The sequence below is a fragment of the Megascapheus bottae genome, chromosome 10, assembly GCF_031878675.1.
Source record: "Megascapheus bottae isolate mThoBot1 chromosome 10, mThoBot2.hap1, whole genome shotgun sequence".
Lineage (NCBI taxonomy): Eukaryota > Metazoa > Chordata > Mammalia > Rodentia > Geomyidae > Megascapheus > Megascapheus bottae.
The window spans coordinates 7,536,629-7,680,807 of record NC_143518.1 but is presented as its reverse complement, the minus strand read 5'-3'; the positions used below and the strand labels follow the sequence as shown (position 1 = coordinate 7,680,807).

Here is a 144,179-nt window from a genome sequence, read left to right as displayed (position 1 = left end):
ATTTTGCATATACAATTGTACCTGCAGCTCAAATTTCTTTGGGGTAAGAATTTGTTTTACTAAGATTTTGGTCTTCTATGTATAAATTTTGCTATAATATAGTAAGAAATATATGTTAAACAAATAAGTGGTTGAGGAGCTAGGAATGTAGTTTATAGGTAGAGTGCTTGTCTAGCACGCATGAAGCCCTGGGTTCCATTCCTCAGTATCACATAAACAGTTTTAAAGGCTGGAAGTAGTAGAGTGCTAGCCTTGAGCAAATGAAGCTCAACGACAGTGCCTAGGCCCTGAGTTTAAGTCCCAGGACTGGCAAAAAAACCATAAAACCCGAAATAAATGGTTTAATGTATGAGATTCTTAATTTGCTCAATTGTACATATTATTCTCACATGCTGGAACCTCATATAGAGAAATCTTGTATTATCCATCCACCCATGTTTAATATTTTCTTATATTCCCTCATACAATCTTGTATTCTCATGCTTTTACAGGATAATGGTGATTTTAACTGCCTTCCCATTTGGAACTAAACAGAAACTAACCTGGAATAAACACAGGCAACCCAGTGAATGGTCCCAGTAACAATCTGGCATATTGAAGTGAACAGTATTTAAGCAACTTGGTTCAATAGTGTGTTTAAAGCAGAAGTCAAAACAAAATGTGATAGTGAACTCCTTATTTCTGTGTAGTTTCAATTTCATAGGAAATTAACATTCAAGTAAATAGAATTAATGCCTACAATGTTTTTCTCAGAATGCTGTCATAATTTTTTATTTCCTCTTAATCATTGAATGGGAGGCTCTTTTTAGAAAATGTGTGAGACATTCAGAGTCTATAAACACAAAATTTATAGAAGATATATATTAAGAGTATTTATCTGCTACTTCCATATTCCATGAGAACCACATCCTTTGTAAGTTAACAGCTCTAACAGATTCTTAGTTTTTCCTTTGAGAAATTTGCAAACTACACTTTATAAGTTTCTTTACATTTCCTATTCTGATGCCCACACCACTGTATAAAGGTTCCTCCACTGTAAACTGTTGTAAACATTTTCATCTGTAACTCAGAATATTCTCTTATCAGTTATTACTATTTTCTTCAAATATTTCACTATATTATTCTACATTATTAGAGAACACTTATTAGTACCACAATCATATCATTGCATTGAAACTATGTGAGAACTTTGAAATGAAAATGAGTTTAGAATGTAAGAACTTTACAGTACAGTGAAGCAATTTCTGGAGTCAGAGGAATAAAATTAGCATAAGATCATGAAGAAAAGATTGCAGAGAAGGCAGCAAAACCATTTGAACTAAATTTCCCTACATGGTTTTTTTTATTGAAATAAAGGTCTCACGGTGAATGTTTTCTTCAGAGCCCTGGTGACATTCTTATTCCTGAGACTGTAGATCAGAGGGTTTAACACAGGTGTGAGGATGGTGTAAAAGACAGACACCACCATGTCCTTCTCAGGGGTGTGGTAGGAGCCAGGAAGCATGTAGGTGTATATGGCGGCACCGTAGAAGAGAATGACCACGGTCATATGGGAAGAACACGTGGCAAGGGCCTTCTTCCTGCCCTCTGCTGACTTCATCCTGTGGACAGTGAGGAGGATGAAGGAATAGGAGCTTGAAATGACCACGATGGGGATGAGGAGCATGAGGACACAGCACAGGTACATGAGTGTCTCATAGAGCGAGGTGTCTGAACAGGAGAGCTTCAGTACGGCAGGAGCCTCACAGAAGTAGTGTTGGATCTCTCTGGATTTGCAGAATGGGAAGGTCATGGTGATTGGAGTGAGCATGAAGCCATCCACAGATCCCAGAAACCAGCAGCCAAATGCCAGGAGGAGACAGATCTTGTGGTTCAAGAGGACAGGGTAACGGAGTGGATGGCAGATGGCCACATAGCGGTCATAGGACATTGTGGCCAAGAGAAAAAACTCTGCACCCACAAGGGTCAAATACAGGAACATCTGCATTGCACATTCAGAGAGTGAAATCCTGTTCATTCCAGTGATCTGGTCCATGAGCATCTTGGGCACAATGATTGTAATATAGGTCATATCCATGAGTGCCAACTGGCTGATGAAAAAGTACATGGGGGTGTGAAGGTGGATGTCAGAGTGAATCACAGTGATGAGGACAGCGTTTCCAGTCAAAGCCATCAGGAAAACCACAGAAATGACCATGCAGAGCAGAGCGGGGTGTTTGGATTGACTGAAGAGTCCCACCAGGATGAAGTCTGACTGTGCTGTGTGGTTGACCATCCATTTGATGACGTCCATGATTTTCATCTATACCACCAAAGAAGCTTCGACATGGCCATACTATGTTTATCGGCCTCTGAAATTAAATCACCAGATTTTTGGCTCAGAGAGAGTCAAATGTTGTAGAAAGGCAACTACATGGAAACATAGAAACCTCATTAAAAACTGGATGTATTGGCCTTTTGATTTTTAAAAGAAAGAAATCATGGCATAGTACAGTAAGTGAAAGAATCCCTCCCACTAGCACTGTAAGTAACAGAAAGAACATAAAAGGGCAAGCATGGATTGTTTCTGCAGGTGCATACTAAATGGCACTCAAAGCCAATAAAGTTTAAGATGGGTAGGGAACACATCGTACAGTAAGCAGACACCTGCATTGGGGAGCCTGGCACTTTCCAGCTTGCTCCCTGTCAAGATGGAGGGAAGTCATCCTGGGATCTGACTCAGTCAAGCCTTTCCCCTATGGGGACAGTGGGCCTCAGTGCTCATATTTCTCTACTTCCAAAACTTCCTGTACCTTCCCTACTTGCCAAGGAAACAACTACCCCAAACATCTTCCTACTGTGTAATCCTGAATGAAGTGCACCATGGGACCTTCTGTGTTTAAAAGAGACACACCAAGAGTCTGTGAATACAATCTGGGTTGCTCAGGTAGAAGACGGGTAAAGCTAGACTAGTCCTAAATCTGAGTGCCTCGTGCCATCCCTAGTCATTACTGGTACCTGAGATTTATATACTACCAAATGGCCCAAGAATGGCAGAGGTGGCTTGGGACTTCTCCATACCAATCCTGCAGAGCAAGCTGTTTGTGCAAGTTCTATAATAGTGAGAAAGTGTGTATGTAAGACTGAACTGGTGGGAGGATCCAGGACAGTTCTCCATGAATAATAGCAATAATTTACATGGACATGACAGCTTACAGCAGATCTTAATTAGTTTGGTTTGCAAATGTGAAAGCTGTCCCCATACAAAGTAAAGTGCAAGAAAGGGCCTGGGGACAGGAATCCAACTTGTTTTCTTCTGTCAGAAACAAGCTTTTTAAATTTCAGCCTCATGCTTCCCATTGTCAGCATATAGAAAATCCAGTGGTTTTTGTGGATATTATTTTTTTTTGCCAGTCCTGGGCTTAAGCTCGGGACCTGAGCTCCATCCTTGGACTTTCTGAAGGCTAGAGCACTACCACTTGAGCCTCAGCACAACTTCCAGGTTTTTTTTCTATGTATTTGGTTCCGAGGAATCGAACGCAGGTCTTCCTGCAACCTAGGCAAGCCCTCTACGGCCGGGCCAAACTCCTGGCCCCTTATAGATTATTTTTATATCCTGCTACTTTGCCAAAGTTTCAGATCAGATAGAATCATTTGGGAGTGGAGTCTATGGGGTTCTTTGAATACAAGATTATGTCATCTGCGAAGAGGGAAAGTTGTACTTCTTCTTTCCATATTTGGGTCCCCTTTAGGTTTGCTGCTTGCCTTGTTGCTTTAGCTAGGAATTCCAATACTATATTGAAGAGGATTGGAGAGAGTGCAAATCATTTTCTTATTCCTGACTTTAAATATTCACCATTAAGTATAATGCTAGCTGTAGATTCTTCATCTATAGCCATTATTATATTGAGGAATATTCCTATTGAGGAATGTTCCATGGATTACTAGTTTCTACAGAGTTTTTAATAATAAGGGGTGTTGGTTCTTGAGAAATGCTTTTTCTGCACCTATTGAGATAAGCATGTGATACCTTTTTTTTTTTTTTTTTTTTTTTTTTTTGCCAGTCCTGGGGCTTGGACGGAAGGCCTGAGAACTTTCCTTGGTTATTCTCAAGGATTTGAAGCACAGCACCACTTTTGATTTTTTTCTGTGTATGTGGTACTGAGGAATTGAATCCGGGTCTTTATGCGTGCTTCTTCAGTAACCACTCAACCACTAGCCCAAACACCCAGTCCCATGATCATGTCATTCTTGTCCTTGCTCCTATTGATGTGTTGAGTTACATTAACTGATTTGGGTGTATTGAACCAGCTTCACATCACAATATTCTTAGCAGAGGATCACAATAACCCAATTGCTAAATTCATAGGATCATACGTAATGAATTATATGAAAATGAACTCCAAGAGTTGGAAACAAGAAGTTCTTCTTATTTCATATATTCTGTTATTTCTATTTTTTCTTCCTGCTTTAGTTTTCTGTACCCTTTCTCTTGTATATGAGCTTATATGATTCATGGAAGGAAAAGGGAATCAGAAACAGCAAGACAAAGGATGAACTAATGCAACAATAGTACTTACTAGACAGTACGTTGAAAGTGAACTTTACAACTTGGGGAAGAGAGGAGGAGAGAAAGAAGAGAGGGGATAAGAGGGAGAAAATGAGGGATTTCATATTAAAAAAGAAATGTACTCATTGGTTGGGAGTTAAGCCTACTGGTAGAGTGCTTGTGTAGAATGCATGAAGACCTGGGTTTTATTCCTTGGTACCACATACATAGAAAAAGGCAGAGGTGGTGCTGTGGCTCAAATGGTAGAGTTCTAGCATTGAAAAATCTGAAGGAAAGTGACCAGGCCCTGATTTCAAGGTCCAGGACTAGCATAAAAAAAAAAAGAAAAAAAAGAAATGTACTAATTACCTTACTTATATCACTATAACCCTCTTGTTTTCCACATATACAGTAATTTATTTATATATTTATTGCCAGTCCTGAGCTTGAGATCAGGGACTGAGCACTATCCTTGGACTTTCTCAAGGCTAGATCTCCATCACGTGAGCCTCAGGACCACTTCCGGCTTTTTTCTATGTATGTGGTTCCAAGGAATTGACCCGAGTCTTCATGAAAGCTAGGCAAGCATTTCACCACTAGGCCAAACTCCCAGCCCTACAGTAAGTTCCTTAAAAAAATGGAATAATAATTCAAAAGAAAAATAAAATTATTGTCCTCTCAACATAAAAAAACAAAAGATGCACTAACTGCTAAGCTTATTTTGGATGGTGATAGCCATTTTTGACTATTTTCTTCCTTTGCTATAACTATTTTGATCATATTCTCTCTCATAATTTAACATTATTTCCAATATCTTGATCCCATATACCTTCTCTCTTACACTGTTTCCTTGATGCATTCCTTCTTTTTATTACTCAGTTCTTAACCTTAAGTTTAAAGTCCATATTCTTCCTGTAAATATCTGAGTTGTTCTTTCCTATAATCTCAGCTATGTGGCAGGCAGAAATATGAGGTCATGAATATGAGGAAAGCCTATGTAAAGACAACAAACAGCTCTATGCTCGCCAAACTTTAAAAGGAGAACAGTCTGAGGAATTGGGCAAAGTTGTACTGCACTGTCCAACAAGTGTGAGGTTCTGAGTTTAATATCCAACATCTCCTTCTGAGTAAAGTAAGAGCTGATGTGTTTTGAGATATGGTTTTAGTACCGCTCACTACATTCTTTCTTTTGGGTGGTAATAGGAATCCTGGCACCAAGAAAATGTTCTTACCACATGCTTGTTGATTCCCCACCAAATCTACATTTGAATTCATCTGAATGCAGACATATCACAAAGTAGAGAGCAGAAATACGAAACGTAGGTGAAATGGTTCCTCCCAAAGCCCGAGTCTTTAATACCTGAACCCAGAGGTAATAATATTGATGAAATGCAGGACAATTCGAAAATCTACACCACAAGAGAAAATAGTGGAATAAACATATACTAAAAGCATTGAATACACAGTTTTCAAGAGAAGTTCAATTGGCCCATAAATATGAGAAAAAATCTTCAACATTTTTACATGTAAGATAGTATAAATCAAAAGTTGATGAGATTGTCAGACTCTAGTGGCTCACCAATTCCAGCGGTATCTGAGGGTTTGGTTTCAAAATCAGCTTGGGCAGGAAAATCCATGAGACTCATATCACCAATTAACCAGAAAACTGCTGTAAGCGGAACTTCTATTCAAGTGATAAAGTGCTCACCGTAAAACAATAAGCCAAGGGACAATACTTCAGCACTGAGTTCAAGCCCCAGCACTGGATACACACACAGAAACCATGCTCAGTTTCCATCTCAACAGGGTCAGAATGGCTATCATTCAGGAATCAAACAAGAGCAACCTCAGGTGAGATTGTGAGGGAAGAGGAATTCTCATACAGCGTATCAGGGAATGGAAATCCAGTGCAGCCACTGTAGAAATCAGTAGAAAGGTTCCTGAAAACACTAAGAATAAAAGGATCACAGGCTTATGAGCCTGATGTACCACTTCTGGCCATTATAGAAGAGAGATACCAGGAGCAAGGAAAAGAATCACATGATTGTCTCAACAGATGCAGAAAAGGCATTTCACAAGATCCAACATCCCTTTATGCTAAAAGCTCTGGAGAAACTAGGAATCCATGAATCATACTTCAATATAATAAAGGCTGTGTATGACAAACCCACACCTAGCATTATACTTAATTGCGAAAAGCTAAAGACATTTCCTCTAAAATCAGAGCAATAAGACAAGAAGCAAGCATAAGGGGGATCCAAATAGGGAAAGAGGAAGTAAAACTTTCCCTTTTTGCAGATGACATGATTCTGTATTTTAAAAAGCCTATAGACTCCACTCCCAAGCTGCTTGAGATGACTCAAAATTTTGGCAATTGTACCAGGGTGTAAAATTAACCCTCAGAAATCAACTGCCTTCCTATATGCCAACAATGATAGGAATGAGGCAACAATCAGGAAAGCAACTCCTTTTGCAATAGTCTCAAAGAAAATAAAATACCTAGGAATGAACTAAGAATGTAAAGGACCTTTTTGATGAAAACTTTAAAACCCTGAAAAAGAAAATTAAAGCAGAAATGAGGAAATGGAAAAACCTCCCATGATCCTGGATTGGAAGCATTAACATTGTGAAAATGCCAAACTTGCCAAAGCTATCTACAAATTCAACGCAATACCCATGAATATCCCAATGTCATTCTTTAAAGCAATAGAAGAGGCAATCCAAAATTTCATATGGAATAATAAAAGACCCTGTATAGCAAAAACAATTCTCAGAAGAAAGAATAGCGTAGGATGAATTTCAATACCAAACTTTAGACTCTATTACAGAGCTATAGTGACCAAAACAGCTTGGAACTGGCACAAGAACAGGCCTGAAGACCAATGGAATAGAAGTGAAGACCCAGATATTAAACTACAGAACTATGGCCACCTAATCTTTGACAAGGGAGCCAAAAAAATAGAATGGAAGAAAGACAGCCTGTTCAACAAGTGGTGCTGGCAGAACTGGTTAAGCACCTGTAGAAAACTAAAGCTGGACCCTTCTTTGTTACCCTGCACCAGGATTAACTCCAAATGGATCAGAGACCTTGAGGGAAAAGCAGATACACTGAAAACTTTACAATAAGGAATAGGAGATACACTAGGTCTCCGGGGCACAAGTCCAAACTTTCTTAATAAGGACCCAGAAACACAACAAATCAGAGAAAGTCTGGACAAGTGGGACTGCATTAAACTGCAAAGCTTCTGTATGGCAAAGGACATAACTAGCAAATTAACTAGAAAGCCTACAGACTGGGAGAAGATCTTCACTAACCATACAAGGGACAAATCAACAGCTCAAAAAATCGAATCACTCCAAAACTAACCTCCACAGAAACAATCATCTCATTAACGATGGGCCAGACTTAGACTCTTCTCTAAGGAAGAAATAAGAATGGCCTATAGACACGTGAAGAAATGCTGGACATCTCTGGCCATAAAAGAAATGCATATCAAAGATTTTACCTCACTCCAGTTAGAATGCCCATGATCAAGAAATCTAATGAGAACAAATGCTGGCGGGATGTAGCCAGCGGTTATCACTACTACACCGTTGGTGGGAGTGCAAACTCGTTCAACCACTATAGAAAGCAGTATGGCAGTTCCTCAAAAAACTAAACTTAGAGCTCCCCTATGACCCAGTAATTCGACTGCTTGGCATTTACCCAATAGTCCAGAAACAAGGACATACTAAATCCACCAGCACAACAATGTTCATTGCAGCACTATTTAGCATAGCAAAGATACGGAACCAACCCAGATGCTCCTCAGTTGATGAGTGGATCAATAAGCTATGGTATTTATACACAATGGAATTCTATGCTGTTGTCAGAAAGAATGACATCACCCCATTTGTAAGGAAATGGAAAAACTTAGAAAAAATCACATTAAGTGAAGTAATCCAGACTCGAAGGAACATAGGCTCAATGGTTTCCCTCATTTGTCATAATCAGTAGAAACCTTGGTCTCTCCTAGCAGAGATTTACAATCGAACAAATCCTAGATACTTAAGGCCATATAGTATGACGCTAAATGAAAGGACCTACAGGATATAGAAACAAAAGCCATAGAACAAGTGATTGTTGTCCTTAATATACTATGTTATCTCTCTTCTCTTTTTCTGTCTCTTGGTTATCTCATATTGGTAGAGTATTTTACCATTTATCTGATATATTGTATATATGCTTATTTGATTTTAGTAGGGATGGGGTGAACAGAAAATGAGGAGCAGGGGTGGTGGAAAGAAATGGGGACCAAGACATGAGAAAGGGAATCATTGTTTGTGAAGTAATGCACCTTATATCTGATGAATATAGTGTAATCCTTCTATTAATTACAATGAAAAATATATGAAAAAAGCAAAAACAAAAACCAGAAAAAAGAAGAAAGTTACCCACATACCTAAATTTATTATGGTGAACTCTATAATAATGGCAAAGATATAGATGATACTAGTTCCTGAATAACAGATGAATCAATGGAGGAATAAATAAATTATTAATTCATAAGTGTATCTGTAGTTTTAAACAGATAGTATGAAATTTCATAATTTGCAAGAAAATGTTGGAACTGGTGACCATCATATTAAGCTAAAGAAGGCCAATTCAGAAAGATGAATATCATGAATATGCAGAATGTTGACCTAGGAAGAAACATGAAAATAAACATGAACACTTCTAAAAGGGATTATTTACTGGGGATTTTGGGACTGAGAAGGGACAAGAAGAGGGTAAGGTAGGTAAATATGGTAAGATTCACTGCACACACATCTGAAAATAAAATCCATTATTTGGTAAAATAAATCTTAAGGTGTACAGATAAAGAAGCATAATAGAGATGGTTATAAGTTAACTGAATTATGAAATAAGCTACTGCAGTTCTTTCATTATAGTATCACTATAGACATTTAACAAAGGGTTTATAAAACAATATTGGTAATGTTTAATAAATGAAGAAGTATACATCCCACTTGCATACATACATTGTGATATGGACATTTCTGTATGTGTTTATCATGAAATGAATTTATGTGAAATATCTGAAATGTATCCATTTCTAATTATTCATCCCTGTGAATGTAAACTATGAGGATAAATTATTTGTTCATTTAACCTTGAGTAAACATAGCTTTGTGGAATACATGTTCCTGTGGGGAGGTTTTTTGTTGCTTTTTTTTTTTTTTGGTCTAGCATATGCACTGCATGTTGTGGCTCTCAAAGGTTCTAACATTGGCATGAAATGTCAGGAAGAAAGAACTGGAAAGAGTAGGACAATGCTATTTACCAGTTAAGGTTTGGTCATTTCTTTTTTTTTTTTTTTTGCCAGTCCTAGGCTTGAGCTCAGGGTCTGAGCACTGTCCTTGGACTTTCTCAAGGCTAGAGCTCTACCATTTGAGCCTCAGCACCACTTCCGGCTTTTTTCTATGTATGTGGTACCAAGGAATCGAACCCGGGTCTTCATGCATGCTAGGCAAGCACTTTAACCACTAGGCCAAACTCCCGGCCGGTTTGGTCATTTCTGCAATCACCTGCTTGTGAATTGCCACTATCGACTTCATGCACACTGAGAAGAACTGTGGAAAAGTGAACCACATGCATAAGTCTGTGGCAGCAATTGACAATTTCCTCCTCGGTGTTAATGACACAGACCTCCTCTGTGTTAATTGGGGACCAAATCGAGGACATGAGAGGTGGCTGCAGTTAAGCAGGTTGGGGGAAAATATCACATAAATGCTGTTTGAAGTCCAATATTTAGATAGCGATGAAATAAAGAGAAATAGGCCCCCAAATACTTGGCTCTTTGCAATCAATTGACAATTGTACCCTATACATTCTTTCCTAAGGAAAAAAATCAACACTTGGTTCACCTTCTAGTGCTGTACACAAGAACGTTAATTTTGTAGTCTTAGGCAGCAGAGTAGAAACAATATATTCTCCCTTTATTGGGGAATACTTTAGCAGTAATAACAATGAAGAAGTGATTCAAAAAGAAATCAAAGTGTCTAATATCTTTTATAGTTTTGTAATAATGTCAGTTTTGATATCAGTGGATTAACAATCCCATATTCTGAGATGCTGATGTCTTAAGCAATTCTGCAAGATATTTGATACTGCAGTAGACACTGCAGGGGATGGAGACACACAGATAGATGATAGGGTATTTGTAAAACCCAAGTGGTTGGGTATAAGTGGATTCTTGAACAGATAAATGATATACAGACAGGTATACAGAGATGAAGGCACACAGGTACATAGACTTAGTGGAAGGAAACTGCCATCTCACAAAACTAAAACTTATTTGGAAATGCTTCTCTCAGTCACACTGGCCTTTGTCGACAAAGTTGGAACAAGGCCTACGTAATAAGAAATCTTAAATTCACTTTAGTATCCTGAGAATTGTTCCAAAAAGTAGAACAATAGCCTCGAAGAAAAGAGTTCAGGACAATGCCCGGCCCTCAGTTCAAACCCCATGACTGGCAAAACAAAAACAAAAAAACACCCTGGTTTCCTCAGTATGCAGAAAAATCAGTCACTTTTCCTTTGCAACATCTCAGTCTCTGCAAGGTAATTCATCATCACTTACACACACAAAAAATCCCTGAAATAATACATATTCTTATCCTCATTATAATAATAACAGAAAACCTAGTCCTTAACATGAGGCAGCAAATTAATGCTATTTGAAAATTTAAAGATCAAAAGTTCAATTCCCTAGGGGAAAAAGTAGATGGCAGGGAAAACAGGAAATGATATACAGACCTGAAAGAATGTTTCAAAAGCAGACCAACAAGAGGAGAAGAGCCACTACCCCTTACCTGGCAGTGCAGTCTCCCTATCTGGCTGAATTCACATTCATGTAGTGCTCCAGCCCTGTCTGTCTGGCCTCTTAGTGTGGGTCTGGCTTCCTTGTATAAGAAAAAGAGGAAAGTGACATCATCTCTGGTTTTATTCTGTGAGCCCTGGGATTGAGTCAAAGTTTTTGATAAATCCCCACTGGCCTACTCAAGAAGAATGTGAGTAAGAGAGGTAACGAGGCTCAAAGACATTTCCAACACAAAGTTTACTTTTCTTCTCATGTACTTTATCAGTTTTTGTTAACCCTGAATTTCTTTTTTTTCATATATTTTATTGTAATTAATAGAAGGGTTACATTATATTTGCCAGTAGAAGGTATATTAACTCACATACATTGATACCCTTTCTCATGTCTTGGTCCCCATATTCCTCCCCCCAAACCCCACCCCTCATCTTGTTTTCCCCCCTTCCCTATCAAATTTCAAATAACCAAAGAAAAATATATCCAATATATCAGATAAAAAGTAAGATACTGTAACAATATGAGATAATCAAGGAATAGCAAAAGAGATGAGAGATAACATAAGGACAACAATCATTCATTATATGGCTTTTGTTTCTATATCCTAGAGGTCCTTTCATTTAGCGTCATACAATATGGCCTTATGAATCTAGGTTTTGTTCTCTGCTAGGAGAGCCCAAGGTTTCTACTGATTATGACAAATGAGGGAAACCATTGAGCCTATGTTCCTTTGAGTCTGGCTTACTTCACTTAATATGATTTTTCTGTATTTCCATTTCCTAAAAAATGGGGCAATGTCATCCTTTCTGACAGCAGCATAGAATTCCATTGTGTACAAATACCACATCTTGTTGATCCACTCATCAACTGAGGGACATCTGGGTTGGTTCCATATCTTTGCTATGGTAAATAGTGCTGCAATGAATATCGTTGTGCTAGTGGATTTAATATGTCCTTGTTTCTGGACGATTGGGTAAATGCCTACTAGTGGAATTGCTGGGTCATAGGGGAGCTCTATGTTTAGTCTTTTGAGGAACTGCCACACTGCTTTCCATAGTGGTTGAACAAGTTTGCACTCCCACCAACAGTGTAGTAGTGATCCCTCCTGGCCACATCCCCTCCAACATCTGTTGTTACTAGTTTCCTTGATCCTGGCCATTCTAACTGGAGTGACGTGGAATCTTAGAGTTGTCTTGATTTGCATTTCTTTTATGACCAGAGATGTTGAGCATTTCTTCATGTGTCTATAGGCCATTTTTGTTTCTTCTTCAGAGAAGATTCTCTTTAAGTCTTTGGCCCATCTTTAATGGGATGGTTGTCTCTTTGGAGATTAGTTTTGGGGTGATTCAATTTTTTGAGCTGTTGATACATTTTAGATATGAGGCCTTTATCCAGTCTGTGGTTGGTGAAGATCTTCTCCCATTCTGTAGGCTTCCTAATTAATTTACTAGCTATGTCCTTTGCCATACAAAAGCTCTGCAGTTTAATGCAGTCCCACGTATCCAGCCTTTCTCTGATTTGTTGTGATTCTTGGTCCTTTATTAAGAAAGTTTCAACCTGTGTTAAGGAGGCCTAGTGTATCTCCTATTCCTTCTTGTAAAGTTTTCAGTGTGTCGGCTTTTACCTCGAGGTCTTTGATCCATTTGGAGTTATTTCTAGTACAGGGTGACAAAGAAGGATTCAACTTTAGTCTTCTGCAGGTGCTTATCCAGTTCTGCCAGCACCACTTGTTGAAGAGGCTGTCTTTCTTCCATTCTATTTTTTTGGCTCCCTTGTCAAAGATTAGGTGGCCATAGGTCTGTGGTTTAATATCTGGGTCCTCAGTTCTATTCCATTGGTCTTCAGGCCTGTTCTTGTGCCAGTACCAAGCTGTTTTGATGATTATAGCTGTGTAATAGAGTCTAAAGTTTGGTATTGAAATTCCTCCTGTGCTTTCTTTCTGCTAAGAAGTGGTTTTGCTATACGGGGTCTTTTATTATTTCATATGAAATTTTGGATTTCCTCTTGTATTTCTTTAAAGAATGATATTGGGATATTGGTGGGTATTGCATTGAATTTGTAGATAGCCCTTGGCAAGATTGTCATTTTCACGATGTTGATTCTTCCAATCCAGGAACATGGGAGGTTTTTCCATTTCCTCAGTTCTGCTTTAATTTTCTTTTTCAGGGTTTTAAAGTTTTCATCAAAAAGGTTCTTTACATACTTACTTTAGGTAATTCCTAGGTACTTTATTTTCTTTGAAGCTATTGCAAAAGGAGTTGCTTTCCTGATTGATGCCTCATTCCTCTCAGTGTTGGCGTAGAGAAAGACAGTTGATTTTTGAGGGTTAATTTTATACCCTGCTACCCTTCCAAAGTTTTGAATCAGCTCAAGGAGCTTGGGAGTAGAGTCTATGGGATTCTTTAAATACAGGATCATGTCATCTGCAAAGAAGGAAAGTTTTACTTCCTCTTTCCCTATTTGGATCCCCTTTATGCTTGCTTCTTACCTTATTGAACTGGCTAGAAATTCTAATACTATGTTAAAGAGGAGTGGAGAGTGTGGACATCCTTGTCTCGTTCCTGATTTTACTGGGAATGGCTTTAGCTTTTCTCCATTAAGTATAATACTAGCTGTGGGTTGTCATACGCAGCCTTTATTATACTGAGGAATGATCCATGGATTTCTAGTTTCTCCAGAGCTTTTAACATAAAGGGGTGTTGGATCTTGTCAAATGTCTTTTCTGCATCTATTGAGACAATCATGTGACTTTTGTCCTTGCTCCTGTTGATGTGTTGAATTATATGTATTGATTCGCATATGTTGAACCAGCTTTGCCTCCCTGTGATGAATCCTATTTGATCACAGTGTACAATTTTTTTTTGATGAGTTGTTGTAGATGTACAATTTTTTTTGATGAGTTGTTGTAGACGTTGGCCAGTATTTTGTTGAGAAGGTTTGCATCGGTGTTTATCAAAGAAATAGGTCTATAGTTCTCTCTCTCTTTGATGAATCTCTTTCTGGTTTGGGGATGAGGGTTATACTGGCTTCATAGAATGAGTTTGGTAAAGAGCCTTCATTTTCAATTTCGTTGAAGAGCTTGAGGAGTATTGGTGTGAGCTCTGCTTTGAAGACCTTATAGAATTCAGCTGTGAATCCATCTGGCCCTGGGCTTTTCTTTGGAAGAAGGTCTCTTATTGCCATTTCTATTTCAGTGCTTGAAATAGGCCGGTTTAGTTGGGTTAGGTCTTCTTGGTTCAGTGTGGGTATGTTAATATTGGCTAGGAATTCATCCATTTCTTCTAGATTCTCAAATTTGTTGGCATAAACCTTTGAGAAGTATTCCCTCATGATGCTCTGGATCTTGGTAAATTCTCTCGTGATATTACCATTTTCTTCTGTGATTTTGTTTATTTCAGTATGCTATCTTCTTTTTTTGGTAAGATTTGCTAAGAGTCTATCAATTTTGTTAATTTTTTCAAAGAACCAACTCCTTGTTTTGTTGATTCTTTCTGTAGGTTTTTTAGACTCCAATTCATTTAATTCTGCTTTGATTTTAATAATTTGTTTTCTTCTAGTGGGATTAGGGTTGGTTTGTTGCTCTTATTCCAGGAGCTTAAGGTGACACATTAACTTGTTGGTTTGCGATTTTTCCAATTTGTTATTGTAGGCACTCAGAGCTATGAATTTTCCTCTGAGTAGTTCCTTTGCTGTGTCCCAAAGGAACTGGTATTTTGTGTGCTCCTTTTCGTTAAATTTCATAAACTGTTGGATTTCTTTTCTGATCTCTTCGATGACCCATTGGTGATTCAACAATGTGTTGTTCAATCTCCATGAGTTACAAGGTTTTCATTGTTGGAGATGTGTGTTCAGTTCCAATTTGATTCCTTTGTGGTCTGATAGAGTGCAGGGAATAATTTCAGTGTTTCTGAATCTGCCAAGGTTTGTTTTATGTCCTAAAATGTGGTCTATTTTGGGAAATGTTCCATGTGCTGCTGAAAAAAATGTATATTGTGTTGTTGCTGGGTGGAATAATCTGCAGATGTCTGTTACATCTAGTTGGTCTATACAGTTGTTCAATTCTAAGGTTTCTCTGTTGAGTTTTTGCTTGGTTGATCTGTCCATAGGTGAGAGTGGTGTGTTAAAGTCACCAACAATCACTGTGTTTCGATCTATGTGTAGTTTCAGTGAAAGTAAAATTTGCTTGATGAAGTTCAGAGCTCCAGGATTCGGTGTGTAGATATTTAGGATGGTTATGTCCTCCTGGAGGAAAGATCCCTTTAGTAGTATGTAGTAACCTTCTTTGTCTTTTCTCACTAATTTTATCTGATATGAGGATGGTAACTCCAGCCTGTTTATAGGGGCCATTAGCTTGATAAAGTTTATTCCAACATCTCACTTTGAAAAAAATGTTTGTTTTTTTGGGTAAGATGTGTCTCTTGAAGACAGCAGAATGATGGATTTTGCTTTTTAATCCAACTGGATAGTCTATGTTGTTTAATTGGAGAATTAAGTCCATTGATATTGAGAGTCAGGATTGAGAAATATTCATTAGTTCCTGCCATTTTTTTTTACAAGCTTTCATTAGGGCCCGAGTCTTGATAGTTCTTGTGGTCCATAGATATTATGAGTTTTAGGTGTCATGTCTTTCTCTGTATTACATTTGTGTTGATTTTCTATGTGTAGAACATCTTTGAGAATTTTCTGTAATGTTGGTTTTGTTGCTACATAGTGTTGCAGTTTTTCCCTGGAATGGAATGTTTTTATTGTTCCCTCAGTTATGAATGAGAGCTTAGTAGGGTACAGTATTCTTGGTTGGTAGATATTTGACTTCAGGGCATGACATACATCCTTCCAATCTCTTCTTGCTTGCATGGTCTCTGCTGAGATATCTGGGGTTATTCTGATTGGTTTGCCTTTATAGGTGATTGTTCTCTTCTCCCTGGCTGCTTTTATTATCCTATCTTTGGTCTCTATTGATCCAGTTTGGAGCATAATGTGGCGATGGGATGTCCTTTTCTGGTCAGGTCTGTTTGGAGTTCTAAAAGCTTCTTGTATCTGGATGGGCCTGCCCTTCTGGATATTTGGGAAGTTCTCTGAGATGATTCCCTGAAGTATATTTCCAATACCATTGACCTCTTTCTCCAGGCCCTCCTCAATACCAATAAGCCTTAAATTAGGCTACCTAATTGTATCTTGGACCTCCTGTAGTGTTTTCTCATATTTCCTAGATTTGAATTGACTCATTTTCTGTTCTTTCTCTATAACAACTAAATTATGTTCAATCCTGGAAATTCTCTCTTCTGCATTGTCTAACCTGCTATCAAATCTTTCTACTTTATTCTTCATCTCCCTTGCTTCTATTTGCTCATTTTTGATGCCTTGCATCTCTTGTTTTAGATCATGTATGGATTTCTTTAGCTCCTTGATTTCCATTTGAGTGGTTAGCTCAGCAGCTTTATTTTCTTTGGACATTTGTTGGAGTTCGGTCAATTTTTTGTTTGTGCATTCTATGAATTCATCCATTTTTCTTTGAAAAACCTTTATTATGGCCTCCTTTATGGCTTCCCCTTTTTCACATATCACCTTGTTTATGGTTTCCTCATGTTTAGCTATGGCTTCCTCCCTTATCTGTTCCTTTATGGTTTCACACTTTTCATTAATGATGTTTCTCAATTGCATTTGTATAGCACTTGGAAGACTCTCCTCTAGATTTGCCACTGACTGCTCCATTGCCTGTTTATGTTGGGTGGGAGATGCTATTCCTTAATTTGACATTTTTCTTGAATTTCTTGTTCTACCCATTTGAAAATGGGGGCAAGATTAATACTAAACAAGATTATAATTTTTCAGATATAACCAACCTAGACCTTTTTAGTTGGCTGACAATAGATATTCGCTCTTTTAGATTGATAATATCACTCTCTCTTTCTTTTTGTGCACTTACATACAAATCTAATACAACCACAGATTACCGATATATAACCAAGACAATAAGCCCCTCAATCCAATCTCTATTGTATTTGAGTCCCTCTTGACCTAGAGTATAATTGCACACCTAGATACACAGCATTGCTCAACAACCATCAAATGTAGATCCATGCATTATTAGAGTTGAAGGATGAACAGAGGACCAGAGATAGAAAAATAATATGAAAGACAACAAGGGAGGTAGGAAAAGAATAATGCAGGAGTGTAAGATTATTATAGTAGTGAAAAAAGGGTATCGTGTAAGGATAACTGACCTAAGGGGATAGACAGGTAGAATATTTGAGTATAAAGTTTAGATGAACTTAGATAAAACTTATGAAAATAAGAAGATTAATAAGAAGACTATATAGAGAAAAGAGGGAGGTAGATATAGAAGATTTCAATGGTACAAATTTTAAAAAGAAAAAAGAAAAAACAACAACAAAATAAAAGAAAACAGAACACACACAAAAAAACAAAAACTAAACAAAACTAGACAAAACAAAACAAAAAACAAAAAAATAAAAAAAACAAAAACAACAACAGCAACAAAAAAGGGTATTCTTCAGGTTTTTTTGGGGGATGGGCATGGACAGGAAACTTGTGTCTCCACTAAATTCGGGATCTAAACACTTCACAACGTCTTTTTCTCTTGTGATTTGGCTTTGGGGTTTTTCAGATGAGATTGCTTGTTTGGTTAAACAAAGCTGAAAGATCCGCAGGCGGCTTTGTTTACCAGGTCTGCGGGTGGCGCAGGGGGATGGACTTCAGCAGCGCTGGGGCAAGATTTCTGGCTAAGGGATCTCTGGGAAATCCTTTGCCAGTTAGAACGATGGCATTGCCAGCACCACCTCTCAGGTTCCAATTGCTTTGGCTGTGTCTTTGCCAGCAGTCAAGATGGCGCTGCTCTCAGCTGGAGGTGGAGGGGCTCCCTCCCAATGCCCTTCTGTGAGCAGAAGTGGAAACTTCTCCTCGGAGCTACTCACAAATTGCTGGATTATCCGGTTCCGTGAAGCTGGCAGGTCCGTGCACGGCCGGGTGTCGGCTCTGGGCTCGTGCAGGCTCTGTGTGGCTCTGTCTGCTGCGGGCGGGTCTGCGCTGCTGTGGAGCTCTGTCTCTGCTCTGATTCAGAAGAGCTTTTGTCTCCCGGGCTGCTCCTCAGCTGGCGGGGCTCCACACTGTCTTCTCACGCCGGTATTCCGCCTTTTCCCTCTGTGGTGCTAAAGCTTACTGTGGGGAGCTGCGAGGGCCGCGCCTTAAAGATGGCGCCGGTTTCCGCCTTCCACCATCCCGACGGCGAGTGCTCTCTGTGAAAAACAACTCCTTATATGGCTAAGTTTTAGCTTCTGGCTTGCTTCCGCGTAGTTGGCCCTATCGGCATCTCCCACGTGGCTTTTCAGGATTGGCCAGGCGGAGGTCTTATAAGACCGGGGATAGTCGGGGGGGGGGGGGGGGGGGGGGGGAGGAAGAAGAAAAAGGAAGAAGAAGAAAGGAAGAAGTTTGTTAAGGGTTCCTGAATAAACCACTTGGAGAAGAATCCTGTGTTGCGTCTCCCTTGCTGGTCGAGGCGGAAGCGACAAGTGGTGGCCCGTACAGGGAACCATTCTACAGAGGATTCAGAACTCCTTGTGGTCAGGGCGGTGCACCGGAAAGTTCCCAGGTAAGTGGGAATCCGCGATCAAAGCGGGCATAGTTCGGGTCTCTACTCTGTAGATAAGAGAGAGAGCGACAACCCGGGGAGAAACAAAGATAAAAGAAGAGTGAAAGCGTAACAAAGTGAAAAAAATTTTCTTAACTGAACATGGGCGCCACAACGTCACATCCAATTTTTCTGGCCCTCGATGAGCTGTTGCGTTCTAAGGGGCTAAAACTAAGAAAGGGTGCACTGCAAGGATTTCTTAATGAGTGTGAAACTGTGGCTCCTTGGTTTATTGTATCAGGGAACCTTACAGTAGCTTCTTGGGATAAATTAGGGAAGGATTTGGACTTTGCTTATGAGCAAGGCAAGTTAAAAGCTGGAGTTAGAACCATTTGGAAAATGATTAGGGGGTGTCTAGGGAAACCTGAAGGAAAAATATAGGCTGAAATTGCTCACAGGGAAACAGAAAAAAGACAAAGAGAAAGACAGGGAGAAAAGAGAAAGAAAACTCCTCAAAGACTAAACCAGTGAATGTGTGTGTGTGTGTGTGTGTGTGTGTGTGTGTGTGTGTGTGTGTGTGTGAAAGGGATTTTAATCATTCCCAGATCACCTCCGAAGCGCGGGTCACTTTAGGAGGAACCTCGCAGAGGGCGAGGCAATGTCCCAGGAAGGGAGGAACCTCGCTGAAGGCGAGGCAATGTCCCAGGAAGGGAGGAACCTCCCGGGAGTCTCTGGCCAGAGCAGTAGAGCGAGGCTAATGGTTACCTCGCGGAGGGCGAGGCCTATTTTCTATCTTTAAGGAGATTTTAGAATAGAACCGAATGGGTTCAGACCAGAACGACCGCGAATGTGTGTATGAAAGAAGTGTGTGAAAGGGAACGAATGTGTGTAAAGAGATTTTAGAATAGAACCAAATGGGTTCAGACTGGAACGACCGCGAATGTGTGTGTGAATGGTAAATCTAAATCTATACTGGAGTAAACAGTTTAAGAACAGGTGAAAAGCACAGACTTGAGAAAAATTAAGTGGTAGTGATTTAGAAAGCCTGTGTTTGGGTTCAGAATAGTTGAAAACAGGCTAAAGCTTTTTAAAGTCCCTGACAAAATATAGAGACAACGCCCCTGAGTCAGCTTGAAGAAGTTACAGAAAATGGATCTTCGTCCATAACCCCCTAAAAATGAAGGGACAGTAAAACAAAAAGGGGGGGACTGGAAGACTCCTCTAATTCTTCCATTGCCCTGCTATTCCCTATGGCTTGTGTGAATGTTGTTTCCTTAATTAATGTTGGAATGTTTCCCTATTTTCTCTGTTGTAGTCAGAGCCACTCAGTATATTCTAGTGCCTGTATAGGCAGAGGAGAATGCTTTCCCCGCTCATCAGTCAAAGAGACTTTGGTGTTTTCCTGCCCTTACTGCTGCGAGTATTGTCCTTGCCACTGTGGTTCCTACAGAGAATGCTTTGAATGTGAGGACTGGAATTGTTATGTGTACAAATGACAATATTCTAATTTTGGATGATTGGTTATCTTGATACTATTTTGGGATTGATCAGTTTGGATTTGTTTTTATGCACTATAATTGTAATATGTCTATTGCTTGCCTACAAAGTCAACGCAGAAAGTGAATGCTAATGCGACAGGCATCTGCTCCCATGGAAATAGATGCATCCCCTCAGGTCTGATTTGCTTAGACGGCTGGTAGTCAAAGAAGACAGGCACAGCCGATCTAATATGGTGGTAGCCCCACATATTCTAAGTTTTGTCTTTTTTTAAGATAAAAATGGGGGAGATGTTGGGGGGCTGAGTAATGCCATTTTAATAACTTTCTGCTGAGACCTGCAGTAGGGGTAAACAAGTGGACCTCTTTATCCTGCCCACCTGTTGTGCTGATAGGCTCCCGCACCCAATATAAAGAGGGGAGTTTGTTTCACCGTAACTAATGAGACATGAATGATTTGTCTGCCACTACTGCTAAAGCCCTAGATTTACAACAGGTGGCGAATGCCCAATTAAAAGGGGGGTTAATGTTGTTGAATCAGCATATCGATTTGGTACAGGAGCAAGTGGACACCTTGTGGCAATTGGCACAATTGGGATGTGAGCAGAAGTATGAGGGTTTATGTGTAACAAATGTGGTGTATAATAACTTTACATATGCTGCAAATTTATCTAAACAATTATCAAGTTATCTTTTAGGAAATTGGGCTGGAGAATTTGATGTATTAATGATGCAGTTGCGGACTGCCATTACGAGTGTGAATTCTACCCGGGTTGATGAAGCTCTACTGCAGGACGTTTCTTCCTGGATCCTGTCGGCAGTGGGGCATCTGAAAGAGTGGGCGGGAATGGGATCATTAATGGGATTTCTGGCCATAGTTATCCTGTTATGCCTGTAACGTAATTGCTGCATGAGGAGCCTCCAGCGTCGGAACATGGCTATGTTGGTCCAAGCTTTTACTGCCATAGAAGCAGGACAGTCCCCCTATGTGTGGCTTGCCACACTTAAAGAGTAAGCGCAGGATGTGAGGCAAGCGCACTGCACTTGGGAATCGCTTCCTGGCGCAAGCCCCAAGAAGAGCATGTCAGGGTGCATGTGGGTTGATGCCCAAAATCCCACCTCTGTAAAAAGGCATCGGACAGGTCTGGTAGTCCTTGGGAAAGGTACCGCCCAGGTGAAGACCAGTGCACGGTCCTGAACAACAATTTTTAGCAGAGCCCTGACCTCTACTCTTGCCTGCTGCTTAATAAATAAAAAAGGGGGAGCTGTGGGGAGCTGCGAGGGCCGCGCCTTAAAGATGGCGCCGGTTTCCGCCTTCTGCCATCCCGACAGCGAGTGCTGTCTGTGAAAAACAACTCCTTATATGGCTAAGTTTTAGCTTCTGGCTTGCTTCCGAGTAGTTGGCCCTATCGGCATCTCCCACGTGGCTTTTCAGGATTGGCCAGGCGGAGGTCTTATAAGACCGGGATAGTCCTGGCGGGGGGGGGGGGGGGGGGGGAGAAGAAGAAAAAGGAAGAAGGAGAAAGAAGTTTGTTAAGGGTTCCTGAATAAACCACTTGGAGAAGAATCCTGTGTCGCGTCTTCCTTGCTGGTCGAGGCGGAAGCGACAGCTTACTTAGGATCAATTTTAGTACAAAAAAAACAAAAAACAAAAAAACAAACCAAAAAAAACTGTCCCCTATGCTGCCAGAACTCGAATCTTGGCAGGAGCTCAGTACATCTCACACTGAACCACTGCCATCTTCCACCAATCTCCTTGTTAACCCTGAATTTCTAAGCAATAATAGTAATAGTATCAAATCTCACCATTGACACTAAAATCTTATCCATGAGATATAAGAATTGGCTAACGTACAAGAATCATTTCACAAAACAGATTCCATATGTATGTATTTATGCTTTTATTAGCATATATTTTCTGTAGTCTGTAATTCAGATGGATTTATCTTTCTCATTTTGGACAGTAATATTGATGTTTCTTCTAGGTAGCTTTCATACACAAATATTATGAAAATAGTATTGATTGCATTACAAAACATGTTTTGACTACAATTGAAAAGTAAACTGTCCTTAGTAGGCTAGTGCTCTACTATTTGTTTTGCCAGTTCTAGGGCTTGAACTCAGGGTCTGGGCACTCTCTTTGAGCTTTCTCAAGGCCAGTGCTCTACCCTTGTGTCACAGCACCACTGTAGGCTCTTTTTGTGTATGTCGTTCCAAGGGATCTAACCCATGACTCTGTGCATGCTAAGGCAAATGCTCTACCACTAGTCCCCACTCCCACTGCGCTCTGTCATTTTGAATCTATGTCTCCCAACTTCTTTTAATATTTGAACAAGGTAGAAGAAGGTGACCTGACAGCGAAAAGTAGCAGGGAATGAACATGGACAAACAGTGAAATAGTAATAAAAATAAAACACAGGGACCCGGAGTTTGGCCTAGTGGTTAAAGTGCTTGCCTAGCATGCATGAAGACCCGGGTTGGATTCCTCAGTACCACATACATAGAAAAAATGCCAGAAGTGGTGCTGAGGCTCAAGTGGTAGAGCTCTAGCTTGAGAAAGTCCAAGGACAGTGCTCAGGCCCTGAGCTCAAGCCCAGGACTGGCAAAATAAATAAATTAAATAAAATAAAACACAGATATTCAAGTTGTTGAGTCATGCTGCTCTCATGCACAGCATAAAACTAAAAGCAGGAACAGTCTGGTATTCCACTCTTTATTGGTAGTAATGCCAAAATGCATATAATTAATGTGGTTCCTCTAACCTTTCACAGAGACTGAGCTCTTGTCCTTACTCTCACCTTTTTGCTCTATTGTTCATATTTTACCAGTTGAAACCATGTCACCATTTCTCCAAATAAATCTTAACTATTTTGTGAAATACAGACATTCTTTCAGAGAATTAGAAAACAGTTAACTTCAAAAAATGAAAGTAATACAATGCAAATGAGTAAGGATTTTGAAACAGGAGTTAAAATTGAAGAATTTTGCAATGCAGTGAAACCCTTCTTTGAGAGTCTGAGGACTACTTTCATAGAACTATGAACAGCAGGTTTTGTAAAGAAGAAATCATTCCTACTAGAATACCCTACATTGTTTCTTGAAATAAAGGTCTCACAGTAAATGTTTTCTTCAGAGCCCTGGTGACATTCTTATTCCTGAGACTGTAGATCAGAGGGTTTAACACAGGTGTGAGGATGGTGTAAAAGACAGACACCACCATGTCCTTCTCAGGGGTGTGGTAGGAGCCAGGAAGCATGTAGGTGTATATGGCAGCACCGTAGAAGAGAATGACCACGGTCATATGGGAAGAACACGTGGCAAGGGCCTTCTTCCTGCCCTCTGCTGACTTCATCCTGTGGACAGTGAGGAGGATGAAGGAATAGGAGCTTGAAATGACCACGATGGGGATGAGGAGCATGAGGACACAGCACAGGTACATGAGTGTCTCATACAGCGAGGTGTCTGAGCAGGAGAGCTTCAGTACGGCAGGAGCCTCACAGAAGTAGTGTTGGATCTCTCTGGATTTGCAGAATGGGAAGGTCATGGTGATTGGAGTGAGCATGAAGCCATCCACAGATCCCAGAAACCAGCAGCCAAATGCCAGGAGGAGACAGATCTTGTGGTTCAAGAGGACAGGGTAACGGAGTGGATGGCAGATGGCCACATAGCGGTCATAGGACATGACAGACAGTAGGAAATATTCTGAACCTCCCAGTGTCAAATACAGAAACATCTGCATTGCACATTCAGAGAGTGAGATTCTGTTCATTCCAATGATCTGGTCCATGAGCATCTTGGGCACAGTGATCGAAATGTACATCATATCCATGAGTGCCAACTGGCTGATGAAAAAGTACATGGGGGTGTGGAGGTGGATGTCAGAGTGAATCACAGTGATGAGGACAGCGTTTCCAGTCAAAGCCATCAGGAAAACCACAGAAATGACCACGCAGAGCAGAGCGGGGTGTTTGGATTGACTGAAGAGTCCCACCAGGATGAAGTCTGACTGTGCTGTGTGGTTGACCATCCATTTGATGACGTCCATGATTTTCATCTATACCACCAAGGAAGCTTCGACATGGACATACTGTGTTTATGGGCCTCTGAAATTAAATCACCAGGTTATTGGCTCAGAGATAGCCAAAGATTGTAGAAAGGCAACTACATGGAAACATAGAAACCTCATTAAAACTGGGCATATTGGCCTTTTGATTTTGAAAAGAAGCAAATCATGACATAGTACAGTTAGTGAAAGACAGAATCCCTCCCACTAGCACTATAAGTAACAGAAAGGACATAAAAGGACAAGCATGGATTGTTTCTGCAGGTGCATACTAAATGGCACTCAAAGCCAATAAAGTTTAAGATGGGTGTGGGACACATTGTACAGTAAGCAGACACCTGCATTGGGGAGCCTGGCACTTTCCAGCTTGCTTCCTGTCAAGATGGAGGGAAGTCATCCTGGGATCTGACTCAGTCACTGTCTGGGGACAGTGGGCCTCAGTGCTCATATTTCTCTACCTCCAAAACTTCCTGTACCTTCCCTACTTGCCAAGGAAACAACTACCCCAAACATCTTCCTACTGTGTAATCCTGAATGAAGTGCACCATGGGACCTTCTGTGTTTAAAGGAGACACACCAAGAGTCTGTGAATACAATCTGGGCTGCTAAAAATGTTGAAGATTTTTCTCATACTTATGGGCCAATTGTACTTCTCTTGAAAACTGTGTATTCAACACTTTTTGTATATGTTTACTCCACTATTTGCTCTTGTGGTGTAGATTTTCGAATTGTCCCGTATTTCATCAATTTTATTACCTCTGGGTTCAGGTAATAAAGACTTGGGCTTTGGCAGGAACCATTTCACCTGTGTCTCACATTTCTGCTGTCTACTTTGTGATTTGTTTATCCATTCAGATGAATTCAAATGCAGATTTGGTGAGGAACGGATGAGGGTGTGGTAAGAACATTTTCTTGGTTCCAGGATCCCAAGTACCACTCAAAGGAAGCAAAATAGTCAGCAATACTAAAACTATATCTCAAAAATACATCAGCTCTTTCTTTTATTCAGAAAGAGACGTTGGATATTAAACTCAGAGTCTCACTTGTTGGACAGTGCAGTATAGCGTTGCCTAATTCCTCAGACTGTTCTCCTTTCAAAGTTTGGGGTGCATAGAGTTGTTATCCTTGCATAGGCTTTTCTCATATTCATGACTCTCATATTTCTGCCTGCCAAGTAGCTGACATTGTAGGAAAGAACGACTCAGATATTTACAGGAAGAACATATACTTTAAACTTAATTAAGGTTAATAACTAAGTAATAAAAAGAAGGTATGCATCAAAGAAAAGGTGTAATAAAGAACGTATTATGGGTCAAGATATGGGAAAGCATTTTAAATGGTGAAAGAGAATATGATAAAGTAAAGCAACAAAATAGTGAAAGCAATCACCATCACAAAATAAGCCTTGCAGTCATTGCATCTTTCCTTTTTGATATTGAAAGGAAACAATTTTATTTTTAAATTATTATTTCATTTTTTCTATTTAAATATTTACTGTAGGGCTGGGAGTTTGGCATAGTGTTACAGTGCTTGCCTAGCATGCAGGAAACCCCGGGTTTAATTCCCAGTACCACATACATAGAAAAAACCTGGAAGTGGTGCTGAGGCTCATGTGGTAGAGATCTAGCTTCCAGAAAGTCCAAAGACAGTGTTCAGGCCCTGAGCTCAAGCTCAGGACTGGCAATCTATAAACAAACAAACAAACAAACAAACAAACAAACTAATTTGTGTAAAGATGACACACAAGAAGGCTATATTTACATAAGTAAGATAATGAGTACATTTCTCATTTTTCCTTTTTTTGTTTTCGCCAGCCCTGGGCCTTGAAATCAGAGCCTGGGCACTGTCCTTGGGGTTTCTCAAAGCTAGAGCTTTACCACTTGAACCACATTACCACCTCTGCCTTTTTCTATGTATTTGGTACCAAGTAATCAAACCCGATTTCATGTGTACTAGGCAAGCACTCTTCCACTAGGCTAAACTCCCGGCCCATGAATACATTTCTTTTTGAATACTAAATCCCTCATTTTCTCCCTCTTACCTCTCTCTCTTCTTCCCCCGTCCTCTCTCTCCCTAGTTGTCAAATTCATTTTCAACATAGCGTCCAGTGAGTCCTATTGTTGCATTAGCTCATTCTCTGTCCTGCTGTTTCTCTGCTTCCCTTTCCCTTCCATGGATCATATAAGCTTATACACAGGACAAAGACTACAGAAATCTAAAACCAAAAGAAAAAATAGAAATGACTGCATATATCACATATGAAGAACCTCTTGTTTCCAATTCTTGGAGTTCATTTTGATATAATTCATTATGTATAATCCTATGCATTAAGCAACTGGGTTATTGTACTAAGAATATCATTATGTATAATCCTATGTATTAAGCAACTGGGTTATTGTACTAAGAATATTATGGTACACAGCTGTTTCAATATACCCAAATCAATTAATGTTACTCAATTCATCAATAGGAGCAAGGACAAGAATTATATGACTGTAGGGCCAGGATTTTGGGCTAGTGGTAGAGTGCTTGCCAAAGAAGCATGACTGAAGACCCAGGTTCGATTCCTCAGTACCACATACATAGAAAAGCCGGCATTATTAATGTGCCTCAAGTCCTTGAGAAAGCCCAAAGAAAGGGTTCAGGCCTTCAATTCAAGCCGCAGGGCTGGGAAAAAAATTAGATGCTCATCTCAATAGGTGACAAAAAAGCATTTGACAAGATACACACCCCTTTTTAATAAAAACTCTGCAGAAACTAGTAATCTATGGAGCATTCCTCAATATAATAAAGGCTGTATAGGAGGAAGCTACAGCTAACCTTACATTTAATGATAAAAAGTTAAAGCAAGGAATGAAACAATGTGGTCCACTCTCTCCATTCCTCTTTAATACAATCTTAGAATTCCTAGTTATTATATCAATATAAAAAGCATCTATAATATTAACCCTAGAAGAGGGAATTGGTAGGGTGGCAGAGCCTGGTAAATGTATAAGATTTAAGATTTTTTTAACCAGAATAGAGCAATAAGGCAAGAAGCAAACATAAAGGAGAACCAAATAGGGAAAAAGTAAAACTTTTCCCTCTTTAGGATGACACAATCGTATTTAAAGAACCCCAGAGGCTCCACTCCCAAACTACTCTATCTAATCTGAAAATTTGGCAAAGTACCAGGATATAAAATTAATCCAAAAAGGGCCGTGTGTTTGGACTAGTGGTAGAGTGCTTGCTTAGCATGCATGAAGAGTTGGGTTCGATTCTTTGGAACCAGATACACAGAAAAAAAGCTGGAAGTTGTGCTGAGGCTCAAGTGGTAGAGCTCTAGCCTTGAGAAAGTCCAAGAATAGTGCTCAAATCCCGAGCTCAAGCCCAGCACTGGCAAAAAAAATAATAATCCACAAAATCCCTGGATTTTCTATATGCTGACAATGGGAAGCATGAGGCTGAAACTTAAAAAGCTTGTTTCTGACAGAAGAAAACAAGTTAGATTCCTGTCTCCAGGCACTTTCTTGCACTTTACTTTGTATGGGGAAAGCTTTCCCATTTGCAAACCAAACTAATTAAGTCTGCTGTAAGCTGTCAGGTCAGGCCTTCCCTGCTAGTGGAAATTCTTATTATTCATGGAGAACTGCCCTGGATCCTCTCACCAGGTCAGTCTTACATAAACACATTCTCTCTATTGGCACCAACAGCCTGGTTTGTGCAGGACTGGTATGGAGAATTCCCATGCTACCCCTGCCATTCTTGGGCCATTTGCTAGTGTATAAATTGCAGGTACCAATAATGATAGGGAAGGCACGAGGTACTCAGATTTAGGACTAGTCTACTAGCCCAGATTGATGACAGGCTCTAGTGGCTCACCAACTCCAGGGGCGTCTGAGGGTTTGGTTTCAAAATCAGCTTGGGCAGGAAAGTCCATGAGACACATATCACCAATTAACCAGCAAACTGCTGTAAGTGGAACTTCTATTCAAGTGATAAAGTGCTTATTGTAAGGCAATAAGCCAAAGGACAATATTCCAGCACTTAGTTCAAGCCCCAGTAATGGATACACACACAGAAACCTTGTTCAGTTTTCATATCAACGGGGTCAGAATGACAATCATCCAGGAAACAAACAAGAGCAACCTCAGGTGAGATTGAGGGAAGAGGAATTCTCATACAGTGTATCACGGAATGTAATTCAGTGCAGCCACTGAAAGGTGCCTTAAAAGATTAAAAATAAAAATATGATAGAACTTATGAGCCTGATGTACCACTATGGGCCATTTACTAAAATTAACCAAGTTATTATAGAAGAGAGATACCCACACACCTGAATTTATTATGGCAAACTGTATAATAATGATAAAGATATGGATGAGCATAGGTACCTAATAACAGATTAATCGAAGACTGAATAAATGAATTACCCATTCCTAAGTGTGTGTGTGTGTGTGTGTGTAGTTTTAAAGAAAAACTAACATGAAATTATATAATTTGCAAGAAAATATTGTGACCATTCATATTAAGCTAAACGAAGCTGAGTCAGAAAGATGAATATCATGTATATGCAGAATGTTGACCTAGAAAGAAACATGCAAATAAACATAAATACATCTATGATGGATTATTTACTGGGGATTTTGGGAGAGAGAAGGGACAAGAGGAGGGTGAGGTAGGTAAATATGGTAAGATTCACCACATACATTGTTGGGAGCCAGAGTGTGGAATCAAACTGCACATCTGAGGAAGATAACCACACTAAAAAGTGAGTTGGTGCCATGCCTAGGAACTTCTGAAGCTACATTGTCTGTATTGTGAACTTTCTGACCTCTTTGATTTATCGCTTTATTGCTTTATTGTTTTTTGGTCTTGTCCCGCTTCTCTGATCTGAGATATAACACTTTGCAAGAACATAACCCCCAACAGTTCCCTGATTTACCATATGAATGTAACTCCTGGTAGTTCACTGGTTCCAAGCTTTGATTTGGAAATAAAGAAGGCTGCAGTCTTAAGCTCACAGCCTTCTTGGGCTCCTGATTTGGGCTGTAGTCCTCCTGAACCCCATCTGTTTGTTTCTCTTCTATTTTTTCCTTGTCCCTGCCCCCAATTTCAGGAATCCAGGTTCGCTGCCTGGTGGCCCCGGCAATACATCTCAGAATAAAATCTGTTATTTTGTAAAATAAGAGTGAAGGCATGCAACCTGAAGAAGCATATTAGCGATAGTTGGAAGTTAAGTGAATTATGAAATAAGCTACTATAGTTCTCTGTTATTAGTATCACTGTGCCAGGGCCAGCCGGCAGCAAACCAGGGTTCGCAGATTGGGGTTCCTGAAATAGGGGGCAAGGACTTAGAAAAAATAGAAGAGAGACAGACACACCGGGTCCGGGATGTCTGCAGTCCAGGTAAAGACTGCCCCGTTTATTTTCCACTCCAGCCCTTCCCTTCTTGAGACCCAGGGAACCTCCAGGTGTTACATTCATATGGTAATTCTCAGGTCATTTAAACAGAATAAGGCCAGAAAACAATAAGACAATAAAGCCATTGTCTGATGCAAATCAAGGTACAGTTTGATTCCACTCTGGCTCCCAACATCACTGTAGACATTTAACAAATGGTTTTCAAAACAATACTGGTAATGTTTAATAAATGAGTAAGTATACATCTCAATTGCAAACAAACATTGTGATATGGACATTTCTGTATGTGTTGAATATCAACGGAATTTACATAAATTATCTAAAATGTTTTCATTTCAGGATGTTCATCACTGTGAATATAAAATTATAGAATTAATCATTTATTCATTTAGCCTTGATTAAACCCAGCTTTGTGGAATATCTATTCTGGTGAGGAGTTTTGTTTGCTTGTTTGTATGTATGTATGTATGTATGTATGTATGTATTTATTTATTTATTTATTTTTGGTCTACATATACCCTGCATGTTGTGGCTTTCAAAGGTTCAACATTGGCATGAAATGTCAGGAAGAAAGAACTGGAAAGAGTAGGGCAATGCTATTTACCAGTTAAGGTTTGGTCATTTCTGCAATTATCTGCTTGTGAATTGCCACTATCGACTTCATGCACACTGAGAAGAACTGTGGAAAAGTGAACCACATGCATAAGTCTGTGGCAGCAATTGACAATTTCCTCCTCGGTGTTGATGACACAGACCGCCTCTGTGTTAATTGGGGACCAAATCGAGGGCATGAGAGGTGGCTGCACTTAAGGAGGTTACTATTCAGGGGAAAATATCACATAAATGCTGTTTGAAGTCCAATATTTAGATAGCAATGAAATAAGAAAGAGAAATAGGCCCCCAAATACTTGGCTCTTTGGAATTAATTGATAATTATACCCTATACATTCTTTCCTAAGGAGAAAAATCAACACTTGGTTCACCTTCTAGTGCTGTACACAAGAATGTTAATTTTTTAGTCTTAGGCATCAGAAGAGAAACAATATATCCTCCCTTTGTTGGGGAATACTTTAGCAGTAATAACAATGAAGAAGTGATTCAAAAAGAAATCAAAGTGTCTAATATCTTTTATAGTTTTGTAATAATGTCAGTTTTGATATCAGAGGATTAACAATCCCATATTCTGAGATGCTGATGTCTTAAGCAATTCTGCAAGATATTTGATACTGCAGTAGACACTGCAGGGGATGGAGACACACAGATAGATGATAGGGTATTTGTAAAACCTAAGTAGATGGGTATAAATGGATTCTTGATCAGATAAATGATATATAGACTGGCATACAGAGAAGAAGGCACACAGGTACAAAGACTGAGTGGAAGGAAACCACCATCTTAAAAAATACCTTGAACTTTCCAAATACTTAGGAAATGCTTCTCTCAACCACACTGGCCTTTGTCGACAAAGTTGGAACAAGGCACAGAATAGTGACCAGCACATGGGAAGACAGACATGGAAGATGCTTTCTGAGTCACTGAAGAGCGTCAGACAGGTGAAATGGGGGAGATGTAGTGATGACATCTCTACACATTTTGGTAAATGAGAGTCCCTGTCATAAAGTGACACAGAACAGCTGATCCAGGAGACCAGGCAGACCAGGAAGAAATAGACCAAATATAATGCTGGCCTGTGTAATAACAAACAGTAAATTCACTTCAGCATCCTGGGAATTGTTCCAAAATTGTAGAGCAATAGCCTTGAAGACAAGAGCTCAGTACAATGCCCCGGCCCTCAGTTCAAACTCCATGACTAGAAAAAAAAATTCCTCATTATGTGGAAAAATCTGTCACTTTTCCTTTGCAACATCACAGTCTCTGCAAAGGTAATTCATCATCACTTACACATAAAAAAATCCCTGAAATAATACATATTCTTTCCCTCATTATAATAGTAACTGAAAGCCTAGTCCTTAACATGAGGCAGCAAATTAATGCTATTTGAAAATTTAAAGAACAGAAGTTCAATTCCCTAGGGAAAAAAAGTAGATGGCAGAGAAAACAGGAAATGATATACAGACTTGAAGGAGTATTTCAAAAGCAGACCAACACGAGGAGAAGAGCCATTACCCTTTACCTGGCAGTGCTGTCTCCCTGTAGTCTCATGTACTGCTCCAGCCCTGTCTGTCTGGGCTCTCAGTGTGGGTCTGGCTTCCATGTATAAGAAAAAGAGGAAAGTGACATCATCTCTGGTTTTATTCTGTGAGCCATGGGACTGAGTCAAAGTTTTTGATAAATCCCCACTGGCCTACTCAAGAGGAATGCGAGTAAGAGGTAACGAAGCTCACACACATTTCCAACACAAAGTCTAGTTTTCTTCTCATGTTCTTTGTTTATCAGTTTTTGTTAACCCTCAATTTCTAAGCAATATTAATAATAGTGTCAAATCTCACCATTGTCACTAAAATCTTATCCATGAGATATAAGAATTAGCTAACGTACAAGAATCATTTTACAAAACAGATTCCATATGTATGTATATCTGCTTTTATTAGCATATATTTTTTGTAGTCTGTAAATTCAGATGGATTTATCTTTCTCATTTTGGACAGTAATATTGTATTTCTTCCAGGTAGCTTTCATACACAAATATTATGAAAATAGTATTGATTGCATTACAAAACATGTTTTGACTTCAATTGAAAAGTAGACTGTCTTTAATAGGCTAGTGCTCTACCATTTGTTTTTGCCAGTCTGAGGGCTTGAACTTAGGGTCTGGGCACTCTCTTTGAGCTTTCTCAAGGCCAGTGCGTTACCCTTGTGCCACAGCACCACTGTAGGCTTTTTTTTGTGTATGTGGTTCCGAGGGATCTAACCCATGACTCTGTGCATGCTAAGGCAAATGCTCTACTACTAGTCCACACTCCTGGCTGGGCTTTGTCATTTTGAATCTATGTCTCCCAACTTCTTTTGCTATTTGAACAAGGTCAAAGAAGGTGACCTGACAGCAAAAAGTGGACAAAAAATGGAAAGGTAATGAAGTAAAACATAGAAATTCTAAGGTGTTGCGAAATGCTGCTGTCAGGCACAGCGCAAAATTTAAAAGCAAGAACAGTCTGATATTCCACTTTTTATTTATATTTATCCAAATTGCATATAAGTAATATGGTTCCAATAAACTTTCATACACACAGCAGCCTTGTTATTACTCTTATCCTTTTGCTCTGCTGCTCATATTTTACCAGCTGAATACCTGCTCACCATTTCCCCAAATAGTTCATTACATGGTTTCTAAAATACAGACATTCACTTACAGAATGAGAAAAACTTGACTTCAGAAAATGAAACTAATACAATGCAATTGGACAACGATTTTGAAACGGGAATTAAAACTGAAGAATTTTGCAATGCAGTGAAACCCTTCTTTGAGAGTCTGAGGACTACTTTCATAGACTGTGAACAGCAGATTTTGTAAAGAAGAAATCATTCATACTAGAATACCCTACAATGTTTCTTGAAATAAAGGTCTCACGGTGAATGTTTTCCTCAGGGCCCTGGTGACATTCTTATTCCTGAGACTGTAGATCAGAGGGTTTAACACAGGTGTGAGGATGGTGTAAAAGACAGACACCACCATGTCCTTCTCAGGGGTGTGGTAGGAGTCGGGAAGCATGTAGGTGTATATGGCAGCACCGTAGAAGAGAATGACCACGGTCATATGGGAAGAACACGTGGCAAGCGCCTTCTTCCTGCCCTCTGCTGACTTCATCCTGTGGACAGTGAGGAGGATGAAGGAATAGGAGCTTGAAATGACCACGATGGGGATGAGGAGCATGAGGACACAGCACAGGTACATGAGTGTCTCATACAGCGAGGTGTCTGAGCAGGAGAGCTTCAGTACGGCAGGAACCTCACAGAAGTAGTGTTGGATCTCTCTGGATTTGCAGAATGGGAAGGTCATGGTGATTGGAGTGAGCATGAAGCCATCCACAGATCCCAGAAACCAGCAGCCAAATACCAGGAGGAGACAGATCTTGTGGTTCAAGAGGACAGGGTAACGGAGTGGATGGCAGATGGCCACATAGCGGTCATAGGACATTGTGGCCAAGAGAAAAAACTCTGCACCCACAAGGGTCAAATACAGGAACATCTGCATTGCACATTCAGAGAGTGAAATCCTGTTCATTCCAGTGATCTGGTCCATGAGCATCTTGGGCACAGTGACCGAAATGGACGTCATATCCATGAGTGCCAACTGGCTGATGAAAAAGTACATGGGGGTGTGGAGGTGGATGTCAGAGTGAATCACAGTGATGAGGACAGCGTTTCCAGACAAAGTCATCAGGAAAACCACAGAAATGACCATGCAGAGCAGAGCGGGGTGTTTGGATTGACTGAAGAGTCCCACCAGGATGAAGTCTGACTGTGCTGTGTGGTTGACCATCCATTTGATGACATCCATGATTTTCATCTACATCACCAAGAAAGCTTCGACATGGACATACTGTGTTTATGGGCCTCTGAAATTAAATCACCAGGTTTTTGGCTCAGAGAGAGTCAAAATGTTGTAGAAAGGCAACTACATGGAAACATAGAAAGCTCATTAAAAACTGGACATATTGGCCTTTTGATTTTTAAAAGAAACACACCATGGTATAGTACAGTAAGTGAAAGACAGAATCCCTCCCACTAGCACTGTAAGTAACAGAAAGAACATAAAAGGACAAGCATGGACTGTTTCTGCAGGTGCATACTAAATGGCACTCAAAGCCAATAAAGTTTAAGATGGGTGGGGAACACATTGTACAGTAAGCAGACACCTGTACTGGGGAGCCTGGCACTTTCCAGCTTGCTTCCTGCCAAACTGGAGGGAAGTCATCCTGGGATCTGACTTGTCAAGCCTATCCTCTATGGGAACAGTGGGCCTCAGTGCTCATATTTCTCTACCTCCAAAACTTCCTGTACCTTCCCTCCTTGCCAAGGAAACAACTACCCCAAACCTCTTCCTACTGTGTAATCTTGAATGAAGTGCACCATGGGACCTTCTGTGTTTAAAGGAGACACACCAAGAGTCTGTGAATACAATCTAGGCTGCTCAGGTAGAAGATGGGTGAAGCTAGAATAGTCCTAAATCTGAGTACCTCGTGCCTTCCCTAGCCACTATTGGTACCTGCAATTTGTACACAACCAAATCGCCCAAGAATGGCAGAAGTAGCTTGGGAATTCTCCATACCAATCCTGCACAGAGCAAGCTGTTGGTGCCAGTTCTGCAATAGCGAGAATGTGTGTATGTAAGACTGAACTGGTGGGAGGATCCAGGGCAGTTCTGCAAGAATAAAACAAGAATTTACATTATCAGTGAAGGCCTGGCATGAACATGAATAATAACAGTAATTTACACTAGCAGGGAAGGCCTGACATGCAATCTAACAACAGACCTTAATTAGTTTGGTTTGCAAATGTGAAAGCTGTCCCCATGCAAAGTAAAGTGCAAGAAAGGACCTAGGGACAGGAATCCAACTTGTTTTCTTCTGTAAGAAATGTGCTTTTTTAAACACAACATTTGAAATATGATGTAAAAATCTGTGTTAATAAAATCTTTAAAAATAAAAAAGAGGAAACTTGCTTTTAGGGGGCACTTGGCTCACACCTGTAATATTTGCTGCTCAGGATGCAGTGACCTGAGGGTCAAGTTTCAAAGCCAGTCCAGGCACAAAAGATCTGAGACTCCAATTAACCCCTAGATAACAGGATGTGAAGCTTGGCTCAAGGGTAGGGCAGAAGCATTGAGCTCAAGAGCTCAGGGGTAACACCCAGGCCCAGGAGTATGGCAGTTTTCTTGAGCTGAAGAGATCAGAGACAAGGCCCGGGCCAAATTCAAGCCCCATGGCCCACAAAAAAAAGGGAAGGAAAAAAAGAAACATGCTTTTCAAATTTCAGCTTTGCTCTTTCCATTGTTGGCCTATAGAAAAGCCATTAATTGCTGTGGATTAATTTTATATCCTATTACTTTGCCAAAGTTTCAGTATAGATAGAGTAGTTTGGCAGTGTGGTCTCCAGGGTTCTTTGAATTCAGAATTGGGTCATCTGCAAGAGGGAAAGTTTTGCTTCTTCTTTCCCTCCTTGCATTCCCCTTATGTTTGATTTTGCCTTATTGCTCTAGCTAGGAATTCTAATACCATATTGAAGAATAGTAGAGAGATGGACATCATTGTCTCATTCCTGGCCATTTACTAAAAAGAATCAAGTTATTATAGAAGAGAGAGAATCACATAACTGAATTTATTATAGCAAACTGTATAATAATGGCAAAGTTATGGATGAGCATAGGTACCTAATAACAGATGAATCAATATCTGAATAAATAAATTATCCATTCCTCAGGATGTGTGTGTGTAGGTTTAAACAAAAAATAGAATGAAATTTTATAATTTGCAATAAAATGTTGGACCTAGTGACCATCATATTAAGCTAAATGAGGCCAAGTCAGAAACATGAGTATCATGAATATGCAGAATGTTGACCTAGAAAGAAGCATGCAAATAAACATGAATACTTCTAAGAGGGATTATTTACTGGGGATTTGGGAGAGAGAAGGGACAAGAAGAGAGTCACGTAGGTAAATATGGTAAGATTCACCAAACATATCTGACAATAAAATCTATTAGTTTGTAAAATAAGAGCTAAGGTAGGCATCCTGAAGAAGGAGATAAGAGATGGATGTAAGTTAACTGAATTACGAAATAAGCTACTGTAGTTCTCTGGTATTAGTATCAGTGTAGACATTTAACAAATGGTTTACAAAGCAATATTGTTAATTTTCATAAATGGATTAGTATACATCCCACTTGCAAACAAACATTGTGATATGGACATTTTTGTATATGTTGAATATGAAGAGAATTTACATGAATTATTTAGAATGTTTCCATTTCTAGATACTTATCCCTGTGAATATAAACTGTAAGGATAAATCATTTATTCATTTAGCCTTGATTAAATACATCTTTGTGGAACATCTGTTCCTGTCGGGAGTTTTTTTTGCTTGATTTTTGTTTTTTGGTCTGGCATATGTTCCACATGTTGTGGCTCTCAAAGGTTCTAACATTGGCATGAAATGTCAGGAAGAAAGAACTGGGATGAGTAGGGCAATGCTATTTACCTGTTAAGGTTTGGTCATTTCTGCAGTCATCTGCTTGTGAATTGTCACTATCGACTTCATGCACACTGAGAAGAACTGTGGAAAAGTGAACCACATGCATAAGTCTGTGGCAGCAATTGACAATTTCCTCCTCGGTGTTGGTGACACAGACCGCCTCTGTGTTAATTGGGGACCAAATCGAGGGCATGAGAGGTGGCTGCACTTAAGGAGGTTACTATTCAGGGGAAAATATCACATACATGTGGTTTGAAGTCCAATATTTAGATAGCAATGAAATAAGAAAGAGTATTAGACCCCCAAATACCTGACTCTTTGCAATCAATTGATAATTATACCCTATACATTCCTTCTTAAGGAGAAAAATCAACACTTGGTTCACCTTCTAGTGCTGTACACAAGAATGTTAATTTTTTAGTCTTAGGCAGTAGAAAAGAAACAATATATCCTCCCTTTGTTGGGGAATACTTTAGCAGTGGTAACAATGAAGGAATGATTCAGAAAAAGAAATCCAAGTGTCTAATATCTTTTATAGTTTTGTAATAATGTCAGTTTTGATATCAGAGGATTAACAATCCCATATTCTGAGATACTGATGTCTTAAGCAATTCTGCAAGATATTTGATACTGCAGTAGACACTGCAGGGGATGGAGACACACAGATAGATGATAGGGTATTTGTAAAACCTAAGTAGATGGATATAAGTGGATTCTTGAACAGATAAATGATATACAGACTGGCATACAGAGATGAAGGCACACAGGTACATAGACTGAGTGGAAGGAAATTGCCATCTTACAAAACAACTTAAACTTCTTTGGAAATGCTTCTCTCAACCACACTGGCCTTTGTCGACAAAGTTGGAACAAGGCACAGAATAGTGACCAGCACATGGGAAGACAGACATGGAAGAAGCTTTCTGAGGCACTGAAGAGCGGCAGACAGGTGAAATGGGGGAGATGTAGTGATGACATCTCTACACACTTTGGTAAATGAGAGTCCCTGTCATAAAGTCACACATAACAGCTCATCCAGGACACTAGGCAGGCCAGGAAGAAATGTACTGTATATAGTGCTGGCCTATATAAAAACAAATGTTAAATTCACTTCATCACCCCAAGAATTGTTCCAAAATAGTGGAGCAATTGCCTTGAGTAAAAGAGTTCAGGATAATGCCCAGGCCAGGCAGTTCAAACCCCATGACTGGCAAAACCAAAACAAAAAAAAAACACCCCAATTTCCTCAATATGCAGAAAAATCAGTCACTTTTCTTTGGAACCTTTCAGTCTCAGAAAAGCTAATTCATTATTACTTGAGCATAACAAACAAAATAACACATATTTTTCCCTCCTCATAATAGGAACTCAAAACCTAGTCCTTAACATGAGACAGCAAATAAATGCTATTTGAAAATTTAAAGATCAGAAGTTCAATTTCCTTGGGGAAAAAAGTAGATGGCAGAGAAAACAGGAAATGATACACAGATCTGCAGGAATGTTTCAAAAGCAGACCAACAAGAGGAGAAGAGCCACTACCCCTTACCTGGCAGTGCAGTCTCCCTGTCTGGCTGAATTCACATTCATATAGTGTTCCAGCCCTGTCTGTCTGGGCTCTCAGAGTGGGTCTGGCTTCAGTGTATAAGAAAAAGAGGAAAGTGACATCATCTCTGGTTTTATTCCATGAGCCAAGGGATTGGGTCAAAGTTTTTGATAAATCCCCACTGGCCTACACAAGAAGAATGCAAGCAAGAGAGGTAACGAAGCTCACAGACATTTCCAACACAAAAGTCTAGTTTTCTTCTCATGTTCTTTGTTTATCAGTTTTTGTTAACCCTGAATTTCTAAGAAACATTAATAATAGTGTCAAAACTCACCATTGTCACTAAAATCTTATCCATGAGATATAAGAATTGACTAAAGTGCAGGAATCATTTTATAAAATACATTTCATATATATGTATATCTTCTTTTTATTGGCATATATTTATTTGTAGCCTATAAATTCAGATGCATTTATCTTTCTCATTTTGGACAGTAATATTGATATTTCTTCTAGGTAGCTTTCATGCTCAAATACTATGAAAATAGTGTTGATTACTTTACAAAACATTATTTTTTGAACTACAATTGAAAAGTAAGCTGTCCTTGATAGGCTAGTGCTCTACTCTACCATTTGTTTTTGCCGGTCCTAGGGCTTGAACTCAGTGTCTGGGCACTGTCTTTGAACTTTCTCAAGGCTAGCCTCTACGCTTGTACTACAGCACCACTTCTGCCTTTTCCTTTGTGTTACCAAGCAATCTAACCCATGCTGAGAGTTACCACTATGCCCCACTCCCAGCTATGCTCTGCCCTTTTGGATCTATGTCTCCCAACTTCTTTTTATATTTGAATAAGGTAGAACAAGGTGACCTGACAGCGAAAGTTAGCAGTGAATGAACATGGACAAACAATGGAATGATAATAAAGTGAAACATACACATTCTAAGATGTTGAGTCTTGCTGTTCTCATGCATAGCATAAAAACTCAAAGCAGGAACAGTCTGATATCCCATTCTTTATTTGTAGCATTGCCAAATTGCATATAATTAACCTGAAAATGAACAGTAGACTCAGTTCCTATAACCTTTCATACATACATCAGTCTTGTCATCACTCCCATCCTTTTGCTCTGTTGCTCATATTTTACCAGTTGAACATCTGGTTCCATTTCCCCAAATAGTTCATTATATAGTTTCTAAAGTACATTCATTCACAGAATGAGAAAACACTAAATTTTAGAAAATGAAACTAATACAATGCAATTGAGTAAGGATTTTGAAATAGGAGTTAAAATTGAAGAATTTTGCAATGCAGTGAAACCCTTCTTTGAGAGTCTGAGGACTACGAACATAGACTATGAACAGCAGGCTCTGTAAAGAAGAAAAGAAATCATTCTTACTAGAATACCCTACAATGTTTCTTGAAATAAAGGTCTCACAGTGAATGTTTTCTTCAGAGCCCTGGTGCCATTCTTATTCCTGAGACTGTAGATCAGAGGGTTTAACACAGGTGTGAGGATGGTGTAAAAGACAGACACCACCATGTCCTTCTCAGGGGTGTGGTAGGAGCCAGGAAGCATGTAGTTGTATATGGCAGCACCGTAGAAGAGAATGACCACGGTCATATGGGAAGAACACGTGGCAAGGGCCTTCTTCCTGCCCTCTGCTGACTTCATCCTGTGGACAGTGAGGAGGATGAAGGAATAGGAGCTTGAAATGACCACTATGGGGATGAGGAGCATGAGGACACAGCACAGGTACATGAGTGTCTCATAGAGCGAGGTGTCTGAGCAGGAGAGCTTCAGTACGGCAGGAGCCTCACAGAAGTAGTGTTGGATCTCTCTGGATTTGCAGAATGGGAAGGTCATGGTGATTGGAGTGAGCATGAAGCCATCCACAGATCCCAGAAACCAGCAGCCAAATGCCAGGAGGAGACAGATCTTGTGGTTCAAGAGGACAGGGTAACGGAGTGGATGGCAGATGGCCACATAGCGGTCATAGGACATTGTGGCCAAGAGAAAAAACTCTGCACCCACAAGGGTCAAATACAGGAACATCTGCATTGCACATTCAGAGAGTGAAATCCTGTTCATTCCAGTGATCTGGTCCATGAGCATCTTGGGCACAATGATTGTAATATAGGTCATATCCATGAGTGCCAACTGGCTGATGAAAAAGTACATGGGGGTGTGGAGGTGGATGTCAGAGTGTATCACGATGATGAGGACAGCGTTTCCAGACAAAGCCATCAGGAAAACCACAGAAATGACCACGCAGAGCAGAGCGGGGTGTTTGGATTGACTGAAGAGTCCCACCAGGATGAAGTCTGACTGCTCTGTGTGGTTGACTATCCACATGCTGATGTTTGTTTACTTTCGCCTAGACTGGCATGAGAGCCTCAGAATTAGCACAGTGTTGCTTCTGAGCCATCGGCTCAGTGGACATTCCCTATATGCACTGAGTATCCAGCCTGTGGAATCCAGAGAGGAGTGCATGTGCCTGCAGTCTTGAAGTGTATAAATCTCCTGTAAATAGCAATGTAATGTTATAACAAAGCAATATTATTATATAACAATAACCATTCGTGTCTGTGGTCAAAACAGTTGTGATTCCTAGAAAAAATGGCTACAGTTCAGGATCATTAACCTTGCTGATGATAGTTGGTATTCTTTATCTGCTAGTAGCAGAACACTGTGTATTTGATGCCGTGGCAGCACATACTAGCTAAACTTTGATATCAAACTTTTTACCTGGAAAGTTTTCAATTTGGTATGTGCTTAAGGATGCAAGGGAATCTTAACAATTTTCAAAATTATACTCTGTACAGACAAGAAATTTAGAAAATATGTCAAAGAAAATTAGGGAAAAATGAATTGCAACTGTTTGATCCCCTTTACGCAGAGGACTGAGACATCCCTGCGGCCGTGTCCAACAAGCTTCATACTTACAAATGCTTAGAAAACAAGCTAGTCCTGCTGCCATCTACCCTCCAATCTGCCATCCACTTTACAGAAAAAGGTGATATTACAATACTTCATTCCCGATTTATAAAGTTTAAATAATTATGTACATTTGTAGAACAGCGATAGAGCAAATGGATATACATGCTGTTATAAGATAATGTAGTCATTGCGTCATTAAGATGGCAAATTTGAAGATGTTAGTACTTTTCTATACCTCTGGGACCTTAAAATAATATCAGTATATTGTGGGTCAGGGAAAAATCACGTGGCTTGACAAGGCAGGAAAATAATATAAAAGACAAATACAAATTAGATGCAATTCACTAATACACTGATCTTTCCATTTCTTTAAGAAACAATGAGTGGGGCCGGGAGTTTGGCCTAGTGATTAAAGTGCTTGTCTAGCATGCACGAAGACCTGGGTTCGATTCCTCGGTACCACATACATAGAAAAAAGCTGGAAGTGGTGCTGAGGCTCAAGTGGTAGAGCTCTAACCTTGAGAAATTCCAAGGACAGTGCTCAGGCCCTGAGCTCAAGCCCAGGACTGGCAAAAAAAAAAAAAAAAGGAACAATGAGTGTTAATGATGAGCACTGAGCAAAATCTAATTCTTGCAGGGATACAAACAAAATAAAGACAAACATGAAGATGATTTATAGTTGTATACCAGGTGGCATTTTATGAAAGTGAAATTTAAGTTGGGATATATATGCACTGTATAATAAGCAGGCAGCAGCAAAGTTTCCCTTAGCACTTGCCAGCTTGTTTACAGCTGAACTGAAAAGGAGTGAGACACAGCACAAATCCAATCAAACCTGTCACCTGGGGAGAGCCGATGATTTTAATTTTTTATATTTTCTGAACTCCAATATCTTTTCCCCACTTCTTTCTCTTTCCACTTTATAGAAAATTGTGGTAGAATAATTTTTCACCACAGATTTGCAAATTTTAAATAATGTATAATTATGTATGTTTGTAGAATATGGATAGAGGCAAATGTATCTCCATAATATTGTGTATGTATAAGCAAGCAACTACACTGCAAGTATGGACACAGGCAGTGATTTATGGCTAAAAACCCTGGCAATGGCTCTCAACTCTGAGAAGCTAATGGTCTCTGAAAGTAATTCAAGGTGCTAAGAAGATAGAAATGGGTAAGTGTTGGGCAGTCAGTACTGATCCGAGTACCCTATGCCTCCCTTAGCTACTGCAAGGGGCTTTGCTTGACTGTTTTGTGTACTATCAAAGGGCCAAAGAGAATTTTAGATTCTAGATATGACTTGGGAATTATAAGCTCTATAGTTTCTTTTCTTTTTCTTTTTGCTAGTTCTGGGGCTTGAACTCAGGGCCTAGGCACTGTCCTTGAGCTTTCTCAAGGCTAGCATTGTACCCTTGAGTCACAGCACCACTTCTGGCTTCTCCTGTATGTGTGGTACAGAGGTCTAGAATCCAGAGCTTCACACATGCTAGGGAAACACTCAAGCCTGGACTCTGTATGTGGACCCACATTGTGTCTACTGAGAACCAAGGCAGAATCTGTTTACTGTTTGTTCCTCCATTTCTGTGTCTCCCACTTACCCTCCTAAAGGCATATAAAAGAACAAACAAGACTAAAGGAAAAGAAATAAAACAGCAACAAAGAAAAAAACTGCTTGGTTCCAATTTCTGGAGTTGGTTTTGATAAATACCATTTTATATGATCATATGCACATAGGTATCGTGCCTTTGTGTTCCTCTCCTTTAGTCTCACTCTGTGCATCAACATCTAGAGACCTGTATACCTTATCATGTCTATATATATTATATTACACACACACACACACACATATATATATATGTGTGTGTGTGTGTTGTGGGGCTTGAACTCTGGGCCTGGGTGCTGACCCTGGGCTCTTCAGCTCTAGGCGCTCTACCCCTTGAGCCACAGCTCCACTTTTTCAGTATATATTTTGCCATCCACTGTGCTAAAAATATTTTATACTCATTAAAATTTCCCAAACGAATTCTGATATCAACTCATCAACTACCCCATATTCTAAGATATGGGTGGTGTTCACTGCTTTATTTTAAAAGTTTGAAAATCTGAGAAATTTTAGAAGTTGGACATAGGTAGGTAGGTAAATAGATGACAGATAGATATATGTTGGAAATAGAGGATTGATAGAAGGTGATGAGCAGATAAGTGATGTATAGACAGATATACAGTGGTAAGAAGAAAATAGATTGATAGGTTTCCTTTTTCAAAGTCTACCCCACTGCTGGATGGAAGCTAATCTCTGTAAACTTTTTAAAACTTCCCCCCAAATTACAGAAACTTCTTGGTTCACTTCTATTTGAGGACAAAGTATAGGAGCAAGGAATAAATTCATGTCCAGCCCCTGGGAAGTTGTGGAAACTACTTTGTGAGTAAATGAAAATCAACAGGCCGGGGACTGACTGGCCAGATATATTGGTAAATAAAAGTCATTGTCACCAAGCCACACAAAATATCCCATGCAGTATACTGAGCAGGCTAGAGATTACTATCTTTACTTTTATTCACACAGTTGATTGAACTTCTGATAAGTAGCTTAGCATATGATTAACTTGGGTTTATTAATAGTGCTGGTAGAATAAAAACAAACTGTAAATTGAAAGTAATCGCCTTAGAATTATTCTGATACTTTATGACGGTTTTCACTCTCCTCAAGAGAATGTGATACTTAATTATCTTATTTTCTGTTACTCAGAGGAAAACACTGGTTGTAGGCTAACATCACACAAGTAACAAGTGACAGGGTTTGTGTTAACAAAGCGAGAAACACTAATGAAAGCTCCTCTTCACTTTGTCTGCAGTGTGAGAGCACAGATCACTCACTATTTGTTTAGGCAAACCAATTATTACATGGATTTATCATTGAGGAATTTATTGAGGCATTTGTTTCTAGCACTATTGCAACTTTCAAAAATATCTGACACTTTGAGTACTATCAGTCACTTTCCCTTGGTAAAATGTCAGCCTCAGGAAAACTAATACACCAACCTAGGAAAATAAACAAAGCATTGTGTTTACAAATAATTAAAATAAAAACATAGTTCTCAATATGCTAAAAAAAACCACCACAAATGCTATGTCAAAGTTTTCAGAAGAAAGCCAATTTTTCTTTCTTCAGGAAAAATAGATGATAGAGATAACATAAGGAAACCATGTTGATAACAAATAGAATGCTACAAAAGCAGATCAATAGTGACTACCCTTGTGTTCTCTGGTGCAATGTAGACCTGCTGGGCTGGCCTGACCATCACGTCTTGTTCTAGCCTCGTTGCCATGGCCTAATGGAGGATGTCGAGGTTATATGTAAAAAAAAAAGAAAAAGTTAGAAAATGATGTCATCTCTCTGCTTACTCTGCAAATTAGAGGACAGGACAGAAGGATGTCCCTTCTGGGGCATTGAGCAAGAATGTAATAAGAGAGCTAAGGAAGGTAATAGTTATCTCTATAGGAGAATGTTGGTTTTGTTTCTTGTCTACTTTTATTATTATTATTAAATAGTTGTACAAAGGTGTTACAATTCCATAAGGCAAGTTATGAATAGAATGCTTCTTGTTCAACGACACCCTTTATTTTGTTCTGTCTTTGTTCTTCTTCCTCTTCCCCATCTCATCTAGGTTTTATCTGTCTTACTGCTACTGACATCTTAGTCAGAATTAAGAATAACATCAAATCTCACCTTGTTAATAAAGTTTCAAAAAGTTGAACTTTAGGCCGGAGCATGGCCTGGTGGTAGCATGTTTGCCTAGCATGCACAAAGCCCTGGATTCAATTCCCCAGAACCACAAAGAAAAAGGTGAAAGTGGCATTGTGGCTCAAGTGGCAGAGTGCTAACCTTGAGCAAAAAATGTCCAAGGACAGAGCCCAAGCCCTGAGTTTAAGCCCCAGGAATGGCAAAAAAAATTATATGTTATAATTATACTTTTATTATGTTTGAGTAAGAGGACAAAGGAGTTACCATTTGACACATTAGTTAGGAATTCAGTGCACATTTTTACCTCATTATCATTCATCCCCCCGGCCCTCCCAATCAAAGTTCTGCTTTCAATATTGCTAATTTCATAGGCTAGACATTGAACATTATGACTGCATTGTCCTCCTCTTCCATTTGGTCATAAAACTTTATCCATGAAATATGGAAGTTTATTAAGGTATAACAATTACTTAAAATGCTTTCTATATATGTATATGTGACTTTTTATTAGACTACATTTGTTAAGTGGTTGAATTAATTACAGAGGGGTTTTCAACATGCATTCATGTTTGTTCTTTCACCTTACATCAATTCAAATTCACCCTACATCACATTTTCTTACCCTTCTTGTGTTTTAAAAACAATTTGAATGGATTTCCTTTTTTTATATGTGCACAATATTCATTTCACCTCTCAGTAATTTTTGTGGGAACTGATTATGTTTCTCAGGTGTAAAGGTGTTGCACAGAAGGGTTATAGTTACATAAATCAAATAGAGTGCATATTTCTTTTGGAACAATGTTACCCCTTTCCTCACTCTCTCCCAGCTTTTCCCTCCCATCTCCACCAACAAGGCATATAGTTCATTTTCAACATAGTGTCTAGAGAGTGCCACTGCTGCATCTGTTCACTTTTTGTACCTTCCTTTCTGTGTCCTCCTTTACTCTCCCAAAGACAGATAAAGGAATAAAGAAGACACAAAGAAGATAAGATAAGGGCCTGGTGTTTGGTCTAGTGGTTAAAGTGCTTGCCTAGCATGCACAAAGATTCCTTGGTACCACATATATAGAAAAAGCCAGAAGTGGTGCTGAGGCTCAACTGGTAGAGCTCTAGCCTTGAGAAAGTCCAAGGACAGTGCTCAGGCCCTGAGCTCAAGCCCAGGACTGGCAAAAAAAAAAAGATAAGATAAAAAACAGAAAAAAGGTGGTTTCCATTTCCTAGAATCCATTTTGATAAATATTATTTTATGTGGTCACATGCACATAGCTATTGAGTTTTATGATCTTCTCCTAAGAATATCCTCCTTTGATCTCACTGTGTGTGACTGTCTAAACATAGGAACACTTGATCACGTCCCAGTAGATTTTTTTTCTTTTACCATAAAGTGTGTTTGCCTGTAGATTTATAGGCACATATAAGGGGAACCTTGCAGCCTGTGTTTTACACATTGTTTTCTAGTGGTAAACAGATAAATGAAATGCTCATCAAAAACAAAGAGAACAAAAAGTAAACAAAATCCCATAAAATCGACAGATTAATACTAGAATTATGTAGCAATGATGTAATCTGAATGATATAATCAAAATTATATGCTAGCAGAACTAACCTTGTTCATATTTGTGTGTGCCTTTTGTTTTAAATTTTAAATCATCCGGTTTGGAGGTTGGTTATTTTATTTTATTTTATTGTTTGCCAGTCCTAGGGTTTGAACTCAATGCTAGACCACTGTCCTTGAGCTGCTTTTGCTGTAAGCTAGCATTCTACCACTTAAGCCACAGAGCACTTCCAGCTTTTTCTGTTTATGTGGTACTGAGAAAGTGAACCCAGGGTTTCATGCATGCTAGGAAAGCACTCTACCACTAAGCCACATTCCTAGCCATTAAAATAATCAGTTTTTATAACTAAAATTCTACCCAACTCTCAAGAAGCTACTCTTGTTTTTCCCAGACTGGAGGGATCTATCTCCAAAAGTAGGCAAATTTTCTTTCATGAATTACAGGAATAATTGTATACATTGTAGGACTAATTGTTAGTGGGGAAAAAAAGAGTAGGGGATTGACAGCATTTGTCAGACCCATCAGAAAGGTAGTAGGGGGGAGGAATAAGTGGCTTCCATTCACTGATTGTAAGTTATGACCCCCATACTCTTTGCAAGGTTGTTGTAACTAATACCTTTGACATTCACATGTATTCTTCATAGTGATCAGAGAAACTTTATGTCATTTCTAATTTCTCACATTCTAGAGACATTAGATATATGATTTTTTCATGAAACATCAGTGATCTTATGCTGGTGGTGTATAGATGTTTCATGATAGTTAGTAGTGGAAGTAATGCGATGACAAATCCAAAGTCATTCCATTAGTTTTCACAGTACCAAAAGAAAACATCAAATACATTAGACTCCAAGACTGTTTCTATAATTATATTTTGCCTGTCCTGGGGCTTGAACTCAGGGCCTGGGAACTGTCGTTGGGCTTTCTCAAGGCTAGCACTCTATCACTTACCACTTGAGCCACAGCACTACTTCCAGCTTTTTCTGTGTATATGGTACCAAAGAATCAAACCCAGATTTTCTTGCATGCTAGGCAAGCACTCTACCATTAGGCCACACTCCCAGTCCTGTAGCAACTTTTATAATCTGTGAAATCTTATCCTCCTGGATTATTATATGAAAAATTTTCTCCACATAGTTTTATGGCAAAATAGTATTTAAGCTCCTGGGGTTTTTTTGTTTGTTTTTTGTTGTTGCTGTTGTCAGTCGTGGAGCTTGGCCTCTGGGCCTGGGTGCTGTCCCTGAACTCTTCAGCTCAAGACTACTGCTCTACCCTGTGAGCCACTGCGCCACTTCCCATTTTCTAGTGGTTAATTGGAGATGAGAGTCTCACAGTCTTTAGTGCCAGGGCTCACTTTAAACTGCAATCTTCAGATCTCAGACTCCTGAGTAGCTAGGATTATAGGTGTGAGCCACCATGCCTGGCTTACACTCCTGTCTTTACATTATCAATTACAATTTTAGTACTAGAGATAATACATAGCACCTTGTCCTTCCTGAGCCAGCAGTCTGCCACTTGAACTATGTCCTGATTTCTGCTTTCATTTTGTTTGGATACAGGATCTCACAAACTTTTCCTGGGTGGGCCTTGAACTTACAACACTCCATCCACCATCCCTTGAGTAGTGGATAGGTGGGATTACAAGCATGTATAGAAGACCTAGCTCAAAATATATCTTTAACCATTAAATGATGGGAAAATGTGTGCTTATTGAGACAAGAGCCAATTTGACCACCTAAGACCTATGAATAAAGAAACGACATAAGGGAAGTGGGGCTGTGGCTCAAGGGGTGGGGCAGAGGTTGATGCGAAGAGCTCAGGGACAGTGCCCAGGCACAGAGTTCAAGCCCCATGACCCAACCCACAGAGAGAGAGAGAGAGAGAGAGAGAGAGAGAGAGAGAGAGAGAGAGAGAGAGAGAGAGAGAGAGAGAGAGAGAGAGAGAGAGAGAATGAGCCGTTCTTAACAAAGACTTCCTCTCAAGTAGAGACTCTTAAAGGACTTCTTTATTTTTCGTTTGACTTCATATTTATATGACATGGTTAAAGAGAAAGGAAATGCACCATAATGTGAGGATACAGGTAGAATTGAGGTATTCACAATGTTCAGACATAATAGCTTTCCCAGCACCCAGTGATGGGAATTATATCTGATGCAAAGGTTAATATCAATGAAACATGGAACTAAAACGTAATTGAAGTTTGAGGAAAACATGAGACTCTGTGTGTGTGTGTGTGTGTGTGTGTGTGTGTGTGTGTGTGTGTGTGTGTGTGTGTGTTGATACTGGGATTTGAATTCAGGGTTCATACTCTTGCTCAGGTTTGGTGCTCTACCAATTGAGCCACATCTCCACTCCCACAGTTTGCTAGTCAATTAGAGATGGAGATCCACAGATACTTTCTTTTGCTTGTTTGGCTTTGGGTTGTCATCTTTTATATCTAAGCTAGAATTTCAAGCATTAGCCCCCGATACCCAGCTACCTGATCTTAATGTCTTCTGCTGTTGTATAGCTCCATTTCACCCTTCTCTCACTAGAAGTGCTCATCTTACTGAGCAGTTCTTAATATGGCTGAGCACTACAAGAAACACTGTAGTTCAAACAGCTGAGGGGACACGCATGGAGGGGCAGGGCAATTGTATAGAACTGCTGCCTTCACAGTCCACAGTGAACACTAAGATGTTTCATTTATGTTTATGGAGAAACACTTTTTATAAGAATCTGAAAATGTTTCCAGATACTCTGAATATTGACTATGTGCTTATTTAGAAGACAAATTTAATATATATACACATATATGTACATACACATCTATTTTATATATAACATATAATACATGTAATATACAATTTGGTAATGTATTATATATGTAATAATATAATGCATGTTGTAATTTATATATCAATTAAATTTTTTGGTTTGTTGATGCCATTTGGTCCCCTCATTAGTACAAAAATTGCCCGTCGTCACTAAGTAGTGGCTGAATGAGGACCAGGTGCGCTTGTTGAATTAAGATTTTCATAAATCTCAGTCATGTGCCAGAGTGTGGCTCAGCAACAAAGCATCTGTCAAACAAGAAGGAGGCCCCTGGGTTCAAACTCAGTACCATCAAAAAGAAAAATAAACTACGGTTGACAAAACAACCTATATGACCCTGTTGTTCTCTATTTCTGCTCGCATAAAAAAATAGTAAATTTTCCACTTATAAATTCCTTGTTTTACTCAGAGAACATTTTGCCTATATGTGTCAGTTTATTTTTAATTTTTCAGTTGAAGGACTTGAATCACACATCAATCTCTGTATTTCTTTCACCTCATTTATTACTCTGGCTAGAAATTCCAGAACTGTATTAAAAAAGAGTGGGGAGACTAAACATACTTGTCTCATTTCCCACTTCAAAGGAAGTTATTCCATTTCTCCTGTTAGTATATTAGGTATAGGTTTGGCATAGTAGCCTTTTTATGTTGAAGTACAGTAGGTCTATCCTACTTTCTTCAGAACTTTTATTATACAAAGGATGTTGAACTTGCTTAAAGGCTTTTTCTTATCTCTTTTGCAACCACTGATTCTGTTTATGTGATACCTTACCTTCATTGGTAGTCTATCACAGCGCATATATGAAGAAAGCTCAAAGTCCCCTGGCTGAGTGAAGAGTTAAAACCTGAGCTTGACTGGCTCTGGAGGAATCCATGTATTCCCCAGAGCTAGCCCAGTCCTCTCACACAGCATTCCTATACCACAGATGGCTAGCACTTGCAGCAAGATGGTCATCTTCTGGAACATCTCCATCCAGAAACTCAAATATTACTCAGCCACAATTAAAATGAAAACTACACTGCTTCTATGGCACACAAATGATGTGAGGTGTTATCCCACCTGATTTGTCTTTCCTCAACTCCTCCAGCATAAAGTAACTGTGATGAGATACTCAAGCATCCAAACATCTTCCCTTGGAATAAGTACAGGCACAGTGTGAGACATGGCTTGCTCTGTAAGGATTGTGCTTCAGGGATTATGTTTGTTTGGATTACTTTTTAAAAAAAAAGTATTTTTTTCTCTCCGTCAAACAATTTCCGGATACTTAGCAGTCACAAAACAAAGAATTTCTTTAAAGTTCCCTTTGCTATAAAGACTATATATATAGTCAGTCGGTTGTGGGGCTTGAACTTTTGGCCTGGGTGCTGTCCCTGAGCTCTTCAGCTCAAGGCTAGTTCTACCACTTGGGCCACAATGCCACTCTTGATTTTCTCGTGGTTCATTGGATGTAAGAGTCTCACAGATTTTAGTGCCTGGGCTGGCTTTGAACCTGGATCCTCAGATCTCAGCCTCCTGAGTAATGAGGATTAAAGGTGTCAGACACTGACACCTACAAGACAATAAACTGTAATTGCAAATTATCTTGCAGACAAAAGCTATAGAAGATTGGGCAGTGATTGTTTTTCATATGAATTTCTCAAAGAGCCCAATGCTCGGCTTAAGTCTATGGTTAATTGCGGTCTGGGGACAGATTCCCAGAAGATATCCCTCAATAATTACCCAAATATGTGGCACACAAAAGCTATGGAATAACTTGATCTGGTTCAGAAGGTAGTAGTGGGACATTACACAGTGTTCTCAAGACATGACAAGATGTGAAATGGATATGTAGCTATTTCTTTTTCATGACTGTGATATGTCAATAACTAGACAAGAGCTATGGGATATGGGAAGTGGCTTTAGCTACTTGAAGCTCACTTAGCAGCAAAAAAATGGGAATTTGGAGGAAGAATATTAACTTAATAATCAAACAATTGCTTTCTATGCAAGAAGTTAGCTGGAGCTCTTCATTCCATGCCCGAACCACAGATTTGCAGAAGAAACTTTTCAAAAGCAAGAGTGTGTCAAATTGTTCTACATGAAAAGAATGCTTTTCAAATTGAGTCACAAGGTAGGACATGCCTTTCCTCAACCAATGGAAGAAGTAAGAAGTAAACAATAAATTTCTAGCACGATAGGGAATGGGTAATTGTCTAGAAGGCTAGAGTAGTTTCTTAATGGAAAGGGGTGTCAGAAGGAAGTTCCCGTGTCCTCCTATGTCATCAGTCAAGGCCTGACTGGCTATGTGGAGAATGCCTTGCTGCATCTCACTTAGCTCTTCTCCCAGGGCTTACGTAAACCCATGTATAAGTCAACACCGCAGTGCATGCAAAAGGCTCCACGGGTGAATAAATGTTGACGATGTTGATATTATTACTAGCAATATTTTCATGTCCTTCACCCATGCATTTTTCTTGTGATTTCTGTACTTCATGTTGGGGCTAGCACTATTTTTTGTTCTGCAGTACAAAAAAACTTACTAACAATAAAATTATATATTTTATTGTTTAAATTCAGATATTTAAACATTTTAAAATTATTATTATAAAGGTAATGTACAGAGCACTTAGAGTTAGGTAAGTCGGGTAAAGAGTGCATTTCTTTTTGGACAATATTCCACCTTCCCTTATGCTATAATTAAATGTTTTTTTTTAAATAAAAACAACTTACTCTACAATGGAGGAGAGAGTTGTCTTCAGGAGTATCTGCCTACACTCTTACCATGGGTCTGCCTATTATCATCCCACCAAAATATTCCTGCAAGGATCACTCTGAATCCAGGCTGCTCAATGGAAAAAATTGAATATGCTCCATTATTCATAGAAAAGGTGACAACTGGAAAAGGAGGAAAAAGATGTTACTTTTTGTTGTAGTTAAACTCTCTCTTTTTCCTTTCTTTCTTTCTTTCCTTCTTTCTTTTTTTGCTAGTCCAGGGGCTTGAACTCAGGACCTGAGCACTGTCCTTGGACTTTCTCACGGCTAGAGCTCTACCACTTAAGCCACAGCATCACTTCCAGCTTTTTCTATGTATATGGTACTGAGGAATTGAACGTGGGTCTTCATGCATTCTAGGCAAGCATTCTACCACTAGACCAAACTCCTGGCCCCTTCACATTTCGTGTGTGTGTGTGTGTGTGTGTGTGTGTGTGTGTGTGTGTGTGTAAGAGAGAGAGAGAGACAGACAGACAGACAGACAGACGGACAGAGACAGAGAGACAGACAGAGAGACAGAGTAGTAGGGCTTGACCTGGAAACTATCCCTAAGCTCTTTTGCTCAAAGCTAGTGCTTGAGCCACAGTGCCACTTTCTGTTTTGTTTTTGGTTTTGGTTTTTCTTTTTTTTTTTTTTGTCAGTCCTGGGGCTTGAACTCTGGGCCTGGGTGCTCTGTCCCTGAGTTCTTCAGCTCAAGGCTACCACCCTACCCCTTGAGTCACAAGCCACTTCCGGTTTTCTAATGCTTAACTGGAGATAAGAGTCTCACAGAGACTTTTCTGCCTGGACTGGCTTTGAACCACGATCCTCAGATCTCAGCCTCCTGAGTAGCTAGGATCACAGGCATGACCCAATAGTGCCTAACTCTTTTCCTTATTTCTGGGCAAGATCCTTAACATTATCCATTTGAGGCCTAAACTTTGTATGTTTTTTAAAAAACATCTTTAAGTAGTTGTACAAAGAAGTTGCCATTTCACAAAGCAGTTTATGAATACTTTATATCTTTATCAATGTCACTCCTTTCAATATTCTCACCCATCTCTTCCCTCTACACTTCCTTTACTTTTCTTAATTTTGTAGGACATATGCTGAATTCTTGACAGCATTAATGCATGCACTTTGACAGGAAATACTTTGTTTGTACTGTTTGTGCTTCACTTAGTCAAGATTGTTTATATGTCTGCTTAAATTTGGGGGATTGTAATTTTTGTATAGTACAGTAGGCTTGATCAACAGTTACTATTATTTTAAGTCATTGAATAAGACTTATAGATTAAGTAGGACACGAAAACATTGATTCCCTGTTTGCAAGATATTGATAAAATCGAGATATTTTGAATAAAAACACAGGATTCACTTTTTACCATATATTTCTATAAAACTTAATGGTATTTCAATATAAAAGATCCTATGACTAATCTTAACTGTGAAAAATGACTTTATACTTGAAAGAAGTTTCATAAAAACATAGAAATATGAATAATTCTTTCTCAGGTTACATGCTAGACAATGTTGGAAGTTTATCATTCATAGTAGATATTATTTTACAGTATTTATGAATGTCTACTTTTTATTGTATTTATACTTTGTGGAATCTGTCATCATTGCTACCCCTTGTATGTTGTTTTGTAGACATCGTACTATATTTTACATGTTATAGCAGCATGGATTATTATTTTCAAGGATATTTCCCCCCATCATTTCAGTCTCCCAAAGGTGAAAAGTTACATGGTAATGGAAGCACCTACAACCAACTGGGATGAAAGAGAAACATTGTGAGGTAAGAACCACCAGAAAAGCAGCCAGGACCCAGAAGCATTCAGGCTCTCTGATATCATAAGGAAACAAAATTCTCCAAGTACAAATTATTGTAAAAGTGATCATGACTGTTCTCTGAAAACATGATGCTGATAATTCCCTTCTCTGCCTGTCAATCACCATATGTGATTTCCATTATCTCAAATTCAAGAAGGAATAAAAACATAATATGGAATATCACAAATACTTAAAGAATAGTATCAATAGGGCTGGGAGCGTAGCCTAGTGGTGCAGTGCTCACCTAGCATGCATGAAGCCCTGAGTTCAATTCCTTGGTACTACATATACAGGAAAATGCCGAAATCGGTGCTGTGGCTCAAGTGGCAGATCGCTAGCCTTGAGCAAAATGTCCAGGCCCTGAGTTCAGTCCCTCAGATTGGCAAAAAAGAGTAGTATCAATAGTGAGAGAAAAGCTTTAAGTGTTTTTACATAAAAAAAGGAAAAAATAATGTTCATTTTCAAGATACACAAAACAAGCTGGAACAAATAGCTCACATCTTTCATCTTACCTACTCAGAAGACTGATATCTGAGGATTAAAATTGAAAGCCGGCCCTGGCTGAAAAGTTCCCATGAGGCTCTTATCTCCAATTAACCACTCAAAAAAACCAGAGGTAGGGATGTGGCTCAAAGTAGAAGAGCACTAACCTTGAGCAAAAGAGCTCAGGCCCTGAGTTAAGCCCCACAACTGACCCCCCCACCAAAAAAAAAGAAAAAAGAAATCCTACATAAATGAATTTATTGACTGAGGATTGGATATGAAATTTGTTTTTGAACAGATGAGAATATAAGTCTTCACTTGTTCTGAAAAGAAGCAATATACATCAGTCTTAAGATAGCACCTTTGCAAATAAGGGATCATAAAAGCCATTTATAGGGCTTTATCCAACACTTACAAAATGTTTTAAGTGTTTTTATTCATAAATTGACACAATTGCTGCCTCTAAGGTGAACTAAAATGACCATTCAAGTGCACAGAAGTTTAAAATCATCCAAAGAATCAAATGAAAAACCTGAATAGAACATAAATTGTGGATGGAAATGTAAATTGCAGATGCAAGTAATCTCCATCACTTCACTGACAATTAAAATCTCTCATGGGAAGTTAAGGAGCTCCCTTGGTAGAGATGGCACAAGAAGGCATTCCAAAAAAAGGACAGGCAAAAGTCAAGGCTTCCAGGGCTTCTGTAGGTCCTCTGGAGTTCAGCTTCCTGCATAGCCGGGGTTCTACCAGTACCCAGCTTAGTTAAGCATCTTTTATTCAGCTAAAATTAGTCTTCATCGAATCAAATTGCCTTTTTACACATAAAGGCTTCTGTGTCTGTGGCTGAAATAGTTCAGTGATCCAATCAACAGAGCATCTTCAGGTGGATTTCTCCTGAGATTTTTGTTAAGGTTGAAAATCCCAGGATAACAGGAAGGTTATCTTAGTTCTTCAGCCAGAGATGCAGCTCAAGTGGTAGGCGGCCTGCCTATGGAGACTGAGTTCAAACCATGGGATTGCAAAAATAAGTAAATCAGTAAACAAAAGACAAAGAGACTAACGCCCTATACTGTACATTAGGACAAAAATGGGACAAAATTTATTGAGAAGAGATTGTTTTCAGTCAGAGGAACTAAACATGTTCATTTGTCTAACTTGATGACTTTTTCAATTTCTAGGTCAAATTGTTTTAAGTGGTCACTTTTATGGGAATATGTAGTTTTAGAATCCTGGCATAAATAAATGAGAGAAGAGATACTGAGAAAAAAATATTGTAACCAAATACCTAATTGTCCATGGTAGTATCTTGCCTTGGCAAATAAGAAAAAGTGAATGAAAACATGGACCAGCAGAACAAAACATCAACTGATTTCATCCTCCTGGGGCTCTTTCCTGGGTTCAAGTATCCTAACCTGCTCATCTTCACCATCCTCCTCATCTACACTGTAGCCTTTGCTGGGAATTCCATTCTGCTCCTCCTAATCTGGCTGGACTCCCGCCTCCACACCCCTATGTACTTCCTGCTCAGTCAGCTGTCTGTCATCGACCTGGCTTACATCTCCAGCACAGTCCCCAAGACAGTCACCAACTACTTCACAGGAAAGAAGAATATTTCCTATTTGTCCTGTGCTTCTCAGATGTTTTTCTTCCTCATCCTTGGCCTTGCTGAGTGCATTCTCCTGACCCTCATGGCCTATGACCGCTATGTGGCTGTCTGTAATCCCCTGAGATACACAGTCCTTATGAATCCCAAGGTCTGCCTGCAGATGGCTGTCACAGCCTGGACTGCAGCTGCTCTTGCAGCCTTTGTCCATACCATCTATCCAATGCATTTCCCTATCTGTGGCTCCAGACAGATTAATCATTACTTTTGTGAGATGCCTGCTGTTCTGAGGATGTCTTGTGTTGACACATCAGTCTACGAGATGGTGAAATTTGCATCAACCATTATCTTTCTCTTGTTCCCATTTATTCTCATTCTGGCTTCCTATGTTCTCATATTCCTCACTGTCCTTAAGATGAACTCTCGCAAAGGAAAGAATAAAGCTCTGGCTACCTGTTCCTCCCACCTGACTGTAGTGAGTCTCTACTTTGGCCAGGCCATCTTCATCTACATGACACCTAGTTCATCTCACACTCCTGAGCAAGACCAGATAGGAGCTGTGCTTGGTACGATCGTCACCCCCATGCTCAACCCCATAATCTACAGCTTGAGGAACAAAGAAGTGGTAGGAGCTCTACAGAAATGCATGGGAAGGTGTTGCAACTATGAAAATCCCCTGTTTCTACAGTGCTATTCTCAGAAATGCTCTATCCTCAGTTTTAAGGCTATCCATGGTCAGTTTTAAATCCAGAGAACTTTTCTTTTCCTATTGGAAATAAAACACTATATAAGACAAAAAAGGTGGTAGGATTTATGTGCTCATTGTTCTGAAGTTGTTTTTGTCTCACAGTGGTGGCTTTCATTGAGTACAACATTAGTAAGTGTCACATGTTGACCTATTAGTTATGTCTGTTGTTCCAAGAATGTCTTGTATGGATATCACATGGATTTTGATATCTGTGTAGAGATATCTGTGTTCCCTATCTCCTTTCTCTGCTTTAATAGATTGCATCACAAAGTCCAGCAGTGATTTGCTGTTCTAGAAAGGAAGGCCTAGGTTTATGTTTGTAATGCGAAAATCATTTTATCTATTTATTCATTCATTAATCTATTCACTCTTAATGCCCATCTTCCAATCTTCCCAGATCAAAAGAAAATCTAGATCCTTATAAAACTTCCTATACACCCTGTCTTTGCCCAAATTATTTTTCCAAGTTAAAATACATAATTAGATACATGTAATTAGAAACCAGAAGGGAGAATTTAGGAAATTCTTGTTTTAATAGAAATTCTTTCTTGCTTTTCTTCTACCATTTTTTCCATTGGTGCATTAATATGGTAATAAAAATGAGAAAGATTAACTTTATAAGTTTGTAGTGATATTTAATGAGGCTTATACTACTTTGAATTTTCATGCACTCATGTAGCTTTTTTTTTTTTTGCCAGTCCTGGGCTTGAGCTCAGGGTCTGAGCACTGTCCTTGGACTTTCTCAAGGCTAGAGCTCTACCACTTGAGCCTCAGCACCATTTCTGGCTTTTTTCTATGTATATGGTACCGAGGAATCGAACCCGGGTCTTCATGCATGCTAGGCAAGCACTCTACCACTAGGCCAAACTCCTGGCCCTCATGTAGCTTTTTAACAAAATAAAGTAACAAAATCTGCCATAAAATTATAACTGAATTTTAAATATTGCATTTAAAACTGTTTCCCCTATGTTGAAATGAATGCATAGCTAGTGAATGGAATGGGAGGGAAAAACTTGAAGTGAGGGTAGGGGTGATATTTTCCAAAAAGAAATATACTTTCCACCCAACTATGTAACCACAACTCCTCTGTATATCATCTTTACAAAAACAATATTAAAAACTGTTTCCATTGACATCATTTTTCATTACAAGAATAAATTTCTAAGTATTATGCTAAGGTATTGAGTTCAGATTTCAGTTCCAGATATCACACACACACACCAGATACAGTGTGTCAGTGTGTGAGTGGCGTGTGTGTGTGTGTGTGTGTGTGTGTGTGTGCGTGTGTGTGTGTGTGATCTTGAGGCTTGAACTCAGAACCTGTGCTTTTTTGCTGTCACTTGAATCAAAACTTTACTTCCAGCTTTTTGGTGTTTAATTGAAGTTTCTATGGACTTTCCTGCCCAGGCTGGCTTAGAATATCAGTCCTCAGATCTCAGCCTTCTGAGTAGCTAGGATTATAGGTATGAGTCACCGGTACCTGGCCTAATCCTTGGCATCTTAATGATCTATTTCCTTTTTTATTGTATATTTTAATTATTTTCAAGTAGTTGTACAAGGGGATTTTAATTCAACATGTCAAAAATTCAACTTGATCTACTTTCAAGTTTCAAAATTATCTATTTTCAAGTTTCAAAATGTTATTCCTACTATACTTTAGTAGTTATGGCAGTAACAAAACCCATTTGTTTCACATTGAAAGGTCATAGAGTCTGTCTCTGAGGAGACATGTGATGTCATGCCAAAATTCATATGACTTGCACATGCTAAAATGTGGCTTGCTAGAAAATATTATATTTCCCTTTAATGAATGTCTGAAAAGTAAATGTAGTTTATAATACATTATAATGTAAGATAAATATGACGTGACATACTCAAAATTTTCAGATACTCACCTGCATCACAATAATTTTTATATTTATTGAGCATGAAGTGCTGTGATGCATGGCTAAATGTGTAATAATCAAATAAAGGATGTCAGTTCTCAGCACCTCCCACATCTATTAGTAGAACATTTAAAATTCTCTGTTCTAGTTGTTTGAAATACGCAATTCATTATTTTTAGCTATAGTCACCTCTTGTCCAGGAGAATAACAGAATTTATTTCTCCCATATAGCACTGGAGCCAGTGGTCCACCTCCAACTGCAGTTGCCTTTGGCCACTCTCCCCACATCACATGTCACCTGTCTTTACTTCTTTCTTTCTTTCTTTCTTTCTTTCTTTCTTTCTTTCTTTCTTTCTTTCTTGGCTTCCTTCCTTCCTTCCTTCCATTTTCTCACTTTCTTTTTCCTTCCTTCCTTCCTTCCTTCCTTCCTTCCTTCCTTCCTTCCTTCCTTCCTTCCTTCCTTCTTTTTTTTGCCAGTGCTGGGGCTTGGACTCAAAAGCTAGTCACTCAGATAGGGAAGGGGGGAAACAGGATGAGGAGTGGGGTGGGGGGAGGGAAATGGGGACCAAGACATGAGAAAGGGTATCAATGTATGTGAAGTAATGCACCTTCTTCTGGTGAATATAATGTAACCCTTCTATTACTATAAAAAATATATGGGAAAAAAAGCATAGGCCCTGTCCCTGAGCTGTTTTTTTTGTTGTTTTTTTTTATTGTAATTAGTAAAAGGGTTACATGATATTTGCCAGATAGAAGGTGCATTAATTCATATACATTGATACCCTTTCACATGTCTAGGTACCCGTTTCCCTCCCCCCCCACACCCCCCACCCATCTTGGTTTTCCCCCCTTCCCTATCAAATTTCAAATATCCAAATACAAATAAATTCAATATATCAGATAACAAAGTGAAATACTATACCAATATGAGATAACCAAGGGACAGCAAAGGAGATGAGAGACAACAGAGTACATTAAGGACAACAATCACTCATTATATGGCTTTTGTTTCACTATCCTGGAGGTCCTTTCAATTAGCTTCACATTATATGTCCTTATGTATCAAGATTTTGCTCTATTGCAAATCTCTGCTAGTAGAGCCCAAGGTTTCTACTGATTATGACGAATGAGGGAAACCATTGAGCCTAAGTTCCTTTGAGTCTGGCTTATTTCACTTAATATGATTTTTTCTAAGTCTTTCCATTGCCTAACAAATGGGGCGATGTCATTCTTTCTGACAGCAGCATAGAATTCCATTGTGTACAAATACCACAACTTGTTGATCCACTCATCAACTGAGGGACATCTAGGTTGGTTCCATATCTTTGCTATGGTGAATAGTGCTGCGTTGTGCTGGCAGAACTGGTTAAGCACCTGCAGAAAACTAAAGCTGGATCCTTCTTTGTCACCTTGCACTAGAATTAACTCCAAATGGATCAAAGACCTGGAGGTAAAAGCTGACACACTGAAAACTCTACAGGAAGGAATAGGAGATACACTAGGCCTCCTTGGCACAGGTCGAAACTTTCTTAATAAGGACCAAGAATCACAACAAATCAGAGAAAGGCTGGATAAGTGGGACTGCATTAAACTGCAGAGCTTATGCATGGCAAAGGACATAGTTACTAAACTAATCAGGAAGCCTACAGAGTGGGAGAAGATCTTCCCTGAGCTGTTTTTGCTCAAGGCTAGCACTCTACCATTTGAGCCACAACATCACTTCTGGGCTTTTTTTTTCTGTTTATGTGGTCTGAGGAATCCAACCCAGAGCTTCATGCGTGCTAGACAGGCACTCTACTAAGTCACATTCCCAACTCCGCCTATCTTTATTCTATCTACAATCTTCCTATGAATTCTGTGTGGTGGGTCTGTGTGGTGAGTCTGTGTGATTATCATTGTGAGAGTTTACACATGTTTTCAATGTTTCTTTCTGTGCCTGGGACATTTTATCTAATATTGTGTCTTCTAGGCTCATTCGTGTTGTCTTAATAGTGTTTCATACATTTTAAGACACAATATCATTTCTTTATACTGTTTGTTTTAATGCATTGTGTGAAAATTATTCTTTCTATACTTAGGGTCAAAAATTATGTGTAACTGTGTGTGTGTGTGTGTGTGTGTGTGTGTGTGTGCGCGCGTGCGTGTGAGCGTGTGTATGTGTGTATGTGTAATATGAGGATTTGAAGTCAGGGTCTTATGCTTGCTAAGCAGGTGCACTTGCTAGGCAGGTGCTCTTAACTTTATCATAACCCTAGCCTGAGTTTATTTTAATTGTTAAGGAATATTGAACACTATATTAACTGATAACATATTTGTGGTATAATACACTAATTCTGCCACTGAAAATGAAATCACTGTGTGAAAGAGCAATCTCGATGTCTGTATTTTTTGCAGCACTACTCAAAACAGCCTTTTGGACACACAGCCTGAAAAGAAATGGAGTAAAGAATAGACTCCTTTACTGCTTATATACAAAACAAATAGTCAAAAGCTATAAAATTAGAGAAGGGGGTCAATTAAAGAAGAGGCTATAAGAATTGTTCATGTATTTGCACCCCAAATAGAATACATAAATAGGTCAAGTGGACACTACTGAATTTGAAGGGAGAAATAAATGGAATTTAACAAGAATGGAAATAACAATGGAAGGTTTCAAAAACATTATCCATATAAAAAAAAAACGAAAAAGGAAATGGGGACTTGAATTCCACTGTTGGCCAAAAGGACCTAGTTCCATCTTAAAGACTATACAACATTTTCAAGTGCTGCTGGAGTTTTATGACAGATCATTTCTTAGGCTACAAGACAAGCCTGGGTGAATGGAGGACAGAAATCATATTTAGTCTTACAACAGTTATGAGGCAAGAAATAAGAAATCATAGAAATAGTTTAACATTCAAATTGTGTAAAACTGAATATGCTTCTGAACACACAATTGGTTAAAAACAAACGGGCGCCAAGAAAAAAAAAATACTGTGGGCCAGCACCTGGGGCTTGGCGTCAGTCACCATGACAACCCTGGATTTTGTGAGGAGGAGCCACAAAACCATCTTCCCACAAGAGATGGCGCTGCCATCACCAGCTAGCACACGAGGTGTTTTCCTGAGGTCTTCCCTCCAGATGTCAGCTTTCCCCTGGTTTGGACATGGGGTAACATTCTGACAAAGCCAGTGCATGGTGCCGCTGGACCATGCGGAAGGAGATAGTGTATGCATGCAGTGGTTTAAATCAGCCAGTAAAGTTCCCGGTCAGGAAGCATTCCTAAGGCAGACTTGGACTTTGTTACTTTGGCTGTTGAAGAATTCAAACAAGTACAGCTCATTTGGTCTGGAAAAAAACTGGTAACTATTACATTGAAGATTTATATTTCAAGCCATTTTTATTTTATTTTTTTTAATGGTATGAATGTTTTTTCCAAAAGCCATTTTGATTTTAATAAAAAGTTTTCCATGACATTTTAGGAACCCAAAGCCAAGAACTGCTTTAAGCTGTTGAAATCAAAGTTAATTTCTAAGAAGATTCTTCCACATTATTTATCTCGTTTTCGTGATCCTTTTTATCTTGGTTATATGGTTATTTGCCAGATATGAAAGATTCACCTCATTCAAATAACTTTGTTAAAAATTAACAATGTTAGAAATTATTGTAAAAATACTTATGCGGATGTAGTGCCGCACACTTGTAACCCTAGCACTCCGGAGGCTGAAGTAGAAGTATCAAGTTTAAGGTCACTTGGGCTACAGAGTGAAAGTTTTGTCTTAAAAACATGCTTTTGAAATAGGGAAGGGAAGGGAGGAAAACAGATGATTGGGAGGGGGGGAGAGAAACAGAGACAAAAAGCATGAAAAGGGGTATCAATGTGTGAGAAGAAATGCACCTACCTGACAAATGTAACTGTAACCCCTGTATGCATTATCCCGGCAATAAAATTTAAAAAAATTAAAAATGTCTTGACTTTTGAGTTTCCTACAATGTCCATATACTAATTTTGTGAAAAGATTTGAAGTAATAAACTTTATTCTGATGAAAAAGAATACCTTAAGAGAAAGGCCAATGGAAATATACTAAAACCTATAGATAAGTCCTAGAAACAATATCCAGTAGTCAGTTCCTCTATTATAGAAAGAAGACCTCAGTGAACAACCTGATTTTACACCACAAACAGCTAGTAAAAGAAATTAGGCAAAAGTCAGCAGGAGTGAAATAGAGATCAGAGTAGAAAAGAGATTATATAACAGTAAAAAAATTAATAAAAAACCAACCACATTTTATTACGCATTTTTTGGTTTGAACTCAAGGCCTTTTGCTTGCCCTATTATTTCAATTACCTCAGCCCTTTACGCTTTAATGATTTTTCAAGTAGGGTCTTGAGTTTTTGGTCATTACAAGTCACAGACTGTGGTTCTCCTATCCATGCCTCTCATGTAACTGAGATCACAGGTATGAACCATTTCACCCAGCTTGTTCTTTGAGATAGGGTAATGTTAACTTTTTGCCTGAACTTTAGTTCAATCTTCAATTCTATCTTCACTTCCCAACTAGAGATAACAGGTATGAAACGCCATGACAAATCCTTAGTTTTAAAAAGATAAAACTTAAACCTTTGTTACACTGAAGAAAATAGAGACAATTCAAAAAATAAAATAAAAACTAAGAGTAAACATTAATACTAGCACTATAAAACTGCAAAGTATCCTAAGAAATAACTGTAAGTAACATAAAGGAAATGTACAGATCCCAGATATAAACTACGAATTCTGAACAAAGAACTAGCATGAGTAGCTAAAGCCTGTGATCATAGTTACTGAAGAGGTCAAGAAGATCAGCTTGAAATATCTCAACAAAAATGCAGGAATGGTGGTAATGCCTGTGCTTATCAGAAAAATAAAAGCAGATAAAGGACTGAGTGTGTTATTCAAATGGTAGAGTACATGCCTGATCTCAAACCACAGCATTACTGGGAAAGTGAAGAGATGGGGAGAAAATGAACATTAATGTGACAAGACATTGAATCCATTATAAAGCTCCCACATTCATGACTAGCGTAGGATCTGATTTTCAGGGGTCAATTTTTGTGTGGGTATGTGAGTTCATCAGGCTTGAATTCTGGATCTGAGTTTTGTCCCTGAGTTTTTTTCACTCAAGGCTGATGCTTTACCATTTGAGCAGAAATAGGTGGGGCCTACTTATAGTTCACTGCGACTTTGACCTGGAAAGATGTATCTTTGTGAGGGTGTGGTAATGCAGCTTGAATTAATGGTCTCTCCTTTGCTAAGCAGGCTACTACTTGATCCGCAACCCCAGTCCTATTTCCCCATAGTCAAGGTTTAAGGTAGGATGTCAAGCTATGGCCCAGAGCCAGCCTTGTGCTACTGTTCTATTTATATGGCTCCTACATGGCTGAGATTACAGGAATGAGTTACCATTGCCCAGATCTCACTTTTTGCCTCAGCCAAATGAACCTCAGTTCTTTTCAGTCTGCCTACCAAGTAGCTAGGATTATAAGTATGAGCCACCACATACCCTCAACTTAGAAATATGTGCTTTGTACTGAAATGACCTTGGAGGTGAGAAAATTCACAGACGCACAATCAAGGGTGACAAAGGAGTTTTATTAGTAGGACTATGACTGCCTTGCCCTGGATTACCTCAGAACTAAGAGCTGCTGCAACCTCCAAGGGGGTCAGCTTCTTTCTCTTCCCTCTCTGTTCTCCCTGCTTCTCAGAGCACATATATTTGCCTCCAAGCCACCCACTGCCTAATTGCTCCAACTGCCCCTACTGCCCTTTGATACTCTGCCCTCCAGATTCCCCACTGCTTTTTTTAAATTGTATTTTATTGTCAGAGTAACTTATAGAGGGGTTGCATTCACATTCATCAAGTAGTCGGTGTATTACTTCATGAACATTGATACCCCTTCCCATGTTTTTCTCCCACTTTCCCTCTCCCCACCCCCAATCATCTTGTTTTTCCCCCTTCCCTTCCCTACTTCAAATAAACAAATGCACAATATGCCAGGGAACAAAGCCAGATACATTATCATGAGATAAACCATAAGGAGAAAAAGAACTTCACACAGTACATTAATATCACAAAGATAAACCTCTTGTTTCCCTATCTAGAGTTCATTTCACTTAGCTTCATCCTATATAGCTTTTGAGCTATTGCGATCCTCTGCTAGGAGAATGCTAGATATGTACTAGTTATTACAAATGAGGGAATCCATGGAGCCTATGTTCCTTTGGGTCTGGCTTAATATTTTTTCCAAGTCTTTCCATTTCCTTACAAATGGGGTAATGTCATTCTTTCCGATGGCAGCATAGAATTCCATTGTATATAAGTACCACATATTCTTGATCCATTCATCGACTGAGGGTCATCTGGGTTGGTTCCATATCTTCCCCTATGATAAATAGTGCTGCAATGAATGTTGTGCTGTAGCTTTAGACTGGCCTTGTTCCTGGGCATTTGTGTAAATTTCCAGGAGGGGGATTTCTGGGTCATAGGGGAGCTTTATGTGTAGTCTTTTGAGGAACTGCTATACTGCTTTCCATAGTGGTTGAACGAGTTTGCACTCCCACCAACAGTGTAGTAGGGATTCCTCCTGACCATAGGCCCATCAGCATCTGTTATTAGATTTCTTGATCATGGCCATTCTAACTTGAGGTGGAATCTCAAAGTTCTTTTGATTTGCATTTCTTTTATGGCCGGAGATGACCATTTCTTAGTCTATTGGTCATTCTTATTTCCTATTCAGAGAAGTCTCTCATTAAGTCTTTAGCCCCCCTTTTAGTAGGATGGCTCTTTAAGGATTTTTTTAAGGGATTTCAATTTTTTAAGCTGTAGGTATATTTTAGATATGAGGCCGTTGTCTGTTGAATGGCTACAGAAGATCGTCTAGCACTCTGTGGGCTTTCTATTTAGCTTGCTAGCTATGTCTTTTGCTATACAGAAGCTCTGCAGTTTAATGCAGTCCCATTTGTCCACACTTTGTTGTTTCTGGACCTTTATTAAGAAACTTTTGGCCTGTGTCAAGGAGCTCTAGTGTATCTCCTATTCCTTCCTGTAAAGTTTTCAGGGTATCTGCTTTAACCTCAAGGACTTGATCCATTTGGAATTAATTCTGGTGCAGGGTGACATATAAGGATCCAACTTTAGTTTTCTACAGGTGCTTAACCAATTCTGCCAACACCATTAGTTGAAGAGGCTGTCTTTCTAAAAATCCTATTTTTTTCCTCCCTAATCGAACTCCACTAATTTTTTTATGTCCAATCAAATTATTTTTACATCCTTCTTTTGGGCCAAATTGTAAACTCTCCCCACCATCTCCCCCCCCACACCCCCATGCCACACAAACACATGGAACAGGCTTAGAGTACAGCAAATCCAGCTGAAAACAGGCTTTCTATACAAAGGTATAGGCAGAAAAGCTCTCCTCCGTAGTGACATTAAGAATGAGGGTAACCATAACAAAGAATCATGTCCCTACTAAACACATTAATACTTGGTAAGTCTTATCTTTGGGGGATCCTCTGAGTGTCTCTGAATAGTCCATCTTGCAGCCATCTCTGGATATTATCCCCCAGTGTTTCACTTGAGACTGATGGATCTAATGCTATCATGAAACTTTAATAGGTGACAGTGTAGTTAGCACTACTGAAAAAAGTTCCAGTTCAGAATTGTGATGCCTTTTTACTCATCCCAGCTGTCCAGGCAAGAAAGACTGAGTGGAATTTTTCCTCAGGAGGCCAGTAGGCCTTGGCCACCAAAGGGTAGGCATGTAAAGAGCATATTGCAGAGCCTGCAGTGACTGTACTGTTAGACATTTCTGTTAATATAGCTTCCCCAACTTTAGGAACCAAGAATGGTGGTCTGCCATAAATTGTTTCTAAGGAACTGAATCCTTTTACATAAAGGGTGCATCTCGTTCACAGGACAGGGAAGAGGAGGAAGCTTACCCAGCTATGGCAAATCTCTGTAATTAAGGTTATCTTTAAGGTCTTGGTCGTTCTTTCCACCTGTCCTGAACTCTGAGATCTACTAATACAACATAGTTCCCAATTTACTCTTATGGTCTCAGCTAATAATTGAGTAACTTGAGCTGTGAAGGCCTGGCTGTTGTGGGACCCCACTGCTAACAGTAAGCCAAAGTGGGGAATTATTTCCTGAGTAGCTTAAGTTTTGGTCAGGAATGCCTCCACCCAGCCTGAAAAAATGTTCACTACTACTAACAGATGCCAATACCCATACTTTCCAGGCTTCTGCTTCACGAAGTCCACTTCCCAAAATTCACCAGGTGAGGTTCCTGGCATATACAGCCTCTCCATATGCCTTTCCAGCATTAACCTCTTGGCAACTTACACAGTAGACACCACATCAGAGACTAGATCTTTTAAATGGGGAATGAAGAAATGTTTTCCCCTGAATGAGTATTCTGATGTGTCAGTGTAACCAAGGTCCTGAGGGATGAATATTTGTCTATCCAGCAGCTTTTTCCTTATAGAGAAAAGTATCTCCACAGGAAAGGTCTTTTCTTGTTCTGAATCTTGTTTGAGTTGGGAGGCCTTTCCGGCATCTCTGGTAGAGGCCATGCTGGTTTTGAGGTGGCGTCCCCAGCTTCTTGATCAGTTGTTTTCCTGAACCTCGGTGGTCTCTTCTTTTTGATGACCCTACAATGAATGATGACCACCTTTCTGGGAAGTGAACAGCATCCAGGAGAGCCACTAACTCCTCAAGGTTTTGTTTGTTTTCCTCCAGGAGTTAAGAGTCCTCTTTCCTTGCATAGGGCCCCTGAGCATAGGCTGTAGCAAAAGCATATCATCTGTATGTGAAAATACTGATGTTTTTTACTTTTGCCCTCCTCAAGGCTGGAATGAGAGGGATCAGTTCAACTCTCTGAGCTGAAGTCCCAAGATTCAGGGCCTGAGCCCAAATCACTTTATCTGCTGTCACCATCACTGCCCCTGCATACCAAATTCCATCCTTGACAGACTACATCTGTCTGTGTACGATACTTCATCAGGAGCTGCCACAGGGATGTCAGTGAGGTCTCTTCAAAGTCCACTGATGTTCTGCAGTATTTCAGCGCAGTTGTGGATGGGCTCATTGGGGTCACCATCAGGAAGAAGAGGGGCTGGGTTGAGGGTATTTACCTTTATGAAGGTGGTTCCTGGATGATCAGGTAAGTGGAGCTGATACTGCATGACTGGCATTCCTTAGCCACCTTGTAGGCATGGCTCTTAACAAGGCTTCCACTGAGCGTGGCACAGTTACCTGTAGGACTTGTCCCAGAGTTAGTTTATCAGCCTCTTTTACTAGGATAGCAGTTGTTGCTATTGCTCTCAAACAAGGTGGTCAGATGGTTGCCAGTGATTCCAGTCTTTTGGAGAGGTAGGCCATCGATCTTCTCCATGGCTCCAAGGTCTGGATCAGAACTCCTTTGGCAATACCTCTGGTTTCTACCCCAAAGAGCTGAAAAGAATTATGGAGATCTGGCAAGGCCAAGGCTGGGGCTGAAATTAAAGCCTATTTAAACATCTTCAAGGCCACCTGCTCATCCTGTCCCCATCCCAAGGGCCATTCCTCCTGCTGTGCTTTAATAGAGTGCTTTAGCAATTTCTGTAAACTCCAGGAGCCATAGTCTGAAGTAGCTCACGGCTTCCAGAAATTCCCTGACCTGCTTCTTGGTCTGAGGCATCGGTATCCTCAATATTGCCTCTATCTTGTTTAAGGAGAGCATACTTGTCCCCCTTTCCAGTTGGTAACCTAAATAGATTGCTTTCTGGGTGCACAATCTAGCCTTTTTAACAGACACCTGATTGGCACAGAAACCCAATTGGCACAGGGTCACAGAAGGTCTTCTGGACTGCCAACACTCTTCTTGTGTCTCAGCTGCCAGCAGCAGGTCATCAACAGATTGTAATAGATTCAAGGTGCAACTACCTAAAATTTAAAAGGTCTGGCTCATCACATAAACTGGGGGAAGTTTTTTTTGTTTATTTGTTTTGGTGCCAGTCCTGGGGCTTGAACTCAGGATCTGGGCACTGTCCTTGAGCTTTCTCAAGGCTATTACTCCACCACTTGTGCCACAGTACCACTTCTGGGTTTTTCGGTGTATGTGGTACTGAGAAATTGAACCCAGGGCTTTCATGCATGCTAGGCAAGCACTTTACCACTAGGCCATACTCCTGGCCAGTGGGGAGTTTTTAAAATCTTGTGGCATCTTAGTCCAAGTCAGTTGTCCAGAAAAACCCCCTTCTGGGCCTGTTCAAACAAAGGCATGTAAGTATTGGCTCACCTTGGCCAATAGCAGGTTGAAGAAAGCAACCTTTAACTCCAACCCAGTGTAAATGTGTTCTAGAGGTAACATACTGAGAACAGTGTAAAGGTTAGGGATGGAGGATGATCTCCACTCACTTCTCTCAAATCCTGCATGGGTCAATAGTCATTGGTGCCTGGTTTGTGCACAGGTAGGAGAGGTGCATTCCAGGGTGAATGGCAGGGGACAAGAATTCCAATTTCATGTGGACTGCAATCCCCTTCTTTGTCTCTGCTGATATGGGAGATTGTCTCCCTCTCACACTGGCTCTGACTGACTAGTTAACTGGACAATGAAAAGTGGCTGGTGGGCTGCCTGCCCAGGTGGGTTACTCTCTGCCCAAGCCCCAGAAGCCTTGTTTTGGAAGTAAGCCAGTAAAGGTTGAGGCTCTTTGCCTTCTGGGGGGAAGAAACATGTATTCTCCAAGAGGGAAAGTTACTGGCAGACTTAATGGGGGTAATTTCATATTTTCCTCTTGGAAAGAAATTTTGGCTTTTAATTTTTTCGGTAACTCTCATCCCAGGGGTAGATAATAATAGTCTGGAATGATGAGAAAGGAGTGAGTAGGTGTTCCTTTCCCCAGATCAGTTATTCTAGCAAGGGACCATGGATAGAATTCAATCTTTCCAGTAGCCTCTTGGACATTGAAAAACCACCTGGGTTTTTCAATCCTGAACAGGCAGCTCCAGTATTCTCAAGGAATTTGTCTTCTTGCCCCCTATTTGAGATGTTGCCATGGGAGGAGTGAGGACAAAGCCCCTGACCCATCATTATGCATCCTCTCCCAAGTTTAGAATTTGAGCCTCCTTCTTTCTCCTCACTACACATTTTTCCAATATCCATTTTGCTTGCAATAAGCACAGTGGTCTATCCCAGAGGCACACTACAGCCATTTGCAAGTGAGCTATGCCATTGATGAGGGTTTCTTTATCTCTGTCCTAGTACTGCTACTAAAACTTGAACTGCTTTTTAAAATTGTTTTTCCTCCAGGATATCCCTGTTACCAAACACCTGCTGGGAAATCACTGCCAGCACAGATAACACCTTTCCCTCAAAATACAACCTTTGAAGCTTTTTTTTCTAATATATGGGGCCAATTAAGTAAGGAAGGCCATATTTAGGGCTCTTCAATTCTCCAGGGCCTCAGGATCCATAGGCATATAGATCCTATAGGCCTCTAAGAGATGTTCCAGAAGAGCCTGGGGCGGGGGAAGATTCAGTGGGGAGCTGCACATTCTCATTTACATTAGATAAATTAGTTGGCTTCCTAGCTGCTGCCCATATCCCTACTAACAGAGTCTGGCAATAATTGTTAAGTGCCTCCCTACTTCTATTGCTGTTGTAGTCCCAGCTTGGGCAAATCAGAGGGCAGACTCATTCCAGACGGACTGGGTCATCATTGGGGGAGCCATCTGGCACAAGGACCACTTTCAAGGCATTGCCCCAGACTCACTCCCTTTCTTCTGAGATGAAAAGCACCTGTAGAAGTTGCTGGCAAAAATCCCAGGTGGGCTGGTGTGTTTCCAATAATGAGATGAGCTCCTGGAGTTTTTCAGAACAGGGCGGTTTAGTTGTTTCCAGTTATACAGGGCACTAGTTGTGAAGAGAACATACATTAGAGTGGGAGCCTGCCCACAGTCTCCCCCAAGTGTTGGCGCCTGTCTCAGGGGTATTTAAGGGGGCCGTGGTCTGATCCTTGGACAAGTCCTCAGGCTGGTTTGGGTGGGGGAAACTAACATCAGAGGCACAGGTGGCACAAAATTAAGGGGGAGAGTGTGCCAGTAGGTCTTCTTCTGAGGGATCCTATAATACCAGGGGAGAATATTTTTCAGTTACAGGGTTGCTTACAAAAATTTAGGGCATTGTTTTAACACTCCTTAAGCCAAGAAGTCTTGTTAGTTATCAAGACAGTCCACTCATAATCAAGGGAACCTGATTAGGATGTCCAGATTTTCCAAAAATGACTCACTGAACCCTGTATGCTGTGAGGTCAAAAGTTCCTTCAGATGGGCATCCACCATCAAAAGAAGTTCACAGAGGATCATAAGATGCTATGGATCATAGGAATATCCAAGTTGGGAAGCCTTTAATAAAAGAAAAAAATGTTAATCATACATTCCATTGGTGAACACACTGAGGCTCCTTGTCCCATCTTGGAGAAAAGGAGCAAGTGGAGGAGGAGTGTACAGGACAGAAATAGAACTAGTAATAAACAAACGTAGACAAGTAGCCAAAGACACTTAACCCACATGACTTTTCCAGGATGTCCCAGATGATCTATTGAGGAAATCCAAGGGGGTGTGAGTGATGTCTCCTCCTGGTCTCAGACTCAGGAAGTAGTGCTGCATCAAGCCTTCCACTCAGTCTCCCCAGATGCAGGCTGAGAAATGTCTTTCATGAGTTCCTTATGGTCAAGGGACTCATTTACGAGGGGTTTCCCTAAGGGCCATCCAGATAATCTCGCTGGGGCCTCCAGATAAAATGATCTCTGAGGCTCTGTCAACTAAAAGCAGCCACAACCTCTTTCTCTTTCTCTCCTCCCCCCACTCCTCAGAACACGTAGGTATATAGATATAGAGATAGAGATAGAGAGATAGAGATAGAGATATACATAGAGATATAGATATAGCTAGCTAGATAGATAGATATAGGGTGCTTTGCCCTAAAGCTGCCCACTGCCTATATATATCTAGATATCTAGATATAGATATAGATATAGATAGATAGATATAGGGTGCTTTGCCCTCAAGCAGTCCACTGCCTATGTATATAAATATATTGATATAGATAGATAGATATATAGGGTGCCTTGCCCTCAAGCTGCCCACTGCCTAACTGCTCCAACTGCCCTAACCGCTCTTTGACGTCCCCACCAACGGCTAGCACATCTGGTGGTGACATCACCACACAGCGGGACTTCCATCTCCCCACCCCCACTGGTTCTCATAGTACCCCGGCCCTCTCTGCTTCCTGAAATGAGACAAGGTGAACAGTCTCTGTATACCTGATACTTGGCTTTATCTTGACCTCAAATCAGTGTATCTGACACCTCTGAAACCATGAGTTGAAATACTTCCATTTGGTTTTTTCTCCCCTGAGAATTTGCCACAGGTGTAACCAATAGAGTTTAAGACCAGACAGTACAAAAACTACCAGAAGAAAACATGGGGTATGGGGGTGGAAGTTGTGGGGGGGGAGGAAGGTGTTGAGCTAGGAAAAAGATCAGGGAAGAAAACCGAAGATAAACAAATGGGATTAAATCAAATTAAAAGCTTCTGCACAGAGATGAAATAAACGATGCAGAGATATTGCAAGTTGTGACAACATATTTGCAAGCAGACTACTAAAGGGTTAATGTTCAACATATATATGTATACATATATATATAGGAAATTTAAATAATTTAGTAGCAAAACTCTGATCTAAAAAATGGCCAAAGACCTGAAGGCTTAGCAGTAGATCGGCCTAGAAAACTGGGTCATGTGCTGGCAGATCCGGTGCAGGTGTGGACACCTCGCACCAAGAACAAGGGACTTGGACCTGAGGGTACCAGAGGGGGAGAGGAGCTTCCAGTGACCCTAAGGGTCCTGGCAGGGGAGCGGAGCTTCCGGTAACAGGCAGCACAGTCCCGGAAGGAGAGAGGAGCTTCTGGTGACCGCCAGAGCGGTGATCCTACCGGTCCTGGCAGGGGAGTGGAACTTCCGGTGACAAGCAGCACAATAGTCCTGACAGTCCCGGAAGGGGAGGGGAGCTTCCGGTGACTGCCTGCGCTTGCGGTTTCCGGCCATGATCCTTTGGTTGGTCTGATATTACCTGGTAGGGTAGCAGCCATCTTTCCCCATGGAAAACTGTGTGGGCCATGTGAAACGGATGATCTCAGCTTCCCCCTCGCTTTTCAAAAAGAAAACCTCTGTGACACGGGGACACTGCTGCTGTGAAGAGGCGGCCCTGGAGACAAGGTCCAAGTAGACCTTCCAGAAGCCCCTCCATGGCTGTGTGTGTGCGGGTGCTGGCCTGGGCGCTGCCCCAGGGCTGGTGCGCTACCTCTTGAGCCACAGCTCTGCGTCTGGAGGTAAGAGTCTCATGGACTTTCCTTCCTCAGTCTGGCTTTGAACTCCGATCCTCAGATCTCAGTCTCCTGACGGCTAGGAGTACAGGCGTGAGCTGTAACTGGGTGGCTGGCTAGAAGCCCCTTTGTTTTGAAACCATAGACGCTGCTTCTGGAAGTGACTTTTTGAATGGAGATGGTAGACCACGTGCAGAAGTGACGGCCGAAGCAACTCTGATCCAGCAATACAAACTGTGTAAAAAAAAAAAAAAGTGCTCGCTTCAGAGCAGCACATACATTAAAATTGGAACGACACAGAGAAGATTAGCCTGGCCCCTGCGCAAGGATGACACACAAATTCGTGAAGCGTTCCATATTGAAAAAAAAATGTTTTTCAGTCGTTTTGAGAAAGAAAGCAATCATAACAAGCTGGAGCAAAAGCAACTAAGGAATATCTTTAAGATAGCTCAGGGACTACTTTTGGAATTTTATTGTGTTCCTATTTATTTAGTTCTTTTACATTAAATGGCTTCTTATAAACAAATTATCGTGTTGGTCAGTCCCATTGGTCTCTCCCAAATGGCCTCCTGTCCCATGGGTAGTGAAGATTGACAAACTCACTTGCCAGCTATGTCCTGGTGGCCAAAAACTTGTTCCTTGCTCCTTCTAAGAACAAACCAAACACTACACACAAAAGGCTGAGTATAGTAGCAAATTTCCTTTTTTAATGATTGATTTGTTAAAGAATGCTGTATAAATTATAACTTTAAAATGTGGATTTTTTTAATTATAAATCCTTAGAAATTGCATATGCTAGGTTCACAGTTTGGTTTGGAAAAACTACAGTTTTTCTTTTTTTTTTTTTTTTTGGTGCCAGTCCTGGGGCTTGAAGTCAGGGCCTGAGCACTGTCCTTGGGCTTTCCTCAAGGCTAGTGCTCTACCACTTGAATCGCAGCACCATTCCAACTTTTCTATGCATGTGGTACTGAAGAATTGAACCAGGGTCTTGGTGCATGCTAGGCAAGCGCTCTACCACGAGGCCAAACTCCCAGCCCCCAAAACTACAATTTTTCTATCCTTTCAGTTTGGAACAATAGAAATTTCTTAATTGAATAATTTGCAATAAATTTTGGATGAAACTGAAGTTTTTGACATTTTATACTTCTTTGTGGCACTGTATTCACTATTACTATGAGGTACTATATGGAACTGAAGATACCACCTGGATGTATAACTTTAAATAGATATTGTTAAAACACACACACATGCACACAGGAGCTAATGTCATTTCTCAAACACTTATAAGAAGAAACAAACTCATTCTGTTCAATAACAGCAAAAACAGACCACTATTGCTGAATATGAATTGAAAAATACTCAAGTACTAGAAAAACAACAGCAGCATAATAAAAGTATTATATACCATGACCAAATGTCATTTTATATCAGCATGTTACCACAGCTAATGTGAAAATCTGAAATCTTTCAATATTAGATCAGGAATAAAACAATAAAGTCTACTTTTGCCTCTACTTTTGTAAACGAAGACTAGAAAAAACCTGACTTATAATTTTCCTCATGACTATATCGCTAAAAATTTTAGGTGATATTTACATGTTAAAATTACCTAAACCTGCAACAAACCTGTAGAATTACAGAACACAGCAGAAGCGTGGGGTAGCCTACGCTAATATCTGGCTTATACATATAGAATGAGAAATGTCAGTTAATTTATCCTTTTTTATGCAAGAACACTCGGTTATTCTCTCATTATTGATAATATTCTTTTTTTTTTGCCAGTCCTGGGACTTATTCAAGCTCTGGGGACTTGGACACTGTCCTTGAGCTTTCTCAAGACTAGTGCTCTACCACTTGAGCCACATCACCACTTTTGGCTTTTTCTGTGTATGTGGTACCAAGGAATGGAACCGGGAGCTTTGCACATACTAGGCAAGCACTCTACCCCTAGACCATACTACCAGCCCCTTAAAACTGTTTTTGACCTTTTATAATACTGGTGTTGCAATGACAAGATTCTTAGGTATGCCATTCTAAATAACTGAAGAAGGCATTGATATCCATCATCCACAAAGCTTTTACTCGGGCCCTCACAGACCTTGCTGTACTTGACTGCTTTATTCATACTTTTTAATCACAATTTAATTCTTAAGATGTAGCATCTTGTATACAAATCCATCCAACGCTGAAAGAAGAAAGGCAAAAGATTTTCAGAAAAGGAGAAGGGTAGGGAATGAGTTAACTCAAAGAACCAGTCCTTCCTGGGACTTGGTCACTCACCTATGTAAGTGATATCCTGGTGCCATATTTGCTTGTTTAGTCTCAAATTTAGAGGGCAAAATAACAGAAGGGGAAAGTTAGTCTGTATTTTTTCAGTGCCACTTTGAATTGGTCGTAAAGCTTGAGTGGATCAAGTCATAAGCCAAGCTTGCCACATGAGCCCCCTTTCCACTTAATTTTCCTGGGGTTGATTTTTATTAGAACTGGATGTCTTAGGCATGGCTCTGCTTTGTTCTCTTCATGAATTACACTACTTTCCATCAAAATCTGAGTGGCCAGGGATAATTCATTTTGAATTTAAAGTGTATTTATAGATAAGAATACAGGCCATTCTACAAGATATGGAACTATTTAAAATGTCAACAGGTAGTACTTGCTTTGAGTATTTTGCTTTTAGCACTTATTAGTGTGCTATGTATTACATTGTATCTGAGAAGCCTAAGGGAGAGGTGATCCTCTCATTCCCTCCCATCTGTGCTGTTCCCCTGCCCAGAGTGGCACAGCCACTGAGCAGTTCTGACCCGCTTTCTTAGGTGAGAACTAGGGTATTCTGAGCACAATTCTCTGAAGTCCTTCCCATTTGATTAATTACTCTAGAATCTAGAAGAAACTGGCAAAGAATACTGTTAATTAACCACTGCTGGCAGAATTCCTGTGGGCTAAGGTTTCTCCCAGAAGTGATTATGTAAGAACAGGCATTCATTTCATCAAGCAGCTCTCCTGCTTGAGGTACAATTTTATGTTAATTTCTCATTGTTTGGCAAGTCACAGACCCAAGGAAATATAGCAATAATTGGTCAAGCTATATCCTCTTCTGTATATCTCAAGTCAGCCACCGAAGTGGATTTTTCTCTAGTTGGCCCAATTTCCACAGAAAGGCAACATTTTCTGAGGTGGCCACTGACTTTGCATGAGCAGCTTCCAAAATCAACCCATTTTCTGGTACTAATGATCTAATCATGATCTAATCCTTGCTTGGGGTGAAGTGAAACTTAATTCTATTTCAGTCTTTGCAAGGTGGAGCTAGTATATATATATATATATATATATATATATATATATATATATATTATACATACATATACATATGTGTGTGTGTGTGTGTTTATGGGAGGTTCATTTCCACAGGTCTTGAAGCCACAATTATAGTAATCTGATCAGCGTATTGGTTTTACCCAGATTCAGTTCAGGTGTAGTTTGGGCATGGACAAAGTGGCAGGTATTGGGACTGGTAGAGGGTAAATGCCACCAATGTCATCCTTCCTTCCTTGGTCCAGTTTTCCTCCTTTACCTCCTTTTCTGACTTTGTTTTCAGACAGGCAGGGAGCAATACTACAGGATGAGGAGCTCCAGTGTGATGAGTTAAGGGGTGGTGTGCACGACAGAGAAGCAGCCTGCTTGGGAGGGGACAAGACAACCACAGTAGCCATTCTGTATAAGAGATAATAGAAGGATGGATGTAAGTCTTTCTGCGTCCTTTAATCTAGCCCTGTCCTTGTCATCCGTTTGACCTTGTCCAAGGAGGGGCTATTTCTATTACTAAGAACAAACATACACACTGTCTTTGAGAGTAATTTCAGGAGTATTCATGACAGCAACTGCCTCCAAATCAACAAGCAGTAATGGTTAACATTTCAACTACTACTATCTTTCTCTACATTGGCATCTTTTTCTTCCAAGAAATTTATTTTGCTGGGCATGGTCCCAGACTTGGTGGCTCACACCTGTAATCCTAGCTAGTCAGGAGGCTGAGAGCTGAAGGTTACAGTTTGAAACCAGTCTAGGCAGGAAAGTATATGAGACTCTTATCACCAACTAACCATCCAAAAGCCAGAAGCAGAGCTGTGGTTCAAGTGAAAGAACAATAGCCTTGAGCAAAAAAGGTCAGGGTTAGCACCCAGGCCCTGAATTTGAGTCCCAGAATTAGCACCAAAAATTATTTTAAATTTCATAATTATTTTATTGAATTTTTCTTTTGTCAGTAATGTTTTACCTAATCATTCTTTAAGTTTAATTTAAAAAGTGTAATTCTGGCATCTATTGAAGAAGGTAACCAAGCAGAACCATCCATATTGTGTTCAAATCAAATCACTATCTAGGGAAAATTAGATAACAGATCCTGGTCATGTGATAATCTCAAATTATGATATGATTCACTCAAGCTTTAAGACCAACCTATGATGATGTTCTGAGAAAATAAACATTTTTCCATAGGTAATGTGACAATTATCACACTGGTAAGTACTGAAAATAGGATTAATGGCAAAGTATGAGTAATTTTGAAAGACATTATAAGTATGTGTGAAAAGAACAAAGAATGTCAATGAAAATTGTTCATCAGTTGGGAGTTAGTGGGCAGGGGAAAATTCAACTCTCTTTGGGGAAGTGGATACTAGCTGGAGGAAATTGAGCTAATGGTGAATGAGGATAAATACATTAAGGTAGATTATTTGCATGTAGGAAAATAAATCAATGAAATTTGGTGAAACATCTTTGTAAGAGGGAGAAAAGAGAACAGTGATTAGAGGGGTGATATTGCTTGTAATTCATTTAATACATATGTGGAAAGGTAACAAGAACTCCCTTCCCACTAGCATAACCAGTGTATGCTAATTTTTAAGAGAGAGAAAAAGCATTCTCAAATTCCCAGGAGAGACTGGTCCCAAGAAGTCTAGTTCCTTCCTTCTTCCCCTTCATCTCTCTTTCCTCTCTCCTTCATCCTCTCTTTTGTCCTTTCTCAGTGTTAATAGTCTCATGCCAGTCACTGTGCCAGAGCACTGAGGTGCAAACAAAAAACAGTCAAGCTTCTTCCAGGCAGACTTACCAACAGATAACCATAGATTCCTTACACAGGCCGACAAAGGTTCTGGGTATTATACAGGTAGAGAAAGACAGATGGAGGCTTGGTTGGTGAAAAGTGACAATGCCTCATTCCATCACTTTGGCTACCAATTCACCTTAAAATCCATCATCCACACCAGTCAATCTTTAAAATCTAAATATTATTGTCTTGAAATTATCCTATGAAGACTAACTTCTAATGTAAACTATAGTCTTGAGAGATAAAATTAGGTGAATCAAAGATGTTAATGTCAGACCAGAAACTGTGAAACTGCTACATGATAGAGTAGGAGAGACACTGGAACTCATAGGCACAGGCAAAAGATTCCTGAACAGAATCCCAGGGTCACAACAGATTGGAGAGAGACTCGATAAATGGGACTACCTAAAAGTGAAAAGTTTCTGCACAGATAAAAGCATAGTCACAAAAGTAGAGAGACAGCCAACCAACTGGGAAAAGACATTTACCAATAATACATCTGACAAATGCTTAATATCCAGTATCTATAGGGAACTCAAGAAACTAATTCCCCCCCCAAAACCCAACAAACCATTCACTAAATGGGCAAGGGAACTAAAAAGAGACTTATCAGAAAAAGAGATTAAAATGGTGGAAAAGCATATGAGAAAATGTTCATCATCCATGGTCATAAAGGAAATGCAAATAAAAACAACCCTAAGATACCACCTTACCCCAACAAGAATGGCCAAGATTTTGAACTCAGACAATGACAGTTGCTGGCAGGTTGTGGATAAAAAGCAACCCTACTACACTGCTGGTGGGATTGTAAACTAGTTCAGCCACTCTGGGAAGCAGTGTGGAGTTTCTTAAAGAACTGAAAATTGACCTTCCCTACAATCCCGCCATACCACTTCTGGGCATCTACCCTGAACATCATAACCCAAGATATGATAAGGACACCTGCTCAGCTGTGTTTATCTCTGCACTATTCACAATAGCCAGGCAATGGAAATAATCCAGATGCCCTACTGCAGATGAATGGATACAGAAAATGTGGTATATATGCAATGGAATTCTACATAGCCAACAGACAAAATAAAATAATGGCATTTGCAGGGAAGTGGATGAATCTAGAGCAAATCATGTTGTGAGACAAGTCAAGACCTAAGGAACAAAAGGTGCATGGTATCCTTAATATGTGGCTATTAGATCCAAACAGTACAAGATAGAGGACTCAATATTTGCATACCCAATGCTACGGACATGGTATTGGAAATATAAGCATAACTACATAGACATAAAAACCTATGACTCTATAGACATAATGTTTTATTTCATAAATTAATATGTATCTATGATATACAAACCCTTACCCTAATTTTGATTATGTTCTAAAAACTAAATGCCAGTGACTGTTTATAGAGATTCCCTTCTTGTACACTTGTTTGTTAAACATGTTATTCGAAATATGAGGAAAAAATCAATGTTAATAAATTCTTTTTAAAAAATCACAATTAAAATGTCCTGTTATAAAGCCAAAAAAATTAGGTAATATAATTGAATTGTTAACAAATGAACCACTCTAGTGAAGGACATTGTAAATGGGGCAGACCAAGCTTGTATAAGAGCAAGGACACATGAAAATCCATGTGCCATCCTTTCAACTTTACTGTAAATTTGAAACATCTCTTAGAAAAATAAAACAAAGGGCAGAAGTTTGGCCTAGTGGTAGGGTGCTTGCTTAGCACTTGGTACCACATACATAGAAAAACTGGAAGTGGTGCTGTGGCTCAAGTGGTAGAGCTGTAGCCTTGAAAAAGCCCAAGAACACTGCTTAGGACCTGAGCTCAAGCCCAGGACTGGCAAAAAAAGAAAAGAAAAAGAAAATAAAATTCACCTGTAGAGAACTTCTAAAACCCTTTCTGACATCATTTGTTCTGATTTACAAATGGGAGTGATCTTTGAGGAAACTGACTCATCAGCTCTCTTTCGAGAGAGAACTGTCCAAGACGGAAGAAAATGAGAAATAGCAAGGCTCCAAGTGGGCTGCACTGTGCAAAGATGGAGGCCATACCACATTCCATGTTGGCAGTAGGCAATCTTCCCTTGGGCACCAGAGTGGGTGAAAAATACACCAAAGATCAGCTTCATGAATCTCCTATTTCATTATCCCATGTTTTGGAAGAAGGGCAAAGTAAACATTGAATTTCATTTTATATGACCTGTAGGAAGTTTCATAATCTGATGAATAACAGAAAAGGCATTAAATATGAAGCAATGACCCAACCATGAATTGGAAGACAAAATTGCATTGAAATTTAGAGTCTCAAGCATGTCATGTATCCACCAAGAATTTTCTTTTGCATCTCCTGTTACAATTCAGTTGACATGTGCCATTCTCCTATGTGCACGGCAGATGTGCATGGCAGATATAGTAACGGGTTGCTGTAATCTTTCAAATTTGAGTAAAATAGAACCAAAAGTGTGCCATATGCTGAAGGAACCCCTAACATCTCCTCCAACTTTCTATATGCTCCTTGGGAAGAACAGTTTGGAAGCCAGATAATTCCTCATTTCTGGTTCATGTTGCTCATCCGTGTCCTCAGTCCTTTTCTATATTATATCACCATCCCATGACAAATGCTGCCCAGCCCTGTACTTGCCTTCCATTTGATCCTGGCCAAGAGAAGTGTTTATTACTAAGAAAGCCTAGCACCCTGTGTACACAACAGAAGGCTATACTGCTCAAGACTGGTCCAAGTTCAAGAGCAACGTACCAACAGTACCAGTAATGCACACAATATTACCTTGGATAACATACATTCTTGCTCTTTGGTAACTTTTCACTGCTGGATCCTGGGAGTTCATCATCAGTCATTCTCCAAAGAATCTGGTCTTTTGTAAAAAACAAAAATTATCTCTCTGATCTGTTCCATTTGCACTAACTATTCCTAAGTTCATATTACTGTTGCATACAAATGTAATAATTCAAACCCTCCACTCAGAATCTTATCTTTCATACAAATATGTTTCTCCAAAAATAATGATCCTTTTTACTCTATTAAAAACACTAGTCCGAGCTGTCAAATTATTTTGGTTAATATTTATACTAATAATGCCTACATGAAGCATTTCAGTATAGTTAAAAGAAACATGAAGCCAGAACACCTCATCCATATTGCATTTTTAAAATTCTCTCTCTACATTTTCTAGTTGAAGTCTGAAAGTTTAGAACATGAGTAGAGGGAATGGAACATTCACAGGCTTCTTTCTGCTGGGGCTTTTCCCAGAGCTGCATCACATCAGCATCTTGGTCACTTCCATTCTCCTGGCCTACGTCATCACCATCACTGGGAATGCTGCCCTGATCCTCTTGATCTACGCAGACTCTCACCTCCACACTCCCATGTACATCCTACTCTGCCATCTCTCTCTCATTGACCTGGCTTTAATTTCCATCACTGTCCCAAAGACAGTCATCAACTTTTTCTCCAAGAAGAGAGACATCTCAGAAGTTGCCTGTAGCACTCAGATTTTCTTCTTCTTTGCCCTTGGGGGTGGTGAGTGTCTCCTTTTGACCCTTATGTCTTATGACCACTTTGTGGCCATATGCAAACCTCTGAGATATCCAGTTATCATGAACTCTAGAGTATGTCTGCAAATGGCACTAGTGTCCTGGGGTGGAGGTGCCCTAAATTCCCTTATTAATACCATCTATACCATGCATTCTCCCTTCTGTGGCTCCAGGGAAGTCCACCATTTTTTTCTGTGAGATGCCTGCGGTCCTGCAGCTCTCCTGTGAAGACACTTCCTTATATGAAATAGTGGTGTCCATCATCTGCATCGTGTTTGTTCTTCTTCCCTTGAGACTCATCATGTCTTCCTATATGCTCATCTTCCTCACGGTCCTCCAAATGAACTCTCCAGAGGGCAGGAAGAAAGCTCTGGCCACTTGTTCTTCACACCTGGCTGTAGCGAGCCTCTACTATGGGTTAGCCATGATTATCTACAAGACTCCTCACTCTTTCCACACTTCAGAACAGGATGAAATACTCTCCATGATTAATACCATCCTCACACCCATGTTCAACCCGCTCATTTACAGTCTGAAGCACAAAGAGGTTCTTGCTGCTTTGAGAAGAGTAATGTGTCAAAGATTTATTTTAAAGTAAGAACAAGTAGGCTTTTAAGCAACAGACACTCTAAGCTGTAAGATAGACGAGCCATCTGCTCTTCTTCCAGCATCTAAGAGCTAAAATATTTCCCCCACACTATTTTTGTGTCTTATCACATCACTTAGCACACTGATGGGACATAATGCTAGCATGGACATCTGCTAGCGTGTAAAAATAAGAAAATTATTCAACTTCTCTGGGCCTAGTAAGAAGCTCAATGTGCCTGTCCTTGATCATTTCTAGTTCTAATCTGTCTCCCGAGCTCATTCTAAGATTCTCTGACAATTCTGGAGATATATAAGCTGTAATCCTTGATTTCCTATGTCTTTGAACTATGTTTGGTAACTCAGACTTTAAAAATGTTTGTAGTGATGCCTGTTTAAGGGTAAATGTTGACATTAGTTCTTCTGGTTTGTTTTTAATATGATCTGGCCCCATTTTTGGAAAATGTAATCCCTACTTGACTGTCAATGGCTAATTCACCAATAAGGAGATTGCTAAAAGTAAAAGAAAGGATTTTCAGACTTTGGAGCAATCCATCCTAAGAACTATTCAACTAGAATGTGTTCTTTAACTCGTGTTGCCATAGTCCCAGGTTATAGGAACAACCTCCACTTTACAGAAAGCTTGGTAAGAGACCTTGTCAGGGTTTGAAGAACAGAGCTTTATGAAAAAGCAGTGATACAAAGAGAAGCTAGTAGCTAATCGTTGTCTGCTTCCAGACTTTATGGTCACATATGTAGGTCACTGTTAGCCATCCTATCAAGTGAAGCCATGTTCCTCCAGAACTAATTGTCTCTAGTGTGTTCTGAGTTGGAGACACTGTATGAGTGCAGATGGTCAAACAGTCTGTTCAAATAAAACATAAAAACCCTTAGCTTTATATTATGCAGACAAAAAAATAGAGGTATCTTTCGGACTATCTTATTTTCATGTAATGATTTGAGTGGTATGCATATGTTACACCCTGGTTTTGAGTTTAGTGATAACTATTCTGACTTCTCTTCGAAAGCCTCCATAAGGACAATTCCTTAAGTCCATTTCTCCTCAGTTTTGCCTTTTTCTATCAGTATTCTCTACAAATAAATAGCTAATAAGTACTACTTACCTAACACATGAGTTTGAGTGGAGTTAATCTTCAAAGTATATGAGTTGAATGACATAAGACCATGCCTCTGTAATCAGACTCATATTTGTCTGAGTGTTAATTTAATGAAGGAGAAGTGTTTTTCTATTTTAATAATGGCATTTTCCCCAAGTTCAGCCACTTTGAAGTGTGTGCTACTGACAGGATCTAAAAATAACCAATGGAAGGATTTGGCAGATAGTATCACCAATCCTATTTTAAAGAAGACATACTTTGTGGCTCTCAAAGCCAAAGCAGAGATGGTGATCCAGAGATCAAGTAAGGCATTATGAAAGCCACTTAGCTTAAGTTATGATAGCTGAATTCTAATACTGATCATGACAATGAGTCCATTATAATTGTTACTTATAGCAGTTGTCTCTACCAAAAGTTTTCTTCACACTTTAAGGGACTCCAGAAACTGTTTTCACAACCTTGAGTAAAAGGCTTCTCATTTATAGTTGTTGGTAGTGATGGAGCTTGAACTCAGGCCTGCACATGGTTCATGAGCTCTTTCACAGCTCTACTTCTAGTTTTCTGGTTGTTAAACGAGATTAGAGACTCACAAACTTTCCTACCTGGGATGGCTTTGAACTGTGATCCTCAGATCCCAGCTTCCTGAGTATCGAGGATTACAGGCGTGAGCCACCAGTGCCCAGCAGATTTCGTTTCAAAATTGAACATTTGCCTCCAATTGAATATAAATTCATTGTTTGGGAGACATCACAAGTTATTGGCCTCTGTAGACCCCATTTTCACCACATGTTGTAATATTTTATTTATATTGTTGGGAAATTTCAGATAAAATATTTACAATATTTACAATTGACAAATTGGGATAGAGTTGATATCACAGAAATCTCTGTTAAATGCTGTACAATGTCATGGAAGGAGGAATTTCCATAACCAAAGATAACTACAATATAATCCTGGAAGTTCAACATCTGTGTTTGAAGCCAGATTGTCTCTAAGATTTCCCAGTATCCTGTTTCATTCCAACTAACAAACGATTTATTGACCACTTACTGGAAAGCAGCATAGGATAGGGCCCTTTTGTATTTATTATTTTATTCTGTCAGCATATCAATAGTGCAACTACATTCTTTGAATCTCAAAGATTGTTGAATATTTTCCCTTGGCTCACACTAAATTTTGAAGCAAAGTTTTTGTCTGACTTTCTATCAGCCATTGAACACTGAATATGAAAAAATGTAATGATAGAAGCAGAAGGCATTTTTCCAGTACAAAATTCCCTTGTTACTGCTAGATGATTGAGAAATGAGCGACAATATGTCAATGGTACGGTGACTTGTTTTCTGAGGGTATGGTAAAGAGGAGGAATATATGTGTGAACACTCACCCTTGCTTGGCACTAAACAATTTACCTTAGTCACCTTTTCAATTCACTCCATAATCAGAGAGCTATCTGTGTTTGGATATCAATACCATTTTCAAGTGCCCAAATGATTTAATTTGGACAATTAGATGCCACTCCTTATAGCTTCTAGCAGTACAAAGAAAAGATACCTTAGACACAGGCAACTTAAGGATAGAAAGCTTAATGCTGGACACTTTTATTTTGTGAAAAGCCAGCATGAGAATCCAGACTTCTGGAATTCAGGGAGGATATGACTAAGAGTTTCGAAAGTAAGTATTTGAAGGACAAATGTCCACATTTGCCCAGCTTACATAGTACTCCAAAATATCCCCTATGGTTCTAGATTCATATCATTACAAAACAAATGAAATCTAACATTAATTTAGTTATTTCTTTATCTCATTTTTCCTATTTTTAAAAATTCATAAGTTGATTTCTATAAACCAGAATATATATGCTGTTATGACCTAGGAGAAAACAGGATTCTTTGTTCACTCATAGTACTTTGCCCTATCCAATTCCTTAAGATAACTATTTGACAATAGAACACCAAATAGTTGTAAGGATCTTTCTGTGAATTAAGTTCCTTACAGCATGCCCTTTGAACAGATTCATTTTCTTGAAAAGAAACTAACTGTGGCAGAAGAGTAGAATAACTTGAGGAATGGCTGTTCATAAGAGCAAGTGTCAAAAGACATACGTTATCTCTGAGAGATTCTGGTTTATTAACTGTATATATCTCTCTTCAAAACATTTAAATGCTAATTTAAAAAACTGGAAATATGTGTGATTTCTACATGAGTTTAAATGAATCTTTTTATCTTATTGAGTGTGATTGTTCGTTAGTCTAAAAGATACTTAAAGGGATAAAGAAAACTATAGTGGAAGAATAAAAGGAAAATATGAAAATCTATAAAAAGAACCATATCAATAAAAGAGACAAGTTATAAAAGGGAACCAAATTGAAATTCTGAAAATGCAAAGTATAAAAACTATAAAGAAAACTCATTAGGAAGGTTTATCAGCAAATCTTAGCAGTTAGAAGAATGAGCCAATATTTGAAATTCTATAGGAAAACTGAAATTATCCATTATGAGAAGCAGACACTTAGGAGAACTAAAACGTTAGCTGCAAGCAGGAAATGAGCAATTACTTACTAAGAATTCACAATAAGAGAAGATGAACAGAGAAGGCTAAGGAGAGTGAATATAGCCAGAACATTTAATATACATATGTGAAAAAGGAACAAGGAACTTCAAAAAGATTAATTTTAGAAGGAAAAACGTAGAAGAATGAAGGAGATAGTGATGCTGATCAAGATATACACATAAATAGGTTTGTAAAGGCCCCCTTGAACAACAAATTGATGGTAATAAAAAGGAATTCACAATAAGATTAAGCAATCAATTCCAATCAGACACTATGGAAGCCTGAAGTTAATGGGGTGATATATTTAAAATGTAGAAAGAAGTTGGGCACTGATGGCTTATGCCTGTAAACATAGCTACACAGGAAACTGAGATCTGAGGATCATGATTTGAAGCTAGCCCAGGCTAGAAAGTCTGTGAGAATCTTATTTCCAATTAACCACTCAAAAGCCAGAAGTGGTGCAAGTGGTAGAAAATTGGCCTTGATCACAAAAGCTCAGACACAGTGGCCAGATTCTGAGTTCAACCCCAGAACACACACACACACACACACACACACACACACACACACACACACACACACACATTTTAGCTGAGTTCTACATCCTCATACCCACAAGAACTACCCTTCAGGAAGGAATTGCATAAAGTAAATGAAATGTCCAGATGAAATAAAGAACATTAAGCAATTATTCAAAGCCATGCTGAAATTCAATAGCCATATCATATATATAGAGAGAGAGAGACAGAGATAGAGACAGAGACAGAAACACAGAGAGAGACACAGAGAGAATATATGTATGTATTGTGTGTATATAGTGCCTAACACAATAATCTTTGTTAGTATTAGCCATATATTTTGACAAAACTTTTTGTGGCTTATAAAAATATTACAAATGCACTTCAATAAATTGGACTAATGAACTAACTGCTAGAAGCACATGAATTACCCAAACTGTATTTCAAGGAGGAATAGAAAATCTTATAGATGTATATAACAAGGAAAGTCCTTGAACTTTCTCAAGGCTAGCGCTCTACCGCTTAAGCTGCACCAGTTCTGGCTTTTTCTGTGTATGTGGTGCCAATGAATCAAATCCAGGGCTTCATACATACTAGGCAAGAACTCTACTGTTAGTCCAAGCTCCTGGCCAAAAATTTTTTAAAAAGGAAAATTTTTCCCAATTCATTCTATGAAGCCAAAATTGTCCTGATAACAAAAGAAGGTGTGATACAAAATATATTGATAATATATAGAGATACAAAATATATAGATACAAAATATATAGATAATAGTAGAGAAAGCCTATGGGCATATTAGAAGCATTATCAAATGTAGCCAAGCTATACGCTTCCAGAAATGCAATGGTAAATAAACGTAATGTAACATATTTAAAAATGAAGAAATAGAGTATTTCCTGCTCTTTTCTGCCTTAGAGGTGGAACTTTGCTCTATCTTTGCTGAAGAAAACCTGCCATCCTTCCAGCTGCTGGCATGAGACAGGCACACAGGGCCTGCCCTGGGTGGAGCCTGAGCCTGCGCACCTGTAGCAGGAGGGCTTCCATACATGGCCCTGGGTTAGCGGTCCTGGGTCAGTGGCTCCTGGATACTCTGGTCCAGTGGTGATGACAAACCAGTCTCACTGGCCTTGCTTCAACTGCCAGAGACTAAAACAGGAACAGTCTCCAGATTGCATGGGTGCAACAGGAAGCCGATCCCTCATTTTTTTGTGTGTCAGAATTGCACACAGGTTCAAGGCATTGCTCCATCTCAGACTATTTACTGAAGTGGTCAGGTTAATCTGGTTCCAGATCCTCAAATCTATTTTTCTCACAAGTCCATAATTGAAAACAGCAGGCATCATTTCAAAATTACATACTATATATAATATACACATATTTTTTTTTGCCAGTCCTGGGCTCAGGGCTTGAGCACTGTCCTTGGACTTTCTCAAAGCTAGAGCTCTACCACTTGAGCCTCAGCACCACTTCCGGCTTTTTTCTATGTATGTGGTACCGAGGAATCGAACCCGGGTCTTCATGCATGCTAGGCAAGCACTTTAACCACTAGGTCAAACTCCCGGCCAATATACACATATTTATAATTACTTGAATATTCATTGCACATCTCAGAATGATTATGCAACTATTTTATGGTAAATACAAGAGCTTTTTCTATTATAATTAGCACCACTTTTATTTATTTATTTTTTTACGTATGTGGTACCGAGGAATCAAACCCAGGTCTTTGTGCATGCTAGGCAAGCACTCTACCATTAGGGCAAACTCCTGGCTCTTATTTTAATTTTAATTTTTATTTTTTTGCCAGTCCTGGGCCTTGAGCTCAGGGCATGAGCATTGTCCATGGTCTTTCTCGAGGCTAGAGCTCTACCACTTGAGCCACAGCACCATTTCTGGCATTTTTCTATGCATGTGGTACCAAGAAATTGAACCCGGGTCTTCGTGCATGCTAGGCAAGCACTCTACCACTAGGCTAACCTCCTGGCCCCAGCACCACTTTTATTTAATAATGTATCTATTTAGTTTCCTTCATACCTATTTCCCGATTTCTTGATACTTTTCAGCAATATATCAAAATATCTAAATATGGTACAAAGAAACTTGAAGAGTAAAAATCCATTTTTGGGAAGACCCAGAATTTTTAAAAACTTGGTGATAAGGAGTGATAAACAATTTAGATACCGAAACTAAAATCTTGACATACTTTGACCTGTTGATAGTTTTGTGCATGGTCTGGCTGAAGCTGAGCAACATTGCTGAATGACAAATGGATCATTGAAAAGACAAGAGGGGAAAATGAACACACAATCTGCCGGAATCTTTGGATTCAGAAAAGTCAATTGTTTTTCAATGACAAAGGTGATGTACAGATAGGTTACGGTTACATAAGTAAGGCAATGAGAACGTTTTTTTCAAACAGCTTTACCTCCTCCCTTGTTTTCTCCTGCTGTTCCTCGCTCTCCAATCCCAAGTTGTAAAGTTCATTTCCAACATGGTATCTAGCGAGTAACCCTTTGCTTTGGCTCACCTTTTATCCAACCATTTCTGTGGTTCCCCTGCCCTTCTCCAAATCAGATAAACTGACATACAAGACAAAGGGTAATGAAATCAAAACAGTGATCACAGAGAATAAACCAAGGGGGGGAAATGAAAGAAAAAAAAGAAAGATCTCAACACAGTACACTAAAAAAAAAAGCAAAATAAAAACCAAACCAAACCCTCTTGTATCCATATTTTGGAGTTCATTTCGATTAGAATTTTATTTGGTCACATGTACATAGCTATTAAACTATGGTGATCTTCTACTAGGATTTTGCTAGGTGCACATTATTTATCATAGCTAAGGTACAAAATCAACCCAGACGCCCCTTAGTAGATGAATGGATCAAGAAGATGTGGTATATGTACACAATGGAATTCTATGCTTCCATCAGAAAGAATGGCATCACCCCATTCAGAAGGAAATGGAAATATTTGGGGAAAAAATCATATTAAGTGAAGTAAGCCAAATCCAAAAGAAACATAGACTCCAACTGTAATAATTAGAAAAGTCAATTCTAAGAGGAAAGATTTTAGCTGTAAATTCCTACCTCAACAAAATAGATCTTATATGGACAACTTAATGATTGGCCTCGGGTTCTTAGAAAAATAAGAACAAAGTGAACTTAGAAAAATAAGAACTAGTAGTCAGAATCAACAGAGATTGGACAGAAAAAGTACACAAAGAACAAAAGTTCTTCAAAAATATAAATAAAAGTGATAAACAATCAATCTGACCAAAAGAACTAGGATTTCAAGGGGGAGATCACAAAAAAAAATCGACAAATGAAATGTAGAACATCAAGAGGGAATATTTACAAACATTCATTTAACAAACTTGAAAATCTAGTAGTAAGACTTAAAGAGAGTCTTCTCTGAAGAAGAAACAAAAATGGCCTATAGACATATGAAGAAATGCTCAACATCTCTGGTCATAAAAGAAATGCAAATCAAAACAACTCTAAGATTCCACCTCACTCCAGCTAGAATGGCCAGGATCAGGAAAACGAATGACAACAGATGCTGGAGGGGATGTGGCCAGGAGGGATCACTACTACACTGTTGGTGGGAGTGCAAACTCATTCAACCACTATGGAAAGCAGTGTGGCAGTGCCTCAAAAGGCTAAACATAGAACTCCCCTATGACCCAGCAATTCCACTACTTGGCATTTACCCAACCACCCAGAAACAAGGACATACTAAACCCACTAGCACAACCATGTTCATTGCAGCACTATTCACCATAGCAAAGATATGGAACCAACCTAGATGTCCCTCAGTTGATGAGTGGATCAACAAGTTGTGGTATTTGTACACAATGGAATTCTATGCTGCTGTCAGAAAGAATGACATTGCCCCATTTGTTAGGAAATGGAAAGACTTAGAAAAAATCATATTAAGTGAAGTAAGCCAGACGCAAAGGAACTTAGGCTCAATGGTTTCCCTCATTCGTCATAATCAGTAGAAACCTTGGGCTCTACTAGCAGAGATTTGCAATAGAGCAAAATCTTGATACATAAGGACATATAATGTGAAGCTAATTGAAAGGACTTCCAGGATAGTGAAACAAAAGCCATATAATGAATGATTGTTGTCCTTAATGTACTATGTTGTTTCTCATCTCCTTTGCTGTCCCTTGGTTATCTCATATTGGTATAGTATCTCACCTTGTTATCTGATTTATTGAATTTATTTGTATTTGGATATTTGAAATTTGATAGGGAAGGGGGGAAAACCAAGACGGTTGGGGGGTGTGGGGGGGGGGAGGGATACGGGTACCAAGACATGTGAAAGGGTATCAATGTATGTGAATGAATGCACCTTCTATCTGGCAAATATCATGTAACCCTTTTACTAATTACAATAAAAAAAAAAGAAAATCTAGTAGCAAGATTGAACCACAATTCAGTCTCATTAAATAACCATCTCCCAACAAAGAGAAGTTCAATACATTAAAAATACAACTGTCAACAAAATAACCACATGGCACGCGGAGGTTTGCGCTCCGGGGCATCCCGGTGGGCAGGAGAGGCTGGTGAGGGAGCGGCCTGCATGGAGGCCGGGACAGGCCTTGTCGAAACTCTGGGGATCCTGACAGGCCAGGAGGACAGGAGCAGGGCTTGACCGTGCATGGCCTGGATGCCAGCTCCCTGAGTTTCTGCACCAGATTGAAGTGCTTTGTCATATGCTTCGTGGCTGCCATTTTCTTCTCTGTCCTTGGAACTGGATTGCTGTGGCTTCCCAACGTAAAGCTTTTGGTGCTGTTTTACACCCTTGGGAATCTTTCTCCTTTGGCCACTACCTGCTTTCTGATGGGACCAGTGAAGCAGCTGAAAAAAAATGTCTGAAAGCACAAGATTGTTGGCAACAGTTAGTGTGCTCCAGGGCCTCGTCTTTACCCTGTGTGCTGCCCTGTGGTGGCACAAGAAGGGACTGCCCTTCTTATTCTGCCTACTGCAGTCCTTATCCATGACTTGGAACCGTCTGCCCTACATACCATATGCCAGGGATGCAGTTCTCTCCTGAGCTGAACGTCCTAACATGCTTGTGGACTGACTGGAGCACTGGAGTGTGGATAGACTGTGTTTGAAAAGTGCTTGTGGGCCAGGAGTTTGGCCTAGTGGTAGAGTGCTTGCCTAGCATGCACAAAGACCCGGGTTCAATTCCTCAGTACCACATACGTAGAAAAAAAAGCCAGAAGTGGTGCTGTGGCTCAAGTGGTAGAGCTCTAGCCTTGAGAAAGTCCAAGGACAGTGCTCAGGTCCTGAGCTCAAGCCCAGGACTGGCAAAAAAAAAAAAGTGCTTGCGGACATGCTGTGTTTGAAGTTCACAGTTCCTGACAGAGCCTCAGTCACTCCAGAGCTGAAGACCCCCTCCTGTACAGGTGAACGCCCTCACCACCCACACTGTTCATGCTTGTGGCTCTCCATTCACTCCGTGTCATCAACCTGCTTCCCAAAGATAGGGAGACTTCTAATCATTGCCAATTGTACATAATTTTGCCCAGTTTTTTAATCTTTTCAAGGCAGATGTTGAAATGTGACTGAGGGATGAATCTGCGCTCCAGGGTACATTCAGCTTGCTTGGTTTTCTTAAAATGTCTACATTTTTTTCATTTATTTTTTATTGTAATTAATAGAAGGGTTACATTATATTCACCAGATAGAAGGTGCATTACTTCACATACATTGATACCCTTTCTCATGTTAAAATGTCTACATTTTAAAGATCTTTTTTAACTTTAAAAATGGGAATCTTTATTTCTTAAGGTTGCTTATATATTAAAAATAATATATATCTTTACAACTTTGAAATAAACTCACTCTTGGAAAAAATTTTTTAAAAAATAACCACCATATAGTTCAGAAATCCTCATTCATTTTACCTGACTTATGTAACTGTATATCACCTTTATAATATGAATAAAAAAGAAAAATAATCAGACACCTGCATCCCTATATTTATTGTAGCACTATAGCCACAAAATAGAATCAACCTAAGTATCCATCAACAGATGAAGAAAATGGTGCATGTATACATATATATGTACAGTTGATATATATATCTTAAAAATACAATTTTTAAAATGTAAATAATAAAAGATTTTATATGTGCCAGATGTATCAAGCATTTTGTATGATGTTAAGAAAAGGCCCAATGAGAAAAAGGTGGCACAAAGGAACAAATGTAATCTAGCATCTATGAAATACAACAATTCACTCAAGTAACTCAACACTGTGCTCATTAGCAGGCACTAATGATCGAGAGTTTTGGGATGTCAGCCCAGATACCTACCTACTTTTCAGAACTGCCTACAGGCTTGGCTCTGACAGGATAAGAAGGAAGGAAGCACTAAGAGGAAAAACGATGAGTTCTCTAGAGGCACATCTGGAACCACTCAGGGAACTACCCTTCTGGGTCTTATTTCTCCTCACCACTAACTTCCTATGAATAAACAAAAATAATTGTCTCTGCTGTGGCAAAGAATGGGAGCATAAAAATAACTTATAATTTCTCTCAATTCCTTAGGGATGAGATAGAGAAAAATACCTCATCCAGTAGAATGTAATAGTAAAATGTAAAAGTATATGTAATAGTAAATGTGAAGAATGTAATAGTAAGTTTAAAATCCATCTAAGCAGCCTGACATTTTGAATTTTATTGACTATTGGGTGAACATAATTTTATTTCACTTATTAGTAAAAATAATAAATTTATAGTATTAAAAACACAAATACAGTGCCAAGAGCATGGCCTAGTGGTAGAGTGCTTGTCTAGCATACATCAACCCCTGGATTTGATTCCTTGGTACCATATACATAGAAAAAGCAGGGAGTGGTGATGGCTCAAATGGTAGAGTGCTAGCCTTGAGGAAGCTCAAGGACAGTGCCAAGACCAAGGATTGGCAAAAATTAAAAAAGCATTCCAGCTAGCAATCTACTGAACTAATGGGTTTCATGGGGTGGGAGCACTGGAGCACTTGAACTAGCCAAAGAAATTGACAATGTGGCAACTGCCCTTGAGAACTCCTGATTTCTTCCTCAGTGGTTTTGGTAAACTGTTTTCATTGATGGTATGGGAGGCAATAATAACAGACTGACAAGTCCCTAAAATTTTCAAGGAATGTAGGTTTGAAAAGATATCCTGTTGGGGACAAGAGTTTGGCCTAGACAGTAGAGTGTTTGCCTAGCATACACGACAATCCGGGTTCGATTTCTCTGTACCACACACACACAGAAAAAGCCGGAAGTGGTGCTGTGGCTCAAGTGGTAGAACACTAGCCTTGAGGAAAGCCTAAGGACAGTGCTCAGGCCCTGAGTTCAGTCCCCAGGACTGGCAAAGAAAAGGATATCCTTTTAAAATGAAGTTTGGGGATATACCATTACTTGATTAAATCCTGGTTCAGCCCTTTTCTGACCATGTGGCCCTGAAAAAGTCAAACTTTCCAAACACCACCAAGCCAACAGATGTAATAATTCATACTTTATTTGGTTAAGGTCAGTGAGTGATATTTAAGTACATAACAAATGGGAATTCTTAGTGTTGCTATTCCTAACAATAAAAATAGAATTTCCCAGAAGACTTAAAATGCTGCTTTAAAAAGTATCATATTGGGCCAGGAATGTAGCCTAGTGGTAGAGTGCTAACCTAGCATGCATGAAGCCCTGGGTTAGATTCCTCGAAACCACATACACAGAAAAAGTCGGAAGTGGCACTCTGGCTCAAGTGGCAAAGCATTAGCCTTAAGCAAAATGTGTCCAAGGACAGTCCCTAAGCCCTGAGTTCAAGCCCCAGGACTGGCAATACACACACACACACACACACACACACACACACTCAGCAGAATTATTTCAATGCCTATGAAAGATAAAAGAATCACTACATCTTGCATAGGAATGTTTAATTGCTTGTATATAAAAAAATCATTCCCATTGGAATTAATGAAAGATGGTAAACAATTAGAAATCTGACAATGCTAAAAGCTAAAATTAAATGAGTGAAGTTTTCTTTTATTGTCAGGATAATGTATAGAGGGGTTACAGTTATATTCAACAGGTAGTAGGTGCATTACTTCTCCCACATTGATACCCCCTCTCATGTTTTTGCCCCCATTTCCCTCCCCCAGACCCCCTATGAGTGAAGTTTTAACAAAGCAGTCAGGGCTTTGTATAACCAAACTATGAAAGAATTAAAAACAAAAGTAACAAAAATATGTAATGTGAAATCCAGAAATCATCATCTCTCTTATCACTGAAAATGTGTTAGATGCCAGTGGTATACTCCTGTAATCCTAGCTACTCAGGAGACTGTGATCTAGAGGGCTATGGCTCAAGGACAGCAGAAAAATCATCAAGATTTTGTCTTCAAAATAGCCAGAAAAAAGACTGGCTAGAGGCATGGCTCAAAACAGAAAACAAACAAGCTTGAAACCTGAGTTCAAATCCCAGCATATACAAGACAAGAAAGAAAAAGGACAGGAAAGGAAAGGAAAGGAAAGAACAGGACAGGAAAGGAAAGGAAAAATAAAAAAGAATAGAAGGAAGGGAGGCAGGGAGGAAGGGGAGAAGGGGAGAAAGAGGAAGGGAGGGAAGGATGGAGAAAGGGAGGGAGGGAGAGAGGGAGGGAGGGAGAGAGGGAGATTTGTTCCTTACCTTTTTTAACTTAGGTGACCACAACATACAAAAAATAGATTCGAATTTAGTGAGGGAAATGGTGTTCGGGGATGATTGTGTTTAAGGTGTTCAGATCTACAGACAGTGTATCAAGTGTCTTCTATGACAGGCAAGAGGAGCTGGCTTTTTCCTGAGTTATTCTAGCAAGGACCAGCCCAAAGAAACACATAGAAATAAATAAAACAGAAAAGTAAATAAAGCAAGCAAGACTGTGACTAGACATGTCATTCTTCATTATCTGCCCAGTGTGACTGGCATGCTTCACAACACTTCCTTCCTAGATGCTTGGACTTTCCACTTGCCGAAATCATATGACCTCTTTGCATGCTTTTTATGATCCATACTCACACAGAGTGATCTGAATGCATACCACACTTCCCTAATAAATGCTCAGCCTTGGAAGAATTAAATAGTGTTGTTGGATGAACAAAGAATGAGAACACATACAAAAGGTAAAGAAACCTCAGACAATCGAATACAGAGCAGCACACAGGGATTTTCTTGATTTAAGAGCAGGCCACCTTATATATAATTCCAGTATGGGGAGGTAAATGAGAATGAATGTGATGTACACATCAACCTCCTAGACACAGGATGTGTAGGCTGCTCTGCAGAATACTTTGTTCTCACCATAGGTCAGTTTCTTGAGATTACTTAAGAAGTAAAATTAGGGGATAGCTTAAAGCTAAAGACAGAAGAACCAACTGAGTGTGGAAAAAAAATTGGGAACATAAAAATGAAAATGTGCAAAAGAAAAGAAGATTTTTGTGGTATTTGAATATAAAATACTTCAAATATCGGGGCCAGGAGTTTGGCCTAGTGGTAGAGTGTTTGCCTAGCATGCACGAAGACCCGGGTTTGATTCCTCGGTACCACATACATAGAAAAAAACCAGAAGTGGTGCTGAGGCTCAAGTGGTAGAGCTCTAGCCTTGAGAAAATCCAGGGACAGTGCTCAGGCCCTGAGCCCAAGCCCAGGACTGGCAAAAAAAAAAAAAAAACTTCAAATATCAAGTAATTTTTGACAATTGGGATGCACAAAATACTTTTAAAAAAAACTCTCAAGCTAGTCTCTGGTGGCTCATGCTTACAATCCTTGCTACTCAAGAGGCTGAGATCTGAGTATCTCAGCCCAGGCAGGAAAGTCTGTGAGACTCTTATCTCCAATTCACCACCAAAAAGCTGTGGCTCACGTGGTAGAGCATTACTTTTGAGCAAGAAAGCTCTAGGTCAGTTCCCAGATCCTAAGTGAAAGCCTGGGACTAGCAAAAACAAATAAACAAACATTTTATTCTCTGAGTTCATGGTGACACCAGTACACACAGATGCAAGTGGCCACTGACTGAATTCTTTCTGAAAGAATGGAACCATCAAGGCCAATATGTAAGTGGCAGCCCTGGTCAGTCTTACATTTCTTTCTCCATGGTCTTCAGATTCTACTTTCCAGGATTCATTGGGCACTTAGAACCTCAAGGCAGGCAGAAAACCTTGGGTATGTGGACAGTAAATGAAAAACAAGATTCCTAGCAGCCCTTTTAGAATAAAAGGACAAAAGTTGCCCATCACTTCTAGCTCCAGTTGTCAGGGATCCAACATGACTTCAGAACATAGCTGGTGATCAATACAAGAATCAGGAGCCCGGAGTTTGGCCTAGTGGTAGAGTGCTTGCCTAGCATGCATGAAGTCCCGGGTTCAATTCCTCGGTACCCCACATACATAGCAAAAAGCTGGAAGTGGTGCTGAGGCTCAAGTGGTAGAGCTCTAGCCTTGAGAAAGCCCAAGGACAGTGCTCAAGCCCTGAGCCCAAGCCCAGGACTGGCAAAAAAAAAAAAAATACAAGAATCACCACACAAGAGCAAAGCAAAGAATAAATGAATAACAATTCTGCAGCAACAAACCCTGTTTCAATTGGCAGGTATGGGAGCTACTCGTGATCCAAAACTCAGTACTCTCAGGCAAATCTCTGAAAAATAAGGCAAGAGTAGTTTTTAAACTTTTATTGAAAAGGTGATATACAGAGGCAATTTTTCTTTTTGAGCAATATCACCCGTTCCCTTGATTTCTCCCAGTTTTTTTCCCTTCCAACGCCCCTCCTCCACAAGTTGTGCAGTTCATCTTCCACATGGTGTCTAGTGACTGTCAGGGTTGATTTGGTTCATTCCTTGTCCCGCCATACCTGTGCTTCCCCTTCCCCTTCCAAGTCAGATAAACTGACATACAAGATTTAGCTTACATTGTCTGACCACTGAATGACAAATGAGGAGAGAGCAAACTTATCCTGATGATCTGTTGTACATTAATCTGGTATCTGCAAATATTTGCCTGCCTGAGGCATAGTTACCTAAAGATGAGATAGTTATGAGATCTAGTTATGTGGTATTAGATGTGGGCCATAACTTGTCATTTTATATTATTCAAAGAGTATGTTTATTATTTTGTAAACATTAGATATCTGATACTGTGAAAGAAGCCAAGGGTAAAAGTTTTCACTGCAGTAACTAGTTGAATCAATTGAAAATGTCAGCTTATCAAAGCACCAAACATTCACATTGAAGGTATCTGAGCATGTTGACTTGGCCTGAATTCCAAAGTATAAACAGAAGTTTCTGTGGTACTTGCTGACCACAGAAGATGCCATGGTGGTAAGGAGCTTCTAGTGACCTAGACCTGTGCTCATGTTCCAAATCTGCCCATTTGCTGAACAGAAGACCTTGACCTAGAAGCTAGGTAACCTTATAAATTTTAATTGTTGTATGTTTTTATGATCAACTATCCCTTCATGATATTACTATAACTAAATGAGTTCGTGTATTGCATGCATAACACAAAATAGGAATAAAGAGAAGACTTACTTTATTTTACATTTTTAATGGAAAAATAAAATCCAAAATGCTCTTAAGTATAGCCAATGTTAGTAAATATGATAAAAGAAGGCAGGAGAAGGGAAGGAGCGAGAGAGGGAGGAAAGGAATGAAGAGAGTAAGGTGGGGAGAAGAAAAGGAGGGAAGGGGAAGGGAGGGACTGCCTATGCCTAATTGCCACTTGGCAAGCATTTTCCCCAAGACACCAAATGGTGTGACTGATCTGTTTTCAACCAGCCAAATACCTTGTGAATATATATATATATATATATATATTAGCCTGGAATAATTGTCTGAGGGCCTGGGGGCCCTGAAGTCATTTCTCTACAGCTAAGAAAGTGTGTATACATTTTCTTACAGCAGCTCCTCCCGTATCTAGAAACTATAAGCTTTTTAAAATTTTTTGTTTTATTGTAAAGGTGATGTATAGAGGGGTTACAGTTACCTAAGTAAGGTAGTGAGTACATTTCTTGTCATTGTTACCCCTACCTTGTTTTCTCCCACTATGAGCTTTATCTCAAATTTTTGACACTTGTATTTGCAATTCATTCAGATGTAGACTGTGCCTCTTAATTTCTTGTGCAGAAAATAACAGGAAACACTTGCGATCCAACAGAAAGCAAATCATTAATTTTCAGTTTTGGAAGACTCACCTATTCCAATGACAGGCCTCAGATCTCGAACAGGTGAGATATATAAAATAACTCAGAAATTAAGAGCCCCAAACTTTCTCCATCAGCTATCATAAAGATAAGCAGCCCTCTTCTAAAATACCCTTCCAGTAAACCCTCCATTTAAGTACTCATTTGAGATGGGACAGGAGCTAAGTATTGTCCATCTCTTTCTTTGTTTTGTTTCGCCTTTTCCTGTAAAGGTAATTTCTCTAGATGTTTCCATCTAGGTTTTTTTTAACCATCATCTATAAATTATGTGTGCGAGGTTAAAGTGGCTCTACTAGTTGTCATGTTTTGATACATTATTACTGCTAACAACAATTTTGGAGATGTTGAGATTTGGGAGAGAAGCTAGAATGTTGTCAAATAAGTACTGCCTTTAAGTCAGAATGCATTAGAGCCCACTACTGTGCTTTCTGTGTGTCCTGACCCTACTAGTCTGTAAAAACCACATGGAACATAGTCCTGGGAAAGAAATATTAGTCATCTGTGTACCTAGAGACTGCAGAGCTAATGGTGAACTGTGAAATAGAGATGCTTGCCTCTCCTCCTCAACACCTGCTTCAACTGGTAACAGAAGGGGCTCGCAGGTCAGTCACTCTAATTGTGTCCCTAGCTTTGTGCTCTGATTTTGACCATGGGTGTAGCACACCCAACCAATAAGTGACCATGTGGCAGCTGTTCCTTTCTTATAGTGAAGGAGCTTATATTCATAACACCTTTGCTGCCATGCATGGCAAAGGGAAACCGTCTGATGATTTTTCCTGTATATCTCACACCCCAGACCCTCATCTACCAAATTGGCTTTTTATACCAGCTGCTCAGTTGCTTAGAATTGACCATGTGTGTATCCTCTCAAACAGAGGCTGGTTGTTCAGATGCTATGAAAGATGTGATTTGTCCTTACTGAACGTGCCTCCTTTTGTTAGCTGGATCACTTCAGCTTTTCCCTTTCTTTCTACACTTTGTGGTGGTCACACACATTCACTCAGCTGCTCAACAGCTTATTCAGGTGCCACAATGTGCATTGTTCACCTTACTGTTTCCTAGGATGAAATGTCCCAGACAATGTACATTTGAGAAAAACCAAACTCACCATAGACAAAAGCAGGTCCAGAACCAGTCAGAAGCAGGCTTCCCCAGCCTTGGTTTCTCTGTACATTTTTTTGGGTTATGGGGCTTGAACTCTGGGCCTGGGTGTTGTCCCTGAGCTCTTCAAGTCAAGGCTTCCACCCTACCCCTGGAGCCATAGCCCCCTTTCCCATTTTCTAGTGATTAATTGGAGATAAGAGTCTCACAGTCTTTAGTGCCTGGGCTGGTTTTGAACTATGATCCTCAGATCTCAGTCTCCTGAGTATCTAGGATTATAGGCATGAGCCACCACGCCCAGCTCTCTGTTCATTTTTAATTAGGTTTTGCTGTGAGGGTCCATTCTGTGCAGATAGGATATTAAGCAGTATCTCTGGACTGTTCCCATTTGATGACATTAAACCCACACTTGATTGTAACCACAAAAAATCTCTTTGGACACTGATTAGTGGAAAGAAAAATCAGCCCTACTTTCCCACCTCTAGACTTCTGCAGGAGTGCCCACACTTCTTTGAATATCCTACTGCCTGAAGGGCTTGCATAGTCTTCAGAGATCCACCCAGAGTTTCTGTCTTGGTAAATCCAAGGTATAGGATGGCAGTTTTCACTTTGAACAAGTAACGTATGTGCTGATCTAGAGACTGTGCTTTGGTCCAGCGAGCTCCATGGGCTGTGGCAGCAGCATAGCTGCAACTCTTCTGTGAAATCCCTTATTCAGTAGTTGCTAGATTTACCTGCACCTAAAAAGCAAATCAAAACACTAATTCCCAAATCAAGTTATCTCTCAAATCAGTTAAATTACTACTTCTGGAAATGCTGCACAAATATCAGTCTGTTCTGAGCTCCACAAATCGTTTCAATATGCAGGCAGATCGAAGGACTTCTGCTCATCTATTACTTGAAGATTTGCTAATCAGTTCTTTATGTCCTTTCAGCAAGTATGTCATGTAAATTTCAGTAACACAGCTAAATGATTAGTGTAACATTTGGTCTTGAAGATAAGAACATAGCGTTGATTCAATTCCAAAACTATGACATGAAAAAATGAAAAGGGTCATTGACAATAGGCAGAAGGTCACTCTACTTGCAGTTGTGGTCAATAAAATGTCATGTGGCAAGAAGACATGCTAAGGGACATATGAGAATCTTTCAGGAGTACCTGTGTAAGAGATACACTTCACAACTGAGATTTCATGACTCTCTATGAGATCTTTTCAAGGTAGCTGCACCATTTCTGAGCCTCCGGCTAGAACTCAGGAGGAAATGGAAGACAAAGTCAACAAAAGAGCAAGATTCCTGGTGGAGCTTGTCGACTGGGACAATGTGAGGTGAGTATGGGATGCAACTGGAAATACAACAAGTGATTTGAACCCTCACCCTGGGTATGCAGTCCTATAGCTGGAAATGGATTTAGCATGTAAAAGCATTTCCTCAACTTCTCTCCAGCCAAGCTTTGTAGCACTTAAAAATCTCTAATCGACTGAAAATTTTAACGCTTCTCTTTTCCAAAAATGACACATCTTAAATAATTTTAAACAACAACACCACTATGGGTTGGGGTGTGGCTCAAGTGGTAGAGCACTTACCTAGCATGTATAAGATTCTTTTTGTACTATCATATGAAAGGCAGAGTTTGCTCTTCCTCCACACTCCCTAAAGCTGCTTTGGAATAATTTTCCAAAGTAAGTAAACTGAGATTTTCCTTGGGAGTTGAACTTACCCGAAATTACGTATGTGTATATGTGTGTGTTTATATATTATATGTCTATATCTATAAAAATGTGTGTGTATATGTGTGTGTGTGTGTGTGTGTGTGTGTGTGTGTGTGTGACTTTGTGGCTCTAGATAATCCCAAAGGAAACTTGAAACTGCTTTCTCTACTCTTGACATAGAATCCATACACTTACCTATAATAAGACTCAATTCATATGAAAAAGTTTATAAGGGATCTTCTTAATACAGTAAGGCTCGATTATCGTGACAATATTGAAATTGAGATCTGGAAGCAACAACACAAAAATGGCGGAAAGACATCAGAAATCCACATTTAAGTAATCTGGCATGGAAATAGAGATACAGGCTTCCAAGAACCAATGAAGCAAAAAGAATATGGTTGCCATCTATTTCTCAGAAATGGAGCACATGCATCCTAACCCAAGTAATAATTTTTAACCCTATATACACCTTTGTGGATCTAGTTCCTAGGAGTTAGGCAGAAGAATACAATTTTGTTTTCTCTGAATGCATTTGTTTAGTATTGAAAAATATTATTAACTATGAATAGTTTATAAAACATGGGACATTATAATATACTGCCCCATAAATTGAGATAGTAACTGAAAGCACAGATATTTTAGTGTTTTGTCTTCTCCCACACACATATTTATTTTTTTATTGTAATTAGTAAAAGGGTTACATGATATTTGCCAGATAGAAGGTGCATTAATTCACATACATTGATACCCTTTCACATGTCTTGGTACCCATTTCCCTCCTCCCCCCACACCCCCCACCCATCTTGGTTTTCCCCCCTTCCCTATCAAATTTCAAATATCCAAATACAAATAAATTCAATATATCAGATAACAAAGTGAGATACTATAACAATATGAGATAACCAAGGGACAGCAAAGGATCCCACACACATATTTAGAATCACAGGTTTCCTTCTGAACATTGCTTCAGCTACAGGTCATGCTTTTTGTAGTAATTCTTGTGTGAAATAATGCTGACCTCACAAAAACATCCCCCCAAAACATTCTAATGAACTGCAAAAGCAGGCCACGCAGTTTCTCCCATTTCTCTGCTTCTGCCACCCTGTCCCCTTTCTCTATCTATTTGAGTGTGTGTTTTTAAGCTGGTGGACTTTCCTTCCACAGTGAGATTCAGCAGGAGGCAGGCAGGGAGCCCCAGAATCATTCCTCCACCACCGGCTTCATCCTCACTAGTCTTTTCAACCACAGCCAGATGCACCTGTTCCTCTTTAGCATGGTGGTCTTGGTCTACATACTTGCCATGGTCGGCAACTCTGCCATGGTCCTCCTGGGATGGCCTGACACCCAGCTCCACACACCTATGTACTTCCTTCTCAGCCAACTGTCCTTTCTGGACATCTTCTTTACTTCAGTCACTGTCCCCAAGATGATAGTGGACGAGCATCTCCTTTGAAGGATGTGGAGCACAAATATTTTTCTTCATGTTCCTGGGAGCTGCGGAGTGCCTCCTCCTGGCCCTGATGGCCTATGACCAATACGTAGCCATCTGCAACCCTCTTCGATACCCAGTACTCATGAGTCGCAGGGTCTGCCAGCTGACAGTCGTGGGCTCCTGGCTTGGAGGGTCCTTTAATGCTTCCATTCAGACATCACAGACTCTGCAGTTCCCCTACTGTGGTTCACGAAAGATCTCCCACTTCTTCTGCGAAGTACCCTCGCTTCTGGTGCTAGCCTGTGCAGACACAGAGACCTATGAGCGGGTGCTGTTTGTGACGGGGTGGTGGTCCTTCTGCTGCCGATCACCTTCATCACCACTTCCTATGTCCCCATCCTGGTGGCTGTGCTCTGTGGAGGGGCATCGGAAGGCCCTGGCCACATGTTCCTCCCACCTGACCGTCATCAACCTCTTCTATGGACCCCTGGTCTATACCTATATGCTACCTGCATCCTAGCACTCTCCTGCACAGGATGACGTAGTGTCTGTCTTTTATTCCGTTCTCACTCCTATGCTTAACCCTGTCATGTACAGCCTCAGAAACAAGGAAGTAACAGGAGCCATAAAGAAGGCAATGGGAAAATGTGGCATCAGTAGGAAGGCCTAAGATTTGGGAAAGAGCATGAACAGATGAACACACCTGAGCTATTCATTCCATGATGTGAGGTGAGGCAGAGGGTGGGGAGATATTTAGAAGGCCCTCTATTCTGCAATTCCATGACCCCATTTTGGGATCTCCTGTGAGACAGAAAGTCAAACCCACATAAATGTCCCTCGTGCCCCTTTAGACACTGCCCTTTGTCTTCAGGTTGTCCAGATTGATTCTGCTCCTCCTCTTCATGCCACAGAACAACAGGCTGCTTTGTCAGCTTTTCTTTGTAGAATGGAGCAATAACCCATCATTTTGGGTCACTGAATGTCAAGAGAGCTTTACTTCCCCTGATAAAATCCAGTTTTGCTTCTCTTCCTTCCCACTACTCCAGCCGCACTACATTGTTTTCCTAGCTGTTAACTACATATACTTCTCTATCAGAATCTTTTAACTGAGTTCCTCATGCTTAGGAGTTTTCCTCTATGACTGGAGGCTTTCCTTTCAATTTTGCATGGCTTCCTCCTTCATTTAGGATTGGCTCAAATCTGTCATATGAGATCCATGTGCTCCAATTACCCTTTCCAAACCAGAATTCTTGCCTCTAATCCCATCTTTATGTTTATGACACCTTTTTCTTTTTGATTTCTAGTTTGGTTTTGAGACTGTATATCATTAATCTTGCCTCAACTGGCCTCACATTAGGATCCTCCTGCCTCTTCTTCCCAACTGAGGCTCTGCTTTATTAATGTTGCTTTCTCAGCTTCTACAAGATTGTCTGGAACATGCAGCTAATCAATAAATACTAGCATACCACAGATAACTTCAAAGAGCATGCTCTTCTCTGGTTCAATTTCAAGAATGACTTAAGGACAGTCCTCAGACACAGAAGAAAATATGTTTGCCTATCTGAGAAGGAGGAGCGATAGGGAAGAATTAGAATGGAGTTATCAAAAACTCTGAAGCATGACATACAAAAGCTATCCTGAGATTAAAGCACTTCATCCCTAATGTGTTAGAAATCTGCCCATTTAACTTCATCAAAAGCTTCAGGTGCATTCATACAGCCCCCTTACCATAAAAATGTTCCACTGATTTTGTGGGTAAAGTTGATGGTCGGTGAGACAAATCAATGTTTGTCTATCTTTACAGATTCCTATGGGCACCTAATAAAGCAAGATCTATCTAGTGAAAGAGTTGGGTTTTTTGTTTTTCACAGAAAAAAAACCCCAAGTTTTTAGATCATCCCCAACACATAATAGACAGTAAATAGTTGTGGGGTTAACTTAAATTATCTACCTGGACAGTTCTTTATGATGTCTTTTTTTAAGGACTAGTTTAGAATGGATTCTGATTTTTAACCTGCACAGTAACATTGATTCTATAAGTGTACAGCTTAGAAAGAACTTCAGTTCTTTTGGTTGGTTAACCAACCAACTCGTTTCCTGTGCATATAGCACAAAGAACTGAAAAGACAGATGTTCAAACAAAAACATAAATGCTCACAGTGTTGCTCCTCTCCTCTCCGGGGCAGCAACACGGGAACAGGGAGGGACACACAGGGCCAGCCTGTAGTCCCCCGGGAGCCGAGCGAGATGGTAAGTGTCGAAGACCCAGCCCTCCCCCAATCACCGGGGAAGAAAAAACCACGCTGAGTCAGAAGCAGTGTTAACCATGAAAGCGCATCAGATCTCTCTGCTGATCTCTTGTTCTCTGATGCTCTCTGATGCTCTCCTCCTTTATTGCGTCAGACAATTAGTTATATACTGTTAGGGTAGGAGAAGGTGGGCACTGGGAAGCTAGCCAATAGGAAGAGGGCCTCTGTGCTACCACTAAGGGTCTGGGTGGGGCTTTCAGGTACTGGGCAGGACAGGTGCAGGAAAGCGCGCGAGACTTGAGCTGCTGCGAGACCCGCGAAACTGCGGGGGGTTCAATCGAGTCACGTACACAGAGATGCCTTAAGAGAGGTATGCAAAGGACCGAATGCCTAGACAAAGCCCTTTAATTGCAGCTGAGCCAGAATCAGGCCTCAGATATGGAGGCTAGGCCCCAACAATTCCCCCTTTTTTGTTTATTAGAACAGGGGGGACAAGCACGCAAAGCCCCTGTCTTAGGTCGTCCCCTTCGGGGGATCTTACCCGTCATTGAGTGCTCTGCAGCCTTCTGTCCCACAGTACAGATCACCCCGGGGCCTGTCTTAGGTTGTCCCCGCTCCAGAGATCTTACCCGTCATTGGCTCTCGGGGAGACATCTAAGGGGAGTCGAGGGATCCCTCCTCGTCATAGGGCTCTCCTTGGTAATAGCAGTCGTTGGCATTGGTAGCAAGCCTCTGGTAATGCACCTGTACGTTCATCAACTGAATGGATTCGTTCATCAACTGAATGGATTCTATCCTGCTTTGAATGAATTGTAACCTTATTGATAACACAGGGCCCAAAAGTTAAGAGTAAGAACAAGAGGAGTATAGGACCAAGAAATGGAAGGACATAGGGTAGCCATCTGTGCAGTCCGGTCCAGAGGAAGTTCATGATGGGTATCTTGACTCCAAGAAGAAACAGGATCAGCACTGTAAGGTCCATTATTTATTCTGAAAAAGAAGAGAGAGAGAGATATCCTCAGGAGGCAGAGAGCCTTCTGGGTGTTCATCAATATTATTGGGGTCCCTCCATATTTGGGGACAATATTTAAGATCCCTTGTAGGGACCCAAATTGGCTTTGTTTCATCAGTGGGGAAAACACAACCAAATCCTCTTCCAGCTGTAATGAGGGGATCAGGGCCCCTCCACTCCCCATTAAGGGGTCCTTCCACTGGACATAGATAGTTTGATAGGGAATAGAGGTTGTCCAATGTTTCTGGAAGGGTGAGAGATGTTCCCCTTTGGCAAAATTTAAAATATTGAGAGTAAACAAAGCCATCTTTAGCTGATCATGGGGGGGGAGTGTATTCCCCTTTTTTGTTTTATTAATTGAGATTTAAGGACATGGTTATATCTTTCTACTATTGCCTGTCCTCTGGGATTATGAGGGATGCCAGTAGTATGGGTAATTTGCCATTGTTTAAAGAAGTCATCAAGAGACTTGCTTACAAAACACGGACCGTTATCGGTTTTTATTTGGTCTGGCAATCCGAGGGTAGCAAAACATTGAAGAAAATGACTGATAGCATGTTTAGCTCTCTCCCCGGAATGGGCTGTAGCCCATTTTCAATATCATTTTCAATAATTCCAAATGAACACAATCCAAAGCATCTGTCAACTGATGAATGGGTTATAAAATATGCTATTTTTATACAACAGATTACTCGGGTATAAAAAGAATGAGGTACTGACACACTAAAGTGATTTTCATGAATGACTCTTCAAAACATGACATTAAGTGCAAGAAGTCAGATGGAAAAGCCCATGGACAGTAGTGCAGGATTCCATTTGTACTGAGTGCCTAGAATAGGCAAATTCATAGAGATAGAAAGCGATTAGTGATTGGTGATTAGTGATTAGTGACTGAGAGAGCAGAAATGGAATATTGGTGCTGTAACAATATAGAATTTTATTGGGGGTGGGGAGGAAAAGACATAGCTGCAGGCGAAATGCCAACCAGGACACACAGTGGAGTAGTGAGTTTCAACACTTTATGCTTCATTTAATGCTCACAAGGTTAACACCCAGACCTCTGACTCCAAAACCTAACATAACTTTGCACAATGCTTAAGCCATGACTCCAACACCAATGTCATCATTAGACTAAAGGAGGGGGCAATCTCACTTTCTTGTTTCAAAATCCCCCACAAATGTTTAGGACCTACAAAGGACATTGGGCCTTCTCAGCAGGCCTCCCTTTCCGAACCAACTTCCGCCCGTACTCCTCCCATTACCGGAACTGCCGGAACATCCGGTCCTCTGCTTCACTGCGATCTGATTGGCCAAGGCTTCAGGCAGTCTGGAAGAGCCTGTGGACCAGCAGGGAAGGGCCCGCCCCTAGTGCTTGCGCTTGCACAGTGCCTGCTGGCCTTCCTGAGAAGTACAGCCTCCAGGAACTCAGCTCCAGGTACCTGGTTCTCACCTGCATCCTGGTCCTGGCACACCCCTACCACTGGCCTCCCCTGCCTGTTCCTGCCACACACCTTCATCAGGTCTCTTGGAAAAGAGCAGCTGGGCCAGAACTCCCCTAGGCCCCACAGGCCCAGACTGAGTCTTGGTCCTCCAGGCCCAGCTGGTGGCACCTCCCTCCCCATCCCCCCCAGCAGGCCACACAGGGGACTGCTGACCCAGACAGACCATTCACTCGTGGGAGAGTCTGCTGGGAAGCCCGGATGTGTTTCTTCTGGTGGGTCTGGCTGACTTTATCCTCTCCTCAACACAGAGAAGGGACGGCACAGCCTCAACCATGCCTCCTGCAGCTGCACGCAGCCTCCTCTTGGTGTGTAGCCTCACTTTCCTGCCCTTCTTTACAGGTGAGCTTTTGGGATAGAGTCAGTCACCCTGGATCCCAACCATGTCCCCGCATTGCGTTCCTAACTGCTTTCAGTCTCACATGCCCACATTTCCAGCCACTTCTGAATTTCTGAATGTTCTTCTGCTTGCTTCACCCCCTCATTCTAGCCTAGATTCCCACATTCATGTCATGATTCTCACATTCGGATAGGAAGTCCCAGCTCATTTCTTCTGTATTCTTCATTGACCCTTTCCCATTCTGGGCACGGGACTCTTCGTGACACCTGTAGTGAACAAGTAGAAAGTATTGGTGCCCTCAAAATACTTTGGTCAATTCATCAGTGCTGGAGGTTGAGTCCTAAGTGTCAAGTTCACGTTAGCCACTTTCTGACCAGGGCAAGCAGTTGAGCCCAATGTTTTTATGCTTTTTAGAGAACTTAGACTTTGGTTTCTTCCTGTGGAAATTGTAAGGAATTAGTGAGCTAAAAAAAAAAAATCTGACATAAGCCTGGCATTGTGAAGTCCGACATCTCATTAAAGACTAGCTTTCTGAACCGGGAGTGTGGCTGGAGTAGTTGAGCACCAGTTTTGAGAGAGAAAGCTAAGGGACAACACCCAGGTCCTGAGTTTAAATGCCAGTACTAGAACAACAACAACAAAAATGATATCCTGGCATTTTGACAATTTACTTGCCTTGGTGGCACATGCAAGTAATCCACAAGGAGGTTGTGGCAGGAGGACCAAAAGTTTGATATCATCCTAGGCTACCCCTTTAAAAAAGAAAAGAAAAAAGGTAAGATGAGCAAGAACACATGGCCCTGAAACTTCAAGCCCCAGTACCAGAACAACGCAACAACAGAGTAGTTTTCTGTTGTTGTTGTTGTTTCCTCTAGATTTGACTTGCGTTGGAGAAATGAAAGAATAAATAAAAATGCTCACCATTGGGGCTGCAATGTAGCTCAGTGGGAAAGTGCTTGCCTAGCAAGTGCAACATCCTGGGTTCGATCCCTAGTACCAAAAAAAAAATGCTCACCATTATAATATAAATCATTAGCTTTTGTTCAAGTAGTTCTACATCTCCCCTGATTTCCTTAAGGGACATTGGGGTGCTATGTGCATGGCATCTATCCAGCCCTGGTTGTTCTCTGGATTCAACTGAGATTTTTCAGTTAATTCTTCATAATCATTGTTGCCAGGCTCTCAACTCAACTTCATTTCCCCAAGGGCATCCTCTAATTTCCTGGCCAAGGGCTGGCTATTCCTGCCCATCACTCATGTTGTGCCTTTTAATGAATGTACATCTGATGAAGATGTACTTAACGCCTAAATTCCCAGTCAGTACACCAGATATTTTCCCCAAAACTTAGGGCATCTTCTGGCAAGAGAAAAATTCTCACAAGATGTGAAACATAGTTGAGGTAATAGAAAACTATTAGAAAAGAATGGTAGAGGAAGACAGTACATGGCAGGAACATGCCACAGGAAGACAACATTTCAGCCCATCTCAGTCATCTTGTGCCGGTTTCCTCCTTACAGAGACTGGCTTTGGGTTAAATAAGGAAATTTTTTCTAGCCCTTAGTCACCATTTCCTTGTCAAGAAGGATTTGGCTTGTCAGCTCATCCTGCCATCTTGAAATTCTAGAGGCCATGATTCTCTGACTTCCTTCTTTCCTATTAACTTTGCCTATACTTGTCCTAGGTAACTTTGCCTGTACTTGTCCTCTTACATTCTCATGTTTCTTTGGAATTGCCTGTACTTGTCCTCTTACATTCTCATGTTTCTTTGGAATTGGAAAAGGGAAAGCTCATTGTATACTATCTTGCTGTCCTCCACACCATTTACCAGTGAGAATTTATTAGGAGCCCGTATAGAATTTTAATAAGAAAAGTGAGCCTAATTTCATATTAAGTTCCAACTCTTCCTTAATTTTCACAGAAAGGTGGGAAAATCATTGTCCAACAATTCAAGATTCACTATGACTAACTGAGAGGACTGACAGTAACTTGTCCAGGGTTTAAGATTTAAGCAAAAATAAAAGCCCATTGTAATACAAAATCAAAAGAAAGAGAAGTGGGGGAGAGGGAGAAAGAAAGAAGGAAAAGCCTTTTATTGGAATGTTGGGTGTAGATACTGAGAGATATGCATTTGGTTGACCAGGAAAAGAGATTGATCAGTTTGTGTGCACAGAGATATTTTGATATGAGAGGAGGAAGGTAAAAATGCAGCTTTGAGGAGAAAGGAGCAAAAGAGTACTTAAGCCCAAATGTTTAATCACTTGACCTCATTTCCTTAAAACTGCCTTACTTTCTTTACCTTGTATTTGTGATTTACAGTGAAGTGTGATTGAATATTTTTCAGTCTACTGCTGTGGTCTCCCTTTCATTGACTGCTAGAATATCTCTAACCATTGAGCATTCCAGTTTTTTCCAATCATTTCTCATAAAGAATGCTACCATAAATTATCTTATATAAGTACAATTTTCATGTATTCCTAAAAATGGATAAACCGAAGAATTTGTGCAATTAAACTTTGATTCTATACTTACCAACTTTTCCTTGAAAAGAAATGGTACTACTCAGGTGCCAGTGGCTCATGCTTATAGTCTTAGCTACTAAGATTTAAGAGGAGCTGACATTTGAGGATTGTAGTTCAAAGCCAGCCCAGGCAGGAAAGCTCATGAGACTCATATCTCTAGTTAAGCACTTCAAAAGCTGAAATTGGAGCTGTGGTTCAAGTGGTGGAGTGCTAGCCTTGAGCAAAAAAGCTCAGGGACAGCTCCCAGGCCTTGAGCTCAAGCCCCAGGACTGATACAAAATAACAGGAGGAGAAGGAGGAGGAGGAGGAGGAGGAGGAGGAGGAGGAGGAGGAGGAGGAGGAGGAGGAGGAGGAGGAGGAGGAGGAGGTGGTGGTGGTTGTTTAGGAGGAGGAGGAAAAAGAAGAAGAGGAAGAATGAAGAGGAGGAGGAGAAGGAGGAAGAAAGAAAGAAAGAGAGAGAGAGAAAGAGAGAGAGAGAAAGAGAGAGAGAGAAAGAAAGAAAGAAAGAAAGAAACAAAGAAAGAAACAAAGAAAGAAAGAAATGAAAAATTACTACTTTGTTGGTTTTACTTGAGGCAGTCTCCCTATGTTACCCAGATTGTTCTTTAATTCTTCAGTTCCTGAGCTCAAATGATCCTCTCATCTCAAGAAGTAGTGCTTACAGAAATAAATGATAATGCTTATTGTTATACATGACAGTTTTGATTTTTATTAAGAATTCCATTCCGCGCCAGGAGTTTGGCCTAGTGGTAGAGTGCTTGCCTAGCATGCATGAAAACCCGGGTTCAATTCCTTGGTACCCCACATACATAGCAAAAAGCTGGTAGTGGTGCTAAGGCTCAAGTGGTAGAGTGCTAGCCTTGAGAAAGTCCAAGGACAGTGCTCAAGCCCTGAGCCCAAGCCCAGGACTGGCAAAAAAAAAAAAAGAATTCCATTCCACAATAGTTTAAATATAGCTGCTACTAGCTGTCTGCAGCAGTACATATGTATGAGATTGGTGTGACTGACTTTAGTTACACTTAATATTAATTAATTTGAATTTAAACACATCTCTGGCAGCAACTTCAAAATAGTTTGGTGTGATGAGTTCACAAAGCAAGAATGCAAAATATATTTCTGAGACATGAATTAGAAAGTTATAGTAATACTAATGATTAGTTCTTGGTTATTTTTCTTTTGTTCTTTTAAATTCTTTTTTAGGTATTAAATTTAAGTTTTTATGAGTTTTTTTTTCCTGTGGCTTTTGTTTTGGTACTTTTGTTTGGGCTTTTCTCATGGCTTCAAAACTTTATCCTCAAATCTCAGCCTCCTAAGTAGCTAAAATTGTAGTTTTTGTAATTTACTTTTGTCTCCCAATTTTTTAAAAAATTACTTTGGACTTTGCTTCACCATATAATATTCTAGGAAAACCAGGCTAGGTTATCCTTGATCTCTAAGAACTGTAGTGCCTGCAATGCCTGTACTCCTTAGTTTGCTGGTCAGCTGGTCACTTCAGGCTCCATCTCTTCCTTTCCTCATCACCTGGCTCCCAGCATCAGCACCACCTCCACCTGTCCAGGGCAGAAAAATGGCTATCCTCACCTTTGCAGGAACTAGGGTGATTTTTAGCACAATATTTTAAAGGTATTTTAAAACTGAAAAAAAATACTTTGCCTCCTCTTATGTGGACAATTTACCTTCAGAAAAACCCAAAATTCATGGAATTTCCTTTTCTTCTTCTTTTTTTTAATCCCAGGAGCATAACAAGAGACCCAAGGCTATGGACAGACTCAACCTTTTGAGAACCATCGAGGTTCACTGTCTATGTGGCTAGTGATAGATGAGGGAATCTCTCAGCCTCAGTGCTGCACTGCTAAGCTAGCTATCCCAGAGGAGGGGCATGGAGGGGGAAGAAAACAAAAATACTGACTTGTAGTGTCCATGATAAAAATATTCCACTATGGTCCATATCCAGCTACGAGTGTGAAGTCATTAAACCCGAAATTGACACACATAGTTGGCTCTGCCATGGAACCAGACCCAAACATTTGTGACTGTGTCTACTCTCCAAGCTGACCTTGGTCATGGAATTTTCATAGTTTAAGGGTTCCATGCCAGGACATGGCAGTATTGAGGGATTTTATCCTAGTCTTCAGCATCTGGTATTTCCTTACTTTCCCATGAAGGCATCATAACACTGTGTGTTAACCAGTCCTGTTGTCCAAGACCCCCACTCCCTGCACTGCTGAGAGCCCTTGTTTCAAGTGTGAGTGGCTCACACCTGTAGTAACTCTTACCTGCTCAAGAAGCTGGGATCTAAGGATTGGACTTAGAAGCTAGTCCAGGCAGAAAAGTCTGAGACGCTTATCCCCAGTTAAACAAGTCAGAAGTAGAGTTTTGGTTCAAATCTCAAAGTGGTATAGAGCTAACCTTAAGCATAATAGCTCAGAGACAGTGCTCAGGCCCTGACTGAGCCTCAGAATAGGCAGACAAACAGAGACAGAGACAGAAACACAGAGGGAAACAGAGAGGAAGAAAAAAAGGATAGACATAAGGGAGAGAAAGGAAGAGAAGAGAGAAAGGAAAAGAAAAAAAAGGAAGGAGAAAAGAAAGAAATGTCAGGATTCTTAGTACTCAGGCAAGGTGGGAAGAAGAAATACTGTACAGCTGTAGGTCCTTGCGTCCCACGAGTGTGTCCCAGAGTATCACATACACTCATTTTGTGAGGGTAACAGTGCCAAGGAGAGTCAGGAATGCTGCTGCTGGAGGAAATTATCACTGGAGCCACCCAGTCCTATTTCATGACAAGGAATAGTGAATGGATGGAAATAGGGAGCCAGCTGCCTTAATTAAGGTCACAAAATGCTGGCAAATGCAGGTTGCTGCATATTGTTGGTGGCTCCTAGTTGAAGTAGTCTGTACAAGACTTTTACTTGTAAGACTAAATTATTCTGTACAAGTATATGGATGTAGCACTCCAGATGGTCAATTCACCTCCTCAGTGAGGATTTCCCTGTCCCTGGGAACGGCACCTCTTCCTTGCCGTTCTGTACTGCTGCTGTTTCCCTCTGTAGTATTCATTATCATTCATTGTCATTTTTTCTTTGTTTTTTTATCTGTCTCTTTCATCAGAAAGTAAGCTCTATAAGGGCAGAGATTTCTCTGCTAATTCCAGTATTGACTTGAAGGGATTAGAAATTGCTACATGAGGCTGGATACAATTTCTTACGCCTGCAGGAGCCTGAAATTGAATGACCCCTAGGGGGAAAAATGCAAGCCAGGTTCTATCAGGGGAAAAAAAAGTCACTAAATAAAAAAGTGTATGGCTCAAGTTGTAGAAGACCTGCCCGGTAAGCTTGAACCCTGAGTTGAAATTCCAAGACTACTAGAAAAAAGCAAGTGTTAAATGAGAGCTACAAAGGTGAAGAGTAGATAGATGGCATGGGTCTGTTTCTAGAGACTATTTTGAGAACATGAAACCAACCTCCTGACAGTAGCAGATAGCAGCCAATTTTCTATTTTAGTTTTTGTTTTGTTGTACTCAAACTCCTGGGACCCCGAAAGAACCACCAGAGGCCGAGGCCAAAGCAAAGGAGCAAGGGTCATTTATTACAAGTTCAAACCCGGACCTCTGCGTACTTGTTGCCAAGTGATACGGAGAGGTCCCGAGCAAAGATTTTACACAGCTTTTATAATCATGAAAAAACAAGTTACAGCTACAGGCTCATGAGTGGATAACATTTAGTTTGACATTTAGTTTGATTCATAAGTATATTTCTGATTGTTTTGGGTGTAGTGACTAACTGTTGGGTACTGGTGACCTGCTAGACCCTGTAAACAGGCCAGTTACTGAAATCTATGTACATCAATTTTGTTCCTAGAATAGATGTTTACCATGGACCCTAAAGTTTTTACTTCCCAGAACAAGGTGGGAACCAGGTGGGAACAAGGTGGGCCTAGAGGGGGTTTCTTAGCTTGTCCTCCTTCAGTTTGTTTTGGGTTTTTTTTATTTTTTCATATATTTTTTATTGTAATTAATGGAAGGGTTACATGATATTCACCAGATAGAAGGTGCATCAATTCACATACATTGATACCCTTTCTCATGTCTTGGTCCCCATTTCCCTCCCCCCATGCCCACCCTCATCTTGTTTTCCCCCCTTCCCTATCCAATTTCAAATAACCCAATACAAATATATCCAATATATCAGATAACAAAGTGAGATATTGTAACAATATAAGATAGCCAAGGGACAGCAAAAGAGATGAGAGATAACATAGTACATTAAGGACAACAATCACTCATTATATGGCTTTTGTTTCTATGTCCTAGAGGTCCTTTCATTTAGCGTCATACTGTATAGCCTTATGTATCTAGGTTTTGCTCTATTGCAAATCTCTGCTAGGAGAGCCCAAGGTTTCTACTGATTATGACAAATGAGGGAAACCATTGAGCCTATGTTCCTTTGAGTCTGGCTTACTTCACTTAATACGATTTTTCTAAGTCTTTCCATTTCCTAACAAATGGGGCGATGTCATTCTTTCTGACAGCAGCGTAGAATTCCATTGTGTACAAATACCACAACTTGTTGATCCACTCATCAACTGAGGGACATCTGGGTTGGTTCCATATCTTTGCTATGGTGAATAGTGCTGCAATGAACATTGTCGTGCTAGTGGATTTAGTATGTCCTTTTTTACAATTGGGTAAATGCCTAGTAGTGGAATTGCTGGGTCATAGGGGAGTTCTCTGCTAATTCCAGGATTGATTTGAAGGGGTTAGAAATTGCTACATGTGGCTGGATGCAATTTCTTACACCCGCACTTCCAACTATTCAGGAGCCTGAAATTGAATGACCCCTAGCGGCGAAAATGCAAGACAGGTTCTATCAGGGAAAAAAAGGTCACTAAATAAAAAAGTGCATGACTCAAGTTGTAGAAGACCTGCCCGGTAAGCTTGAACCCTGAGTTGAAATTCCAAGACTACTAGAAAAAAGCAAGTGTTAAATGAGAGCTACAAAGGTGAAGAGTAGGTAGATGGCATGGGTCTGTTTCTAGAGACTGTTTTGAGAACATGAAACCAACCTCCTGACAGTGGCAGATAGCAGCCAATTTTCTATTTTAGTTTTTGTTTGTTTTGGGTTTTTTTTAGATTTTTTTACTGTGTACAATAGTTTGATATTTTATTTTCTGTTATGTCTTATTACCAAAGTTGTTATTATAGAGAAATATTTTTAATATTAATTTTTTTAAGTTTTCTCCTTTTTTTGCTTGCTTTATTATTAACAGTCTCCTGGGAAATTAAATTGAGTGACTTAGAGGAAAAAATCGTTGATGAATTCAGCTCCAGTGGTTTCAAGTGCCCAACATGCTTTGCTGTGAAGGGAAGAGAATGTGATTCAGAACTCAGATGGTGTGCAGCAGATAAAATAAAGTGTGTTGAATTTTCTGGCATCATAAACACAGGTACTTCTCTAAAATTTGGTATTTTGGGTAGGCAAAAATAAGTGGCACTCTTGAAATATAGGGCATTTGTTTTACAGTTAAAATTAAAGAGAAGCCTGCTTTTGTCCAAATCTCTTAAACATGATGACATAGCAGTATATTGACTTTAATATACCCTGTTTCTTTCTCCTGTTCATTAATTCACTTCTGAATTTATATATGCATTAATTGCCAAACTATGTGCTAGCTTCAGGATACTGAGACTTTGGCCTTTGAAAACACTCATTTATTTTTTTAATACAAAGCAATTTGTATGTAGGAGGAAAGATCTTTTTTTAATTTTCAAAGTGAAAGCTTTGAGTAGAAGGCTATTACTAGGCTTCAAAAACAATCATCAAGAATAATTTACTGTCCAAGACATGAGAAAAGGTATCAATGTTTGTGAAGTAATGCACCTTCTATCTGGTGAACATAATGTAACCCTTTTATTAATTACAATAAAAAATATATGAAAAAATAATAATTTACTGTGCTTTGAGAAAGGTCAGTGTCAAACTCTAAAGATACAAATTTGAACTGACTGAGGAGTGATAAAGTGACTTAGCATTAACTGCTGCGTCATAAACAGCTGAGGGTCCAGTTTTACATTTCTGCTACCATTTATGAAACATAATGATTTGGCTTTGCTTTAGAATAGCAATGAAAGATGGTATCCAGTGTCGTAAAATTAAATCATTAAGAGCAAAGACTATTTTGCCCTGTAGAAGAATGTACTCGAAGGCACTTTGAAAGATCAAAAAAAAAAAAATGACCAAATGGTAGCTTTCAATGGCTATTCCTATTTCTTAATAGATAACCCAGACCAAGAATAAGAGAAAGTTGATTTATGTCTTTTTATTACATGTACATATCTGAATTACAGATAGACCAGATCCTTGAGTATCAATAGTATACAAGATACTCAACAAAGCATTTTAGTTTCTGATATTCTTTAACACAAAATGTCTCTAAAAGCATATGCTAGATGCCCAAATGGTAATGTGGGTTGGAAAAAGATTCTTTTAAATAATGCTTAAAAGGCATACCAATATTTGACTGACATAGATTATAGGGAAATGTAAGTATTCAAAGGCCCTGTGTTTGGAGGAAAACATTTTAGCCCATTTCCTATGCTAGAGCTATCAGTATTGGGCAAGTCACTGAAGAGCATATCTGACTTATGTCCTACTACCAGATCAGACTGTATGAGAAAAGGGGGAATATAAAGGAGGAAGAGGAGAAAGAAGGGAGGGGAGAATGGAAGTCTTACTGTATGATTTCTTGCAGGTAATAGCAGCATAATCATTGAAATGAAGAAATGCATACCAACAAGCCTATGTAATGAGAAAGTAACTTCTTACATGGGTCTTTCAGTTACTAATGAGAGCACAATCTGTAAATCAGCTATCAGAAATAGGGCCAGAGTCAGACACCCAGCTTCCATCTTCATTGTTCTTTTCCTGGAGAAGCTATTTTTTTGAGCCCCAGCAAAGGCCTATCTATTTCCATTTATAAATAAAGTTGTATTTTTGGTTTACATTTTTGTTAATGACTACTGATTTCCAGTGGGTTTATTTGGTTGTCCCCTTATTTACTCCTTCAGCAGAGGTTACTTGTGTGTGCCGTGCTTCACACAAAGTGGATCAGAGCCAATGTCAGGTCCTTGTCTTTCAAGTTTCTGAACTTTTGGGGAAGTAAAAGGCATAGAAATTCATGTAAGAAACATGAATAAGCAATAGAGCTCTAACCAGGCAACCCAGAGTAATTGATTTGGACACATGGTAAAGTGGAAAATGGCAAATTTGATTAGAGAAATGTGAAGATTTTAGATGAACTTTGAGATGTGCACTATATAATCAAGGAATGGTTAGGACATGGAGATGGAGAATCAAGCAGAGACCACACAGTTCAGAAGCTGATGCCAATAGTAGAGAGTGAGGAGAAAGAGTGAGGAATAACATGTGCCTGGCTGGAAGAGAATTTCTGGGAGCCATAGAAGGTACTACCCACAGATAAACACACCCCACTCAGTCTGACGTGTAGCAAAACTATCACCATCTCACAAGTGGTCACTGATCCAGTAACAGAATGAGCTTAGCAGCCATTATCACTAAATAGCCCAACAACACTCAGTACCACTCTCGTCATCCATCATCCACAGTGTACTTCTCCCAGTGTTAGCAGCTGGGAATTGGAGATGTCTCATCAGCACCAACTTCAGCTAGCAACAGTACAGAAACCACATGTTGAATCCTAATTCCTGAAAATATGACCATTAACTCAGAAAAAACAAGGCCAGTGGTCCTTTATTAGCCTCAGTGACTATAGCCAACTAGTCGAATAGTGGAGTGTAGACTCAAAATTCCATTCAGCAGAGTTTTTAAAAGACCACACACAGATGGTGCATCCACGCAAGAAAGCAGGCAATCAGATTTACAGATGCAGAAAATTGCAAGTTAGTGATTACAAACAGTAAACAGGTAATAAATGTTAGTGATTATGGATAGTAACTACAATTCAGATAAACTCATAAGAATCTGCAACTAACAATTACAGATAGTAAGTGTAGAGATGAAAAATAACTACCCCCAGACCCAAAATTATTCCCCTTCAGTAAGCAGAATAAAAAGAAAACTCTGATTCGAAAAATCTCCAAGGACCCAGAGGCTGCACAAACAGCAACTTCTGAACCCTGGTCAGCCATTGTTCACACAGGTGTCCAAAAGCTCCAGGATCTAACCTATTTTGTGTCAAAATTAGACTGCACGTATGGCATTGTATAGCATTTGTTTCCCAAACCATAAAACTACTCTCTGACAGTTGAATGGGACCCAGCGGGGCGTGAGAACTTCCCCTCAGTTTCCTCCAGCCTGGGAAGCTCCCCAATCCCTATCTTATCTTATCTCACTCAACTACCTGATGGGTGTAAACCTGTGATTTTTGCCTTTAAAAAGACTGTGTAAACCCTGACTGACAACTCCTCCCCCTACCTCACTGCCTCACTGCGTTGGGGTGCCTGTGGACGAGTTCCCTGCCTGGCATGTAACCCGCAATAAACCTTGCTTTTGCATTTCAGACGTCTTTGGGGACCCCATCTCAGGGCACAACAGTAAGCAGATAATAAATGTTAACAATTACAAGTAATAAACTTGAAGAACCATCAAAAGTAAAATGTATATTGCACACTGCTCTTCCTCTGTGAATTGTCAAAGAAAATAAAGTTTACATCCCAGATTATTTTCCTTTTCCTTTGCAGACTAGCCACTTTTGGCCAAGCTACTTTTGGTTCCTGCTACCTTTTGTTTCCCATCATCTCTCTCTATGAGGCCTTTGTCTTTATGGGCTTGGTGCAAGCTCTGCTTGGGACTACAGGTCTTTGTAATTGGACAGCCAGCAAACTGCTAGTATGCAAATGAAGACAAAGGCCTCAAGTAGGACAGAGCCCAAGCCTTAACAAGGAGTTATGTACAGTGCAAGGAGTGACTGAGGTGAACTTGTCACAACTCATTTACATATTCCTCAGAGCAGGCCCTCTTGGCTCTCCCCATTTGGCCAGATATCTGCAATTCAAAGGCTAACTTGTCACACCTCTAGGCCTTGGAGCTAGGTGAACAGCCTCCCCACCTCCTGGAAAGGTGTCAGGATATCTGTGAAATCAACCACACCCAGCACTTGGCTAGGGACTGGGGTGGCTGTGACTCCGTTATTTCATTGTAATTTCCCCATTATGGAAAATATTACAGTTTTCCAGGCTGTTAAACATACAAAGGAGCTGTTGCTAGGGAAGTACTTATTAGGAAAAATGGAGGAGAAAGGAAGACTCAATCTTCTACAGGTGTGGACTGTTTATTGAGCTACAGCAGCAAGGGACACAGCCTTGCAATGGGCTTGGAGGCTGTGTATCTAAGCTGGGACAGAAGCTGGGTTTTATGAGGTCTGAGCAAAGAGGCAGAGTTGAATGCAGAAACCATTCAACTCTGGGGGGAAATGTGGGAACTTTCTGACTGGGCCCACCATGGAATGTTTACAGCCAGGCTTATATCGCTATGCTCGAGACAGATAGTCTGTACTTGTGGCCTGCCTGGTATCTGTCCGAACCTAAAAACATGGAGTGCAGGACAGGGAGGGAAGTCCTTCAGTACTCCTACATCTGGGGAAAACTAGTTGCATTAAAAGGTAGATGGATGCAGTGAACAGGGGGAAACAAAACTTTTAGTTCATAGTAGCACCATGAAAGAGTGCACCACAGTACATACCTTCCTTGATTAATTTTTAAAATTTTATTGTAAAGGTGATATGCAGAAAGATTAGTGCATATTTTTTGAACAGTGTTACCCACTCTCTCATTCTCTCCCAGGTTTTCCTCCCAATTCCTTTACCCCCTAAATTGTATAGTTCATTTCCAACATTACCTTAACTAAACGTTATCCTTTTCCTTTTGTTCTGTATACACTCTACCTTTCTTCCTTGGTTTTTGTGTGTCTCCCCTACCCTTGCTGTGTGTGTGTGTGTGTGTGTGTGTGTGTGTGTGTGTGTGTGTGTATTTGTGAATTTAATTACTATGGACATATTGGGAAGACAAAAGATATCAAGCATTCAGCCCATCCTAAATCTATGTATTTCTTGTTTTATCTATTTCCATTAAAAAATAAATGCAGCCAGGCGCACTTATTCTAACTGCTCAGGAGGCTGAGATCTGAGAATCATGGTTTGAAGCAAGCTTATGCAGAGAAGTGTATGAGATTCTGCTCTCCAATTAATCACCAAAATGTTGGAAATGGAGATGTGGCTCAAGTGATAGAGTGCTAGCTTTGAGCAAAAAAAGCTCAGGGACAGCACCAATGCCCTGAGTTCAGGCCCTAGGACAGCACATACACATTTACACACACACACACACACACACACACACACACACACACACACACACGTGCGCGCGCGCGCACACACAAAGCACAGTTAGCCCTCCCTGCTTTAAATGAGGTAAGAAAACTGACGTTTAGATGCCACTACATATCTTCAATACTTGCTGTGCAAAAATCTGAGACAGGAGTCAAATCACATTCCTCAATGGTGTTCATTTTACCTTGAGGGTATAGATGAAGCCTTCCTTTCCTGACTCAGAGCTTCGGTGAACTAAGGCTTTTACTGGACTCCCCTGACCTAGTCAAGCAAGCAGAAATCCCACTTTCAGGCAAAGGACAGAAATAAATTCAGGGTGTTGTAATAGTTTTAGGGGATCATAGTACTTTTAGGATCTCCTTTGGAACTTCAAGATTTGCAAAGAACAATCAAACCCTTTTGACTGGTCTTTAATTAAGTCTGTTCAAGTCAAAATGGATTTGACAAAACAAGTTGACTGGTACAGCACAAACTCTTCATATTTCAGAAGATTAACACAGTAAAAGATTGCTCTTCATCCATACTATAGCTCACACATTCAGCATTTTTGGTTGGTATGACTATTTCATTTTGGATTTCCTTCAAGTAGCAACTACTTAGCGACTATAAATTTCTGTCATACGGAGATTCAGTCTTCTTCTGGAGCTCCCGACAAACAATAGGTATAGAAAGAACATACAAAATCATGTGTGAAATAGCTCCAGGACTAGACCTGGGGAGGAATGCTCCCTTTATCACACAAAGAATAGCAAAGAGAAGTCAAAGATACGGTATAGCTTGGGCCAAGAAGGGAAAAGAAAGCCTACTAGCAAAAGAATGATCACAGCCAAGTGCCAGTGTCTCACACCTGTAATCCTAGCTACTCAGGAGGCTGAGATCTGAGGACTGTGGTTCAACGTCAGTCTAGGCATGAAAGTCCATGAGACTTTTATCTCCAATGAACCACCAGAAAACTGGAAATGGTGCTGTGGCTCAAGTGGTAGGACTCTAGCCCTGAGCTGAAGAGCTCAGGGACAGTGCTCAGGCCCAGAATTCAGGCCCCACAACCAAAGAATCAACACAGCAGGGCCTTATGTGAACAGAGAGACATCCTTACTTTACAAATCCTCATATGAAAAATGGGCACTCTTTCCTTCATGTCACTTCAGGAAATAAGCTGTACCCTCTTAGGAAACTGAATATGTGAAGACCCAAATAGTCTGTTTAATCAGAGTTACTTGTGGAGCCAGCACCATATAAAGACATCATGCAATGTTAGATAGTGTAAAGACTCTTTCCTGGACTCCTGCACCTCTTCACAGGCATCCTATGAATTATGGTGCTGCTTAGTGTACTTCCAAACCCTGCCATGTGTGGCCACAGCTTTCTGGGTTCCTGGCATATGTGCTTTCATCCTTTAATCTTAGTATTAAAATTACCTTCACAGAAAATTTCTACCTGTGTCCAGTGCACATAGCAAGAATTCCACATACCTGTTTCTGAGGTAGAGGAGATTCTATTGTACCTGCAACTTTAACAGACTGGAAAAAGCCCCTCATAGGTCTTGAGAAAAAAAAAGCATTTATCTTAGTAGTGGGAAAATAAGCATCAGGAGTAGAAATGATGAACTTCAGAAAAAGAGATGTGCTCTGGGGTATGTGCCTGGGAATTTGTGGCTTCTAATAAGTGTTGAATCATGGAGAGTCTTATAGATACCTTCTCAGACTCTGAAGATGTACAAGGGGTTTGGGAATTTGGCCTACTGGTAGAGTGTTTGCCTAGCATGCATGAAGACCCGTGTTCAATTCCTCGATACCACGTACATAGAAAAAGCTAAAAGTGGTGCTATGGCTCTACCAAAAGTGGTAGAACTTCTAGGCTTAAGAAAACCCAGGGACAGTGCTCAGGCCCTGAGTTCAAACCCCAGGTCTGGAAAAAAAATTCAAGATTATCTTTTCCGGGCATGGTGGCTCATGCGTGGAATCCTAGGTACTCAGGAGGCTGAGATCTGAGGATCTCAATTCAAAGCCAGCCTGAGCATTAAAGTCTGTGAGCTTCTTATCTCCAATTAACCACTAGAAAAGTGGAATTGGGGCTGTGGCTCAAAGTTAGGGCAGCAGCCTTGAGCTAAAGAGCTCAGAAACAGCACCCAGGCCCAGAGTTCAAGCCCCACAACTGAAGGGGGGAAAAAAGATGTACAAGAAAGAAAGAAGCTGGAGAATGAACAGAGATTGTTTTTTACCTAAAGTAAAATAAATACTTCCATACAAGCTTCAGGTTTTTTTTTTTAATTCCCCCATATTGGCGAAAGAAACAATCCAAGAACTCCACCATACCCAAGTTGGTAAGATTATGGGATTATGTCATATGCCTCAACAATTAAAGCAAGATCTTCAGCAAGAAGATACCGGCCAGAACTGAGGAGAGGGCGGATGTCACTGGGAGAGTTGCATCATTAGTGCCTGAGCAGGAGGTACGTATTTTTACGCCACCCATCACAGTTACATCCTTCAAGTTACAGGCAGACTCCGTTGCACAGCCCTTTGCAGAAAATGTCACAAAAGACACATTACGAAGAATTTCTGGCAAAAGAAAGATCCAGGAGTTAGTTTTTCCCCCATCCTGTTGTTCTTCTGGGCTGCCTTACTTCCTTTGGGAAATAGAAGGGTGTAGAATGCCTTTGAGAAGCACGGGCTCTAGTTCCAGTTACACGAAGAGACCCTATTGCTATTTACTCTCTGGTTAGGAGAGACCTTAAAGACGTCCTGTTGTTTCAAATACAAGACTGAGACTAAAGCTTCTGGATATTCCTTAGGAGACATACAGTTGACCTAGGCCAAACCTTTGGAATTTGGCTAAAACCCTTGTGCGGTATACCTGTCCTCTTCCTTATATTTGCTTTGTTTGGGAAAACCAATAGAAAATATTATTGAGTTCCCTTTCAAGATAGGAGTCCTTCTTCCAAAGTCTCTGACTTTCTCTGGAGAATAATACTGTGAAAACTCTTTGCATGTCTATACTTCCCTTGGTAATTTGGAGTAAAAGACTGTATCTTCATCAATGGCTTCATTTCCTCTTCTGTATTTTATGTGACATCCCATTTCTCAGTCATCTCAACTCATCTAGACAAAATTCCCTTCCCATGCTAGTCTCAGACAGCCACCCACAACTGCAGCTGACAACTGAAATGTGACCTGAGACACCAAGGGCCAGAACCACCATGCAATAGTACACACAGGCTTCAGATCTATGGATGTTGTGAAATAATCATGATTTGTTGCTTATGCTGCTAAATTATGATATAACTAGTTATACAACAGATGGCTGATCTGCTCTACCCTTTAAGAAGATGAACCTCAATTTTTTTCTTGGAAAAAAAAAATACTCATACCTGTGCCAGTAACCTCCACACACTTTTTCTCTGCCCCTGTGCATTTTAGAGAAACTGCATCACAAGGATTACTTTTCTCAGTGTAGCAAGCAGGACATTCAATTCCATTGGTGTCGGAGGACTTCTGAAACCCTGAATGAGGAGAGACAAGTTTCATCTTGAAGAATAGGCACAAAAAATGCAGAGAACATTACTACCGACCTCCCCCAGTAAAATGATTCTATCAAGATTCCTCCAAAAGAATTTACAGCTGTGATGCCATAGGAGCCATGCATTCATGGGAAAAAAGAATTTGAAAGTAATTCAGCAGTATTGCCCCTTGCATCAATTACTCTCTGTCTTGCTAGAGAGAGATACCTATATAATGGAAGAAAGGATAACCTCTGCTCTAAAAAGATACTGCTAAAATGCATGCAGGGTTCCCACCTATAGTCCCAGCAACTCCTACTGAGGCAGCGGAGGCCTTAAGATCACTTAAGCCCAGCAATTTAAGACCATCCTGGAAAACATAGCAAGATCTATCTCAGCAAAGAAACACCCAATATAAAGCCAGAAAATGAGACGCTAACCTCACAGCCAGAAAGAACATCTGCTAGGAGGCAGAATTTTCTAAGAACAAGCCTCCAGGCCTCAAAGGCATCTTGAAAAGCATCAGTGGCTCACGCCTGTAATTCTAACTACTCAGGAAGCTGAGATCTGAGAAACTCTGTTCAAAGACAGCCTGGGTAGAAAAGTCTGTAAGACTTTCATCTCCATTTAACCACCAAAAAGCCAAAAGTGGGGCTGTGGCTCAAAAGGTAGAGAGCTAGTCAGCTCAAGGACAGTGTCCAGGCCCTGAGTTCAAGCCTAGGACTAGCAACAACAACAACAAAAGAAATAAAAAATCCATTGTGGTGAGTTATATTGTTTGTTTGTATAACAGGGTTTGAAGTCAGGGTCAGGATAGTGTCCCCTAACTTCTTTACTCTGTTACTCTACCACTTGAACCATAGCTCTACTTCCAGCTTTTGAGGAGCTTTTCTTCCCCAAGAAAGCTTCAAACCATAATCCCAAGAGCTTAGAGACCTTAAGTAGCTAGAATTACAAGCATGAACCACTGGAACCTGGCCAAATGAAAGCATTTAAATCTACACTAAGCCTATTCCTCATGAGAAAATCTTGAGAACCACTTCTCCCACCCTGCTGTCAGTCCGTCTCCCATGCAGGAGGGAAGCTTATAGCCAACCTTGACCCTTCCAAAAGATAGCGAAGAGTAGAGGCAATTAACAAGCAAAACCTCTGGTCATATCATCAGTAGAAATGGGTTACAGAAAGGCACAAGTTAGAGAGGAACAGATACAGGAGTATTAAGGGAAAGCACAGAAACGTTGACACTCACATGGAAAGGCATTTCGGTTGCATTCTGCAGTTTGGCAACATTGCTGGTTGTACCAAAAGGTCCGCTGATCCCCCAGTGTTGCTGAGAAGACCAGTGGAACACACTCAGACAGTGAGCAGCCTTTCTGCTTGATAAATGCTAAAGGATTCCCTGCAGAAAAACAAACCCAAAGAAAAATTTTCCTTCCAAGTCAATATTCAAAGACTCTGTGTCATCAGTCCCCTTGTCTTTAATTTGCCTGCCTGTCCGAAAGAGTCCTACATGGATCTGTTTCGCAGAGCACACCAATGGAGGAGGAAATTCTGTTAGAAATGGAGTGTCTAGCATCTGGGAGATCCTAGGTTTGATCCTAGCCATGACACAGACACAGACAGACAGACAGACAGACAGACAGACACACACACACACACACACACACACACACACACACACACACACACACACACACATTTTAAGTAAGGGGAGTGTCATTTCCCAGTGGCCCCAAAAAGTTCAACAGAGAGCTACTGGTCTAGCAGAGCCATAATCACAATCCTCTCTCCCTTTCCCTAGAGAATCAGCCTGGCACCCCATCTACTACCTCCTACAACCCTACCCACCCAACCTCTTGCTGGCCAGTGATGACCACAAGGCAGAATGCGCTTTACAGGAATGAGAAGCTTCATCAAGTTTCTGAACATAGCAATCCCTTTTCCTCACCAATCCCCTTACCCCACCAAATACCTTCTCCATCTTCCACAGAAAGAGAGGCTGATATGACTTACCTGACACATTAATTTCCTGCTTGTTGCTGAAGCAGCCATGAGAACTTTCACAAGTCTTCAAGTTAGAATCACATGTTTGCCACAGGCACTCTGAACATTTGTAAGTCTCTACAATGAGAAAGTAAATATTGTTCAAAAATAATTCAAGAAGGGAAATGGTCAAGTATTGTAGTTGTTTCTAGAAAATAGGGTTCCATGAAACTCTGTCTTGGAGGGACCAGATGGAATCCTGGAGGAGGACTTGGTTGATAGGCCCTCCTTCAGAATCTTTACTGCCCTCCCCACAACTTTCCATCTATAGAAGAAAGGGGTCAATTGTTTATTCTTACCCACAGTACTGAAAACAAAGATGGTAAAGACACAGGTGCTAAAGAGACTCTTCTTGGTGGAGAACTGGAACATGGTGATGCTGGTGCGACACTGCACAGAGCTCCCAACTGGCTCTACCGGATCCAACCAGCAGATTCTGGGGTAATGGATGAGGAGATGATGATGCAGTAATATCTCGGGATAGTGTTTATTAAATAACTAATATTCGTTACCATCATGGGGCAAGGAATAAGTTTAACCAATAGATGTGGCTTAGTTCAATTTCTTTTCCCCAACCTTCACATTGATCAGTTCAGACTGGACCAGGGCATAGTTAAGGGAGTTACAGGAAAGCAGACAAAAGGGGCACATTTCAAGGGGTAGATGACAAAAAGTCAGGAAGCACTTAAGCAATTTGGGTAATGAATCCAGAAATTTCCTCACTAAAATAAGCACATATAAGGAATCTTTTGACAGAGAATACTGTAAAAGGCTAAACACTCATAATCTCTGCCTTTACTTAGAGGATTAAAAAAAAAGTACAACCGAGATTTTTGCTGGCTCATTCATAGTTCAAGCATTCCTTCAAATCTCCTGTAGCCAGTTACATTCCCCACAGGACCCTGGAGCTCCCAGGGGGCCCAGGTCTCTAATTTAGCATTCCAAATGCCAGACAGTTCTGTCACTCAGTTATTCATTTTGCAAGTGAAAATATATCAAGTCCTAGATCTGTGCCAGATGCTGCTCTTTGAGGGGGCGGGGTGGGGCGTGGAAGAGAATCTGAGATGAAAATGCTATTCCCATCATCAAGGCATTCAGGAAAGTACATCTCTATTTCTCTCAAAACGATTTTTACATACAGGGATTCTTTGTTGGATGGGTAAAGGAAATAAGATCTGTACAGATGACAGGACTGACTTGGCTAAGATGGAGAAATCACAAGTACCTGGACTCGTAAAAATTCAGGACCTTGAGCTTATTCAGCCTGCTCACGCTACTGGTGCTCAACCATTGGTGCCAACGTGTCAGATGGGTTCTTTGCTTATTTTTGTTGTTGTTGTTTTATTGGAGAGAAATGGAGAAACCATTCTCGTAGGGAATGTTCTATCTTTTTAGAAAGGCCAACCATCCTACTCAGCAGTGAGAAGTGTCTTAGCTGAGATCATGGATTTATCCATTCCAAAGTCATCTTCCCACAAAGAGCTAGCTTCCATCACGCAGATGTCACCACCCCACAATGAAATGCTCACCGTCAGTATTTCTGATGTTCTGAAGGGACTCCCTCTGAGGTGGAGAAGGTAAGAGATGCAAGGAAATGTAGACAAGGAGCAATGAAAGTAGACGCTCCTCTCTAGCCCCACTTTTACTGACTTATATAGGACTAGTGGTCACGTGGCCCTAATGGGGAGGAATCTACACTGCTTCTCATAACCCACCCCTGCCTTCCCCAACTCCATCTCCCCTGGGCCCCGTTCCTGGAGAAACCTCACCCCTCTCCTGAAAGCACACATTTCCCCTGGTGAAATCATCTGTGGCAGCTGTGCTTGTGGTTTCACAACTATTAACTTCCTCGTTGCTATACTTAGACCACAGTCTCTCCCTCTGCACCCCTTCTATCTCCCACTCTTCTTGGGGCTCTCAGTGCCCATCTACAGCCATGATTAAAGTCTGCTGTGATCGGCTGAAATCTCTATCTCCTTTCTTTACTTTCTTCTCCTTGATATTTCCTATCATTAATAATTAAAGCATTATAGATAAACATTGTAAATTTCTTGGCACAAAGACAAGCACACTAGACTGGATTGATCTAGAAAGATTCTGAGAAAACAATTCTGCCTTTTCAGCTGGTTGTTAGGATACCCTATCTCCCATGTGTCTGAGTCATAGTCTAAGGTATACATTTATTTAATTCTATTAAACCTCTCACCTTCTTGCAAGTAACACTGAATCATGAACTCCTGATAGCTAAGGTGTCTAGAGATTAGATTGGCTTCTGAAAAGTATGAAGCAAGGTGACTTATAGCAAAGCATTTGTTAAGACCTTGGTTAAGTTCACCTGTCTGTTGTCATCCCATGATGCTGTTATTCAATGATGCTGTCTTTGAACCTGAAGACTGGGCTCAGGTCAGTACTGACAGATGGTCAGGTGAAGGTGCTGATTTGTCACCGCTGGTAGAAAATGATCACCCATCCCTTGTCTCACAGGGAGAAGCAAGCACAACCCACGGTAACCTGATACTGCCCAGCTTTGTGCCAAGTTCCTACCACCCAGGGTATGTCTCCCACAAGCCTACAGTGCAGCAAGCTGGCATCTTGGCTAATATATGATGAGTGTGTGAAAACTGCCAGAGGCCTACAAGGGAAATTCACTTCCTGGGGTAAAAGAGAAGAGTAGGCAAGATGCTAAGGGTGTGTAAGGTGCTCACTGTAAGAAAGAAAGAAAGAAAGAAAGAAAGAAAGAAAGAAAGAAAGAAAGAAAGAAAGAAAGAAAGAAAGAAAGAAAGAAAGAAAGGAAGGAGAGAGAGACAGAGAGAAAGAAAGAAAGGAGAGAGGCAGAGAGAGAGAAAGAAGAAAGAAAGAAAGAAAGAAAAAGAAAGAAAGAAAGAAAGAAAGAAAGAAAGAAAGAAAGAAAGAAAGAAAAGAGAAGGAGGGAGGGAGGGAACGAGGGAGGAAGGGAGGGAGGGAGGGAGGGATCTTATACTCAGAGACTCCAATTCAATATACTACTTTATGAATACAATGCAACTTGATGATTGTCTTTCATCATTCTCAGCCCACTTCTCCCCAACCCACTCCTTTTCTCAATTTAGTTAATTCTTTTCACACACACACACACACATATATATATAGATTATTATAACTGCATTCACTTAACCTCCCTTTCTTCTTTTCAGCACCTTCCTTTTACCTTATTACTTCACTTCTCCCCAGACAACATGTGTTCCAACTTCTTCATACTCATTTTGTTCAACTGTAAGTTGGCGCTGCTCAAAGGAGTTACACCATTCGACTCCTCCCTGCATATGCTATACATCAGTTAATGTGTGTTCACTGTCCCACACACCCTCAAAAGCCCTCATTTTCTTTGGAAAGCTGTGGTCATTTTGGGGATAAGAAATAGCATTCTGTTCAGAGTGCCATGCAAAAATACTTCTCAGGAGGAGACCACTTCTCAGGAGAAGTGCCACCTTCTTGACACCCAGAAACAGTTTTGACAGAGACCCATAATCTATCATCCTGATCAGATTCAAGCTCTCCTGTCACCTAGGACTAAAAGTGTGGGTATGTGTGTTGCTTTCCCCATTGTTGCATTTTAGCAAACATCTTAGTTTGAGCAGATACCATGAGTCTCAAATCCATTGGGCTTCACATTTCCTGACCTCTTTTCAGCAGGAATTCTATTCATTTGGCTACTCAGAATCCCCTGCAGCCCTGTTTCCTCTTGTCTGGTTTCCCTCCACTTATTCCCATCCTGCTCCTTCCCTGTAAATTTCCACTTAACCTATGAGCAGTTTTGTTTCTGAGAGGTTTCAGTTTTGTTTACTAACTGCAGCTCTTTTTCAGAACTGTTGCTCAAGTAATAGTTCAGCTTCACATTTTATTAGCAGTTTATGACAACCGTACACATATACATACATATATAGTGATGATGTCTGCCATGTAAAGACTTACATCTGTGTATACAACGTACAGATAGGTAACTTTCGTAGAGCCTTTTATCATGGTCACTGCATTATTCAAAGTCTGTTGTTCATCAGTAAATTTGGAAACCAGTCATTGTTATATGGACAAAGGTACTCCATTTTACAGACAGAGATCCTGGCTGAGATCAATCTGCTTTACTAATCTGTTACACACTATGGTAACCCAACTGCCCAGGATATCTGTACCTAGCTGTGCTTGAGTGTATTTGCTGGTGAATGATTCCCTTATTCTCTGTCTAAGAATAGCAATGCCTACTATCAGGGGTGTGTGCGTGTGTATGTGTGTGCATGTGTGCGTAATACCATATCTTGAACCCAGGTCATCTTGCTCTTGCTTGGCTATTTTTTTTTTTTTTGCTGATGACTGGTGTTCTACCACTTGAGCCATACCTCCAGTTCAACTCCTCTATCTGAGAGATAGACTCTCAGAGAGCTTATTGCCTGGGTTGGCATCAAATTTCACTTCTCTGATCTCAGCTTCTTCAGTAGCAAGGATTACACCTATGAGCTGCCAGCACTCAACTACTGGAGGCTTTATAACTCATTTTGCTCTAAATTGGTTTTTGCCGAGAGTTTGGCCTAGAGATAGAGTGCTTGTCTAGCACGCATGAAGACCTGGGTTCGATTCCTTGGTACAACAAACATAGAAAAAGCCAGAAGTAGTGCAGTGGCTCAAGTGATAGAGCACTAGCCTTGAGAAAGCCCAAGCACAGTGCTCAGGCCCTGAGTTCAAGCCCCAGGACTGCCAAAAAAATTAGCTTTTAAGGTCTCTTAAAAGATATTGACATTTGGCCCAAGAGTTTGGCCTAGTGGTAGAGTGCTCACCTAGCATGCACAAAGCCCTAAGTTTGACTCCTCAGTATCACATACACAAAAAAGCCGGTAGTGGCACTGTGGTTCAAGTGGCAGGGTGCTAGCCTTGAGCAAAAAGTATACAAGGCAGTGCCCAGGCCCTGAGTTCAAAACTCAGGACTTGGGGGAAAAAAAACATAGGGACATTTAAATACTTCCTCTCCTCTGATATTTTAAACATTAAAAGAATATCCCATTGTTTGAGAAAACAAACCCTCCATGTTTCAGTTGCAGCATGAAGAGGGAAGATTTACCAGTCTAATCAAGAGGTGGAAAGACCAATAGAGAACGTGTTCTCTATTCTCCACAGCCTCAATACTTCCCCACTGCTTTAATACCCGTAACAACCATGAGAAATGTAAGAGGCAGCAGATACAGTAACCGAGGCGCTCCACCACCCTTCCCTCTATGTCCTAATATCAATTTGTTCCATAGTCCAAGAAAGGTGACATTTTAAATTTTTCATAAGGCAAGTAATTTTCTTAATCCACTATCAGTAGTCCATTTTTTTAAAGGAAGAAAGAAAAGGCATGTTTGTTCTGCTTTGTCTTTAAAACAAAACCAAACAAAACAGGCTTTTTTTCTCCTGCCTCTTTTTCTTTTGCACTTAGGAAGAGGTGGAAGTGGTAGAGGAGGCTCTGAGGGTAGAGGTGGTGGCTGAGGTCTGTCTGTATTGCCAGATCATGCGGAGATCCCACCAGCATGTGGATTCAGACATACCCTATACAAATGGACAAATTCAAATGCAAGGGACTGAGTGGGCCGAATCCCATGGGACTCAGCAGAACCCTCTGGGAGTGAAACACATTCACAGTATCTTGATAGCCTATTAGTGGATTGGGTTGTGATGTTGGCCCCAGCAGGAACTGGAGTTTTACAGCTGGATTGTGAAAAGGAAAGGCCACTGGACCATTGAGGGAAGAGGAGGAGAAGGGCAATTTAAGGAAGAGGACTTAGTGCTCTTGGCAGCCTTGGCTGGATGATTAAATATTGCCCGTCCAGTTTCTTCAGGGTGAGGGAGGAGGAAGACCCTTTTATGAAAAGAGCTCAGAGACAAAGGAACGCAATAAGCTGCCAGTTTTGTGTACCTAGATGCTTGCCTGACTGGCATGTTTTTGATCACTTGGACATTTGTTCCCAGCTCCAGCTGGTAAGTGTTTGTGTGAATGGTGATGATGATGATGATGATGATGATGATGATGACGATGATGATGAAAAGGATGAATCTTGTCCTATTCTTTGTGTTCACGGCTCTTGGAGAAACTGTCCTCCCACCGGGAGAGCAATTTTGTCAGTCTTTTCCCAAAAAAAATGTTCAGGGTTTTGTGAGTCCTCCATGGGTCTTTTGAGAATGATGAGGGATGGCTGTCATGATGTGACAGGAGATTCTGGGCAGCATTGTACACTGGGTCTTCACGTTGGCCTCCATGTTCTCTAGTTACAACTTCTGGGCTGCCAACTATTCTGCATGCTGTGCATGGTATTCTTTCAGTAACACTTGAGCTGATGGCACACTCTTATTACTTGGCTTCTGAGGAGTAAATGCATTTGTACCATCCTTTGTCAAGGAATGATCCGCTCTGACAAGTGATCGATTCTCACTTGCCCAATGACCCTGAGCAGATTCTAATTTAAAAAGAGCTTGGGGGGACAGGCAATGCTCTCCCTGCAGCATTTCCACACTGGTTAAGTTGCTTGATGATTCCTCAGAGGCTGGATAAGAAGGCACTGCATTTGTGGGAGAAGTTGTCCACGTGCTCATTATGCCTGCAATAACTATTGTCTGAAGGAACAGCTCTGGGAAACCATGCTGAGGATTCTGCTCTGAAGTGTTTGCATCTGCTCCTCAGCAGCTTGGCATGGCCTTCAATTCCAAATGCATCTGATCCTGCTTGGAGTTTTCTCTAGTATTTGTAGAAATTCATGTGGCAATTGAGCTAAAAGTTCCAAGGTCACCATGGTGTCTGAAGGCACTCATTCTAGAAGACCACACAAACACAGTCACAATACAGGAAAATGCAGTTTATTGCCAGTCAAGGCTGGCAAGGCTACCTCTCCCATGGAAGAGAGAGAAACAGCACTTGTCCTTTGTTCAGCGTCAAATATACAGCCCAGGGCTAGGGGCAGGAAGTAAGGGAAGCCCTCTGCACGCACGCGCAACTGAACTCTAAAGATGGCACATCGTTGAGATGGGGATTTTCTGATTGTAGCAATTCCAGTTAGATAGCATTTCCCTGATACAGATGGGGGCTAGGGGGGAAACATGGCTCCAGGGAGTGCAGTAGGAGAAATGGCTGAAAGCCAGGTACAGTTAGGCCTGGCCAGATCATTTGGTTTTGAGTGAGGGGTTGAGGAGCTGAGAAGTAGGGCATGCTGACAATGTCAACATCTTCCCCCAGTGCTTCCCATAAGTTGAGACTGGGCTCTCCTAGCTGGACCACTGCAAGCCAGAATGGATGCTAAATCTTTGCTTGGCTGAACCTGGTAGGCGTACTTTACCACACATGTGCACTTTACCTCACGTGTATGCAGGTGATCAATTGGTAGTTCAAAGCCTAAAGTCAGTGAAATGATACTTTCCAATGTCACCAGATCGTGAACTTGACCTTATTCTAGGCAGTCCTCACTCCTCATGTGAGGCAGTGATTCCTGGGGATGGAGACTAGTATAAGTACCTTAATAACATGTTTTTTTTCCTCTTTTTTTCTGTTTCTCCACTTTTACTCCTAGAAATAAAGCTTCTGGAGCCACAGAATCTCTAGGAAATGGTGCAAAAGTATGAATCATCTGAATCTTGTAGAACTAATGCATGTGTAACTGTTAATAGTCAATTGTGAGCTGAATTCTTCAAGATAAGGGCCAAAAGTATAATTCCCACAATACGATCTCCATCACCTCTCCCCAAAACAATGGCCAAACTCAGTAGATGGCCCTAAGTAAAAGTAAGTTTCAAAGTGTATGTCTGTGGGGATTTTCTCTAGTGTATTAAATGAAAATGACAACAGTTGTCTTCCATTCAACAGATAGTTTAATATAAAGTACAGACCACAAACCAACTCCTCAGGAAGTGTGAATCAAAATGGTACATGAGAAAACTCTTTAAGATCTTATCTTTTTTCCATCTGCATTTCAAAAATCCTTAACCAGATTCACAAAACCCTAGAGAACATTCCACTATTTCCCTTACCTTCTAAATTCCAGCAATTAATTTTCAATTCTACTTTTCAATTCTGGCATTGTCAAGTGGTCGTCTGTGGGGCCACACACATTTGAAATGACTTGATATTGAAAATACTCTCCCTCATCACACACCTCAGGATCTTACACTCTCATGGTCTTTATAATGAAGCCAAGAAAAACCTTTAAATGCCTTACTTCTAAAGACTTTATCAGGGCCTGGAGTTTGGCCTAGTGGTTAAAGTGCTTGCCTAGCAAGCACGAAGACCCAGGATCGATTCCTCGGTACCACCTATATAGAAAAAAAAAAGCCAGAAGTGGTGCTGAGGCTCAAGTGGTAGAACCCTAGCCTTGAGAAAGTCCAAGGACAGCGCTCAGGCCCTGAGCTCAAGCCCAGGACTGGCAAAAAAAAAAGATAAAGACTTTATCAGTCCCATGCAGTAAATAGGCAATACAACCTTAAGATAGAAACCATTTTAATAACAATGTTTTCCAAAATATCTGAACACTGGATCTATGGATCCACTTTTTTTTCAAAATTTTTATTATGATTAATAGAAGGGTTACATTATATTCACCAGATAGAAGGTGCATAACTTCACAAACATTGATACCCTTTCTCTTGACATGGTCCCCATTTCCCTCCCACCCTCTCCCTGCTTATCTTGATTTCCCCCCTTCCCTATCCAATTTCAAATAACCAATTAAGCACATACAAAACATATCAGATAACAAGGTGAAAAATTGTAACAATATGAGATAACCAAGGGATGGTAAAAGAGATGAGAGATAACATAGTACATTAAGGACAACAGTCACTCATTATATGGCTTTTGTTTCCTTATCCTGGAGGTCCTTACATTTAGTGTCATACTCTTTGGCCTAATGTCTGTAGATTTTGTTCTATTGTAAATCTCTGCTAGTAGAGCCCAAGGTTTCTACTGATTATGACAAATGAGGGAGACTATTGGGCCTATGTTCCTTTGAGTCTGGCTTACTTCACTTAATATGATTTTTTCGAAGTCTTTCCATTTCCTAACAAATGGGGCGATGTCATTCTTTCTGACAGCAGCATAGAATTCCATTGTGTACAAATACCACATCTTGTTGATCCACTCATCATCTGAGGGAAATCTGGGTTTGGATCCACTTTTTTTTTTTTTGGTTGGTTGAACTCTGGGGCTGGATCTTCAGCTCAAGGTTAGTGATTTACCACTTGAGCCATAGCCCCACTTTTGGTTTTCCAGTGGTTAATTGGAGATGAGTCTCACAGACTTCTGTGTCCAGACTGGCTTTGAACTACAATCCTCAGGTTTAAGTCTCCTGAGTAGCTAAGATTATAGGCCTTCTTAGATGAAGCGTGAACAAAACAGCAGCAACACACACTTGCGTGAACACACACTCACTCCTGAGTACATCTCACAGACATGCACAGTGAAATGCACATTCCACATAGATATGATCACAAAATAAGAAAGAAAGAAGATTTGGGAAAGTCAGGGTAAACAGACATCCTGAAATGTAAAACCTTACTAATAATGGAACAATAAAATGAAATAATGAGATGTCAGCATAGGATTTTATAATAATAATAGCAGATTTTTAATGTTTTCACCACAAAGCAATAATAAATGTCTACATATATTAAAACAATACGTAGTAGTCCATAACTATGTATAATTTTTATGTGTCAAAACTGAATGTGTGGCCAGGCACTGGTGGCTCACACCTGTAATCCTAGCTACTCAGGAGGCTGAGATCTAAGGATCGTGGTCCAAAATCAGCCTGGAGAACAAAAGACCCTGAGATTCTTTTTTTCAATTAACCAGCAGAAAACCAGAAGTGGTGCTATGGCTCAAAGTGATAGAGCACTAGCCTTGAGCTGAAGAGCTCAGGGACAGCATCCAGGCCCAGAGTCCATGCCTCACAACCAGCCAAAAAAAAAAAAAAAAGGAGTGATTTATTTTTCTTTTCATCTCTGTGAAAAGATTGCTGATTTTCAGTGGGAAACAACAGAGGACCTGATCCAAGGCCTCATACATGCTAGATCAGCGCTTTTCCACTAAATGATACCTCAGCCCTACCACAGGTATTATTTATTTCTCCAGAGATTCTCTGAATATAGAATATAAAAATGTGTTACCACAGAATCGAATGATCATAGTTTTCCAATTTAACTAATGAACCACAGAATTGCAAATTTGAGCAAGATATCTGCAGACTATCTTAAACACTGAAGAGCCTAAATTAACACAGACTGTCTACACACTGATCTTCAGTGAATGTGTCAATCTTGTTTCTGAATGCTGCAGAAAACAATAAGTGGGACTTCCGAGTTCATTTTTGAAGTATTTGCTTGACTGCCCCTCGACACTGACTTTTCTAATTGGATCTGAGAGATATTAGTGAAATACAACGTTGTCCTGTTAAGATAGATCAATACAGAGTGTGCTGGTTCCTTCTTGGAACAGTTGGGACTGCTTTAGAAAAGGCAATGGTTGATTGGCATAGTGCTAATTGCTGAAGGCACTGGATTGTCCTGTTCCAAGATAGGTCTTATAACTTTCAGCTCTTATTTTAGAGTCATGTTCATAAATGAACTAAGTGAAAGCAAGCAGACATATGCACACATGTCAAAGAAATGTGGGCACCACCAACTTACAGATGGTGAGAATGTATGCATACAAGTTGGCACAATAACCAACTTATAGAAAAGTCCCAGATATCCTGCAGCTGATTAACAAATTAAAAATACATATGTGTGTGCACACACACAATGGAATTCTATTAGTCTATTAAGGACAATAATATAATTCATTTATTCCCAGGGAAATGAATGGACCCAGAAAAACAAAGCAAGCCAGATGCATGAACACTGAATGTTTTCTCTTATATGTGCAAGTTAAACCTCAAATATAATTGTATGTGAAAACATGTGCACATATACATGATCAAACTAAATTACAAAATACTCAAGCATGTTTCTTTAGTTCCCCTTCTTTGAACACTTTACTGGAAATATAACAAAATGAATATCTGGATGCTGAAATATGTCTCTACTGCAGGTTATAGGGGTTGAAAGAAGGGCTATAGAAATAGAGGAATTGGGATGAATACAGTTATAATGTTCCATGTACAAACATTAAAATGGAACTAAGAAATGGAAGAAGACAATGTGCATGTGACAGATGGAGAGGACAATGGTGGAAGAGGTGACTGTGATCAAGATGCATTCTCTTCACACATGGACACTCCTTGTACAACTTTTTGAGGATAATACTAAAAATACATGCATGGGTAACTTGGCGATAAATGACCACACTGTAAGCTTTATGAAACAGCTTGCTTTCCATAAGTAGATATGTTACAGCATTGTCAAGGACATGTAACTTAAAATTGCATACAAAGAGGTGTGTCAGATTGTTGTGTCTTGCTGAGCTTTTCCATTGGGAATAATTAAACCAGGCACTAAGGGAATTGTGGGTCCCAAGTTCCTGTTGTGTATCACTAGGAAGCAAGCATTCACGAAACTGTCACACAACCTACTGATAGATATGCTCAATAATGACAATTTAAATGTAGAAAAGGAGCAGACACTTTAAGAAGTGGCTAAGCTCTGGCTTAGCACATGGACTCATGGTCCCAGCATTTCAGTTCCTAGCCAAATCAGAATTGAGTTGTTCTCAGAAGTAACTTCAAAAGTTTTCATAATCTACCATTCAATACTAAGTCTGTGGTGTTATCAAGTCTTTTTAAATAGATGCCTAAATTTCTCAAACCAAGACTTGGGAATGACAAAAGGGGAGAGAGATGGTGGTTCTCAGTGATGCATATTCAAAAAAAATGGAGTTTGGGGACAAAGAGCATGGGAAAGAAACATTAGTGATCCTGATGAATAATGTCCTATTTTCATGCTTCTGTGTGGCTTCTCCATGTGTTTGAAAGTGACCCATGAGCTGAAGACGATGTTCTATATAATGATTGGGAGAAGATTTGAAAGTTTAAGATCAGGAACTGTAATTCTGAAAGCGAAATAGTTTTGAAAGGGAGACCACTTCCTTGAGGAAGTTGTAAAGTGGTTACACCTGATAGATGAGCAGACAGCCGTAATAGGGGGGGAACTAACAAAACAGTTTCTTGAACATATATCTGAGTATAGAAGCAGCATCAGAATTTATGGCCAAAGAATTTTTTAAATGAAATTGATTGAGTCTGCCTTTTTTACTCTTTGGTTTTGGGGCCTTGGTTGAAATAAAGAGGGAGTGGGAACATTGTCTCAATGGTAGTTGGAGGCCTGGAAAGTATGTAAAGAGCACATTGGGTTCTAACTAAATCTGTTAACATTCAAAACGTGGAGGGGAACAAATCATTTTGAAGAATTATTTCTCTATGAGAATTTAACTTTGCTTTCAGTCATTCCAAGTCTTGGTTTGAGAAACTTGGGCATAGATTTAAAAATACTTGGTCCCTTGCTGGCGGGGTTGTGGAGAAAAAGGAACCCTACTACACTGCTGGTGGGAATGTTAACCAGCTCAGCCACTCTGGAAAGCAGTGTGGAGGTTTCTTAAAATACTGAAAATTGACCTTTCCTACAATCCCACCGTACCACTTCTGGGCATCTACCCTGAACATCATAACCCAAGATATGATAAGGACACCTGCTCAGCTATGTTCATCTCTGCACTATTCACAATAGCCAGGCGATGGAAACAATCTAGATGCCCTACTGCAGATGAATGGATACAGAAAATGTGGTATATGTATATACAATGGAATTCTACATAGTCAACAGACAAGATAAAATAATGGCATTCGCAGGGAAATGGATGAATCTAGAGCAAATCATGTTGAGTGGGACAAGTCAAGACCAAAGGAACAAAAGGCGCATGGGATCCTTAATATGTGGCTATTAGATCCAAAGAGAACAAGAGCAAGGACTCAATATTTGCAAACCCAAAGCTATGGACATGGTAATGGAAATATAAACATAACTATATAGACATAAAAACCTATAACTCTATAGACATAATGTTTTATTTCATAAATTAATATGTTTCTATGACATACAAACCCTTAGCCTAATTTGGATTAAGTTCTAAAAACTAAGTCCCAGTGATTGTAAATAGAGATTCCCTCCTTGAACACTTGTTTGTTAAACTTGTCATTTAAAATATGATGTAAAAATCAATGTTAATAAATTCTTTAATAAAAAAAATACTTGGTCCCACCACAGACTTTTTTCTTTTTCTTCATTGAAATCATCATGAATGTTGTGGTTGGCTCATGAGTTGAAGACTGAGCCACTTCATGCATGACTTGTTAGTGGTTCTGGACTAGAGAGTGAGAGTCTCGTGCTGGGTTTGCAGAGCTGGCGATTTGATTTTAGATTCGATGTAGAACAGAAAGTCTATACAACAGGCTCTTCAGGTTAGACAGACTTGCTGATGGCACAAGGGATCAAATTGAGACACCAGCCAGGATGTCCTGAATTTATATAGTTGTATTGACCAGACATCGAATTCTATTAACACAGGTGGAGAAACACAATGTACAAGTAAGCAGGTAAGAGCATTATGACCTTGTAGTATTTTGAGAGCTGAAGTTGCTATAGTGGAATTGAATGTGGGAGTTTTCTGAGGAAACCTAAACATCTCCTAGCTTCCTGAGTGAAATCCAAGCTGTGTCACTGAATGGCGAGGACTTGATGAATGTAACACCCCTGATTCCTGCTTGCTGTAGAATGACATTATAAAGCTGTCATTGCTGTTGCTTTGGTGTTCAGATTTTGCTTCCCTTGTTCCATTTATTTCATGTTCATGGTAGCCAAAATCTGGGACTCACAACTAGTTTAAGAGAAGAATGAGGTTTAAGTAGGCCAGAAATTCCAGTCAGCTAAGATTTTTAATCTCTCCCATCTACATGCTACATAGTCTCCTAAGGAGCCAAACAGAGGCAGTCAAGAAATTGTAACCTGCCACTTGCCCCAGACCACCAGAACCCATGTGCTTGCTTCAAGACATTTTTATAGAGCCTATAAATCTTGGAGATGAAGGTTTGGGGGACCATATATTGTTGCTCAGTGGAGCTTCTTTGAATAATGGGAAATTCTAAGCCATAGTAGGGCTATCACTTATCTTCTCAATTATGTACTTTCAATATTGTTAGCAATTCATTGCAGCTTTTATGGAACATTTTATCTAAGGAAAGTCTTCAGTGAATCCATTCATAAGAGGAAAGGACAAAGTCCTACTGATTAAATTATTTGCCAAGTGTTTGCCCATTGCTATTGCCAATGGACTGGGAGGAACTTCTTAAACCTGTGAGACATTTGGGCTTTCCTGGAAATGACTGAGTTCTGTGAAGCCAAGCTGTGGCATGTGAAGGAACAGGAGGGGTATCTGCAGTCTGCAGAAACTTTCCTATTGCTTCTTATTCTATGCAGATCATTGAATCTGTTTACTTTAGGTGAGTTTTTCACTTCATGCTTCTATTTCTAGATATATAATTTAGCAGCTTTTATTTGTATGGGGCTGAGATTTGAAGATCAAGGTTCAAAGCCAGCCCAGGCACATAAGGACCAAAGACTCTTATCTCCAATTAACTGCTTAGCTCAAGGGTATGGTGGTAGCCTTGAGCTAAAAGCCCAGGGACAACACCCAGGCCCAAAGGTAGTGTAGTTGCCTTGAGGTGAAGAGCTCAGGGATAGCAGCCAGGCTGAGTTCAAGTCCCATGACCCATAAAAAACAAAAAAAATGATAATACCCAAGGTAAGCACCAGCGCCACACACCTGTAATCCTTACAACTCACAAAGAGGCTGAGATCTGAGCATCTTGCTTTATAGAGTCCATGAGACTCTGTCTCCAATAAATCAGCCAAAAAAGAAAGGCCAGAAATGGAGCTGTTGTTCAAGTGGTAAAGCACTAAAGCTTAGAGTCAGTGGCCAACCTCTGAGCTCAAGCCCCAGAATGAACACAAAAAAATAAGAAAAAGAAAAAAAGAGAAAGAAAAAAGTAATACCCAAGCTCATCCCTGTAATCCTGGCTACTCAGGAGGCTAAGATCTGAAGAACGTGGTTTGAAGCCTGCATGGGCAGGAAAGTCCATGCAACTCTTCTCTCTAAATAACCACTGAGAAGCCAGAAGTGGAACTGTGGCTCAAGTGGTAGAGCACTAGCCTTGAGCACGAAAAGCTCAGCAACTGCACTTGGGATCTGATTTCAGGCCCCATCTACACGTAGTGGCACATATACACATACACGGAGAGTTACTAGTCATCTTCATCCCAGAGTGGTTGTGCACTTATAATTCCAGCAGTTGGTAGGTTCAGGCAAAGAGGACTACAAGTGCAAGGTTAAATAAAGTCCAACAAAATTTTTCTTGTTAACTAACTTTTGTCTTTCTTTTTTTTTCAGAGCTGAGAGCCACACTCAGGGCCTCAGACTTGCTAGTCTTATAGTGGGTAAACACAATCAAGTCCCTTTCAAAGCTTCATCTATGCTCACAACATTGTGAATGTGCTGAATGCTGCTGCTATGCACACTTGTGAACTATATATTGAGTCAAAGGCAGTGAAGACCTGGCTCAAAAAGAAAAAGCTTAAGCCGGTGCTGGTGGCTCACACTCGGGAGGCTGAGCTCTGGAGAACACAGTTGGCAGCCAGCCTGCCAGAAAAGCCCAGGAAACTCTCTCCAAAACAACCAGCAGAAAGCAAGGCTTGAGACATGATGCAAGTGGTAGACTGTCCAATGAACAAGCAAACTGAGCAAGAGCATGGGGCTCTGAGTTCAAACTTCTGTCTTGTCAATAAGAGAAAAATACAGAACGTATTTGTAAAAGACAATGTTAGAGTCTGGAATAATGTTATTGGAAGGAGTAAAACAGAACGAATAACAAAATGAAGCAACGTATCTACACTGGAAATGCTTGTTGTGGGTACTCTGCATAAATAGCACTGTCACAGGCATCTGTGAGGGTTTGAGTCTTAACTATAAGAAGGAAATGCAAACAAAAACAGCAGTGGAAAATGAACTATACAACTTGTGGGTGAGAACAGGAGGAAAAAACTGAGAGGGGGGGAAGGGGTGACATTGCCCAAAAAGAAATGTACTCATTGCCTGACTTACAAACAGTAACCTGTCTGTACTTCATCTTTATAATAACAATAAAACTTTTAAAGCAAAAAAAAAAAAAAAGAAATAGGGTCATCCAGTCAATTAAATCACATACTGAAATCCTTGTATTAAACATGCATCAACAAAGAATTAGCAACTTTATTCTGTACCAATGATTAACAGGATTTTGTAATCCACAAATATGTTTAAAAATGTTAATCAGCTGGGTGCAGTGGCTCACGCCTGTAATCCTAGCTACTCAGAAGGCTGAGATCTGAGGATCAAGGTTCAAAGCCAGCCGAGGCACAAAAGGACCTGAAACTCTTATCTCCAATTAACCTCTAGAAAACGGGAAGTAGGGAACCGAAGGGTAGGGTGGTAGCCTCGAGCTGAAGAGCACAAGGACAGCACCCAGGCCTAATTCAAGCCCAATGATCCACCAAAAAAAAAAAATATTACTCATTCTACCATCACTGTAATTCTCTGAGGAAGTTGAAAGTTAGGAAAGCTAGATATATTTATTTATTTATTTATTTATTTTTATGATCCTTGTGGATCAATGTCTTTCCCTTGTTACTCTAATTTACACTGGAGGATTAGTACAGATGGTTTTTTTGGATGGCTCTACATCATTCCACCAGATTGCTTGTCTGAATCAAATTTGCTTCAATTCATCACCAACAAAGCTAGGAATAAAATAAGCAACATTACTCTGTTTTCAGTATACTTGTCCTGAAACAGCAAACTAAATGCTTAGCAATTTAATAATGATCTCCTAGCTTGGTTATCGCTCAGCTGATTTGACTTGGAACAGTGTGTATGACTTAAACATAGCATTGCGTAGGAACTGAACCTGGGGCTAATATAAGTGCTTATAAATCCTGGGTATATGTTTGTCATATTATCAGAATCATGATTCCCATTTCACATTTATGGGTATTTCTCTCCAGATGAATAATGTATGAAATTACCATCCACTAGCTTGTTATTCTCTGAAACATGGCTTATTGATTTCTTCTTCTTAGATGAAAGTTTTCAGAAAATGTGTCTGTCTCCTTTTGCTTTAATAACTAAGAAACAGGGATCATAGTTTGAGTCCTCAAAACTAATTACTTATGGATCATAACCTGTTGGTACAATGGAATTACCAAGCAACTGGTTTTGGTTAAAAAAAGAGTAATCAAAATGACAACTTGAAAAAATTCACGGGAGTGGGGAGAAGAAACTTTTACTGATTTAGTAATTTGAGTTAATATAAGCTA

General features: G+C 40.1%; 6 protein-coding genes, 2 long non-coding RNA genes, 1 other non-coding gene and 2 pseudogenes across 11 annotated transcripts; 5 read left to right on the top strand and 6 right to left on the bottom strand.

The window, feature by feature from the left end:
* Window positions 1-1,342: 1,342 nt before the first annotated feature.
* LOC150057385 (olfactory receptor 2T29-like) lies at window positions 1,343-2,302 on the bottom strand. Its single transcript, XM_090339705.1, has one exon. The coding sequence runs from the start codon at window positions 2,300-2,302 to the stop codon at window positions 1,343-1,345; it is 960 nt and encodes a 319-aa protein (XP_090195831.1).
* A 21,252-nt stretch (window positions 2,303-23,554) lies between these two features.
* LOC150057384 (olfactory receptor 2T29-like) lies at window positions 23,555-24,523 on the bottom strand. The gene has a single exon (XM_090339704.1). It carries the CDS (start codon window positions 24,521-24,523, stop codon window positions 23,555-23,557), a length of 969 nt encoding a protein of 322 aa, XP_090195830.1.
* Window positions 24,524-33,434: 8,911 nt separating this feature from the next.
* On the bottom strand, window positions 33,435-34,443 carry LOC150057383 (olfactory receptor 2T29-like). The gene has a single exon (XM_090339703.1). It carries the CDS (start codon window positions 34,401-34,403, stop codon window positions 33,435-33,437), a length of 969 nt encoding a protein of 322 aa, XP_090195829.1. The 5' UTR covers window positions 34,404-34,443.
* Window positions 34,444-39,749: 5,306 nt separating this feature from the next.
* Window positions 39,750-40,986, bottom strand: LOC150057382 (olfactory receptor 2T29-like). Its single transcript, XM_090339702.1, has one exon. It carries the CDS (start codon window positions 40,984-40,986, stop codon window positions 40,039-40,041), a length of 948 nt encoding a protein of 315 aa, XP_090195828.1. The 3' UTR covers window positions 39,750-40,038.
* A 15,093-nt stretch (window positions 40,987-56,079) lies between these two features.
* LOC150057381 (olfactory receptor 2T27-like) lies at window positions 56,080-57,087 on the top strand. Its single transcript, XM_090339701.1, has one exon. It carries the CDS (start codon window positions 56,080-56,082, stop codon window positions 57,085-57,087), a length of 1,008 nt encoding a protein of 335 aa, XP_090195827.1.
* Window positions 57,088-69,755: 12,668 nt separating this feature from the next.
* On the bottom strand, window positions 69,756-72,913 carry LOC150057380 (uncharacterized). 3 transcript variants are annotated; one of them, XR_016536822.1, is made up of 3 exons: window positions 72,299-72,913; window positions 71,264-71,378; window positions 69,756-70,887 (listed from the first exon to the last, which is right to left on the bottom strand). It is a non-coding gene; the product is annotated as an uncharacterized LOC150057380 (long non-coding RNA). The 3 variants fall into 3 exon arrangements; XR_016536823.1 differs by lacking the exon at window positions 72,299-72,913 and adding an exon at window positions 71,540-71,840; XR_016536821.1 differs by lacking the exon at window positions 72,299-72,913 and adding an exon at window positions 71,544-71,840.
* A 701-nt stretch (window positions 72,914-73,614) lies between these two features.
* Window positions 73,615-73,723, top strand: LOC150057379 (U6 spliceosomal RNA). Its single transcript, XR_016536938.1, has one exon. It is a non-coding gene; the product is annotated as a U6 spliceosomal RNA (small nuclear RNA).
* Window positions 73,724-76,995: 3,272 nt separating this feature from the next.
* On the top strand, window positions 76,996-134,489 carry LOC150057375 (uncharacterized). Its single transcript, XR_016536762.1, has 4 exons — window positions 76,996-77,099; window positions 127,100-127,235; window positions 128,190-128,371; window positions 134,360-134,489. It is a non-coding gene; the product is annotated as an uncharacterized LOC150057375 (long non-coding RNA).
* Window positions 81,670-82,615, top strand: LOC150057378 (olfactory receptor 2T29-like; annotated as a pseudogene).
* LOC150057377 (olfactory receptor 2T27-like) lies at window positions 101,387-103,940 on the top strand (annotated as a pseudogene).
* Window positions 123,531-133,521, bottom strand: LOC150057376 (protein RoBo-1-like). Its single transcript, XM_090339700.1, has 6 exons — window positions 132,718-133,521; window positions 127,094-127,230; window positions 126,765-126,872; window positions 126,001-126,150; window positions 124,623-124,754; window positions 123,531-123,813 (listed from the first exon to the last, which is right to left on the bottom strand). The coding sequence occupies exons 1-6, from the start codon at window positions 132,738-132,740 to the stop codon at window positions 123,611-123,613; spliced, it is 753 nt and encodes a 250-aa protein (XP_090195826.1). The 5' UTR covers window positions 132,741-133,521; the 3' UTR covers window positions 123,531-123,610.
* Window positions 134,490-144,179: the final 9,690 nt, after the last annotated feature.

What these genes read in the sequence shown, in the direction of transcription:
- LOC150057385 (XM_090339705.1), bottom strand. Translation starts at nt 2,302, where the DNA reads ATGAAAATCATGGACGTCATCAAATGGATGGTCAACCACACAGCACAG.
- LOC150057384 (XM_090339704.1), bottom strand. Translation starts at nt 24,523, where the DNA reads ATGAAAATCATGGACGTCATCAAATGGATGGTCAACCACACAGCACAG.
- LOC150057383 (XM_090339703.1), bottom strand. Translation starts at nt 34,403, where the DNA reads ATGAAAATCATGGATGTCATCAAATGGATGGTCAACCACACAGCACAG.
- LOC150057382 (XM_090339702.1), bottom strand. Translation starts at nt 40,986, where the DNA reads ATGTGGATAGTCAACCACACAGAGCAGTCAGACTTCATCCTGGTGGGA.
- LOC150057381 (XM_090339701.1), top strand. Translation starts at nt 56,080, where the DNA reads ATGGACCAGCAGAACAAAACATCAACTGATTTCATCCTCCTGGGGCTC.
- LOC150057376 (XM_090339700.1), bottom strand. Translation starts at nt 132,740, where the DNA reads ATGCCAGTCAGGCAAGCATCTAG. An exon ending in CTTTGTTTTCAGTACTGTGG is followed by an intron (nt 126,873 to 127,093) that starts GTAAGAATAAAC and finishes TTCTCATTGTAG; the next exon opens with AGACTTACAAATGTTCAGAG. An exon ending in TGTGGAGGTTACTGGCACAG is followed by an intron (nt 123,814 to 124,622) that starts GTATGAGTATTT and finishes TTCTTTTGCCAG; the next exon opens with AAATTCTTCGTAATGTGTCT.